At 39.7% G+C, this 124,204-nt stretch overlaps 2 protein-coding genes, 1 long non-coding RNA gene, 1 pseudogene and 7 gene segments (V, D, J or C); all 11 read left to right on the forward strand.

Moving 5' to 3' along the window:
* The first annotated feature begins 2,192 nt into the window (after window positions 1-2,192).
* On the forward strand, window positions 2,193-2,670 carry LOC116412306 (annotated as a pseudogene).
* Window positions 2,671-14,069: 11,399 nt separating this feature from the next.
* On the forward strand, window positions 14,070-14,561 carry LOC108645690. The segment is given in 2 exon segments: window positions 14,070-14,133; window positions 14,215-14,561. Coding segments are annotated over 2 exon segments (393 nt in total).
* A 2,139-nt stretch (window positions 14,562-16,700) lies between these two features.
* Window positions 16,701-17,192, forward strand: LOC105948249 (immunoglobulin lambda variable 5-39). The gene is made up of 2 exons (XM_012969541.3): window positions 16,701-16,764; window positions 16,846-17,192. Exons 1-2 carry the CDS (start codon window positions 16,719-16,721, stop codon window positions 17,190-17,192), a joined length of 393 nt encoding a protein of 130 aa, XP_012824995.2. The 5' UTR covers window positions 16,701-16,718.
* Window positions 17,193-25,271: 8,079 nt separating this feature from the next.
* On the forward strand, window positions 25,272-25,838 carry LOC116407151. The segment is given in 2 exon segments: window positions 25,272-25,360; window positions 25,442-25,838. Coding segments are annotated over 2 exon segments (387 nt in total).
* A 3,055-nt stretch (window positions 25,839-28,893) lies between these two features.
* LOC116407135 lies at window positions 28,894-29,562 on the forward strand. The segment is given in 2 exon segments: window positions 28,894-29,042; window positions 29,124-29,562. Coding segments are annotated over 2 exon segments (387 nt in total).
* Window positions 29,563-38,567: 9,005 nt separating this feature from the next.
* Window positions 38,568-39,422, forward strand: LOC105948241. The segment is given in 2 exon segments: window positions 38,568-38,688; window positions 38,770-39,422. Coding segments are annotated over 2 exon segments (393 nt in total).
* A 3,198-nt stretch (window positions 39,423-42,620) lies between these two features.
* On the forward strand, window positions 42,621-89,092 carry LOC105948244 (immunoglobulin lambda variable 5-52). The gene is made up of 4 exons (XM_031892413.1): window positions 42,621-42,708; window positions 42,790-43,130; window positions 86,911-86,950; window positions 88,282-89,092. The coding sequence occupies exons 1-4, from the start codon at window positions 42,663-42,665 to the stop codon at window positions 88,599-88,601; spliced, it is 747 nt and encodes a 248-aa protein (XP_031748273.1). The 5' UTR covers window positions 42,621-42,662; the 3' UTR covers window positions 88,602-89,092.
* On the forward strand, window positions 46,204-46,806 carry LOC105945882. The segment is given in 2 exon segments: window positions 46,204-46,353; window positions 46,436-46,806. Coding segments are annotated over 2 exon segments (399 nt in total).
* On the forward strand, window positions 68,889-71,293 carry LOC116407213. Its single transcript, XR_004220179.1, has 3 exons — window positions 68,889-68,958; window positions 70,361-70,396; window positions 71,176-71,293. It is a non-coding gene; the product is annotated as an uncharacterized LOC116407213 (long non-coding RNA).
* On the forward strand, window positions 76,042-76,644 carry LOC116407167. The segment is given in 2 exon segments: window positions 76,042-76,150; window positions 76,233-76,644. Coding segments are annotated over 2 exon segments (348 nt in total).
* Window positions 80,768-81,453, forward strand: LOC101733767. The segment is given in 2 exon segments: window positions 80,768-80,831; window positions 80,914-81,453. Coding segments are annotated over 2 exon segments (354 nt in total).
* Window positions 89,093-124,204: the final 35,112 nt, after the last annotated feature.

The following is a 124,204-nucleotide window of genomic DNA, read 5'->3' on the forward strand; positions in this document are numbered from 1 at the left end:
GCACTCACAGGACTTATGAAAATAAATCTGGTGTTTATTGAGAAGACTTACGTTTCGGCTATGTCACTGGCCTTTTTCAAAGTGACTCACACCGCAAAATCAGTGTCTAATTAGAAAGGGAAGTTTGAGAACAAACTTCATGTTGGGTGGAAAAACATGAAGTTGCTGAATGAAATCTGATCTGTAAAATACTGATACTTGATCAAGCGCGTCTATTAATTAAATTAAACATATAGATCCTCTGTGTAATGTTTGAAGTCACTGTGGTTACGTTGGGTAGCATAAGAGAATGGAGGGCGCTGGATGCTAGGTAGGGTCCACCACCTGCAAAGCCCATGTTGAAATTAGAGCTAACAGCGGGGTAAAGGACACACAACCCGTCCAAAAGGGTGCCCTCCTCTGTAAGAAGGGTACATATAGGGATGCAACAAGCACCCATAGTGGGAGGGGGAGTTCATACCACCATACCCCTCAGTATATTTATTAGAAAGGGGGGACATTATCCACAATGTTTTGTGGAAGACTGGAAGGGAGTACATACCACTTCTCACCAATAAAGATAAAGCAGTAAGTTCTTAGCTTTATTTGACATCGATGTGAACTGCAATGTAGTACATGCCTTGAGTGAGCGCTACACTTTTCTATGGACCAAAAAATAGATTAAAATACTGTGTAATCATTTAAAGTGCTGCGTTTATAAGTGTTGCGTATATTCATTTATATATTGAATTGGGCCATGCAATTTGTTACATTTGCTACATATTCAATACAATAATTTGTTATATATGCACCGCTTCAGTATACAAGGTTGTGCTTTGTGCTACATACTTGTTCCATATTCCCCGGTTCACAAGCTCTACATGCTGTATTTCCCATATAAATATACCTTTTGGATTGTTTGTTTTTTTTTGTTAATATTCTTGTTTATACACATTACTGTTGATTTCCTTAATAATTGACGCGTGTAGATGGCGTCATTCCCACTTTTTCCCGGCACTGAATGTTTATTAGACAGATTTTGCTGTGCGAGTCACTTTGAAAAAAGCTAGTGACATAGCCGAAATGTTAGTCTTCTCAATAAACACCAAATTTATTTTCATAAGTCCTGTGAGTGCCGATCTTCTTGCAGTTGTATCTAGTTCCTTATCTGGACCAGCACCCAGGCCACCGTGACACAGTTTGACATGAGTGCCGGCTTTCCCCCGATGTATATTTATGTATATACTGTATATATATATATATATATGGCATGCAAAAAGAAAATGCCGCACTCACAGGACTTAGTGATGAAAAAAATTAATTTGTTTATTACAATGTCAACCTAACGTTTCGGCTGCTACCACAACCTTTCTCAAAGTGAATATGCACACCCACTGATAAACGCAATGTGGCGCCAAAATTGAACCGATTACATCACTCAGTCGTTGGCCAGTGCCCACCCCCAAAAGTGTACACAAAACACATAGTGAACAAACAATAAATAAGAAATAAACAATAAGAAATAAAAATCAAAAAACCATAGTGCGAAAAGTAAATAAAAGAGATAATATACATGTAGAGAAAAGGAAGCGAACTAAAATAGTAAAAGAAAGTAAGAGAGAGTTTACTTTCTTTTACTTTCTTTTACTATTTTGGTTCGCTTCCTTGCTGTAATATTTTCATAATACTGCACCCAGGCCATCTTGTACTGCATTAGACGTGAGTGCCTGTTGCTTTGGACTTTATATATATATATATATGTATATATAGACACCTTGTGGAAAACACTATAGACGGGGGAAAATTAACTATAGACTGATATGGACTATTGGAGTAATCATGGACATTTATTAAGTCATTTGGTGCTAATTTCACATTGTGGGGAGGGTATATAAGTAACTGCATATTCACAGAGTGTAATTCTTAAGAATGGAGTGAAACACTGGGATACAGATACTGGGATACTATTAGGTTGATTGATTAATCAACACTAAAGGGAGTGCTGATCCATTCCATAATTGCATAGCATGAAATATAACATGTAGTACTGAAAAGTCCCATGCAAATGCACTAAAAAAAAAGTTTAAGGGCAAATGAAGCAAATGGTGCAGGTGCCCAGCAGCTCTGAGCTCATTTCCATACAGGGGCGGGGTCAGATCTGTGCAGGGATTTAATAGGGATCCTGATAGGAGATACAGTACCGTAGTAGCAGAGCCATCCTGTACTGAACCATGTCCTGGGCTGCCCTCCTCCTCTCTCTCACCTCTCTCTGCACATGTAAGAGCACTTGGGAGAAACTGGGTTTTGTATAATAGTTTGGTATTTAATGTTTCTAACACTTCTGTTTCTGTGTTGCAGATTCGGCCGCCCAAGTCTCACTAACACAGCCGGTGTCTGAATCAGTGAAGCCGGGGGAGACAGTGAGAATCTCCTGCACACTCAGTGGTTACAGTATCGCTATGTGCGCTGGTACCAACAGAAATCAGGCAATCGCCCAAGATACTTGTTACGTTTCCATTCAGACTCTTACAAACACCAGGGAGCTGGGGTGCCTGATCGGTTCTCTGGATCCAGAGATTCCCCCAATAATGTTCGCTATTTAGAGGAGCCTTACTAGAAGATGATGCAGATTATTACTGTGCTATATGGCACGATCCATCCAACACGTTGCACAGTGGTGTATTGCTGTGAGGAACTGAAACAAAAGCTCAGATACATCTTTTTTAACATCAATTTAAATGCTGCAATTATATAAAGGAAAGTCACACCTCATTTGCAAAATTCCAGTAAAGTAACTAGGCCAATACAGTAAAATCCCTGTACTTCCCCTGTTCCCTGTTCTAGCCACTTGGTGATCACATTTCTATGAGTCTATAGGGGTCATCCTTGACCCAAGGTAGTGCAAGTGCAAGAGAAATAAGGGGCACAAAAGCATGCTCTTTGGTGTTCATTCTAGGAGCACTTGCTCCCAGTAACGAGTGCAGCCTCAGGAGGAGGAGCTAGACCTGGCAGTAAGGACAGGGCCCTGATGCATGCTGCATGTGTTGCTGTTCCGTACTTGGTGTGTCTGAATGAAAAATGGGACAAACACACTTGTTAAAGCCGCACACCTGTCGCTGCTATACTCACTGCAATAGTGGTGCAAGCCTTCCGCAGGACTGGCAGGTCCTTATCCTCAATCAAACTGTTTCTGTAACGGAGCCGCACACACAAACATATGCAGTCGGGGATCTTACCCCATTTATTATGACCACCTTGATTAACGTTTCGGGGGGGATACACCCTCCCTTCGTCAGGATACAATTCAAAGTGCACACCATACACTTATAGCAAAAGACAATCCCACCTCCCTTTTCCCAGTGTCCAATTAGTCCAATAAAAAATCAGTCCAATAGAAAACCAAGGTCAAGCAGGGTACCTGAAAAAAAAAGGATTTCAAAGTGCACATTTCTTAAACCCCTTTACACAATACACTGTATATTTAATAACACTCCCCTGTTAAATTACAAAAATGGGAAAGGGGAGAGTGGAAGTGATTAGAAAACAGTTGTCAAATAAAAACTCAGTCCAATAGAAAACCAAGGTCAAGTAGGGTACCTGAAAAAAGGCATTTCTAAGTGCATATTTCTTAAACCCCTTTACACAGTACACTGTATATTTAATAACTCTCCCCTGTTAAATCACAATAAAGGGGAAAGGGGAGAGTGGAAGTGATTAGAGAACAGTTACCTCAATCATAAGTAAAAAAAAGATTTTTCTTTATACTCACTACCGGAGGGGCTATAACCCCTCAACTCTAGCACATTCACAATCCCCCACCAACATTTTCTTATCTGTGAAAAAACGTGCTAAAATTAGTACCATAGAATTTACAAAAGTTCACAAAAAACAAGACAAGCTATAATTTTCATTCAAGCCTGAAGGATGTAGTGTATCAAATCGCCAAATCCAATAGGCCTCCTGTCTTAATAAAGATGATTTAAAATCTTTACCTACATTGTTATTCACGACTTGAAATGAAAAATGGGTACATCTGGGTAAATCACTGCCAGTTTCCTATCACTAGAGGGCAATGTTTCGACAAACAGCTGATGCTAATGGAGGTCCCAAGATGTCCTGATGATCAGAGATTATATGAGAGAGTAAGACAAGTAATTTTACATGTAGGTATGCTAAAGATGGAGAGAATACAATGTTGTAAGCTAGTGTGTCAGTCTACCTGAGTATTAGAGACTGTTGTTGTGGTACTTAATATGTTATAGTCAACTGAATATCAAACACCAAATTCACCCCACATCTGTCAGTGCAGTTGCTTCAGTGTGAGCTCAGCATATTTGCTTCTTTCCCAATCTCATTGATTTGTTCTGCTTTTGGTTTGATATGGTTAAGGTAGCATGTACTTTAGGGTCTGTGCTTACGAAACCCATAACCATAACACACCTTTATTATGTTATTTGTATAGCCCCCCAGCAAGTGAGTATATGAGCCAAATTTCCAGGGACACTCTCTGGTTCTTTGTGTCTAGATATTGAAAACACTTGTGCAGTGCATAACTACTCTGCACCAGGCTCCCCTGCAAAAAATCTTCGAAGGGGTCTGGCGCAGAGGATACTCACTAGGTGAAGCAGACCCTCGTCCTTGTCACCCCCCCCCCACCCACTTGCATATAAATCCGACTCCCTGCCTAATTTCCTACCTGAGAGCCGGCACAGAACAGATAGCATACAGTATATGCAGTCAGAAAATTTGGGGTTTAGACGCCTTTAACAGGTCATTTTTCCTGTCATGCCCTCCTATGTAGGTTTTAGCTTCTTACAAACTAGCCTCATTAAAGTGGCTGCATTGTGTTTGAAATGTTAAAAGTGTGATCTCCTAAGATCAACAATTTTTTTTTAATCTATCTGTTTATTCATTCGTATATTTATTATCTATTATTTGGTTAGCACTGACACATTCACATCAGTCCCTGCCCTAGTGGAGCTTACAATCTAAGGCCCCTATAACATTCTTACGCTGTAGGGTGGCAAAGAAACTGCTCCTGGTGACATTTCGGTTTTGAATTTGACATTTCGGTTTCCCTCAGGGCCAGACATTCTGTGCTCTCTCAATTTAGGGGCTTTTACTGGGGGCAGGGTTAAGTTTAGGTAGGCAAACTATATATTGTTTTTTTCAGGAGAACCTGAGCTTGCCAAATCTGCCTGAGTTTTTGTGTATTTCCACTTCTGGAACAAAATTTAGAGCTTGAAATACAAAAAAAAAAAAAGAAAAAATGCTATTTTTCATGATATAGGGATTTATACCAGAAACATATTTTATTTTATGGACAAAAATTCAACTGATTTGGAAAGCCTCATATCTCCTGAACGTGCCAATACCTGATATGTATAGTTTTATTGAGATTTCTGACTTCTATAGATCAAAAACTCCCAGCAGTAAATTACTAAATCTTCAAAGCATTACAGCAGGATACGGCATACTTTAGATTCCAAAGCCAAAAATCCTGGAACATTAGGTTTACCCCAGGAAACCATACATTTTTGAAAAGTACACATTCTGACGAATCCGAAATGGGTAACTATGTCTTCCAACTCCAAAGTACCAAACGGCAATGCTTTACTGAATTTAGCATTTTCTATAAAAAATTATGAAAATTCTAAAAAAATCGCCTCAAATCTTCCACTTTCAAGCATCATATCTCCCACATAACATTAGGTACCAAGGAAATACATCCTAAATATGAAAGCCAAGGGTCCACTGAACGGTTTCATGCCCATTGTGCATAGGATCACCAATGTATCTGGCATTTAGAGACCCCAAAATGAAGTTAGTGCATAGAGATTGCCCCAGAGGTCTCTTTAGCTACTGAAAATTCAACACATTTACTGCATTTTCTGTGGGGTAAAAACACAAAAAATACATTGACCCCCAAAACCATATATTTTTGGAAAGTACACATTCGGACGAATTCAAAATTGGTACCCATGTCTTTCTACTCCAAACTACAGAGTCGCAATGCTTTCCCAAAATTGTTGGTTTTGATGAAATACCTGAAAATCACATCAAATCTTCCACTTTCAAGCAACTTATCTCCCACATAACATTAGGTACCAAGAAAACACATCCTAAATATGAAAGCCAAGGGTCCACTGAACAGTTTGATGCCCATTGTGCATAGGATCACCGATGTATCTGGAATTTAGAGACCCCAAAAGGCAGTTAGTGCACACAAAGTGTATACGCTGCAATATAAGCTACCGGCATGTGCATTATGTGCCATAAGACCCTCTAACAGTACGGAGATCCTAGAAAACCATACATTTTCCGAAAGTACACACTGACAAAACAAAAATGGGTAAATACATCTTTCTACAGCAAACTACCAAACTACAAAGCTTTGCTAAACAGAACGTTTTTTTTTACATTTCTGAAAATCGTCACAAAGCTTGCATTTTACCTCTTTATGTACCCCCACATTTTGTAATGTATCAACATAAAACTTTCTAAATATGAATGCCAGGGGTCTACTGAACAGTTTGATGCCCTATATGCATATATTGGCTAAACTACGTGCCATACAGGGGCACCCAAATAAAAATAGTGCATATGAATTTTCACATAAGATGCTCCGGCTCATGCAATTTTTGCACCCGGTATGTGTATTATGTGCCATAAGACCCCCTAACAGTATGGACACCCTAGAAAACCATATATTTTCCGAAAGTACACATTCTGACAAAACAAAAATGGGTAAATACAACTTTTTACTGCAAACTACCAAACTACAAAGCTATGCTAAACAGAACGGTTTTTATGCCATTTCTGAAAATCGTCACAAAGCTTGCATTTTACCTCATTATGTACCCCCACATTTTGTAACGTATCAACATAAAACTTTCTAAATATGAACGCCAGGGGTCTACTGAACAGTTTGATGCCCAATATGCATAGATTTACCAAACTATGTGGGGTACACAGGATGCCAAATTGAAATACAGCAGACAAAACATCCATGTGCAAAGACAAGTAATAAAGAACAATGTGAAATGCAATAAAATTGATAAAAATAAAAAAAAAATCACTAAAATCATTTTTTTTTGCCTAATAATATCTGCGGTCAGAATAACAGTTTGAGTATTTTGGCTAGGGCAAATAAGTTTTCCAGACAAAGTCAAGCGAACAACAGCCATGCATAACTGAAAATGCAATAAAATGGCTAAAAATGCAATAAAATACCTAAAAATGCACCAAAATGACAGAAAATGTATTAGAAACACCAAAATAATACACAAAAGGTATTGCGCAGTGCGGTTAGCGAATACGATATCCGCAATGGCAATAAAACATTTTTTTCAGGCAAGAATAAAAACGATGCGATAAAAAAAAAAAAGACAAAATTACATAAGTGTGTAAGTGAGTGTGTACACATGGTAAAATGTGTTTTGTGTACATGTGTGTGAGTGTGCAAGTAAGGGTGTGTAAGTGTAAGTGTTCTGAATGTGTGAAACCCACCAACCCCCCTAACCACCCCCAAAATGTATGTGTTTGTGTGTAAGTGTGAGTATAAGTGTGTATTAGTGTATTATGTGTGTGTATGTGTGTTTTTTTTACACTTACCTGGGACAAGCAGGCACAGAGATCCTCTAAAGGTGGGAGGAAGTACCCAGCAGCCACTGCAGCTTCTTCCTGCGACGCGATGGTGAGTATTCAGAAGAGGGAGGGAGGGGGGAGGGAAGGGAGAGCAGGAAAGCGCACAGACAGCGTGTCCTGACATTTCCTATGGGGCCACTCGTTCCCCCCCTCTGACTGTTGTCTAGAGGCTTGGGAACGAGCGGGGAGCGAAGAATCCGGAAGTGCAGCAGGACGTAGAATCTACGTCCTGTGGCACTTAGGTACTTTGGTACCCAGGACGTAGATTCTACGTCCTGTGGCACTAAAAAGATTAAGGGGTATACAATAACTATGTACAAATATATAAGGGGATCATATAATAATCTCTGCTTTATTTACCAGTAGGGTCTTCCAACTGACACAAGGCCACCCATTCTGATTAAAAGAAAGGAGGTTCCATCTCAATATTTCTTTACAGTGAGAGCTGTGAAGTTGTAGAATTCCCTCCCCGAATCAGTTGTGCTGGCTGATACATTAGATAGTTTTGCCATGGGGTTGAATGGTTTTTAGCAAGTGAGGGAATACAGGGTTATGTCTACATAATATATCTACATCAAAATTAATAAACAGATTGTAAACAATTCTAAGGGGCCCATTTAATAACATCATCATTTAATAAAATCGTAAATTTTACTAATTACACAAAAACTCAAAAAAACAAAACGCCTTCTGGGTCATGTAGAATTCAATGGGAGTTGTCCTAGGCGAATTGTAACAATCTTTATTTAATCTCTCTCTCTATATATATATATATATATATATATTGTAAACTAGCGGGATCCAGGACAGACACTTTCTTGGCTTTAACCCTTTTACTGCCAGCCATTTTGGTCAAAGCGGAACTTGTATTGCCAGACAGTTTTTGAACATTTTGCACTGTTTCACTTTAGGGGCCTTTCCTCGGGGGGACTTTTAGTTTACCAAGGAAAACAATATATCGTTTTTTTCAGAACAACCTAAGCTTTCAAAATATGGTAGAATTTTTGTGTAATTCCAATTCTGTAACAAGATATAGGCTTCTAAATGTCTAAAAATGCAAAAAAAATCAAATTTTCCATAATATAATCACACATACTAGAAACAAAAATTATTTTATGCACGAATATACAACTGATTTGGAAAGTCCCATGTCTCCTGAACGTGCCAATACCAAATATATATAGTTTTATGGAGATTTCTCACTTGTATAGGTCAAAAACTCCCAGCAGTACACTACCAAATTCCCAAAGCACTGCTCCAAAAAAACTGCATACTTTGGATTTCAAGGCCAAAATTCCACTAACAGAAGGTTTATCCCAGAAAATTGTACATTTTTGGAAAGAACAGATTCTGGGGAATACAGAATAGGCACAACTGTCTGTCTACTCCAAACTATCAAGTCGCAATGCTTTCCTAAAGTTATTGTTTTTTATCAAAATTTGTGATTTTTTTTAAAAAATCGCTTCAAAGCTTCCAGTCTATAGTATCTTATCTCCTACAGGTCATAAAGTAACCAAATAAAACACCCTAAATATGAATGCCTGGGGTCCACTGAACAGTTTGATGCCCAATATGTATAGGTTTACCTAAGTATGTGGCATGTAGGGGCCCCAATGTGAACATACCCCATATGAACTGTCATTTCTGTCATTTCAGCTTCTGCAAAATCAACACATTTACATCATTATATGTGGGATAAAGCTAGTAAAAAGTATGCTCACCCCAGAAAGTCATATATTTTTGGAAAGTACACATTCCCCCGAATCTAAAATGGGTACCCATGTCTTTCTACTCCAAAGTACCAAGCCACACAGCTTTTCTAAAGTTAGCAATTTTGATGACATTTCCAAAAATCCCCTCAAAGCTTCCACTTTGAAGCATCTTATCTCCCACATAGCATTAGGTACCAAGATAAAACACCCTGAATTTGAACGCCAGGGGTCCACTGAACAGTTTGATGCCCAATATGTATAGGTTTACCTAAGTAGGTGGCATGTAGGGGCCCCAATGTGAACATACCCCCATATGAACTGTCATTTCAGCTCCTGCAAAATCAACACATTTACATTATTATATGTGGGATAAAGCTACAAAAAAGTACGCTCACCCCAGAAAGTCATATATTTTTGGAAAGTACACATTCCCCCGAATCTAAAATGGGTACCCATGTCTTTCTACTCCAAAGTACCAAGCCGCACAGCTTTTCTAAAGTTAGCAATTTTGATGACATTTCCAAAAATCCCCTCAAAGCTTCCACTTTGAAGCATCTTATCTCCCACATAGCATTAGGTACCAAGATAAAACACCCTGAATTTGAACACCAGGGGTCCACTGAACAGTTTGATGCCCAATATGTATAGGTTTACCCAAGTATGTGGCATGTAGGGGCCCGAATATGAACATACCCCCATATATACTGTCATTTCTGTCATTTCAGCTTCTGCAAAATCAACACATTTACATCATTATATGTGGGATAAAGCTAGTAAAAAGTATGCTCACCCCAGAAAGTCATATATTTTTGGAAAGTACACATTCCCCCAAATCTAAAATGGGTACCCATGTCTTTCTACTCCAAAGTACCAAGCCGCACAGCTTTTCTAAAGTTAGCAATTTTGATGACATTTCCAAAAATCCCCTCAAAGCTTCCACTTTGAAGCATCTTATCTCCCACATAGCATTAGGTACCAAGATAAAACACCCTGAATTTGAACGCCAGGGGTCCACTGAACAGTTTGATGCCCAATATGTATAGGTTTACCCAAGTATGTGGCATGTAGGGGCCCGAATGTGAACATACCCCCATATATACTGTCATTTCTGTCATTTCAGCTTCTGCAAAATCAACACATTTACATCATTATATGTGGGATAAAGCTAGTAAAAAGTATGCTCACCCCAGAAAGTCATATATTTTTGGAAAGTACACATTCCCCCAAATCTAAAATGGGTACCCATGTCTTTCTACTCCAAAGTACCAAGCCGCACAGCTTTTCTAAAGTTAGCAATTTTGATGACATTTCCAAAAATCCCCTCAAAGCTTCCACTTTGAAGCATCTTATCTCCCACATAGCATTAGGTACCAAGATAAAACACCCTGAATTTGAATGCCAGGGGTCCACTGAACAGTTTGATGCCCAATATGTATAGGTTTACCTAAGTATGTGGCATGTAGGGGCCCCAATGGGAACATACCCCTATATGATCTATCATTTCAGCTCCTGCAAAATCAACACATTTACATCCTTTATGTGGGATAATGCTACAAAAAAAGTACATTCACCCCAGAAAGCCATATATTTTTGGAAAATACACATCCCCCCGAATCTATAATGGGTAAATATTTCTTATTGCTACAAAGTACCAAGCTGTAAAGCTTTCCTAAGTTTGCAGATTTATATGACATTTCGAAAATCGCATAAAAATGTTGCAATTTGCCGCATTTATCTCTCACAATTTCTTGATAAAGATCAGATAAAGACAAATCACCCCAAAAAGAAACACCAGAGGTCTACTGAACAGTTTGATGCCCAATATGCATAGATATACCAAAGTCTGCGGTATGTACTGAACCCAAAATGAAAATAGCGCATAAGGATTTCTCGCCTGCCAGCTCAGCTTTTGCACACAGAGCCCCCTGTCAGTGTATTATGTGCCAAAACTTCCCCTAACCATACAGTGACCCCCACAAAACCATATATTTTTGGAAAGTACACATTCTGACAAATCCAACAAGGGTAAAGAGTCCTTTCTACACCAAAGTACCAATCTGCAGAGCTTTCCTAAAGTTATTGGTTTTTATGACATTTCAGAAAATCGCCTAAAAATGTTGCAATTTGTCGCATTTATCTCACACAATTTCTTGCGTACAAAGGCAAGTCACCCCAAATAGGAACACCAGAGGCCTACTGAACAGTTTTATGCCCAATATGCATAGATATACCAAAGTCTGCAGTATGTACTGAACCCTAAATGAAAATAGCGCATAAGGATTTCTCGCCTGCCAGCTCAGCTTTTGCACACAGAGCCCCCTGTCAGTGTATTATGTGCCAAAACTTCCCCTAACTATACAGAGACCCCCACAAAACCATATATTTTTGGAAAGTACACATTCTGACAAATCCAACAAGGGTAAAGAGTCCTTTCTACACCAAAGTACCAATCTGCAGAGCTTTCCTAAAGTTATTGGTTTTTATGACATTTCAGAAAATCGCCTAAAAATGTTGCAATTTGTCGCATTTATCTCACACAATTTCTTGCGTACAAAGGCAAGTCACCCCAAATAGGAACACCAGAGGCCTACTGAACAGTTTGATGCCCAATATGCATAGATATACCAAAGTCTGCAGTATGTACTGAACCCTAAATGAAAATAGCGCATAAGGATTTCTCGCCTGCCAGCTCAGCTTTTGCACACAGAGCCCCCTGTCAGTGTATTATGTGCCAAAACTTCCCCTAACTATACAGAGACCCCCACAAAACCATATATTTTTGGAAAGTACACATTCTGATGAATTCAAAATAGGTAAAGTTGTTTTTGTACACCAAAGTTACACCTGGCAAAGCTACGCTAAAAACAGATCAGGAACACTTATATAGGGATAAAATGTGATAAGACCACAAAAATTGTGCAAATCAGTGAAACAACAAAATAAGTCACATGACAGTGTAATTAGTGGCCAGAATATCTGATCCAATAGTTACGCTGTCAAAATAAACAGTTTTTAGGTAAAAGAAAATAAAAACAAAGTGGTAAAATGAAAAAAAAAAAAAAAAAAAAGCAAAACAAAAAAAAACCAAAGTGTTTGTGTATACATGTGTGTACATGTGTAAAAGTTGTGTGATAGTGTGTAAGTGTGTATATGAGTGTAAATAAGTGTATAAAAGTGTGAAAAATGAAAAAAAAAATAAAAAAATAAAAAAATGCTAAAATGTGTGCTGTAAGTGTGTGTAAATGTATGTAAGTGTGTATAAATGTATGTAAATGTGTGTATAAGTGTGTAAAAGTGTGTAAATGCAAGAAAAAAAAAACTCCTTACCTGTTCCTGAAGACCCGATCGCCTCCTTCCTCAGTTGGGCCGGCGCTGGGGGAGAGGGAGGAAGCAGGAAGCAGCAGACGCGATGCGATCGCGTCTGCTGCTTCCTGGAGGGTCCTGCGAGCGATCGGCTCGCAGGACCCTGATGACAGCCCCCCTGGCACATTGCCCAGGGGGGCTGTCATTGTTAGAAGCCCTCTGCAGCGGCGGCACATGCCGCCGCTGCAGAGAGCAGCGCTTAAACGCCAACGACGTATGAGACACGTCGTTGGCATTTAAGCCCTTTTACTGCCAGCACGTATGCCATACGTGCTTGGCAGTAAAAGAGTTAAGGCAGTTTATTTACACAGGGGTGCCCATTTCAGCATACAAAACAAATCATAAAAATAAATCCTGCCCTCTGGGCACTACCTTCACACATTAGATTGGTTCCCTTACTAACCTGGGCCCCTTGTGGACTACCAGTGGGAAAACATAAATGTTGGGGTCACCCCTGTACTCACAACACTGGGGGGGATTAGCTCAGCCTCCTGGCTTTCCTTTCAGCTCCTTAGATCCTCAGTCTCTTGGCAGCTTTCTCAAATCTGGGCTCCCTCTGCTTCTGGCAGTGGCAGGCAGCACCCCCAGCCCCTCTGGGAGTCCTAACACAGAGAGGTATCCTTCCTGCTCTGTGCCCTGCTCTGAGAGACTGTCTCACACCTTGCTATACCATTAAATACCTTTTCCATAGGACAGCCTTCCTGTGGAAAGTAAGCTCCAATAGGTGAGCTGGACTACAGGAATGGATCGCCTGATCCGCTTGTTCTATCCAGAACCCTATAGCTTTCAGGGCCAGACAGCACAACCTTTTAAACAGAGCAAACCTTCTCGGTTTATCATCCTCTCCCTTAAAGGTTACATCTCCCACTATGGAGAACTTGAAGGGAAAGCTCACCTTTTCTCTCATTTGTTGAGCCATTCTACCACAATATATATATATATGCTGTATATATAGAGAGAGAGTGGCTTTTTTTAATTTTTATTTTATTTCATACAGGTTTTTGCAGGATCAGGTCTTTTATGTTATCTATTCATGGTACTGCATGGTACTAGTCATGGAACTAGTGAAATCCACAGGGCATGGTGAAAATTCTTCTTTGCTCCTTGTCACATACTTCATAAATTATGCTTATTATGAAATGAGTGAATGTAGTACTTTAGTTAGAAAAGGGCCAAGTGAAACGCCTTTGAAAGGCTGCATGTTGCCTGCTACTATTGTCCAAATACCATAAATACATTTCTAAATAAATGAAGCAAATGGTGCAGGTGCCCAGCAGCTCTGAGCTCATTTCCATACAGGGGCTGGGTCAGATCTGTGCAGGGATTTAATAGGGATCCTGATAGGAGATACAGTACCGTAGTAGCAGAGCCATCCTGTACTGAACCATGTCCTGGGCTGCCCTCCTCCTCTCTCTCACCTCTCTCTGCACATGTAAGAGCACTTGGGAGAAACTGGGTTTTGTATAATAGTTTGGTATTTAATGTTTCTAACACTTCTGTTTCTGTGTTGCAGATTCGGCCGCCCAAGTCTCACTAACACAGCCGGTGTCTGAATCAGTGAAGCCGGGGGAGACAGTGAGAATCTCCTGCACACTCAGTGGTTACAGTATCAGTGATCGCTATGTGTTCTGGTACCAGCAGAAATCAGGGAATCGTCCCAGATACTTACTGTATTTTCGTTATGACTCAGACAAACACCAGGGAGATGGGGTGCCTGATCGGTTCTCTGGATCCAAAGATTCCCCTAATAATGTTGGCTATTTAACCATTAGAGGAGCCTTACTAGAAGATGATGCAGATTATTACTGTGCTATATGGCATCCTCCATCCAACACGTTGCACAGTGGTGTATTGCTGTGAGGAACTGAAACAAAATGCAAACAAACATGCACATTGTGAACAGACCCCTTAATACCACACCCATTTTACCAAAACATACATAATAGGTTGAGTATCCATTTTAACCCCAGAGGTGCCAGAATAATTACTACATAAAATGGTTAATCTGAAAGTAACCCAAGACATGCCAGTATATTTACTACAGGAAACCGTTCCTTTACCTACGCTTTCACAAACAGAATACCAGCACCAGCAAGTTCTTCTTCCCTGCTGCTCCCACACTGCTTGTCTGTCTCTCTCTGGCTGGCTCCTGTAAAAAATCCAAGATGACCATAAAACGCACAGCCATCTTAGATTTTTAGGAAGAGGGTGCTGAGAAGAACCAAGAATGTGCAGGATAATATGGGACATTTAAACAGCAATTTGGGATAGCAAGCTGTGAGGTTTTAAAAAAAAAAAAATCAAGAATCAGTTTACTCTTCTGAAACAACATACGGTATCTCAATATCCTACTGCTCGAAAACAAATCTGCATCTTCTCTTTTTTGCATGTTAGTAATACCATAGTGCATTTAATATCCTTTAGTAGTGATGAGCGAATCTGTCCCTGAAACTGCTCACATTTTTGCAGCAGTTTCATTTAAAAAATTGCCAGCGGCAAAATGCAGAACTTTGCAGTGAATCCATACCATACCTGGATCCTTAACAGCACAAGGCAAAAAGCAGAGTGCTTCTGAGACAAAGTTACTTGCTTAGGCCATGCCTTAGGTTTTAAGCACCAAAACAAATCAATAACGTAACTATAAGCACCAGGGCCCGGGTGCAGGCCATGCAGCCTGGGGGGGGTGGACTTCTTAGACCTATAGAGGAAGCAGACCTCAGACCCCCTGTTCCCCAGGTGTGCTTCCTGTATAGTTACACCACTGGAGCATAGTTAGACAAAAAAATCTGTGCGCCAAATTTTTCCGCAGTGAATTTTGACAGAAGTTTCGCAAAACAATTCTCCAATGGCGAAATGCGGAAATTCGCAGCGAATCTATGCCTGGCGAAAAAATTCGCTCATCACTATTCATGCAGTAATTTTACTGGTTTGCTTGAAGTTAACGTAGAGCTTGTTATACATTGTCTCATTTTCCAATTTCCGCATTGATGTCTAGGATCAGTAAGGTACTGTACAGATGGGGCCATGTATGGTCACCTTAAGTATGATCAGTCTTCGCAGCACCTATAGCAGAGATGCCCAAATGGTGGGCCACTCTCTGCCCTCAGAGATGTCACCCTTATAACCCCATGTTATGAGAATTATAATGATCTGCTCCGGCCATTTTTGAGACCTTATTTTATGCTACCATTTACAGTGAGATGGAAAAAAACTTTTAAAAATCCAGTGCTGGATCCAGTGACATGGGGTCTGTTGGCATCTTTGTGACCAGGATATCTGCAGTATGGAAATATCTCAGGGAGTGCAGAAACATGTTAATATGTATTTGCAAAAATGTTACAGGGTAACCCTTTTGAAATAAAAAATAACAAAAGTGGTATAAAGGTGATACCTTTATTGGCTAACTAAGATAATCATAGCAAGCTTTCAGAACATTTTAGTTCCTTTTTCAAGCTGATTCGCATAAAGTGCATTTATTCATATAGAAATCTTTAATTAAAACATGATTGAAACAGTAGTTTTGAGTAGCCAGGGGTTTACATGTGAGATAAAGATTGCAGGTTTTATGTGAAAGAGTCTATAAATTGCTTTAACAAAGCCACTGATAGCGAACAACACCGCAGTGCATGCTGCTGAAAAGTGCTTTAGTCACACCGTTAAATAGTGTGTGAATAAAGCACTTTTCAGCAGCATGCACTGCGGTGTTGTTCTTTGTTAAAGCAATTTATGGTTGTCTTAAACCTTTGGTGGAGGTGCATACTGAGATTGAGAACTGAATCTTTGACCCTGGACAGCACGGTTACCTTCACTGATTGAGTTATTACTGGCACTACTTGGCCAAAGCCCATAAAATTTACATTGTTTAAACTTCAGAAATCATTAAAGCAAATGGTGCAGGTGCCCAGCAGCTCTGAGCTCATTTCCATACAGGGGCGGGGTCAGATCTGAGCAGGGATTTAATAGGGATCCTGATAGGAGATACAGTACCATAGTAGCAGAGCCATCCTGTACTGAACCATGTCCTGGGCTGCCCTCCTCCTCTCTCTCACCTCTCTCTGCACATGTAAGAGCACTTGGAGGAGACTGGGTTTTGTATAATAGTTTGGTATTTAATGTTTCTAACACTTCTGTTTCTGTGTTGCAGATTCGGCCGCCCAAGTCTCACTAACACAGCCGGTGTCTGAATCAGTGAAGCCGGGGGAGACAGTGAGAATCTCCTGCACACTCAGTGGTTACAGCATCAGTGATCGCAATGTGTACTGGTTCCAACAGAAATCAGGGAATCGCCCCAGATACTTACTGTGGTTTGATTCAGACTCTAACAAACACCAGGGAGCTGGGGTGCCTGATCGGTTCTCTGGATCCAAAGATTCCCCTAATAATGTTGGCTATTTAACCATTAGAGGAGCCTTACTAGAAGATGATGCAGATTATCACTGTGCTATATGGCATTCTCCATCCAAGACGTTGCACAGTGGTGTATTGCTGTGAGGAACTGAAACAAAAGTTCAGGTACATCTTTTTCACTTTAAATACTTCAATTATATAAAAGGAAAGTTCAAGTCACAGCTCTTTTGCAAAAATTCAGTAAAGGCATTGGTGATTTACTATATAGCCCAAAGTGGCCCAGGCCTAGGGCAGGAGTGTAAAGGGGCAGGCTGCAGAAACAATTACTATACAGAAGCTTCACAGTTCTATAATTACACAGTTCTATAAATGCACAATTAATGCATTAAAACTCCTGCTCTGCTTTAGGTAAAATCTCTCTAGTCCCTTAGTGATCACATTTCTCTAACTAGAAAGGGAAGTTTGAGAACAAACTTCATGTTGGGTTGAAAAAGTGAAGTTACTGATCTGTTGTTGACTCGGCCCACTTTTTCTAACCTTGGACCTCAGTTATATAGTAAAAACCACTGTGCAAAGTTTGGGGACCCTGGTTTTAATAGTGTCTGAATAGCAGCAATTTAAATTTCCCTGCTTAAAGTCAACGAGACATCTGATTGGTGGTTGGAGGCTCCACCCACTTTTTCTTTTTCCCAGTGACTAACTCTGCAAAGTTTAGGGACCCTGGGATTAATATTTACAGAACGGCAGCAGTTAAAATTTAAACCAATAAAAGTCAATAGGTAAATTGTGATTGGTGGGTGTAACCACTTTTTCTAACCTTGAGTTGAAGTCACCCAGTGACAAACAGTGGGCACCACGGCATAAATAATGGGAGAATGACAACATTTTAAATGTAAACCGATAAAATTTAATGGATGAAATCTGATTGGCTGTTAGTGGCCCTACCCACTTTTGCTATTTTTGAACTGCAGTCCCCCAGTGACCAACTTTGCAAAGTTTGGGGACCCTGGTGTTAATACTGTGAGAATAGCAGCAGGTTGACTTTCCCCATTGAAAGTGAATAGGTGAAATCTGATTGGCTGTTGGTGGCTCTGCCCACTTTAATAAAAAGATTAAAAAAAAAACCTTGAATATGTGACCAACTGTAAAAGTTTGGGGACCCTGGTGTTATTACTGTGAGAATGGCAGCAGGTTGAATTTCAATAGGTAAAATCTGATTGGCTGTTCACCACTTTTGGGCATCCAACAATCATCAGATTTTCATTCAGGCTGACCCCATGACTATGTGATTCAAGTTTGGGAAGTGTAGCCTCAAAGCTGTAAGATTGGCAGCAGTCTCAATTTCCCCATTAAAGTCAATGGCTGAAATTCGATTGGTTGTTGATGGCCCCTCCCACTTTGCTCTTTTAAAAGAAACTTGAATGCTTAGTCACCCAGGGAACCCTGGCATCAAACCAATAAAAATCAATAGGTGAGATGTGATTGGCTGTTGGTGACTCCACCCACTTTTCAAAACTAAAACTGCAGTTCCTAGTGACCAACTGTGAAAAGTTTGGGGACCCTGGTGTTAATACTGTGAGAATGGCAGCAGGTTGGATTTCTGCCAAGTCAGTAGGTAAAATCTCATTGGCTGTTCACAGCTCCGCCCACTTTTGGGCATCCAACTATCATCATATTTTCATTCAGGCTGACCCCATGACTATGTGATTCAAGTTTATGTCATGAAATAAACTACCTCATCCATCTTCCCTCTCCAGTGGCATGTTTCCATGTGAGAACCTGGCCTCAATGTGAATTTATTCCTCATGTAACTCCTCCAAAGTTTCTCTCAATTTGTCAGGAATGATTACACAACTTATATTTACTAAAAGCCACACAAACACTGTCGTAAGTGAAATGTGGCAAATTTTAGGAGTAAATTATCTGTGAAAAGTTACCGGTGTATTTCCCCTGTACAATTGTTGTAGGGAAAATTCCTGAGATAATTTACACCACAAAGGAATGATACATGTGGGATATTAGCATGGTGGGTATAATGTAGCGAATCAGATGCAGAAGTCGCTGCTCTGTCCTTATAATGGTAGTTTGCCCTGCCCCTCCCACTACGCCACTAGCTCGGTGCAAGGCTTCCGCACATTGTATTGTGTCTCCCTGGGCTATGACATATATAAGCAGCACATCTCCCAGCTGATAGTACAGTGTAATGAAACTTTACTGAACACATTAGGGCTCATCTACAAAGCGCAACAGTAGTTAGGGTCGTGCAAAGATGGCTGCAGATGACTGCTCTGTGCATGAATGCTCTTAGGCCCTTAGTACTCTTGCACTTCTGCCTTGGGGGATTTGTAAATGTCCCCATATCTACTAACACCTGAATATGAAAATGCAGTACAATATATATTTCCCTATGATTTTTGTATCTTAAACATCTACAAACAAGCAGTTACAACACATTTTTTCTTATTTTGAAGAAAATCTGCCATTTCTGTATGATTTGAGCACCTTCAAATATTTACTTATTCATCTATATTGCTTTTTTTTAGCCTTTTTTAATCATTCGGGCTTCTCTGTATTGTAGAACTGTTTTAATATTTGAGAGCCAACAGTGATTAACACAGCACTGAGCAGGGAGGCAAAAGCCACATTGCAGGCAATACAGTTTTAATGTACATTAGTCGTCAGCGCAGCCCTTTATATAATTAGTATTCTTAATTTATATAGCATCAACATGTTCCTCAGCGCTGTGAGGTAGCAGAGTTAGCCATTCTGCCTCCACTTGTGCCGTTACCCAGTGTCAGACTGACCCACCAGGATACCAGGAAAACTCCCGGTGAGCCCAGGTGTCAGTGGGCCCTCCTGCTCACCCAGCCATTTGCCTTGTATGCCTATACCATAGCCATAATTCAAAGATTAAAGAAAGTGAGTGAAGAGAGTCAGAGTCAGCAGAACCAAAAAGTTCCTGTGCAGAAGTTGCTCTATGATGTGACTAAGGTTGGGTTTACTTAAAGGAGAACTATACCCCCTGGGCTATAAAAGCCCCCTTAACTAGCACTGCCCTGACCCCCCCTCACCTCCCCCTTATCACATAAGTTCTAAGTTTAACATCTGTCCCTATCACTAACCCCAAGCTAAAACAGCAGCTGCATATCTGGCCAATGTCTTCTTAACAACTGAACACACTTTGGGTCTCTCCGTCGATACGAACCCTGCTTGCGCATGTGCAGTTGGAAGTACCACAAAATCTGCTTAAACTGCACACGCGCAAACAGGGTTCATATCGGGGGATTTTATAGCTGCATCTAAATGGATAAATCAGAATTCAACAATTCGCCAGATTAAACTTGCTGAGTTCATGTAGAAGTCAATGGCTAAGGTGCCTTTCCTTTCCTTGAAGATTTTTCTTTTGTTTTGAAACTTTAGAGATTTTGGATTTATGACACTGGGTTTTGCCTGAAAACTCAACTTTTCCAAATCGTCGCAGTGAAAATTCCCTAAAGTAGGGTTTTTGCGGCGACTGTTTGAAAAAGACAATTTTCTTGACATCCTACAGGCAGCACACAATGGGTTAAGGTCTGGACCCATCCCTGGTAGGACAGAATAACAACCAATCAGCAATACCATATTAGACCCCCCCCCCCCTTGCTCCCCCCCAGCAGTGTTTTTTTCTGTCCTATCTAGGTAGGAAGTACGGGGACCCCTGGGGTCCGAAGAACCAGGCTCTAAGGAGTTCCAGGGCCGCATGGGCAATCACCTGAGGGTGGATTGTTCAGGGGATAGTAACTTCCCTTAGGCTTACCTGACAGTGTGAGATGGTGCGGCGGCAGAAGGCTGGCGGCTCCATTTGCAGAGGGGAAATCTCTGTCAGGCCTCTGCGCTGTGTTCCGGCGCGATGCGCTGGCTGAGGGCGCGAGCGATGATGTCATCGGTGAGCGCCGCGTCTCGTGGGCTTTGGAGCTGCAGAGGATCGGTGAGGTGAGTGCGGGGTCCCTTTATGCCCTTAGGGAATAAAATTGATTTAAAGCCTTTTTCTCCTCCCATATGCTGCCGTCTGTTGGTGTTTGCAGTCCCTGTGGTCACGCTGCCAGAGTGCTGAGAGTCTGTTTGAGGCTGTGAAGGTACTTATGGTAGCCTTCTTTGCCATCCCATTCATTGTTTGGTTAATTGCTATATGGGTACTTATGTCCCTTATTCTTTTTCCTTAGATGTCGGATCCTGCCAGAGCATCTGGAAAAAGGAGAAGGAAATCCAAACACTGCTTTTGTTCAGGCTGTGGGCAACCTTTGCCTGATAACTGTCGGCAGGAAAAATGTGACCAGTGTGTCCAAGTATCATCAAATAATAAAATGGAGGATATTTTTTACCTGGTTTAAGGAGATGTTTCACAGCTTTGGTGCGGGAGCCCCTAATCCTCAAGTATCCTCTGCTGTCTCATGCCAATCCTCTGATTCTGATGTAGGTACAGATGTTTCCAGTGATTCATCATCCGCATCCTCTGATGAAGTAAAAAAGCAAAAAGAGGATTTCTTTCTCTTTCCAGTGGAAAAAATTTCAAAGTTAGACAAAGAAGTAAATAAAGTGATGGGACAGACGACTGTGCCCCCTGTAGCATCTGACAAACAACAGCTGCCATTTTTTTCTGAGAGAAAGTCACATTCCCTGTCCATCCTTCTGTATCAAAAATCATTGAGCAGGAATGGAAAGATCCGGGGAGAAAGCCAGAAGCTTCTAAACGGTTCAAACTGATGTTTCCCTTTGAGTCAAAGGATATAGGTCAGTGGGAAGACCCCCCCGAAGTTGGACATTCCAGTTGCCAGATTGTCCAAGAGGACTACAATTCCTGTTGAGGAATCTGTGATAAACGATCACATGGACCGCCGGGCAGAGTGCTCTCTGAGAAGGTCTTATAAGGCAGGTTCTAATTCTTGCAAACCGGCTCTGGCGGCGGTAGCAGTTTCTAGAGCACTTAAGTTTTGGCTTAACTCCTTGGAGGAAAAGATAGATGCAGGGACATCTAGGGATGTCATTCTGGATATGATGGGCTCAATTAAGTTGGCCTCAGATTTTCTGTGTGATGTGTCCATCGAAAATCTAAAACTGGGGGTGAGAACTATGGCACTATCAACAGCAGGAAGGAGAGCTCATTGGCTTAAGGCTTGGTCAGCCGATCTAGCCTCAAAGAACAGCTTAATATCTATCCCCTATGAGCCAGGGAAATTGTTCGGTAGCCTGCTGGATAAGCTACTGGAGAGTTTGGTTACGGGTAAAGTTAAAACTTTACCACAAGATAAGCAGAAGTTTTTGGAAAGGAGGTCCTTTCGTTCGTCTTCAAGAAGGTTTTCACCATGCGTTAGCTCTTCCAGAAGATCAGATAGGGATTTCAACAGATCTAGAGGATTCAAATCCAGACCAAGATGGGCTGATAAGGAGTCCAAGCAAAAGAAAGAGGCAAACCAGGGAAAGACTGGGTCATTCTTACGCCAGAAGACAGGGGGAAGTAGGCGGCAGGCTATCTTTCTTCCTCCAGACTTGGGAGGAGACAACTTCGGATGCCTGGGTCCTCAGTATAATAAAGGAAGTATACTTCATAAATTTCCAGTCTCCTCCAGAACACAGGTTCTGTATCAACAATATCAAGCCGAACCACAACAAGCAAGCAGCTTTGGAAAAAGCTATAATAGAATTCATTCAGTGTTAGAACCTGTTCCTCCGTCCGAAAGAAAAAGGGGAATTTACTCTCGAGTGTTTTTGGTGCCAAAGCAAAGGGGCCATTTCAGATTGGTGATAGACTTGAAGTATCTAAACCAATTTATAAAAAAAGAAAAATTTGGCATGGAAACTGTCAAGTCAGCATTAGGCATTCTTTGAGAAGGAGACTTTATGGTCACAATCGACTTAAAAGATGCCTACTTGCATATTCCAATTAATCAGAGCAGCAGGAGGTTTCTGCGGATAGCAGTAGTATTAGGCTCCTCTCTTCACCATCTCCAGTTCAAGGCCTTGCCCTTCGGGATCACTTCAGCCCTGAGGGTCTTTACGAAAGTAATAGCGGTCCTGGCAGCAGCTCTTCGAAAACAGGGAGTCTATGTAGTGCCATACCTGGACTATTGGCTCATAAAAGCTCCTTCTTATTCCCAGTTGCCTTGTCAGAGAGATTTGACAGTTGCGATGTTGGAGAGTCATGGATGGATCATCAACAAGGCAAAGTCAAACCTCGATCAAGTAACATCCATCAGATTCTTGGGATTCCAGATAGACACAATCAGTATGAAGGTTTTTCTTCCACAAGACAAAATCTCGGCTCTCCAGTCCGCAGTGAAAGCTCTGAGTCGCTCCGATCTAGTATCCCTGAGATCTGCCATGAAAGTCCTAGGGTTGATGACAGCTTCCTTGGAAGCGGTTCCTTGGGCAAAAGCTCATATCCGTCCACTACAACGTCGGATTTTGCAAGTGTGGGATCGTTCTCTTATGTCTCTAGACAGGAAATTCCGTATGTCAGCCAGCCTCAGGAGAGATCTGAGGTGGTGGTGCAAGACTCAGCGTCTGATTCAGGGCAAGTCCTTCAAAGTGCCAAGGTTTCTTTCCTTAACGGCAGACGCCTATGCCTTTGGTTGGGGAGCCCATCTTGGAGAGCATATAGACCAAGGCAGGTGGTCATTATGGGAGAAGACTCAATCCTCGAATTTCAGAGAGTTAAGAGCAGTCAGGCTGGCCTTATTGAAGTTCAGGAGGCTGGTGAAGTATCATCAAATCCTGATTCATTCCGACAACATTGTGACAGGCTCTAGACACCAGGATCCCTTTTCTGATGAAAGAGTGCCAGAGGATCATGTTCTGGGCAGAGAGGAATCTCCAGTCAATCAGAGCAGTTCAAATAAGAGGGGATTTAAATACTGTTCTGTCAGCTTTGTGTGCTTCCCCCTTTGAGATTTGCAAGAGATCAGCCTTAAGCATCTTTCATGGAAAACAGCCTTTCTGGTGGCAATTACTTCTGCGAGAAGAGTAGGAGAACTGCAGGCTTTAGCAGCGGTACCTCCTTATACTCCTTCCGGATAAGGTGATATTGAGGACCTTGCCTTACTTCATGCCTAAAGTGCCGACAAAGTCTAATATCAACTCTCAGATTATTCTGCCTGCCTTTTGTCAACAACCTTCTAACTTAGTAGAGGAGAAGTTACAATTATTAGATCGTCATAGATGCCTCTCTGTCTATATTGAAAGTTCAAAAGATTTCAGATCCTCAGAATGCTTGTTTGTCCTCTTCGTGAGCAAGAAGAAAGGAAAGAAGGCTTCAAAAGCTTCTATTGCTGCATAGAGAAGAATGCGATAATTCAGTCCTATGCTGGCTTGGATATAAAGCCACCCTTTCCACTAAAGGCGCATTCTACAAGGGCGGTCGCTACCTCCTGGGCAGAGAGCTCAGTGGTTGAAGTTACCAAAATATGTAGAGCAGCATCTTGGAGTAATGTTCACACCTTCGCGAAGCATTACAAGTTGGATTTAGCAGTCTTTGAAAATTTAGTCTTACCTGAAATTTTCCTTTTCTTTAGTCCGTAAGGCAGCACAAATTTGTTCCCCTCCCAATAAATGTTCAGCATTAAATTTTGTGTGGCTCGTCCTTTTTATAGCTTATCAACTAACACTGCTGGGGGGGATCTAATATGGTATTGCTGATTGGTTGTTATTCTGTCCTACCAGGGATGGGTCCAGACCTTAACGCATTGTGTGCTGCCTTACGGACTAAAGAAAAGGAAAATTTCAGGTAAATTTTCAGTTTTTTTGCGACTTTTCTCTCACGTCTCTTGCCTTACAGCTTTCTTTTAGTAAATGTTAGATATTCAGGAAAACGAGTTTAGTCGTGTTTGAAAATGTTTTTCAAAAAAGAGAAATGATAGAGTTTTAGTAAATCTGCCCATTAGTGTTACATTTTTATTCAGATGAGGAATCACTGTCCTGCCAGGAACTGTATACATGTATTCTAAGTTGCTTGTATGTTATGGTATATTTCAATAAAAAAAAAAAAATATAAAATATAATGTGCAGCCCTTTAATATAGCATGTTGTCTATTACTGACATTACTGGCCCAAACCCCAAAAAATAAATTTACATTAGTTTGAACTTCAGAAATAAATGAAGCAAATGGTGCAGGTGCCCAGCAGCTCTGAGCTCATTTCCATACAGGGGCGGGGTCAGATCTGTGCAGGGATTTAATAGGGATCCTGATAGGAGATACAGTACCATAGTAGCAGAGCCATCCTGTACTGAACCATGTCCTGGGCTGCCCTCCTCCTCTCTCTCACCTCTCTCTGCACATGTAAGAGCACTTGGAGGAGACTGGGTTTTGTATAATAGTTTGGTATTTAATGTTTCTAACACTTCTGTTTCTGTGTTGCAGATTCGGCCGCCCAAGTCTCACTAACACAGCCGGTGTCTGAATCAGTGAAGCCGGGGGAGACAGTGAGAATCTCCTGCACACTCAGTGGTTACAGTATCAGTGGTTATACTGTGCACTGGTTCCAACAGAAATCAGGGAATCGTGCCAGATACTTATTATATTTCAATTCAGATTCAAGCAAACACCAGGGAGCTGGGGTGCCTGATCGGTTCTCTGGATCCAAAGATTCCCCTAATAATGTTGGCTATTTAACCATTAGAGGAGCCTTACTAGAAGATGATGCAGATTATTACTGTGCTATATGGTATTCTAGCTCGTTGCACAGTGGTGTATTGCCGTGAGGAACTGAAACAAAAGTTCAGATACAGTAGCATTGGTGTATTTACTTAAAAAAGGGCCAGGGGGCAGCAGGAATTGTTGAAAAAATTCTGTTTATCCTGCAAGGTCGATGATTTAGGGTAGAGGTAAAATAAAAGACATCTGTACAGTCAGAAGGGAAGGGGGAAACATTTGGATAAAATGTTTCTTAAAAGCTAGGTGAGCGTCAGTTTCTATAATGAACCCAAATAAACCCCTGAATAAAGATGGAATCTAGAAATGAGGAAGAAATGCTCTGAGCCTGAAACTGGGTACAGCATTGGATAAAAAGGCCAGATGCCAAGAGTAGTGATGAGCGAATCTGTCCCGTTTCGCTTCGTCGAAAAATTAGCGAATCTTTCAAAGATTCGCAAAACGGTGAAAATGTCATGCGTCAAAAAAAATTCTCGCGCGGCTATTCTTTTGCCGCCCGCAGCTATTCTTTTGTCGCCTGCAGCTATTCTTTTGTCACGCGGCTATTCTTTTGACGCCCGCGACTATTCTTTTTTGACGAGCGACTATTCTTTTGACGTGGGCGACAATTTTTGGCCGCGAATCCATGCCTGACGAAACATTTCACCCATCACTAGCCAACAGGCTCTAGACACACAGGCAGAGACAAATAGTAGGAAAAACAGAGAGACTTGGGGTGATTAATACAAATAATAAACAGTAGGAAAGACAGACCGACATGGTCAGGTACAGGCAATACTTATCAAACTATCTTCTGATGCAATAAGTTCACAACTAGGAATGAGCAAATTTTTTCATCAGGCATGGATCTGCAGTGAATTTCCACATTTCACCATTGGCAAGTTGTTTCGCAAAACTTTGGCGAAAATTTGACGTGGGAAAATTCGCCAAGCATTAAAAAAACTGGTGGTTTGTGTCAAATTGGGTGCGGTAGTGTCAAAATAGACATGATCAACAAAAACATGCAGGCGACCAAAAAGTCACACAACAAATATGTTTCGTGGATTTTTTGCTGAATTTTCAGTCCGTTTCGCGAATTTTACAGCAAAATGGCAGATTCGCTCATCACTATTCATAACTCATGGAAAGCCAGTAAAGCCAGCTTCACTAAAATTACCCAGACACTGCACATATTGACACCATTTATTAAAGGTGCTCGTGTCTCAACAAACTTCAGCTGCACTGAGCCCCATTGCATCTCCTGCCTCTTCTGATGAATCCAGTGCTAGTGCACATATTGATACTGGGGAGCAATAGAGATACAGTCACCCTGGATGTGGTAGTAGTTACAGAGTTCCCACAGCAGGTTGCAAGGCGATGCAAAAAAAGGACAGCCACCACAGCACAGGAAGATTAGTCTTTATTCTTTGCAGACAACCCCTAACCACACCAGTTATGTCTTTAAAAAAAGGGGTTATCATTTGTGCCCACTTGTTACATAAACCGTTACATGGTCTTATTTATATTCACACTTCTACGAGACAATAGAGGCTGTAAAATTTAGGACATACAGTACATTTTGATCGGTACCAGTTTGCTTTCGCTTAACTTTCCACAAAATGCTAAATCTGAGCTGTAAGAATTATACTTGGTATTCTAAGATCCTAACACTGATTCTAATGTGTCTTTGGAGAAAAGATTGGCAATAAAAACTCTCCAATCTGTTCCTCAACTCATCATCAGGCCAGCTGACAAATGGTGAGGGAGTGAGGTGAGGGATTATTTTGGTTAAAGAATGCTATGTACATAAATTACTCAGTTTGTCCACCTATGCTCTGTTACCTTGTAACCCCATAGTGATGTGTAAACTGATAATTTTTCATACAAAGCTGTTAATCATGGCTGGATAGATAGATACTGTATATTTTGCACCACCCCCCCCCCCCCCAGGGAGGCCCATAGTATCATTGGTGAATCCCCTAGTGAAACCTCTATGAGTTTTTTCAGTTCATCTGTACAACCATTGATACTCACTGATACAAAATTTTCCCACTTATATCTGTAAAAGTGGTTACTTTATACAAGAAATCCCGAAGGTCCCCTGGCTACCATATAATTCTATTTTAGCAACTCATGATGCAAAATTACTTAAGATGACATTTGAATTTAACTATATCACGTTTTTGGATAATTTTTAGCTACAATGCTCAGGGACAGCATGGGTTTGTCAGTGCCAAATTCTTAAGGTATTTTCTCTGTGCATGCTCTCCAGATTGAAGTTTTTGACCAGCAAAAATGTTTTCTTCTATTAATGTTTATAGATTACCTATTACTTATTTAGAATGGGCCATTTAGCGAATTAAAGAGTTTCATAGAGTCCACCAGATTCTTTGGACCATTTACATTAAGGATCAAAGGGTTCGCACTAAACTCTTTAAAGTCTAAATTTACCAGTTTGCTTTATGCCAAGAACTTCCTTCCCCAGCCATTAATTAAAAGTAAACCTTACTCCCACTTTTATTTAGAAACAATACTAGTATGGAATCAGCAATCAAGCAATGTGAGGATATGGTTGTGTGAGGGCATGGGGGTACAAAGAAGAACATTTACAAAGTAAGGTGTGTGACGGGCTGAAGCAGCTTGGTAAAATGCTACTGTCACTCCTGTTAGGAACAAAGATGAGAGAGAGTGATTCAGTTAGTAAGTTTTGCCCATTCAATTCTGATAAAAGATTGCTTTTCTCAGAAAAAATACAGAAACCTAGATATGACAACACTGGCAAACTAGCATTTCCACGTCAGTGCAATAGATTCTACATCATTTAAAGTTTCTGGTATTTTGGGGTATTTGTGTCCAAATGTAATTATTTAACAAACAATTTCTATATGGATTTTTAACAGAGAGTTGCAGTTTTATTGCGCTTACTCTTTCAGGGTCATATACTTAACTACTCTAACTGTTTATTGCCACTCTCATGTTACACTGTTCCTAAATAGTTGCACTTGGGGATCTTTTTTCTCCAAGTATTGTATTATAACTGACATGAAATATAAAGTGCAGTCCTTTTAATTAGATAAGGCCACAAAAAATAATATAAATATTGTATGTTTATCAAATAAAACTTTGTTAACATAATTTCTGTAGCAAATGAAGCAAATGGCGCAGGTGCCCAGCAGCTCTGAGCTCATTTCCATACAGGGGCTGGGTCAGATCTGTGCAGGGATTTAATAGGGATCCTGATAGGAGATACAGTACCATAGTAGCAGAGCCATCCTGTACTGAACCATGTCCTGGGCTGCCCTCCTCCTCTCTCTCACCTCTCTCTGCACATGTAAGAGCACTTGGGAGAAACTGGGTTTTGTATAATAGTTTGGTATTTAATGTTTCTAACACTTCTGTTTCTGTGTTGCAGATTCGGCCGCCCAAGTCTCACTAACACAGCCGGTGTCTGAATCAGTGAAGCCGGGGGAGACAGTGAGAATCTCCTGCACACTCAGTGGTTACAGTATCGGTGATCGCTATGTGTACTGGTTCCAGCAGAAATCAGGGAATCCCCCTAGATACTTACTGTGGTTTGATTCAGACTCAAGCAAACACCATGGAGCTGGGGTGCCTGATCGGTTTTCTGGATCCAAAGATTCCCCTAATAATGTTGGCTATTTAACCATTAGAGGAGCCTTACTAGAAGATGATGCAGATTATTACTGTGCTATATGGTATTCTAGCTCGTTGCACAGTGGTGTATTGCCGTGAGGAACTGAAACAAAAGTTCAGATACATTAGCATTGGTGTATTTACTTAAAAAAGGGCCAGGGGGCAGCAGGAATTGTGGAAATATTCTGTTTATCCTGCAAGGTCGATGATTTAGGGTAGAGGTAAAATAAAAGACATCTGTACAGTCAGAAAGGAAGGGGGAAATGTTCTTAAAAGCTAGGTGAGTGTCAGCTTCTATTATGAACCCAAATAAACCCCTGAATAAAGATGGAATCTAGAAATAAGGAAGAAATACTCTGAGCCTGAAACTGGGTACAGTATTGGATAAAAAGACCAGATGCCAAGAGGCTCTAGACACACAGGCAGAGACAAATAGTAGGAAAAACAGAGAGACTGGGGGTGATTAATACAAATAATAAACAGTAGGTAAGACAGACAGACCGACATGGAAAGGTACAGGCAATACTTATCAAACTATCTTCTGATGCAATAAGTTCATGACTAGTGATAAGCAATTTTTTTCGCCAGGCATGGATTTGCAGTGAATTTCCGCATTTTGCCATTGGCAAGTTGTTTCGGGAAACTTCTGCGAAAACTTGACGCGGGAAAATTTGATGAACATCAAAAAAGTGGTGGTTGCGTCAAATTGGGTGTCAAAATAGACATGGGCAACAAAAAAAACGCAGACGACCAAAAAGTCACACAAGAAACATATTTCGTGGATTTTTCACCGAATTTTCAGCCCGTTTTACGAACTCATGGAAAGCCAGTAAAGCCAGCTTCAGTAAAATTACCCAGACACTGCACATATTGACACCATTTTTTAGTGCTATTAGTGCTATAAGTGCACGTGTCTCAACAAACTTCAGCTGCACTGAGCCCCATTGCGTCTCCTGCCTCTTCTGATGAATCCAGTGCAAGTTCACATATTGATACTGGGGAGCCCTAGAGATACAGACACCCTGGATGTGGTAGTAGTTACAGAGTTCCCACAGCAGGTGAAGGAGATGAAAAAGCACAAGAGGAGCAAAAAAAGGACGGGCACCACAGCACAGGAAGATTAGTCTTTATTCTTTGCGGACAACCCCTAACCACACCAGATATGTCTTTACTTAAAAAAAGGGTTATCCTTTGTGCTCACTGTGGTACATAAACCTTTCCAGGGTCTTATTTATATTCACACTTCTACAAGACAATCAAGGCTGTAAAATTTAGGACATACAGTACATTTGATCGGTACCCGTTTGCATTCGCTTAACTTTCCACAAAATGCTAAATCTGAGCTGTAAGAATTATACTTGGTATTCATAGTTACATAGTTACATAGGGTTGAAAAAAGACCAGAGTCCATCAAGCTCAACCCATCCCAGTAAACCCAGCACACACAACCCACACCTACCAATCTATACACTCACATACATAAACTATATATACAACCACTAATACTAACTGTAGATATTAGTATCACAATAGCCTTGGATATTCTGATTGTTCAAGAACTCATCCAGGCCCCTCTTAAAGGCATTAACAGAATCTGCCATTACCACATCACTAGGAAGGGCATTCCACAGCCTCACTGCCCTCACCGTGAAAAACCAATTACGCTGCTTCAAATGGAAGCTCCGTTCCTCTAATCTAAGGGGGTGGCCTCTGGTGCGTTGAACATCCCCCAACTGCCTATAATCCCCTCTAATGTACTTGTACAGAGTAATCATGTCCCCTCGCAAGCGCCTCTTTTCCATAGAAAACAACCCCAACCTCGACAGTCTCACCTCATAGTTTAAATCTTCTATCCCCTTAACCAGTTTAGTTGCACGTCTCTGCACTCTCTCCAGCTAAGATCCTAACACTGATTCTAATGTGTCTTGGTAGAAAAGATTGGCAATAAAAACTCTCCAATCTGTTCCTAAACTCATCATCAGGCCAGCTGACAAATGGTGAGGGACTGAGGTGAGGGATTATTTTGGTTAAAGAATGCTATGTACATAAATTACTCAGTTTGTCCACCTATGCTCTGTTACCTTGTAACCCCATGGTGATGTGTAAACTGATAATTTTTCATACAAAGCTGTCAATCATATCTGGATAGATACTGTATAATTTCTTACTGTAGAACACCCTAGAATACCAGCAAATATACATTTCCCAAAATTAAAAAGTCGCGTGCGCCCCCACCCCCCCCAGGGAGCCCATAGTATCATTGGTGGGTCCCCTATTGAAACCTCTATGAGTTTTTTGCAGTTCATCTCTACAACCATTGATACTCACTGATACAAAATTTTCCCACTTATATCTGTAAAAGTGGTCACTTTATACAAGAAATCCAGAAGGTCCCCTGGCTACCATATCATTTTATTTTAGCAACTCAAGATGACATTTGAATTTAACTATACCACGTTTTTGGATAATTTTTATCTACAATGCTCAGGGACAGCATGGGTTTGTCAATGCCAAATTCTTAAGGTATTTTCTCTGTGCATGCTCTCGAGATTGAAGTTTTTGACCAGCAAACAAATGTTTTTATTCTATTAATGCTTATAGATTACCTATTACTTATTTGGAATGGGCCAATGGGCGAATTAAAGAGTTTCATAGTGTCCACCAGATTCTTTGGACCATTTACATTAAGGATCAAAGGGTGGACACTAAACTCTTCAAACTCTTTAAAGTCTAAATTTACCAGTTTGCTTTATGCCAAGAACTTCCTTCCCCAGCCATTAATTAAAAGTAAACCTTACTCCCACTTTTATTTAGAAACAATACTAGTATAGAATCAGCAATCAAGCAATGTGAGGATATGGCTGTGTGAGGGCGTGGGGGTACAAAGAAGAACATTTACAAAGTAAGGTGTGTGACGGGCTAAAGCAGCTTGGTAAAATGGTACTGTCACTCCTGTTAGGAACAAAGATGAGAGAGAGTGATTCAGTTAGTAAGTTTTGCCCATTCAATACAAAAAAATACAGAAACACTGGCAAACTACCATTTCCTCGTCAGTGCAATAGATTCTACATAATTTAAAATCTCTGGTATTTTGGGGTATTTGTGTCCAAATGTAATTATTTAACAATTTCTATATGGATTTTTAACAGAGAGTTGCAGTTTCATTGCGCTTACTCTTTCAGGTTCATATACTTAACTACTCTAACTGTTTATTGCCACTCTCATGTTACACTGTTTCTAAATAGTTGCACTTGGGGATCTGTTCTTCTCCAAGTATTGTATTATAACTGACATGAAATATTAAGTGCAGTCATTTTAATTAGGTAAGGCCACAAAACATAATATAAATATTTTACGTTTACCAAGTAGAACTTTGTTAACATAATTTCTGTAGCAAATGAAGCAAATGGCGCAGGTGCCCAGCAGCTCTGAGCTCATTTCCATACAGGGGCGGGGTCAGATCTGTGCAGGGATTTAATAGGGATCCTGATAGGAGATACAGTACCATAGTAGCAGAGCCATCCTGTACTGAACCATGTCCTGGGCTGCCCTCCTCCTCTCTCTCACCTCTCTCTGCACATGTAAGAGCACTTGGGAGAAACTGGGTTTTGTATAATAGTTTGGTATTTAATGTTTCTAACACTTCTGTTTCTGTGTTGCAGATTCGGCCGCCCAAGTCTCACTAACACAGCCGGTGTCTGAATCAGTGAAGCCGGGGGAGACAGTGAGAATCTCCTGCACACTCAGTGGTTACAGTATCGGTGATCGCTATGTGCTCTGGTTGCAACAGAAATCAGGGAATCGCCCCAGATACTTACTGTGGTTCAATTCAGACTCTAACAAACACCAGGGAGATGGGGTGCCTGATCGGTTCTCTGGATCCAAAGATTCCCCTAATAATGTTGGCTATTTAACCATTAGAGGAGTCTTACAGGCTGCAGAAACAATTACTATAGAGAAGGCCCACAGTGCTATCACATTTTAAAACAGGACACAGTTACAAATAATTTTAGGTAAAGTCTTCCTAGTCCCTCGCTGGTCACATTTCTGTTATTTAACTATATGTAATGCAACATACTACCGTATCCATCTTCTCTCTCCAGTGCAGTTCTTCCCATGTGAGAACCTTGCCTCAGGCATACCTCCCAACATTTGAAAAGCAGAAAGAGGGACAAAAATATCTGCCGCGTGTAGCGCGGCAAAAACATTTAGGCCACGCCCACTTTATGTCCACACCCCCCCCCAAACAGGCTCATTTTACAAAACCACACCTGAAAAGCACACCAGAAGACAGAAAGGGTAGCCCCAATCATTTTATGACATATTGCGGACCTAAGGATTTCATTATGCTCTGTGGCACCTGTATATCATGACTCATGACAGACAGGTAGCCAGGGCCCCCTAAAACATTGGTCATCAGGGCCCCCCTAAAACATTGGTAGCCAGGTGTTATGTTTTGCATTGGTGCCAGAGCAGGGAACCCCTAAAACATTGCTAGCCAAGCCAGCCCAGGGCCCCCTAAAACATTGCTGCTCCTCCCCCAGTATCCCCATACTATGGTTCACTCCCCACTGTAGCATCCTCCCCAACATCCTCCAGTTCCCCCCAGCATCCTCCAGCTCCCCCCAGCATCCTCCCCAACATCCTCCAGTTCCCCCCAGCATCCTCCAGCTCCCCCCAGCATCCTCCCAACATCCTCTAGACCCACCAGGATCCACCCAACATCCTCCAGCTCCCCCCAGCATCTTCTCCTACATCTTCCAGCTCCCCCCAGCATCCTCCCCAACATCTTCCAGCTCCCCCCAGTGTCCTCCCCAACATCCTTCAGCTCCCCCCAGAATCCACCCAACATCCTCCAGCTCCCCCCAGCATCCACCCAACATCCTCCAGCTCCCCCCAGCATCCACCCAACATCCTCCTGCTCCCCCCAGCATCCACCCAACATCCTCCAGTTCCCCCAGCATCCACCCAACATCCTCCAGTTCCCCCCAGCATCCTCCCAACATCCTCCTGCTCCCCCCAGCATCCACCCAACATCCTCCTGCTCCCCCCAGCATCCACCCAACATCCTCCAGTTCCCCCCAGCATCCTCCCAACATCCTCCTGCTCCCCCCAGCATCCACCCAACATCCTCCAGCTCCCCCCAGCGTCCTCCCCAAAATCCTTCAGCTGCCCCTTACCTTCCTCCAACTCCTCCCAGCGTCCTCCCCAACATCTCTCAGCTCCCCCGAAATGTCCTCCCCAGCGTCCCCCGCTGCCCCTTACCTTCCTTCAGCTGCCTCCCAGCATCCTCCAGCTGCCCCTTACCTTCCTCCAGCATCCTCCCCAGTGTCCCCCTGCTTTCGGTGGCTCCCCCTGCTCCTACCACCACCCGCCCGCTTCCTCCAGCTGCACCACCCGGCTCTTCTTTTTCTCCCCGTGACATCACACGCACGTCTCTTGGGAGCACCGCAGTTCTGCACTGTGAATCCCTAAATGTTAGAACTGAACTGAGTGGCACAGAAGCTGCAGTGCTAAGGAGAGAGAGAGAACTTTTAAAGCGGGACAAATCGGCGGCTATCCGGGACTGCGGGACAGAGTGGCAAAATCGGGACTGTCCCGCGTAAAGCAGGACAGTTGGGAGGTATGCCTCAGGCAACCCTTTACCAGTGGAGGCAAAAGGCTGTTCCTGATCACTTTAAGAGCTAATTTTTCATTGTTATACACCCGGAGCTTCAGCTATTTGTGGGGCATATTTCCTCAGAAAGGTTTACCTCAGTTAATATTGGAATATGTTTACACAACTCATATTGACTAAAAGCTACAAGTACACTGCTGTAAGTGAAATGTGGCAATTTTTCTTTTGGAGTCAGTTCTCTGTAAAGAAAAAGTCACCAGTGTATTATCCCCCGTACAACTGTAGTGGGGAAAATTCTCTAGAAAATTTCCACCACAACGAAACGCTGAATGTGGGATACTAGCATAGTGGGTATAATGTAGATAGTCAGATGCAAAAGTGGCTTCTCTAACTTTATAAATCTTTATAAATCTTCACATAAATGAAGCTATTTTAGCAGATTAGGTAATTTTAATAAAATATGTAATGTATTTCTTTAAGAAAATGTCTATTGTTTTAGAGACAATTACCTCTGATATAGCGTTTCTGTATTGGGCAGGATCAGTGGAGGCACCAGGGGAGGGGGTCGCCGACCCCTTTCTGCACAAGCCTGTGTCAGCGAGTTGAAGTTCTGTGTAACCTGATTACTGGCAGTAGGAGCTTCTAAAGCTACTGTACATTTCTGCTTCCTGTCTCTTTTCTTCCTCTTCTCTGATTGGTTGCTAAAGTTACAGGTGAGAGGGGGTAGAGGGGAGTGAGAGGGGGGAGCAGGGTGGGGGGGGGGCGGGGGCTCCCATGTGACTCACACTGCAGACAGAAGAACCACTCCTCCTCCCAGAAACGTTTTTTAAGTGCCTCTGGGTGAACTGCAGCTTTTAATGTAAGTTTTCAACAGCTTATTCAGACACATAGATACACAATCTTTGCATGACACATATTATTATACTCAGGGGAACATAATCTATCATTTTTGGGTAGCAGTGAGAAAAGGTGGACAACCCCTTTAAGCATTGGGAGGGTGGGGGGATGTATTGGAAACAATGGCCCTGCCCCTTTCACAACAGCACTGGCTAGGTGCGAGGCTTATGTACATTGTATTGTGTCTCTCTATGTAATGACATTGTTATTGACAGTACAGTGTAACATTACCGAACTCATTAGGGCTCATTTACGAAGCACAACAGTTGGGGTGATACAAAGATGGCTGCACATACAGTGCTCTGTGCATGAGCATTAAGGGGAATGCTCTCATAGCCCTAGCTTCTCTCTATCTGCTAACTCCTGAATATTAAAATGCAGTACAATATTAGTGATGGGAGAATCTGTACCTTTTTGCTTTGCTGAAAAATTTGCAAAACACATAGAAGTCATGAGGCATTTTTTCCACACTTTTTTTTACACAAAATACATTGAAGGTAAAGGGGTGGTAAATATGTTATCAAATGGCCAATTATAAACAACTTTACAATTGGACTTTATTATTTATTTTTTATAGTTTAGGAATTATTTGCCTTGTTCTTCTTACTCTTTCCAACTTTCAAAGAGGGTCACTGACCCCAGCAACAAAAAAACGATTGCTCTGTGAGGCTACAATTTTATTTTTATTGTTACTTTTTATTATTTATCTTACTATTCAGACCCTCTTCTATTCATATTCCAGTCTCTCATTCATACCACTCCCCGGTTGCCAAGGTAATTGGGACCCTATCAACATGACAGCTGCTGAAATTCTTAACTGGAAAGCTTCTGAACAAAAAGTGAAATAATAATAAAAAAAAAAAAAGACCAATTGCAAATTGTCTCAGAATATTACTCTCTACATCATGCTAAAAGTTAACTCAAAGGTAAACAACTCCTTTTATGGGTGTTTTTTCTCACTCCAAATGCATGGAAGTGAATGAGCGTTTTTTTGTGGTGTTTTTCTGTGAATTTTTTTCACATTTAATTATTTGCAATGGTTTTGCGGGGAAAAATCGCCAATGGCATTTCGCAGAATTGGCCAGCGAATCTGTGCCTGGTGAAAAAAAATCACATATTACTATACAATATCTTTCCTTATATCTTCCCTGATGATAATAGATACATGTAATAAAGGGGATGAACCTTTATTAATATTAATAATTTGTATCAATTGACATTAATAACAAATATTAATATACTGTATATGCAGGATCAATGATTAAACCTTCTGATAGACTGTTAGTGAGCAATAACTTTTACACACACACAAGTAATAATAGAATTAAATAGATTTACTTAACTTTGTATGATTATAGTTACAAGTATAGCGAGTTCTGCACAATTCAGCACAATCGGGGAGCCCCACAACCTTTGGCGCAAGACCTTCAGGTTCCCGATAACCAAGCGATGATCCAAATGTCCCGGCACTCGTTCAGGAGTCCTAGGTGAAGCTACTGACACAGTGGAGGCTCCCTTTTATACCAGAGGTCTTTGCAAACCCCCAACACCAAGTGCTGACTTATTGTGCAATATTGTGTACAAACTTTTGTCATGAACAAAACCTAACTAGACAATTTACTAACTTTGTAGAAAGCCTTATTTGTTTCTCAAATAAGTTGTACATAAAGTGTATTGTCTATATGCTGTCTGTTTGTTTATTCCAAGGATATTTGCTGGGTAACAATACCTGTGTTTACTGTTTACCCAGCAATATCCATAGAACAAAGACATTGTACCTTGAACACTGGACAATAGATGTCCCAAAATCTGCTGCTTTTACTTGACTCAAACCTAAGATTAGATTCATATGTCAAAGCAGATGTATATATTATTGTAAATCATTATAAAATCAAAATAAAATCCACCGTACTACAATACATATTAGTGACAGCTCCTATTCTGTATCCTTATATGGATGCAGTTTTAATGTGAAGTAGTAATCAGCACAGCCTTTATATCATTAGATTTCTTAAGTGATGAGTAAAATTTTTTGGCAGGCATGGACTTGCGTCAAACTTGCGGCAGATTTTTCCGCTGATTTTTTTGCAGTGGAAAAAAAAAAAAGAATGCACATAAAAACAAATTGTTGCGTGCATCAAAAGAAATTTTGCAGGCGTCAATTTTTTGAAGCACATGTCATTTTGTTTGACGTGCGCAGCAATTTCTTTTTGCATGTGTGACAAGTGTTTTTATGCCAAGTGATAATTTTTTTTACATGCTGGATTTTCACACATTTTTTCGCCAAGCAAAATGGGATGCATTTGCTTATCACTAGTATTCTTTATTTATATAGCACCAATGTATTTCATAGCCCTGCAATGCAGCTGAGCTAACCATTGTGCCACCACTGCCCTATTACCTTACTTAGTGCTTGTTTCCTAATAACCACTTTCCTTTATCCATTCAGTATGGTAGTATCAAAAGACTGCTGCCATTTATATGGTATATTTTAATACAATAAATTATAATGTGCAGCTCTTTATTTAAAATATAATGTGCAGCCCTTTATTATTGCATGTTGTCTGTCACTGACATTACTGGTCCAAACCACATAAAAGTTAGTTACATTAGTTTGAACTACAGAAATAAATGAAGCAAATGGTGCCCAGCAGCTCTGAGCTCATTTCCATACAGGGGCGGGGTCAGATCTGTGCAGGGATTTAATAGGGATCCTGATAGGAGATACAGTACCATAGTAGCAGAGCCATCCTGTACTGAACCATGTCCTGGGCTGCCCTCCTCCTCTCTCTCACCTCTCTCTGCACATGTAAGAGCACTTGGGAGAAACTGGGTTTTGTATAATAGTTTGGTATTTAATGTTTCTAACACTTCTGTTTCTGTGTTGCAGATTCGGCCGCCCAAGTCTCACTAACACAGCCGGTGTCTGAATCAGTGAAGCCGGGGGAGACAGTGAGAATCTCCTGCACACTCAGTGGTTACAGTATCAGTGATCGCTCTGTGTACTGGTTCCAACAGAAATCAGGGAATCGCCCCAGATACTTACTGTATTTCTATTCAGACTCAGGCAAACACCAGGGAGCTGGGGTGCCTGATCGGTTCTCTGGATCCAAAGATTCCCCTAATAATGTTGGCTATTTAACCATTAGAGGAGCCTTACTAGAAGATGATGCAGATTATTACTGTGCCATATATCATCCTCCATCCAGCTCGTTGCACAGTGGTGTATTGCTGTGAGGAACTGAAACAAAACTTCAGATACATCTTTGTTGCAGTTATATAAAGGCAAGTTTAAGTCACAGCTCTTTTGCAAAAATAGAGTAAAGACATTGGTGATTTACTATACAAGCCAAAGAGACCCAGGCATAGGGCCGGAGTGTAAAGGGGCAGGCTGCAGGAGTAATTGTAGAAGGTCCATTGTATAAGAATTGCTTCTGCAACCTTTATGCATAATATAGTCTCTCTAGTCTCTCACTGATCACATTACTATCATTTAACCATTGCCTATTTGTATCTGTAAGTTGCCCTCCCATCTAGGTTGTAAGCTCTACGGGGCAGGGGCCTCCATCCTCTTGTGTCTTTGACTCTTAACTTATTGCAACTGTATCTTGTATTTATTGTTATACTTTGTATTTATCTATTATTATCTTATAAACCCCTGTTTGTATTAATGTATTCTACTGTACAGCGCTGCGTACATAAGTAGCGCTTTATAAATAAAAATATACATACATACATACATATGGGATATAACATATTACCTCCACTGTTTTCTCTTTCCAGTGCCATTTTTGCCATGTGAGAACCTTGTCTAAGGCAACACTTTACCAGAGGAGGCCAAAAGCTGTTCCTGATAACTTTAAGAGCTGTGTTTTATTTTTAGTAAACTGACAGTATTGAGGCAACTTTTTTTTATTTTTCGGAAAATACTCAGTTTTCACTCATTTTATGTCCCTAGTATTCTTGCACTTCTGCCTTGGGGGGTTATTTTTTTCTTATTTTGAGGAAAATCTGCCATTTCTGTATGTTTGAGCACCAGCAAATATTTGCTTAACCAGCAATATTGCTTTTAAGCCTTTTTTAATCATCCAGGCTTCTCTGTATTGTAAACCTATTGATAATAGATACATTTTAATGACTGCTCTTATTCTGTATCTTTATATGTATGTAGGTGATAAAGTTTTAATGTGAAGTCATAGTCAGCACAGCCCTTTATTTTTTTTTTTCTTCTTTTCGTTAAAGCCCAAGATGATGCTTTCCGAGTCCCAAAGCAAAATCACATGTGCATGAATGGTGAATGTGGCCCAGTCCTAAGAAGGACAAGGCCCAGTACTCGATTCCCACAGGCCAAAAGGCTCTAGCAAAAAAACAAGTCTTCAAGCCCTCCTTCACCAAAGCTAGGTAGGGCCCCTTTCATCCCCGAACCAGAACCTAATGGCCACACAGGCCTCCCCTAGGTCTGTGGGACTTGCCATAATGGGACAGATGCAAACCCCAGTGGAAAAAACTCACATATAAAAAAGTGCAGTGACATACAAAAGTGTGTAATAAATTAATAAATAGGTAAAATATTAAAATGTGCCTTGTATACAGCCCCGACTAACGGCCGGAACAATGAAACTTTTCTCTCCAGCAGCCAAAAGGCTGGGACAGGAGAAGCAAGTGCAGCATAAAGACATCAATTGCCATGTGCAAAGTGTCTTACTGTGCAGTGTGAGCCAGCACCTCACTGTGCTTTTTCCGGCACCCTGGGGACACTACTCCCAGGGCACGGTGCACCTCGGACTTTCATGCTGCCTGCCCTTTAGCCAGAGGATTATGGTAGCCTATCTTATTTGGAGGAGCAGCCAGATTCCCCTCCTAAGAACAGCACAGCCCTTTATATTATTATTTATCTTTATTTATATATTCTGCAGCGCTGCAATGCAGCAGAGCTAACCATTGTGCCACCACTGCCCTATTACTTTGCTTAGTGGATGCTTCTTGCCACTTTTCATCAACTATTCACAAAATTCACAATATAGAATAGCACCATAAATTCATCAGTAAAAACCACCTTTTTCACATTATAGGGCAACTTTTAGACATCTGCACTGCAACATTTCGGGTTCTACCATTCAACTCCTGGCCCTTTGTACCACAGTTTTACTTCAGTCTTGCTAGAGAATGCTCACCATGCAGTAGAGTGAATGAACAGGACACTGGATGTTTCATGCAAACCAAACAAGAACTTTATTGATTTCCAGACAGTTGATGTTATGATAAAGTCAGTAATAAAACACATGCAGATCTCAGGGTTTACATCCAGCAATAAGTATCACACCTTTAAAGATCACTTTTATGGGCTTTTCCATGTTTAAAAAAAATACGACAAAACTCGTGCAACTCTTTTTCAAAATATTTTCTTTGATTGCTAGCATATAGGAAATAAAAACCAAGTAGGTTATTATTAGTGTTCACATTATTATTAACGTGTATTTATAAAGCGCCAACATATTACGCAGCAGTGATTAATTGTAGAGAAAAAGTTCAATACAAAATAAAATTGCCATCTCATTTATTTCAATGAGGTTGAAAATCATGGCTGTTATTAAAATTTGAGATATTATTGTTTAATAAATCTTGGAAAATCAAGTTTAAAAAATGTTAAAGCAAATATGTTTTATAACTCGACCCTGAATTTGCATAATTTTGCCCCTGCTGGTGCCATGGTGCCATGGGAAGATTAGCCTCCAAGGATCTGATACAGGTGGGCCTCTATGAATGAAAGGGCTGTAACATAAGGGTGGTCTCTGGCGTAACTAGCAAACAGCAGATACAGCGGGGATAAGGGGGGCCCGGACGGTTATGGGTATGTATGTATGTTACTAGTTGCCTGCCGTTGCTAGTTGCTTCAAGTACACAAGTAAAGGGGAGGGGCGGTTATGCTGTGTCACCATGCAGCTGGTGGGGGCCCAGAAAACTCATCTGTGGGGGGGGGGTGGTAACCTCGACAAACCTCACATGTATGCCATCTTTACTGCGGTCTTAAACACTATTTTGGGGACCTGTAGTACTTGCCCTGATTGAGAAGGAAAGTCCAGGGGGGGGTTAAGTGCCCCCCCCCCCTTTGCCTTCTTCTGACACCTATGCTAACAAAATATCCATTGTTGTGCTATTACTACCATAGTGAACAAGCTGCAATACATAGCAAAGCACTATTCATATCAACACCAGATTCAGGTATCTGATTCTATATTACAGTACTATGTGATTTACTGTAACACATCTCACTGTGACGTCGCGCGCAGCAGTTTTTTTGATGCACAACATTTTCTCCGTTTCCCAAATGTATCGCTGTTTTGTGAATCTTTTGTGAGATTCACAAATTTTTCAGCGAAGCAAAACGGGACAGATTTGCTCATCACTACCTTTTATATAAACTCAGTTTAAACTTGTTCTTAATAGCTGCACAAAAAAGATGGGTTTCTTTCTGGGTATCACTGTTGTACTGTGCAATCACCAAAATGAAATATAACTGTGCAGCCCTTTTCAGTATCCAATGGACACATATGAAACCCCTGAAAGTTTGCATGTTGAAAGATTGCTGACATTAATTGGTCAAACCCCCAAAAATAGTTACATTAGTTTCAATTTCAGAAATAAATGAAGCAAATGATGCAGGTGCCCAGCAGCTCTGAGCTCATTTCCATACAGGGGCGGGGTCAGATCTGTGCAGGGATTTAATAGGGATCCTGATAGGAGATACAGTACCATAGTAGCAGAGCCATCCTGTACTGAACCATGTCCTGGGCTGCCCTCCTCCTCTCTCTCACCTCTCTCTGCACATGTAAGAGCACTTGGGAGAAACTGGGTTTTGTATAATAGTTTGGTATTTAATATTTCTAACACTTCTGTTTCTGTGTTGCAGATTCGGCCGCCCAAGTCTCACTAACACAGCCGGTGTCTGAATCAGTGAAGCCGGGGGAGACAGTGAGAATCTCCTGCACACTCAGTGGTTCCAGTTCCAGTATCAGTGGTTACGCTGTGTACTGGTACCAGCAGAAATCAGGGAATCGCCCCAGATACTTACTGTGGTTTCAGGCAGACTCTAACAAACACCAGGGAGCTGGGGTGCCTGATCGGTTCTCTGCATCCAAAGATTCCCCTAATAATGTTGGCTATTTAACCATTAGAGGAGCCTTACTAGAAGATGATGCAGATTATTACTGTGCTATATGGTATGCTCCATCCAGCTCGTTGCACAGTGGTGTATTGCTGTGAGGAACTGAAACAAAAGCAGTAAAATAAAGATGTTGAATAAAGTTTAGAGAGCTTAGAAGAGCTGTGAAACATTTTTGGTATAACATACTTCTCAAAAGCTAGGTAAAAGGCAAATTCCATGATAGCCCCAAATAAAGTAAGGGTGGAATCATTTAGTGTGGATTTGTTTTGCCTGACTAGCAGAAAATAAAATACTTTTTAAATTATTTCTTAAGGTGACAGGTCCCCTTTAAATTGCTGCTGATGGAATTGGCCTAGCCTGTTTCACTGGGGCAAAGTCTTATCATGAGAAATACCTTTATACTGATTGTATGTGCCGTTAGATACTCTTATATTGAAACACTGCCATTTTAAAGGAATAGTTCAATGTAAAAATAAAACTGGGTATAATAGACAGACTGCACAAAGCAAAAAATGTTTGTAATATAGTTAGTTTGGCAAAAATTTAATCTATAAAGGCTGGAGTGAGCAGATGTCTAACATAATAGCCAGAACTCTACTTCCTGCTTTTAGCTCTCTAACTTCTTAGTTAGTCAGTGACATAGGGGGCACATGGGACATAACTGTTCAGTTAGTTTGTGAGCAAGCAGGTCAGATTCAAATGCAAACTAACTGAACAGTTATGTCCCATGTGCCCCCTCCCCTCAAGTCACTAATGGTGCTATAAGAACTCAAAGAAGGAAGTAGTGTTCTGGCTATTATGTTAGATATCTGCCTATAATTTATAAAGTTTGGAATATGCACATTGCAGTTCAGTAGGCTACTTTTCAAGGTCATGTATTGTGAATTATTGCAGCAGCAAGTAATTTCAAAGCATTTGGAATTGCTGATAATCTATGTGCCCCATATGCATGTGGAGGATGTAACGCAGTAATTACTGACTGTGAAGTTTGATTGCACCCTATGACCATCCCACACTCACTTTTGCTTTAGGTTAGAAAGGTCTTTTAGAGAGGTCTTGTAAATTACATCTTAGTGAAACATTAATACTGCTGTGTTTGAACCTTGTCACTAACATCAGATCACCAGCAGATACAGAGACAGTTTCTACCCACAAGCCATCAGGCTTCTGAACTGCTGACATTCTGCACAAACCAACACGCACTCCCCATAACTACTGGACTCTTCCCAGTGTCACTTTAAGCAAAGCCACTTTAAATCCTCACTGCACAATTTCAAATATTTCATTGCATTTTTTTATTGTAAATACTTGTACCTTTATTGCACACTTTTATTATATTTAAATATTTGTATTTTTTTTTTTTGTTTGTGGGAGGAACACGGGTCAAAAAATTTTCATTACAGTAATGATGCTTCATTGTTATTTGTATATGACAATAAACTTGAAACTTAACACGCTATAGTCCCTTTCTTAGCAACTTTCATGTTGGTTTTCAATTTTTATTTGTTATAGTTTTTACATTATTCGCTTTCCTTTTCTGCCAGTTTCCAGCTTTGAAATGGGGGTCACAGACTGCAGTGGGCAAAAAGCAATTTCTCTCTGAGGCTAAAATGTTGTTATTGTTATTACTTATCTTTCTATTAAAGAGATGGTTCTCTGATCCCTGCGGCCAGCTTTGGCTGGTGTTTTTTCATGCTGTTAATAAGTAGGTTGAACCACAAGAGGGAACTGCTGTTGAGGCTTCATTGATTGTAAGTGAATTCATTCAAAGGATGACTGCAAAAAGGGATGAGAATTTCACCCAACTGTGGTTAAAGCCACACTGACTTGTATGCAAGACCTTATTGTTTGAAGTTACTTTTACAGCACTGGCATAACACTGGCACTGGCATAAAGTGGATTTAAGGGGCACCTATCATCAGAAATGCACTCCGGTTCATAGAAACAGTAGGTTTTTTTCCACACAATATATGCCCCTGTGAGCGCATAGCCACCCACACCAGGAGTGCTCCGTTCAGCGATGTGCATGTGTGTAAGGGACGGGTCGCCTGGCTCCCGCATTATGCGCATTACATTACTCACAAGCACAAAACATGTGAAACCTGGGACACTCTGATTTGTATCCTCACGTGGCTCTGCACCAGGGGGGCGGATTAGGGCTCATCGTTTTTTAAAAACCTATAGTTTCCCCCTACTGAAGGGGCAGACTAATAGGGTAATAACAATTCTGACACTAATGGAACCATTTACTAACTTTCGGATTTTTAGCGCTAAAAGTGGCAGGAAACAAAGTTCCAACTTTTCTTAGATTTACTATGCCTTTACTATACTAAGCGGCTTAAAAAATGAAACCAACAACTCGCCAGCTAAAACTTGCCAAGATCATGTCAATGGTAGATATCCGGTCCCTTTCCAGAAAGTTCCTTCTTTTGCCTAGAAAATGTAGAGGTTTCAGATTTTTGACACTGGTTTTTGTGCAACACTTAAAAAAAAGTTTTCGGGGCGACAACTAAAAATAAGTCGCAGTTTCTGCAACTTTTTTACTAAATGTCAGACATTCGTGAAAATGAGTTCAGTCAAATTGTGCCCTTTAAGTGCTTTAAGTGTCTTTTAAAGGAGAACTACACCCCCAGCTATAAAAGCCATCTTAACTGGCCTGCCTCGACCCCCCTTATCTCATGTAACTTAAAAAACTGCCTCTGTCACAAACCCCAACCTAAAAATGCAGAAAAGCGCAGCTGCGTACCTGGGCGCCATCTTGCAAGTTCAGCAACGCAGCATGAACAGCAAACTTACTCTATAGTGTGCGAAACCACTGTTATAATGAAATGGATTAAGGCTTCAATAAATATCACAGTCTTTTAACTCTAATAATACAACTGCAATTATCTTGTAGCCTTGCTAGTTTTTTGCTTAAGAAGTAGAACTGTGGGGGTATATTTATTTTCCCTCGAGGATTCCTGAACTCACTTGCATTTTCTGTAGTCGATTGTTTTTGTTTCCCTCCCAACCCAAAAAACCTAGATATTTGTTTAGGTATATTATTATTATGTGACACATTACATTATTAGTATAATAGAATAAAAAACAAGCATCTTTACATTTTTCATCATACTTGGCTAAAGGAAGTTGGGGGGCAGGATCTGCCAATAAGAACACACTGGTTTTGCATACAAAGCCCCACATAAGGGAAGTCACTGAAATTTAAAGGAATGAGGGGCTGCAAGTTTTCAAACCAGAGAAGAGCTGCCCTACCCTGCACCATGTCCTGGGCAATCCCCCTCCTCACTCTGATCTCTCTGTGCACTTGTAAGGAGCATTCTACCTCTCTCAGAGAGTGATTCCCATGGCTGCTTTCTCTCAGGGACTTTAACCTTCTCTCTTGTTCTAGGTTGTGCCGGACAGTATGTGCTGACCCAGCCTGCATCTGTGAGTGTCAGTGTGGGGGGCACAGTGACACTAACTTGTGAAGGGAACAATATTGGCAGCAAGAGTGTGCACTGGTATCAACAAATGCTGCCCAGTGCCCCCCGGCTCATTATATACAGCGACAAGAATAGACCCGATGGGATCCCAGAACGATTTTCTGGCACAAACTCTGGTAACACTGCAAGTTTAGAGATCTCTGGAGCCCAAGCAGGGGATGAGGCTGATTATTACTGTCAGGTGTGGGATAGCGATGCTGCACAGTGATACAGACACAGGGGGAAGTGAGACCAAATCCTTCCTCTGAGTGTAATGTACAGAAAAAAATCACACACTGTAACATAAGTCAAGAAATTGGGAAGAATCTACTAAATTATTGCAACTCAAAAAAGTCACTACTTTCATTTTTGGCTGTGTGCATAAAATGTATCTAACCCAGACTGTGCGGTTTGCTTCTTCCAATGTTGCATTTAAATCTCTACTCACCGCCGGGTCTCTAGTTGGAGAGAGGAGGAAGCGGGGATTTATATGCAAACGGATCTTGGGGGCAGACAGGTCAGTGCACAGGTAGAGGGGGGAGGTGGGAAGGAGACCGGGTGGGTGTGCTACTCTGTGCAAGGCCTTCTGAAGATTTTTTTGCAGGGGCGCCCAGTGCAGAGTGATTATGCCACTGTACTAGTCCATTAAAATTAACTTTTAGATCGATTTAGACAGTGATAGTGTGAGACAATCTGCAAATGATTTATTTAATTTTTGTGTGTATGTGTTTAACCATTTGCCTTTCAATGCAATTTATGGTAAATGGTTGCAGAGGTAGATGGCCTGATAACCTGAATGCAGATTAATTCTGAGGCTCGGCTGACGTTCTTCTGGTGGCCATATCTCTCCCTATATTTTACACTTCCCACAAACTCCCCAGACCTTTGCACTTAACTCTTCACCTATGCCATTAAAAATCTCATAATTAAAGTGATACTGACAGCCAATTAAAAAATTTTTTGACACCTGCTGTTGTGTTTTAATTTGTATCAGCTTTAAATTCATTATAGACTAAATCTGCAAAGTTTTTTCACTTCATAATTATGTTAGCACGAATTACAGACCCACGGAGCAGCCAGGTTTGTTCCCCTCTTCCGGGTTTTAATTGAAATGCCGCCCAAGTGACTAAATATGCCCAATCATAAACCTGCAACTCCCCTTCTGCTTTCAGCCGGTGTGTGACAAGCTCAGCTCCCTTGTCTATGTGTAATGGGGAGGGGGGAGGGAGAGCCCTTAGAGGCAGGCAGGCACGGGAAAGCTTAAGCTGGCCTGCTATTTAATTCTTCGTGGGAAGAGCAGAGGGGGCGGGGCACAGCCCTTTGAAGTAGGCAGGCAATGGAAAGATCAAGCCTGCCTGCTATCTAGTTCACAACACCATGCGATGCTATGTGAGGGAGGGAGGGAGGGGGAACTCTTTGAAGCAAACGGCAAGATGAATCCTCCCAGTTTATGATGTAGTCCTTTTGACAGATTGAGTAATACAGTCAGGTTGCCAGACAGTCGGGTTCAGGATCTTCAGTAAGATTTATATAGAGAAACAGGACTTTTAGGAAAAAACAGTCAGCATGGCCTATAGGTAGGTTTGGAAGCAGGTTCATATTTTTAAAAGACATTTTTTGGTGTCAGTATCACTTTAAGAAGAGAAAGGAAGCACAGGTGATCAGCAGTCTTCAGTCTAAAGCTGGCCATACACATAAGGGCTGTGACCCGCGACAAATCTTACTTGTCATGGGCGACTAATCTCCTCAAAATTCCATCCCACCAGCTAGAATGTAAATTGCCGGTGGGATGGCATACACGGCGGGGCGATTTGCCAAAGTCGCCAAAGTTGCCTCATAAAAAGGGCAATCATATTGCCAGAAAGTGTAAAACACAAGGTGGCTCATTTATCAACGCATCGCAGCACACAAATCGGCGCATTCATGATTATGCACCATTTTGTGCGCACACGCAATTGCATATGCGTTACATTGCGTGGGTTCATTTATTTTTACGCCAGTTCTTTTTATGCACAGGTCACAAATACTGGGCAATAATGTCACAAACAACAATGTGTTTTTTGGGGGTGTGACTAGGGGTGTGTTTTAAGTGCCCGATTTTTTGCGAGTGCGCCCTTAGCGTGTATATATGGGCAGATTTGCGCAGGTATGAAATCTTTGCATTGAAATCTTTACGCCTGTTCATTTGTGGCGTATTTCTGACGTGCGTTCTTCACCACTTGCGCTAGTATATGCGCAGACTTGCGCTAAAATAAACTAATTTAGGTATGTCATTAATAAAACCATGTTAATGTTTTTCAAATTAATGATATGTTAATTAGCATTATTATAAAAATATAATTGTTAATTTGTTTACAACGTTTTAATAACATTTTACCCTTTTTTAACTTTGTTCTTATCTATAAAGGCAGTTTCCCTTGTTAATGTGATGAAGTCTTTCATATCTTTTTTCTATTATAACACCACCTGACTAGGTTGTTATGTTAGGAAGCATGTAGTTGGTACGAGTTTATTAGAGCAATAGCTTGCGCCATCTATGCACATAATTTATGACAAGTTTTGCCAGTGGTGAAATGCAGAATTACACAGCGAATCCATGCCTGCCAAAAAGATTTGTTCATCAATACTTACAGCAAGAATTTCTCCTGTGTTTTTGTGAATAGTACAAACCTCACAGTTGGAAAGGACGTCATCAGAAACACTACACAGATGACTTAGGGGCTGATTCATCAAAGTACGATTTTGAATCCTGAAATGGGTAAAATTCGGATTAGATACGATGATTTCAGATCATCAGAAATATCATGAAAATGCTTACGGAAAAATCGTATTAGTCACGATGATATCGTATTGGCGATCCGAAAGTCACAAAATGTTCGTATCCAAATGATCCTAAACGGTGACTTCTTTTCAAGTACTTTCTGACTTGGATCCTTCTGTGCATGATTTTAGAAGCCTCCCATAGGAATCAATGGCACTCTGCAGCTCCAACCTGGCCCAAGGAAAGTCTCCCATAGGACTCAATGGCACTCTGCAGCTCCAACCTGGCCCAAGGAAAGCCTCCCATAGGGCTCAATGGCACTCTGCAGCTCCAACCTGGCCCAAGGAAAGTCTCCCATAGGGCTCAATGGCACTCTGCAGCTCCAACCTGGCCCAAGGAAAGTCACAAAACTGAAGCTTGAATGAATCTAAAACTTTTGTACTCAGCGTGACAAATACAATTTTGTCTCACAAATTGTCGCACTTTTTGTCACAAAGTACGAAAGAGTTGCAAAAAATATGCACAGTACGAAAACTTGGAAAAAATATGTTTTTTTGGTATTCGGAAGTGATCGTACTTTGATTAATGGGCCCCTTAGGGTTGTCCACAGTTCAAGTAAATATAACACATCTATTGGCCCCGATAGATAGATAGATACAGAGGCGGGCCAAGTCGGGCACGCGGCCTAGGCAACACGGCAACATCGCGAACAACGCTGTCCCCCCCCCCCCCCGTGCATCTACACGCAGGGACACCGGTAGTGGAGGGAGCGCCAGGAAATGACAAGTTGAGGTAAGAGATCCCAGACTAGGGGTGGCAACAGAGGAACCTGACTAGTGCCCCTTACTGTTGCACCCTAGGCAGGTGCCTCTTTTACCAATCCCCTAGTTCCGGCCAAGGATAGATAGATAGATAGATAGATAGATGATAGATAGATAGATAGATAGATAGATAGATGATAGATAGATAGATAGATAGATAGATAGATAGATAGATAGATAGATAGATAGATAGATAGATAGAGAGTAAGTTACCAACCTTACAGACAGCAAAGGGAAATACATGTACTGAAATAAGATACATTTGGTTACATCGTTTGTACAAACAAGCAGTTGGTAGGCCCCTCGACAAATTTATAACTGATTCGTATCTACATCTGCTTCTTGGCCTTTTTAAATAAACCTGTTGGGCAGTCCTTAAAGTGGCAAGCATGTTATACTTTCAACAATGTTGTTCAATCTATAAATTACAAAGGCGAGTTTAGGTGCACTAGATATGGCTAATTATATACTTATCCCACATTTGCTCAGCATTCCACTGATATAAATTGGGAAAATGCATTTAAAGGAAAGAGTAAGTTTCCAGCCTTACTGGCAGTAAAGGTAAATACACATACAGATCAAGGTGCCCTGTAAAAGCACTGACCCATGCATCAGCCCTAGGGAGGCATTCACAAAAGGGTCATTATAATGAATTTGACGTTAAATTTGAGTAAAATGTTTGTTTAAACCAGAAAATCATTATATGACAAATTCACAGTTATCTGAATGCCAAATGATATTTTCATTCTATTTTACATTCTTTTTTGCATCAAAAAATTGAAGTAAAGCAATTTTGGCAGATTAAATCCATCTTTCTAAATCTGACTTTTTAACTCCTGCAAAGTCAATAACTCAGAAAAACTTACATCAACTTTGACATAAATTGTAATCCAGATTTTTATGAAGAAATTAGGTACTCCAGTTACCCTGGAACCGCATTTTAACTCCATTGTTTACAAAAACATTATATTCATTAAACAGTTTAAGGTTTTTAAGAAGGGAGCAGCCCTCAGGTGTATGTATGTATGTATATCTTTATTTATAAAGCACTACTTGTGTACGCAGCGCTGTACAGTAGAATACATTAATACAAACAGGGGATTATTAAGATAATAATAGATAAATACAAAGTACAACAATAAATACAAATAAATACAAGATACAGTTGCAATAAGTTAAGAGTCAAAGACACAAGAGGATGGAGGTCCCTGCCCCATAGAGCTTACAATCTATATGCCTATATATGATGTCACTTCCGCAACCTGGGGGGGGTCCAGTGCCCGGGGTGGCAAGAGACCTAAATACAGCCCTACCTCATATTGGCAATCTAAAACTTCTAATCGCAGAAACCACTAAAAATAGGAAATGTAAATACAGAAGACTGCTCTGAGTAAATTTACACCAATCCATTTTTTGAGTTTTAAGAAATTTAAGCAAATATTTTGTTAGTTTCTATACATTTAAACTTGTAGGGCTATACATTGAGTCTACTGTGGGCTTGTTAAAGCAAATGTTAATTCTATAGCTTACCTCCAGAACATGTTTCACCTTAGCTTTATAAAGGCATAGCTAGACTGTAGTAGCACAAGGTAAAATTCAATTAGTCAATGATTCATCAATTCAATTACCAACCAGATTCATAGTATTTCTATTAAATATGCTATGTACACATAATGGTATTTAGGTATGCATTACACATTTGATAGTTTTGACTTGGAATGTTAGTGACCATCATTGGTTTTATGGGGTGTCCCTTACACATGGGAATTCCAATTTCATTTTTTTATTAAATCCAAAAGAATATTCTTGACCCTATCCATTCGCCCCAGTGTAATTTATGAACAGGTAAGGTATTAAAGCATTGTTAAGATTCTGACATGGCAGAATGTTGGGGATATTGTATTAATATAATCTTTTTATTTGCAGGATAACTGTTGGGTTTCTTCTCCAAAGTGGGGTCATCCATTCTCACAAGTATCATCTTTAAGGATATTTAAAAGCCATTAAGAGGCATAGAAAGAGGCAAGTTACCAATAAGAGGGTCGTTGCAAATGCAGCATTGTGTTTGATTCCAACAAGCATTTAGTTTGTTGTAGGATTTTTTATAAACAAATTCTTGATGACCAATTGAAATCTCAAACAAGTGAGGAAGCAAAAGTTTGTATTGAATGACTTTATTTATTCCTTAAATGCCAAGTTCATAGTAGTCTGAACGCAAAACATTTTTTTTTACTATACTTTTACATTATTAGGAATATAGAATAAAACAAAGCATTATTTCATCATAACGGATAAAGGAAGTTGGGGGGCAGGACCTCCCAATAAGAACACATTGGTTTTGCATACAAAGCCCCACATAAGGGAAGTCAGTAAACTATAAAGGAATGAGGGGCTGCAAGTTTTCAAACCAGAGAAGAGCTGCCCTACCCTGCACCATGTCCTGGGCAATCCCCCTCCTCACTCTGATCTCTCTGTGCACTTGTAAGGAGCATTCTACCTCTCTCAGAGAGTGATTCCCATGGCTGCTTTCCCTCAGGGACTTTAACCTTCTCTCTTGTTCTAGGTTGTGCCGGACAGTATGTGCTGACCCAGCCTGCATCTGTGAGTGTCAGTGTGGGGGGCACAGTGACACTGACTTGTGAAGGGAACAATATTGGTGGCAAGTATGTGCACTGGTATCAACAAATGCTCCCCAGTGCCCCCCGGCTCATTATATACAAAGACAACAATAGACCCACTGGGATCCCAGAACGATTTTCTGGCACAAACTCTGGTAACACTGCAAGTTTAGAGATCTCTGGAGCCCAAGCAGGGGATGAGGCTGATTATTACTGTCAGGTGTGGGATAGCGATAGCGAAGCTGCACAGTGATACAGACACAGGGGAAGTGAGACCAAATCCTTCCTCTGAGTGTAATGTACAGAAAGAAATCACACACTGAGACAAGAGTCAAGAAATTTAATAATGTAGAGAAGAATCTGTTAAGTTATTGCAACTTGAGAAAGCCTTTGTTTACCATTCCTTCTAATTTCTTTTTGGCTGTGTGTATAAAATGTATCTAAGACTTCTATGTTTTATTTAAATACGCTGCAGTATGGGGGCTCTGTAGAATATAACGGTTGAAGTTCTTACATAGGAAGACAAACAGGGGTTAAATGCCATTCATGACTCTTTACAGGACTACAGAATGAAAAATGTTCTCATATAAAATAGTTTGTTGCAAAGAAATTGTTTATTTGTAGGTACTGGATAGACAGATACAAGTTTTAAATGTAAATAAAATATTTTCACTTCAGTTATTGTTTTTTTAAATTAACTTCTAATTGTAAATTAGCCCCAAACATAAACATACCATACATCCCATCTCTCCTTCAACTTCCAGAGAACATGCTCTGTTAAATTTCCCTAACCCAGGACTTCCTAAATTCTCAACTAATCTGCTGAAATAATTACTGACCACGGCCTATTAGGTTATAGCTTTGAAATTGATATTTCCTACTGTATCATTAGCACAATTTATCTCAAGGGTTAAGCCCCCCCGCGCGCATGTCCGAACGCGCGAACGGCATGCACGCCCCCCCCCCCGTTCGCATGCGCAAACTCGTGATCGCGCATGTGCGGGTCTTTTCAATCGCATATGGAGTGGAAGAGAGGTCCCCATTGCTCTGTATACGATAAAAAACTGTAATATTTTGGGGCGGCATGCCGCCCCCCAATTTGTGCCTCCCTACACAAATCCAGGCCTGTCCCCTGTACTGTTCACACCTCAGGCTCAGACTGTAAGCACCCACATTGTTCACCTGTTCATCTATCCTGTTCACCTCGGATAGACTGCAGGAGCAGTGCCAGTATTGTGTCACTGTATGTTGCCTGTGTGTGCCATACTCTGCCTGCCCTATAATGTCTGTGTGTGCCATATACACAGGCAGCATAGGGCAGGCACAGTATGGCCCACACAAGAAACATAGGGAAGGCAGTGTATGGCACACACAGGCAGCATAGGGCAAGCAGAGTATGGCACATACAGGAAGCATAGGGCAAGCAGAGTATGGCACATACAGGAAGCATAGGGCAAGCAGAGTATGGCACATAAAGGATGCATAGGGCAGGCAGAGTATGGCACACACAGGCAGCATAGGGCAGGCAGAGTATGGCACACACAGGCTGAATAGGGCAGGTACAGTTTTGCACACTCAGCCAGCATAGGGCAGGCAGAGTATGGCACACACAGGCTGAATAGGGCAGGTACAGTTTTGCACACTCAGCCAGCATAGGGCAGGCAGAGTATGGCACACACAGGCAGCATAGGGCAGGCAGAGTATGGCAAATACAGGAAACATAGGGAAGGCAGAGACAAATTTTTCCCAAAAGCGATTAGGGGCAGATTCTCTTATCACTAGTACCCAATTCCGGAGAGTTAGATATTTTATTTTAAAGCAAACAGCATTGGTGAGTGCCATTATCTCACAAGCACAAGCTCCTTCCTCTAAAGAAACAAACTACTTTAAAGTCATATAACAACGCTGTTTATGAGGGCCATTTTTTCTCTCTCCTATTATATTTGAACCTGCAGCTTGGGATCCCTTATCTTTTCTGTTTACTTATCTTAGCTCTGAATTCCATTCACAGCATTTATAAATCAAGGTTATTAAAATATATAATAAATACCCAAGAGTGTTTGAGCAAAAGATTGTATATTTGTAAAAACAGGGAAATTGAACCTTTATTACATTACCAATCTTACTTAAGGTGGTAGTTCATGTAGGGGATCAGAGAACTTTTTCCCCTATTTCTCAGTCTGTGACATCATCCTGCCCCGCTACAGACTGGGGAGAAAACCGATTGGCTGGATGCCCCAGTGCACTGTTGGGAGAGACGAGGTGTGCCTAGGTTTGGAGCAAAAATCAGGGGCGGGCCCAGCAGTTTACAAAGGGAGCCCCTGTTGTTTTGCCAGAGTTAAGACAGAGAGACGATCTAGGAAGCAGTGACAGTGTGAAGGCTGAGGGGAGCTCTGCTTAGCATTTGCAGTGCCAGCCTGTGCCAGCCTGTAAAGAGAGATCTGCTACTCTGCAGTCAGATGCCTTTACCCCCTGCGGATCCCCAGTGAGTGATCTATCTGAGGGAAAGGTATTGAAAGTCTCCTGTGTGTGTCCCCTGTGTGAGGACAGGTATTTATCGTGGCCTGCTACGTGGGAGCAACTGCCTATTTCAAAGGGAGTGGTGCATTGGGGCAGGTAGCGCTACCTGGGGAAAGTGAAGGAGCTCTAGGGAAGGGACTTTGCCAGGACTGAACTGTGGAACTGTGTCCTCAGAGAGACTGAGCCAGTAGTTGCTAAATCCCATCCAGGTTTCCAGAGCAGGGTTTAATACTGTTTTGCATGTTATAATTATGTTACCTTTACACCCAGTTATATAAAGTTGATATTTGCTGCAGACTGTGTGTGATTATTTCCTAGTGGAAATCCCCTTGAGGTGTGTTCCTCAGTGTCCACTAGGTGGAGGCACTGCGCTAAATCCCAGTTCCCAGTACCTTTCACTATTGCAAGGGGGACCAAATCTTCTGTTACTCAAGTATACAGCCCAAAATAAGGGAGTGTGCCAAGAAAGGGTTACATTCACCTTTAAATAAACTTTTAGTTTGGTCTTGATATTTTTTTGTGGTTTTTCAGTTATTAAGCTCTTTGTTCAGCAGCTCTGCAGTTTGGCATTTCAGCAGTTATCTGATTGCTAGGTTCTTTTTAACTTTAACAACCAGGAAGTTGTTTGAATGAAAGACTTGAATATGAATTGGTGAGGGACCAAAATGGAAGATAATCAATAAAAAGTAACAACAATAAAACTGTAGCCTCACAGAGCAATAGTTTTTGGTTGTCAGGATCAGATACCCCATTTGAAAGCTGGAAAGACGGCATTCTATAACATACTAAAAGTTAACTTAAAGGTGAACCACCCCTTTAACTGTAAACATATGTTATTAAAGGGGATCTTACATATGTATAAAAAAGAAAAATATAAAGACAGGGGAAAAAATTGCTAGTGTCACATACTCTGTACATGTTCCGTATGACAAAAAACCTTGAAGGAAGACATCTCCTGTGGGAATTGCTATAGTGTGTATTCCATTATGTTTAATAGTGCTTTATTTTGTGCGTATATACGCTCAAATACAAGTTTTTAAAAGTGCAACATGACCTCGCCCTTATGCACAGAGTGGCATTGTCCATTAGCAATGTCCATTGTTTGGCCCTCTAGAGCAATACCGGACTCCTGGTCACTTTCAATCAAAGCTTCTATAATACATTCCTTGGTCTCTTGCAACAATCTTTCCCAGTTAGTGTCTGGCCAGATGTTCTTTGCTTTTTCTTCTTGTGGGGTGCCAAATAAAAGATAGGAAAGAAACACAAGAAAAGAAGGTTACGGCTCTATACAAGTATTTCTTTGAAAAAAATATTAAGTTTGTCCATGAAGTCTGTAAGTCCTTTAGTGAAAGAATTAAACACCTCATACAAGCACTAATGTTCTATTACAAAATAAAATGACCCAGCACTGCAACCAGTTTGTCAAAGCCCTGACACCCCAACACCACTGCTCTTATCTCCCCTATGACTAGATGGTAGAAACATTATTAGTTCCATGCTCTCTACAGCAGGCAATGCATCACTTTACACAAATGTACCAGTCTGTCTCCTAACAGGAAATTTCAACTAATTTATCACTCCAGTAGAAAATGGTTCATTCGCATTAACAGATAAACCTTTTCTTCCAGCACACACAGAGTTAAGGAACAGTCAGTTACTCACTGGCTATGGGATCTTTTAGAGCCACAAGGACAAAAATTAAACTGTACATGTAATATTACAAAAAGATGCATATATAAACTAAAAAGTTGCAAGTAAATAAAAGAAAAAAAAAGAAAAACATGTTACATTATTGGGTAGGAATTTCCTTTGTGTCCTTCGAGGCAAGTTGAAAAATGGGCAAAGAGTCCAAATTTTGGAACCTCAACTTGTTTATTCAAATATCAGGTCATCTGGCTGGCTATTTATTTATATCCCCTTATTACCTATGCATGAGGTAGGAGTTTCCAGGTACATTTTTGGGATATGGCATTATTACATGCAAGTATCAAAAATTATCATAAAAATACAAGCATACTTTGTTTCATAGGTGGGCGACCAGAATTATACCAAACATGAGGGGTTTATGGAGGGTATAGGATGGCTCTGTTTGGTATCATTAGAATCTCTGATCTCCTTATAACCTATATGTGAAGTATGAGGGTGGGAACCCTATATCAGAGGGAATAGTTTATCATGGTGAGGGCGGTGAGGGTATACAATTACCGTATATACTCGAGTATAAGCCGATCCGAATATAAGCCGAGGTACCTAATTTTACCTAAGAAAACTGGAAAAACGTATTGACTCGAGTATAAGCCGAGGGAAATGCAGCCGCTACTGCAAGTTGAAGTGATATCACCCCCCTCCCAGCCGCCAATTAGCATCAAGATAGCAGCTCCCAGTAGACATCAGAATAGCACGCAATAGTAAGAAATCCAAGTGCGGCTTGGGACTCCCCCAGTTACATGGGAGTAGGAGAAACAATAGGTTACCTGAAAGCAGTTCTAATGTGTAGCGCTGGCTCCTTCTGAAAGCTCAGACTCAGGCACACTTTACTGCTGTGCTGCAAGTTGGAGTAATATCCCCCCCTCACCCCCAGCAGCCAATCAGCAGAACAATGGGAAGGGAGCAAGATAGCAGCTAGGTATCAGTAGGTATCAGAATAGCAGTCAATAGTAAGAAATCCAAGTCCGGCTTGGGACTCCTCCAGTTACATGGGAGTAGGAGAAACAATAGGTTAGCTGAAAGCAGTTCTAATATGTAGCGCTGGCTGAAAGCTCAGACTCAGGCACAATGCACTGAGATGGCGCCTACACACCAATATTACAACCAAAAAATACATTTGTTGGTTCAAGAACACAATTTTATTTGCTGTGTAAACAGTGTAATTTATTAAAAATCATGACAGTATCCCATTAAAATTTACTTTGGGTTGTGTGAGAAAGTGCTTGGCAGCATCTAGTACACAATCTCCAGCCTGGGTCTCCCACTTCAAAGGCTGCTGTGCCACACACCTACTGCTTTCTGTGCCACTCCAACCTGTTCATTAGATATATGCCTCATCCATTATTAGCACTGCTCACTGTGACACAGGGACAATTCCTGTTTTGAAATATTGAACACATTTCCAGGCTCATGCTGTGTGTATAGAGAAGGGGGGGACGGGACACTGAGCCCCCCCCCCATCCTTTCCTCTCTGTGACGTCTTTCACAATCCATCTCTCTCCTCTCAAATATACACACACAACATCGTGCCTTTACACACAGCTCATGCCCACAATTGTCATTCATCCCCTCCCCCTTGAAGCGCTGCGTAAGATGCCGCCGGTGCTCTGTCGATGCTCATACCTGTTAGGAGAAGCCTATGCAGCCGAAGCGCCATGTAAGATGCCGCCGCTGATGCGCGTCGATGCTGTCCCTGTGAGGAAAAGCCGATGCAGCCGATGCTTGGCAACAATGCCGCGTGTACGATGGTGCGCACACGTGCGTCAGCACGCACGTTAGGTCGTCCACGGGGGGGGGTTGCGCATTTCACAGCGAATCCATATACCGTATATATGTGAGTATAAGCCGAGGTTCACTTTTTAAGCACATTTTTAGTGCTGAAAAACTCGGCTTATACTCAAGTATATACGGTACCTTCTGGGTAATGTTGTAATGGCTAATTGGTAGGGATGCACCAAATCCAGTATTATGGGATTTGGCTGAACCTCGAATCCTTTGAGAAAGATTGAATGCTGAAACAAATCCTAATTTGCATCCCAGTTTGCATGCAAAGATATAGAAGGTCTAAAAAAAATCTGAATCCTGCAGAAAAAGGCAGAATCCCTACTTATTGGACAAGTATTATATCCAAAATTATAGGGATTTCAAGATCTACAGTTAGTTTATAGGTGTGAAAATATATTATTTTATAATAAATCAAGAGCCATAAATTTCCTGTAAATTATATTCTTATAAACGGTGCTTAGTGATGTCATCGTTATAATATTGTGTATCATAATAAATAATGTACTCCCTGTTGTAAAATATGAGGATATTAGAAGTTACCTCAGAGTTCCATGACCCATATAAAAGCACTCGACCTTTGGCTTCGTGCTTTTATATAATCAGAGAACACATTGGTTTAGTAATATATCCTTATATTTTACAATAGTGGGTACTTTATTCACTATATATATTTGTGTGTGTGTGTGTATTGATTTGTATGTATAGCTATGTGTATATTTATATGCAATAAGGGTCCTACCATTTATTACTCTTGATGTGCATATTATTACCATTTTATACAAGCCTACGATAATGTGCCCCATATAGGACAAAGCATATAAGGCATATATCTTGCATGCCTTCATTACATTTCTTTAAATGCTGTTCTATAAAAAAAAAAGTATTATCTACCCCCCCTTAAAATTGGGTAACGAGAACCCCACTGGGCCATCTGCACTCCTGGGCTCTCCTGAAACCACACAGTCTGCTCCCTCTGTAGTTATGCCTTGTCCATTAAGCCGATAGTCTGGATCATGTGCACCTGGACTCAACACTATTTCTGCTGAGTGTACCCTAGAACCTATTGCTCATATTTCATATGGTGATAATCACCATATAAATAAATAACCATGCCTCCTTTTATGAAGCATCCAATAACACAGAAGGCATTAGAAGTTTGAAGACCAGGGACCCTGGAGCACTAAGGTACCCAAGTCTTATTGGTATAGTTGATTTTTTATTACATTTTGAATAAAATTATAATTGTTTTGTACACCAAATAAACATGTCATGAGATACTGCCTACCATATGAATTATTATGTATAGTGATATTTGTAGTTTATTGAAAAACCGTCTCCCCATGTGATAGGAGGTTAGGAACCTGCAGAATGGAATCGAACTGGCTAATTATGAGAATTTCTCTTAGCTGTTGCTGTGTGACAGCTTGTTAATAATATTATAGCAATAAACTTACTGAAATAAAATTTTCACAGATAAAATATATACTGGAGTTAGCTATCACAGATTCATTTTATATATTGCAAAGGAATATGTATATATATATATATATATATATATATATATATATGTATATGTATATGTATATATATATGTACACAGGGTTGGAATGACAGCACACGCAGGATGTTTTTCAAGAAGAATCACAGAGGTTTAGATAAATAAATGTGAGGCTTTATTCAGTCCGACGTTTCAGTTCCTATCTGGAACTTTCATCAGGGACAGTTCCAGATAGGAACTGAAACGTCGGACTGAATAAAGCCTCACATTTATTTATCTAAACCTCTGTGATTCTTCTTGAAAAACATCCTGCGTGTGCTGTCATTCCAACCCTGTGTATCTACGCTTTCAGCACTGGCACCCAGGTATTATCTTGCTCTTATGGTGTGCAGCTTTCCAGCAACTCGTTTCTATATATATATATATATATGTGTATGTATGTATGTATGTCTTTATTTATAAAGCGCTACTTATGTACGCAGCGCTGTACAGTAGAATACATTAATACAAACGGGATTATTAAGATAATAATGGATAAATACAAAGTACAACAATAAATACAGATAGAATCCAAATATAGAGGAGAGCACCATAAAGCAGAATTCTGCTAAAATGCTATTTATTTCAGACCAAAAAACACAACATGTTTCGGGCAATGTGAGGCCCTTTATCAAGTGTAAGTATTACTTAAACAAGGTGAACCATTTAAACCATAAATACAGATAGATACAAGATAAATACAGTTGCAATAAGTTAGGAGTCAAAGACACAAGAGGATGGAGGTCCCTGCCCCGTAGAGCTTACAATCTATATATATATTTATTCAGGTACGGGATCTGTTATCTGCAAACAGCGGTGTAACAAGATATTACTGTGCCCCACAGCAAATTCAATTTAGGGCCCCAAAACATTGGTTTTCAAACATTTTTCCTTTTTCTCTTTTGTAATAAAAAAGCAGCTCGTACTTAAAACAGCTAAAATATAATTAATCCTTTTTGGCAGCAAAACAATCTTATTGGGTTTATTTAATGTTAAAATGATTTTTCAGAAAACACCAAGTCCTGAGCATTCTGGATAATAGATCTTATACCTGTATTTGTAGATTGTAAGCTCTTTTGGGCAGGGCCCTCCACCTCTTGTATCGGTTATTGATTGCTTTATATGTTACTCTGTATGTCCATGTATGTAACCCACTTATTGTACAGCGCTGCGGAATATGTTGGCGCTTTATAAATAAACGTTAATGTATATTTAGCAAGAGGGACCCTGTAATTATCATGTTTACAAAGGGGCTCTTAGTGATATATTACAATCTCAGGAATATAAGATTGAGGGGACATGATCTGCCAATAAGAGCACATTGGTTTTGCATACAAAGCCCAATATAAGGTAAATCGCACTGACTGTGTATTTTCAAACCAGAGAAGAGCTGCCCTACCCTGCACCATGTCCTGGACAATCCCCCTCCTCACTCTGATCTCTCTGTGCACTTGTAAGGAGCATTCTACCTCTCTCAGAGAGTGATTCCCATGGCTGCATTCTCTCAGGGACTTTAACCTTCTCTCTTGTTCTAGGTTGTGCCGGACAGTATGTGCTGACCCAGCCTGCATCTGTAAGTGTCAGTTTGGGGGGCACAGTGACACTGACTTGTGAAGGGGATGATATTGGTAGCAAGAATGTGCAGTGGTATCAACAAATGCTCCCCAGTGCCCCCCGGCTCATTATATACGGCGACAGCAATAGACCCACTGGGATCCCAGAACGTTTTTTTGGCACAAACTCTGGTAACACTGCAAGTTTAGAGATCTCTGGAGCCCAAGCAGGGGATGAGGCTGATTATTACTGTCAGGTGTGGGATATCGGTAGCGATAGCGTTGCTGCACAGTGATACAGACACAGGGGAAGTGGGACCAAATCCTTCCTCTGAGTGTAATGTACAGAAATAATCAGAGAAGAGTCAAGAAATTAAATAATGTAGAGAAGAATCTGTTAAATGATTGCAACTTGAGAAAGCCTTTGTTCAACATTCCTTCTAATTTCTTTTTGGCTGTGTATGTATAAGACTTTTATAATTTAGCTGCTGTGTGAGGGCAGTCTTTTTTAATCTGAATAGGACAGAAATGTGCCTGGTTTCACAGCATATAACAGATAGTAAACATGCCATGCGTACCACCTCTCCTCCAACTTGTTTCTGAAGCTGTTCTGAATTAGGTGTTTATAAACATTCTTGGTGGTTCTGCCCAATAGTAAATAACTTTTGGAAGTAATTAGCCCAACCAGTCTCAATTGTTTTGAATACTTTTTTGACTTCACAACCGGAACATGCTCTGTTGTTTCCCTTACCCACGCCTTTTTAAATACTCGGTCTTCTGACACTATTACTAGCTGCACCCCATTAGATGAAAGCTTGTACCAGTGAATTTTACTCCTCTAAATATAGAAAGATTATGCTTTAAAAGTTGTGTTTCGGACTGATTTATTGAGAAATTCCACCAAAACCTCACTAACCCCGCCCATCTGTTCCACTTCCTGCTGGCTGAATTCTCTGGATGAGCTGGGGAGCCGGCGGCCCTCGGTACACTGCACTGTAGGATAGGAACCAATCAGCAGCTAGGCTGACCTGATAGGGAACTGAAGCCTGTCTTTGCTTGTGTGAGTGCAAGGCTGTGATTGGCTCTCCCCCTCCTACTGTGCTTCTGGCAGGGACCACTAGGACACGCCCACCCCTCATGTGAAACACTGACAGAGAACTGATAGGGTCTATAGGGAGCTCCAATAAAGGGACCATTTGTACAGATAGGATTAATGTTTAGCCCAAAGGGAAACCAGCACCATATATTGATCATAATTGCCCACAAAATTAAGGCTTTTTCCATTTATCCAATATGTCTTCTTTAAGTACAGGTATGGGATCCCTTATCCAGAAACCCATTATCCAGAAAGCTCCCATAGACTCCATTTTAATCAAATAATTCAGAATTTTAAAACTGATTTCCTTTTTCTCTGTAGAAATAAAACAGTACCTTGTAATTGATCCCAACTAAGCTATAAATAATTCTTATTGGATGCAAAACAATCCAATTGGGTTTAATTCATGTTTTATTAATTTTTTAGTAACTTGTCAACATATAAAAAATTTTAAAGAATTTAAATCAACTGTTACGAATAAGATCTTTAAGATCAGAGATTATATTAATTGCAATACTTCTGCAGACATCTATCTAGTTACCAAAGTGTCAGAAGCAGTATGTGGGTTGTACTAATAGATCACTAAAGGAAAGAATAAGGGAACATCTAAGTCAGATAAAAAAAACCTTTAGCAGTGGAGAAAAGTAATATAACAAGACATTTTGCATTATGCAGGAGTATTATAACAGGAGTGATACAGATTTCTTCTCAGTCCAAGGTACTGAGAATGTAAGATTGGGAGTGAGGGGGAGGGGGGTGATTTACTAAGAGAGAGTTTTTTTGGATTTGTTATTTACATATGCGTTTACCTTGGGGCCTCAATTATGAGTTTGATGTCACGTATTTTACTTGAGAGTAAATCTAATCTAATTCATCATACAATTTCAATAAATCCTTTTAAGAATATTCTTCTATAAAAAATTATTCTCCTAGGTGTTATCAAGCATTTTACCAGTCTCCTTAGCACAAAAAATTGATTATTATTTTTGTTTATGGCTGCCTCTAAAAAAGCATTATTTTATTATTGGGTAAAAGAGGAAACCCCTCCTATAACAGAAATTATTTCTCATCTTAATCAGCTTAGCTGGCAAGAGGCCATTAAAGCAAAAACAAGTGAACCTAAATCCAGGATTCCTTTTAAAAATACATGGTCATTTTTCTTTAATGCTATAGATATAAGTAATAAGTATCAGATTTATAAAATGCTGCATATATAGATTTATTTCAATAATTCACAAACATATAAGCAAAATTATCCTTGATTTTGCTCTCTAGGAAACTTTTCTTTTCTTTTTATAGTTTATCCACTGGGCATAGTTAGTTAATTTGTTTTGTTTTTCTCTATTTAAATTACTTATTTTGTTTCTCTGTAAGCATTCTATTTTCTTCCTTTCTTATCTTTTTGAAGGACAAAATGTCGGATGTGACTATTGTTGTACAACCTATATTTAAATAATTTGTCATTATTCATCCTACATGTTTATTGCAAAACTTCAATAAAATGTTTAAAAATTTTTTAAAAAAAATATCCTCCTCTTTTATTCATTGTAAAATGTAAAACCTTTGAAAGTTTTACATTTCTAACAGCTAATTGTTATGTATTACTTTAATATGTCTTCTTAAAAACCCTTGAATATATGATTATGCCTTTAATGCTGTTGTTAAGATATACTTGATGGACAGTATATAGTCTCTATTTTTGTGATTTTTACTGTTTTAATATGCTTTATACAGAACCCATTTATATAAACCCTGTTAATGTATTTGTAAAAAAACTTTTTCTGGGATAAAGAGAGCGGTGTCTCTTTAAGTAAAGATGGTTTAATGATGGGTGGGGTTATCTTGTGCTTAAATATATGCTTTAGAACCTATTCGGTTAGAACTGCCTATGACTAAGTACTGTTGGGGTACGAAACGCGTAAGGCAGCATATTTTGGGGTTTGTATGTTTTTAATATGTTTTTTTTAATTTTTTTGATTCTTGTTAAGTTTGGGAAACAACTAGTAAATTACTTATATACTTATCCAACATTTCCTCAGCACTCCATTGATATACAGTATATTGGGAAAATGCATTTTTATGGAAAGAATAAGTTACCAACCTACATGCAGCAGAGGTAAATACCTGCATCCAGTGGAAAAAAGACACAATATTTGTACAAACCTACAGAAACCAATGTTCCCTGTCAAAGCATCAGTCCTATGCTGTCTCATCTTTCTGAATTTGATGTTAATAAATCCTGCAAAATAGAGTCAATACCTCGAAAAAACTTACATTAACTCTCACTTGGCCTAATTTGTACTCCAAGTTTCGTTGAGAAACAACATTATGACTTTATAACATTTTAACGTTACTAACATAACTAAAATAACATTATAACTTTTTATTTTTTTGATAAAATAGAATTTGCCTTGACAATATCACCCAGCAGGGCATTCCACAGCCTTAGTGCCCTCAAAGCGATTAACTGTTTTCACTGCTTCAAATGAAAGATCAATAATTTTTCTCCTTGAAAAAAAGCCCTGCTATCTGTCTATAATGCCACGAGGGGTTATACATTTTTGCCTTTTTTCAACCCAAGTTAACTATGTAACCATTTTTGTGCTTAAAAAAGAAAGGTACCTATAATTTTTTACTTGTGATATTAATGTGTTTATTTGAGCCTTTGATTAATTGCAAGGCATGTAATGGGTATGGCATGTGTCTTTAAATATATTTTTTTTTATTTCCTTAAATGCTACTCTATGAGAAAAGTATGATCAACTGATGGGCTGGAGCATGTGCACCTGAACCCTATGTTATTTGTGGTGAGTGTACCCCTAAAATTACTGCTTGTGTTCTATAGTGATAATTGTAGTTTATTGATGGAATATCTCCATGCTTTACAGGCAGTGAGGGACCTGCTGAACTGAATTAAAGTTGATTGGCTTAAAGCATAAAGAGGATTTCTCTTGGTTATTGCTGTGTGACAGCTCGATTATAATATTAGAGTATGGCAGTGATCCCCAACCAGTGGCTTGTGAGCAACATGTTGCTCAACAACCCTTTGGATGTTGCTCCCCGTGGTCTTAAAGTAGGTGCTTGTTTTGGGTTTTTTTCAAGTTTTGGTTGTATAAAAACCAGGTGGTATTGCCAAACAATACACCTGCCAATCAATATGGGGGCTACCAAATCAAGGGCCAAACATAGCCCTCATTTGGTACCCCCAGGAACTTTTTAAATGCTTGTGTTGCTCCCCAACTCTTTTTACATTTAACCTTTTCCCTGCCAAGCACATAGCTCCTACGTACTGGCATAAAAAGACGTTAGGAGCAAGCACGTAGGAGCTACGTTTTCTTTATCTAGCGCTCGTTCTCTGCGCTCTGCGCTTAATCCGAGTGCAGAGAATGAGCGCTTGGTAAAGAACCCCCTAGAGAACAAGCAGAGGGGGATGACTAGGAAAAGCCAGCACGTAGACTCTACGTGTCTGGCTTTTTCTGCTCAGCGATCACCGATCCTTCACTGCAGCTGCTGTCCCTGCGTCTCCTGTCTCCCTCCTGTGATCTCCAGCTCCTTGACCCCAGGTAAGTGCCACATACACACACAAACACACATACACACACATATTACACTAATACACACTTATACTTACACACACACACATACATTTTTAGGGGGGTTTCACACATTCACAGCACTTGCAGCATTCATACTTACTTGCACACTCACACACATGCACACAAAACACATTTTGCCATGTGTACACACACACTTACACACTTATGTAATTTTGTAAAAAAAATTTTTTTAATCGCATAGTTTTTATTCTTGCCTGAAAAAAATATTTTATTGCCATGGCGGATAGTGTATTCGCTAACCGCGCTGTGCAATAGATTTTGTGTATTATTTTGGTGTTTTTATTACATTTTCTGTGATTTTGGTGCATTTTTAGTCATCTTATTGCATTTGTAGCCATATTATTGCATTATCAGTTATGCATAGTTGTTGTTCGCTTGACTTTGTCTGTAAAACTAATTTGCCCAAGCCAGAATACTCAAACTGTGATTCTGACTGCAGATATCACTAGGAAAAAAAAACCATTGAATTTAAGGGTTTTTTTTGGATTTTAGCAATTTTATTGCATTTCATATTGTTCTTTGTTACTTGTCTTGCACATGGACATTTTGTCTGCTGTATTTCAATTTGGCATCCTGTGTACCCCACATAGTTTGGTAAATCTATGCATATTGGGCATCAAACGCTTCAGTAGACCCCTGGCATTCATATTTAGAGTGTTTTTTGTTGGTACGTTATGAAATGTGGGGGTAAATAATGAGGTAAAATGCAAGCTTTATGATGATTTTCAGAAATATTATAAAAACCATTCTGTTTAGCATAGCTTTGTAATTTGGTAGTTTGCAGTAGAAAGATGTATTTACCCATTTTTGTTTTGTCAGAATGTGTACTTTCAGAAAATGTATGGTTTTCTAGGGTCTCCGTACTGTTAGAGGGTCTTATGCCACATAATACACATACCGGGTGCAAAAACTGCACGAGCCGGAGTATCATTTGTGAAAATTCATATGCACTATTTTCATTTGGGTGCCCCTGTACCCCACATAGTTTGGTAAATCTATGCATATAGGGCATCAAACTGTTCAGTAGACCCCTGGCGTTAATATTTAGAGTGTTTTATGTTGGTACGTTATGAAATGTGGGGGTACATAATGGGGCAAAATGCAAGCTTTGTGACGATTTTCAGAAATATTATAAAAACCGTTCTGTTTAGCATAGCTTTGTAGTTTGGTAGTTTGCAGTAGAAAGATATATTTACCCATTTTTGTTTTGTCAGAATGTGTACTTTCGGAAAAATGTATGGTTTTCTAGGGTCTCTGTATTGTTATGTACTGTCTTATGGCACATAATACACATACCGGGTGCAAAAAATGCACTAGCCGGAGCGTCATATGTGAAAATTCATAAGCACTATTTTTATTTGGGTGCCCCTGTACTCCGCATACTTTGGTAAATCTATGCATATAGGGCATCAAACTGTTCAGTAGGCCTCTGGTGTTCCTATTTGGGGTAATTTGCCTTTTTTTTTTTTTTTTTTTTCAAATAACTTTTTATTAATTTTCAGGTTTTTGGGGGTACAGAAAGAAAAGGAGGGTTAGGGTAAAGGTAAGTATTACAGTTTAAAGACATATAGATAACATGACATAACACAGTGATTTTGCATTCTCATGATATTACTGTTATTGCAATTGGATTTAGAGACAATTTTTCACAGTAAATAGTATATTACTCAGACATAAAAAAGATGTTTCTTATATAACACTGTATATCTCTACTATATTTTGATTTTCTTTGGATTTGCAACTCATAGATTGGAATAACATACGTTCTTTAACTGTTTTCTATGTATTCAGTCCATAATCTCCAATTTTGAAAATGTTTCAGTATATTTCCGTGTCTGTACGCAATAGATTCTTCCATGTTTTTAGACTCTTCAAGTAGGTGCGACCATTCAGCTATTGTCGGTGGTTCTGTATCCTTCCATTTTCTTGGAATAATTGCTTTAGCTATAGTAATAATATACTTAATCAAAGGATTGGAGATTATGTCCTTTTTTTTTGAATCATACAATAAGAGAATTGATATAGAGTTAAGTTCTAATTCTTTTGGGAAGATTTTTTCAATAATCTTTTGAATAGAATCCCAGTATTGTTCTAGTTTTTTACATTTGAACCATAGATGTTCGTAAGTCCCTATTTCTGAGTTGCATCTCCAGCATATATCAGTTTCGTCAAACATTTTTTTTAATTTAACTGGGGTCATATACCACCTGGATAGTAGTTTGTAATTAAATTCTTGTATCTTAGTTGATGTGAATATTCTAGAGTTATTATAACATATTTTTTCCCAATTTTCTGCTGTTAAGTTAATGTTGAGGTCTTTTTCCCATTTTTCCGCAAATGGTGGTTTAATATCGTGTTTGGCTATCAGTTTTTTATAGAAAAATGATAAAGATCTCGGAAGATGGGTATTCTTACTAATCAGATTCTCAAACCAGGTAAGTTCTCTTTCTAATTTTGTTATTTGCAATGTCTGAATATATTCTTTTATTTGTTCATATAAATATATTGAGAGGTTAGATTTTTCTTCAGTTATAAAATGTATTTTTTCCATTGGTAACATTTGATTTTTTTCCAAAAAATCCTTTATTCTAATAGTTTGTTTTTTATTTGTTGTCCATAATCTGAGTAACTCATTTTCTATACCTGTTTTAAACTCCAAATTGTTTAATAAAGGAGTTAGTGGGGAAGGATGTGGGGCTAACATATATTTTTTGTTTAATTTAAACCACTGTTTAATAGTAGGATATACCGTAATATCTGTTTTCGTAATTTTTATGTTTTGTAGTTTCTCTGACCAAATCAATGTAGATAGTGATTTAATATTCTCTCCTTTTTCTGCATTACAACTTGAATTGGGGTAATTCTCCTTTTGCCATTGAATAATTCTTGACAAGTGGATTGCGTTATAGTATGTATATAGACACGGGAGTCCCAATCCTCCGGTTTCTTTAGGTCTTGTAAGCGTTTCATAAGCTACCCTAGGTTTGGAGTTCTTCCATATAAATTTTGAAAGTTTCGATTTGATTTTAGTAAAAAATATTCCTGGGATATCTATTGGTGTACATTGAAGAATGTATAAGATTTTAGGGAGAATTATCATTTTTACTATGTTTATTCGGCCTATCCATGATATGCAGATGTTTGAGCATTTTTGTGTATCTTTATCTATCATTCCGAATATTGGGAGGTAATTCTTAGCATAAAGAAGTTTTTCCTCTTGAGTTAAATATATCCCCAAATATTTGATCTCCTCTTTGGCCCATTTAAATGAGAAAGTTTTTTTAAGATATTGGACTTTATATTGGGGTATGGTAATATTTAGAATTTCAGACTTGTTATAGTTAATCTTAAAATTGGATAATTGGCTAAATGTATTAATAAGGATCATTAGATTAGGTAGGGTGATGTGTGGTTGAGTTACATAAAATAATAAATCATCAGCAAATGCTGAGACTTTATGTTCCCTGTTGGAGATATTAATTCCTTTAATGTTCTTATTTTGTCTAATTGCTATCAATAAAGTTTCAATCGTTAAAACAAACAAGAGGGGTGATAGTGGGCAACCTTGTCTAGTACCATTTTTAATTAAGAATTTGTCCGATATTGTTCCATTAATTCTTATTTTTGCACTCGGGTTTTGATATAGGGACATTATTTTCTCAATTAATATATTACCAAACCCCATTACATGCAGTACATTCTCCATAAATACCCAATCAATCCTATCGAATGCTTTTTCAGCATCCATCGATATGATTAAAGCTTCTTTCTTTCTAATATTCATAACCTTTATTATATTAAGTGTTCTAACTGTATTATTTTTTCCTTCTCTTCCAGGTATAAATCCGGATTGATCCGGGTGCGTTAAAGTTGGTAAGTGTATTTTTATTCTATTTGCTATAAGTTTAGCAAAAATTTTTTGATCAATGTTTATAAGTGAAATAGGTCTATAACTAGAACACTCATGTGGGTCTTTACCTGGTTTAGGAATTAAAGTTATATGGGCTTCCTGTGATTGATCTGGCAATGGAATACCTCTCTTTTGGGTATTGTACATATTAAGTAAAATAGGATTGAGAGTGTTTTCGAATATTTTATAATAACTGGCTGTGAAACCATCCGGGCCTGGACTTTTACCTAATGGCAGTTCCTTAATTACTTTAGAAAGTTCTTCTTTGGTGAAAGGCATATCAAGGTTTTTAGATGTATCATTATCTATTTTTGGTATTTTCAGTTGTGTTAAGAAATTTTTTATTTTAACTTTCATTTTTTCTTTTACTCTATCACTTAGTTGTTGTTTATTTATGTTGTAAAGATTAGCATAATAAGTTTGGAAACATTTTGCTATATCTGAAGTTTTGTATACCAATTGTTGTTTGTGATTTTTCATTTTCAATATATACGATTTAGCAAATTGTGTTTTCAGCATATTAGCTAAATGTTTGCCACATTTATTGCTATATTCATATATATTCCGTTTAAATCTCGTAAAGGCTTTATTTGAGTCTATATCTAAGATATTTTTCAATGCTTTCCTTTTATCTGTTAGTTTTTGATATAATTCTTCTACTTGTGTGAGTTTATGTTGTGTTTCTAGTATATTAATTTCATTTAGCAATTGATTTATTTCTTTTCTTCTTTCTTTTTTACAGCGTGCTCCCATTGAGATCAAATACCCTCTCATTGTGCATTTATGTGCTTCCCATCTTATATGCTGAGATGTATCTTGTTCTGAATTTTCAATAAAAAATAATTTTAATTTTTTCAATATTTCTTCTCTGTGTGTTTCTTTATGGATAAGGTTTTCGTTCATTCTCCAGTTATAGTTTCTGTTTATAACTGTTGGTATCTTGAATATTATAGTTACTGGACAATGGTCTGATTGGAATGAATTTTCGATGCTGGATTTATGGACTAATTCTAACCATTTATGTTCCATAAATATATAGTCAATCCTTGCATAACTCTTATGTACACACGAATAGTGTGTATAATCTTTTTCTTGGGGGTGGAGAATTCTCCATATATCAGATAGTAAGTTTGTATGTAATATTTGGTTTATCCCTCTTATTAATGAAAAAGGTAAGTATGATTTTTTTGATGAGGTATCAATTATGGGATTAAGTGGAGTATTAAAATCTCCTCCCAGGATTACTATACCCTCTTTGAAAGATCTTAATTTGTTCAGTATTTCTTTTAAAGTTTTTAACTGGTTCTTGTTGGGTAAATAAATATTACACAAAGTTACTTTCTGATCAAATAATACACCTTTTACCATTAAACATCTCCCATCTTTTCTTATATAGGTATCAGATGCTGAGAAGGGAGTATTTTTATGAATAGCAATTAGTACACCATTTGTTTTTTTTTCCGTATTGTTACCCAAAAATATTTTGTCATAGTATCTATGATGAATTTTGAAAGTGGTATTGTCTAATAGATGTGTTTCTTGCATGAATATTATCTTTGCACCTAAATTATTGCAATGATTGAACATCTGTGATCTTTTAATAGGTTCATTTAATCCATTTACATTAATGGATGTGAGTTTTATTTTAGCCATAGTCTATTTCTGAGTATTTTTTTATACACTTTGAATTATGTCTCTTTAATTTGTTTTCAGTTGTGTTTGTCATGTATACCTTACATGGTAGGGGAAAGTAATAGAAATAAACTATATACAAGAAATAATTAGCATTTGCTAAAACTGCAATAAACCATATATTTGTAATTGGTAATAGCGTATATTTATAGGCAGTCGATTTTCTATAAGATAAGTACATTGTCCTATCTTAATAGTAGAGGGGTTGTGGAAGATACACCTGTATCTTATTAGTGGAAGTTTAAACAACGTTTGACCGTTTTTCTACCCAGATTTATTTTGTAAAAGCCGTAAATAACGAGATGAGAACATAAATCCATCTCTTGCCATGTTGGATATTATTTAAAGAAAGTTAACTAAGTGGGGAAAAAAAAAAAAAAAAAAAAAACAACCTTTGTAATAACTTTGTAATATCCAACCAATTGTTTAAATAAGTTTTTTGGTATTGATCTCATACCTTAATTTATCATACTATGATTAAAAGTATAACCCTTAACAACCGTATATGCTGGGTTAGTATATCATAGAGATTGAAAAAAAAAAAAAAAAAAAAAACCCCTTTGTAATAACTTTGTAATAACCAACCAATTGTTTAAATAAGTTTTTTGGTATTGATCTCATACCTTAATTTATCATACTATGAGTAAAAGTATAACCCTTAAGAACCGTATGTGCTGGGTTAGTATATCATAGAGATTGAGAGAAAAAAAAAAAAACCCTTTTTTTTTTTTGGTATTAGTTTTTTTGGTATTAGTCTCATAACTTAATTTACCACACTATGAGTAAAAGTATAACCCTTAACAACCGTATATGCAGGGTTAATAAATCATAGAGATGGAAAAGAAAACAAAAATGTTAACATTAATAACATCAGCATTAATTATAAGCACATATTTTCAGGTTTCATTTCTATTGAATGAAAAGGATATTTCTTTTTCTCTCATTTTAGGAGTGTGTGGGGATCTTCTTATGTGTTTCATGGGAGTATTCCAGAAGTCAGATGTTTTAAGCACATTAAAGTCAGAGTTAGTATTAAAGTCCCATCCAGGCAATGGAATCCTTTCTATATCCAGTTTTTTACAGAAGTCATCTGTGTCTTTAGGTGTTTTCAGCATGAGAAGTTGTCCATTGTGTCTCACTGTCATGTTGAATGGAAATCCCCATCTAAATTGTATTCCTTTCTCTCTTAGTAAGTCAGTGAGAGGTTTAAGTAGTCTTCTTTTGTTCAATGTTTTCCATGATAAGTCTTGGAACAGTAATATTTTGCTTTCCTCAAAGGTAATGTTTTTCAATTCTCTTGACTTAAATAGGATTTCTTCTTTTAGTGTATAATCATGTAGTGCACAAAGTACATCCCTTGGTGAGTCTGGCGGTGCGTTTTTAGTTTTGGCCACTCTGTGGAATCTGTCCATTTTTATTTCAGACATTTGTTCTCTGCCAAGTATGCCATTGAATATTTGTAATAAAGCTCCTTTGAGCTCTCCTTGGGATATCCCTTCAGGAATACCCCTTATTCTTAAGTTTATTCTTCTACTTCTATTTTCAAAATCCTCCATCTGTCTTTCTAATTCATTGATCTGTTCTGCTTGACCAATAATCGTTTTGTGTAGGTATGTGTTATGTTTGAGTAGTTTCTCATGATTTTTTTCAATGGCATCTGTTCTGGCTGCAACACTTATAATGTCTTTTTTGAGATCCCTCATCTCATCTCTGAATGCTGTAGTAAGCTCCTGCAGCATATTTTTAATTTCAGTTTTTGATGGCAGGCATTTTAAGTAAGCTCTAATGTCTCCCTCACCTTCACTATCTGAATCAGACAGTTCGTGCTGGCTTTCAGTGTCTTTCTCTATGACACGCTTTCTAGCCGGCGCCATCTTTGATTTATTTTTCTCCTCCGTTGTATGTGTGAGTAAATCACTTTCAGCTTCTAAATCTATGGCGTTTTTATTTGTTTTGACCTTTGGCGTCTGTGTGGGAGCCTTACCATGCCTTTTCATTCTTACTGCAGGGCTGCTTTTCCCTCTGGGTAGAATCGGTCACGGAGCTCTCTCAATCTGCGTCCATGCAGGCAGATGGCAAGCCACGCCCCCCTCCGGGGTAATTTGCCTTTGTATGCAAGAAATGTGTGAGATAAATGCGGCAAATTGCAACATTTTTAGGCTATTTATGAATTAGGTAAAGGTAAGCCATTAAATTAGTATGCGCAAGGTATATTTTGGGGTCTCTAAGTGCCATGTGCTTTGATAAACCTATGTACAGTGGGCATAGAAATAGAAAATAAAATGCTGCATATTGAAAGTTTTGAGGTAATTTTTGGAAATGTCATAAAAATCAGCAAACTTAGGAAAGCTTTATGGCTTGGTACTTTGGAGTAGAAAGACATGGGTACCCATTTTAGATTTTGGGGAATGTGTACTAAAAATATATGACTTTCTGGGGTGAGCGTACTTTTTACTAGCATTATCCCACATATAATGATCTAAATGTGTTGATTTTGCAGAAGATGAAATGACAGAAATGATTGATCATATGGGGGTATGTTCCCATTGGGGCCCCTACATGCCACATACTTAGGTAAACCTATACATATTGGGCATCAAACTGTTCAGTGGACCCCTGGCATTCATATTTAGGGTGTTTTATCTTGGTACCTAATGCTATGTGGGAGATAAGATGCTGCAAACTGGAAGCTTTGAGAGGATTTTTGGAAATGTATCAAAAATGCCAACTTTAGGAAAGCTTTGCGGCTTGGTACTTTGGAGTAGAAAGACATGGGTACCAATTTTGAATTCAGGGGAATGTGTACTTTCCAAAAATATATGGCTTTCTGGGGTGAGTGTACTTTTTGTAGCTTTATCCCACATATAATGATGTAAATGTGTTGATTTTGCAGAAGCTGGAATGATCACATTGGGGCCCCTACATTCCAAATACTTAGGTAAACCTATACATCAAACTGTTCAGTGGACCCCTGGCGTTCATATTTAGGGTGTTTTATCTGGTTACTTTATGACCTGTAGGAGATAAGATACTATAGACAGTTAGTTTGGAGTAGACAGACAGTTCTACCTATTCTGGATTCCACAGAATCTGTTTTTTCTAAAAATGTATAATTTTCTGGGATAAACCTTCTGTTTTGGTGAAATTTTTGACCTTGAAATCTAAAGTATGCAGCTTTCTGGAGCAGTGCTTTGGAAATTTGGTAGTGTACTGCTGGGAGTTTTTGACCTATACAAGTGAGAAATCTCCATAAAACTATATATATTTGGTATTGGCACATTCAGGAGGCATGGGACTTTCCAAATCAGTTGTATTTTCATGCATAAAATAATTTTTGTTTTTGGTGTATGTGTTTATATTATGGAAAATAGTATTTTTTTCATTTTTAGACATTTAGAAGCCTATATCTTGTTACAGAAGTGGAATTACACAAAAATTCCACCACATTTTGAAAGCTTAGGTTGTCCTGAAAAAAACGATATATAGTTTTCCTGGGTAAACTAAAAGTCTCCCTGAGGAAAAGCCCCTAAAGTGAAACAATGCAAAATGTTCAAAAACTGTCTGGCAGTAGAAGTTCCGCTTTGACCAAAATGGCTGGCAGGCTCACAGATGTAAAAGGTTGGGGATCCCTGTAGCATAGCAATAAAATACAATCATTGCAGATAAAATAAATACTGGAGTAACCTATCACAGATTCATTTCAGTTGGCAATCAAACTTGTATGTATTGCAAAGGAACATAAATAAATATACATTTATATATAGAAAGTTAGAGGTTGGTTGTGGTATATTACAATCTTTTTTTCTTTCAGTCTTTGCATTTTTTATCACAACTGGCTAAAGGACGTTGGGGGGCAGAATGCGCCAATAAGAACACATGGTTTTGCATACAAAGCCCCACATAAGGTAAGTCACTGAAATTTAAAGGAATGAGGGTCTGCAAGTTTTGAAACCAGAGAAGAGCTGCCCTACCCTGCACCATGTCCTGGGCAATCCCCCTCCTCACTCTGATCTCTCTGTGCACTTGTAAGGAGCATTCTACCTCTCTCAGAGAGTGATTCCCATGGCTGCTTTCTCTCAGGGACTTTAACCTTCTCTCTTGTTCTAGGTTGTGCCGGACAGTATGTGCTGACCCAGCCTGCATCTGTGAGTGTCAGTGTGGGGGGCACAGTGAAACTGACTTGTGAAGGGGATGATATTGGCAGCAAGTTTGTGCACTGGTATCAACAAATGCTCCCCAGTGCCCCCCGGCTCATTATATACAGCGACGACAATAGACCCGATGGGATCCCAGAACGATTTTCTGGCACAAACTCTGGTAACACTGCAAGTTTAGAGATCTCTGGAGCCCAAGCAGGGGATGAGGCTGATTATTACTGTCAGGTGGGGGATAGCGAAGCTGCACAGTGATACAGACACAGGGGAAGTGAGACCAAATCCTTCCTCTGAGTGTAATGTACAGAAAGAAATCACACACTGAGACAAGAGTCAAGAAATTAAATAATGTAGAGAAGAATCTGTTAAGTTATTGCAACTTGCGAAAGCCTTTGTTCACCGTTCCTTCTAATTACTTTTTGGATGTGTATGTATAAGACTTCTATAATTTAGCTGCTGTGTGAGGGCAGCCATTAAATCTGAATAGGACAGAAATGTGCCTGGTTTCACAGCATATAACAGATATGCTCTATAGAATATAATGAGTTTAGTTCGTACATAGAAAGATAACCTTCCTCTTCTGTTAGATACTGTATGAATAAAGGTGGCCATACACATTACAGTTACGATCTTTCCTGTGACCATCGGTGGATAGACAGAGATAGATAAATAGATATGGCTACTTATATACTTATCCAACATTTCCTCAGCACTCCATTGATATACAGTATATTGGGAAAATGCATTTTAAAGGAAAGAGTAAGTTACCAACCTACATGCAGCAGAGGTAAATACCTGCATCCAGTGGAAAAAAGACACATTATTTGTACAAACCTACATAAACCAATGCGCCCTGTTGAAGCATCAGTCCTATGCTGTCTCATCTTTCTGAATTTGACGTCAATAACTCCTGCAAAATAGAGTCAATACCATGAAAAAACTTACATTAACTCTCACTTGGCCTAATTTGTACTCCAGATTTGTATGGAAAAAATAGGTACCCCACTTTTACAAGTTACGTTGCAAAACAACATTATGACACTTTATAACATAACTAAAATAACATTAGAACTTTAACCAGAATATTAATAAAACATTTTAAGGTTTTTGTAAATCTGACATTCTTTTAGCTCCAATTTCACTGAAATAATGTTTATTACTACACTTTCCATTTATTCCACTTTTGTGAATCCTCCCCCTACATTAATTTACAATGGGGCACATCAAATACAAAGACACTATGGGCCTGATTCACTAAAGTGCGATAAAAATTATCGCACGCTTTTTTGCGTTAAAAAACGCAAAATAATTTGCGCGCGATTCACCATAGTATTATCGCGTGCGAAAAATCGCCATTTTCGCATGTGTTATTTCTCGCACTAGTTTTACCGCATGCGTTAATTTCCGCGCTGAAAAGAATACGATCGCATGATTCACTATAACTTTTGCGCGCTAAATATCGCATTCAGCTATGCGAAAATTAACACCTACTACAGGCAGGCGAAAAATTATACAAAAGTACAGTAAATTATTTTTTGCAATAAAATATGGACTTACAGTGTTATTTATTCAAGTATGTGTTTCCCCTAGAGTGACGCAGCCGCCAGTTTGCAGCGAAATGTTCATTTTTAATACAGTAATTACAAGTATTGGCGTGTATGGCTAACATGGCGTGCGTTCATTTGCGCGACTATTTATATTTGGCTACAAGTGATGAAATGCTTCGCCAGGCATGGATTTTTGGACGTGCGTTGAATTTTTTTTTGCGGCGGATTTTTTCATGCGTTTCGCAAAACAATCCGCCAATGGCAAAACGCATGAAAAAATTTGCCACGCAAAAATTCACCGCACATCCAAAAATTTATACAAGCGTCAAAAAATAATAGTCACAGCAACAATTTTTTTGCCCTCACAACATTTTTGCCGTTTCGTGGATCTTTCGAAAGATTTGCTAATTTTTCACTAAAGATAACCAGAACACATTTGCTCATCACTAGTGGCTACTATTTATAAGCATCTACTATTTATATGCTACCATTTATATGTGGCTAATATTTATATACACCATTTATATGCGGCAAAAATTTTTATACACTATTTCTAAGCTACCATTCATATGCGGCGACTATTCGCGGGCGTAATTTAGCACATGTACCAGCAAATACCGCATTGAAATAGTCTTCGCGAGTTAAATAACGCATGCAATATCGCGCCTAAAAAAGCGCGAGTATGCTTATAGTGAATCGTGCGAAAAATCGCCAAAATTAAGCTGCGGTAAAAATTTTAGCGCACAATAAAAATAGCGCACGTTTTATCGCCCTTTAGTGAATCAGGCCCTAGATATGTGGCACTTATGGTAAAATTTTAATTATGTTTACAACATAAATTTGGCCCTTATTTCTCCTTAAAACCGCAGCCTTTCAGACTATCATGGAGGCTTCTTATCTAAACTGGCTATAACTGTGCTAAAAATATATGTAGCCAAATAGGTGCTTCACACTATTACATGTGTTGTATTTTTCTGGCCTTGGCCCTGGGTTTAAAAACTTTTCTGGCCCCCCTGCATCCCCCCCCCCACACATAATCCCGGGGCACCTGTAATGAACTCATTAGTGGGTGAGATGCACGTGTCACAGGAGACCCACCCCATATAGGGGTCATGGCCCTGTATAGAAGAAGCAGACTAGGGGGCCTCATGGTTGTGGGGTCTGCTTTCTCTATAGTCAGACCATAGCCAACACTTAGGGGCAGATTTATTATGCAGTGTAAAAAACAGCGACAAAATTCACCACACATTGCCAGGTTTCGCCACATAAAAAACAGCATAAAATCAGCGTAATTTGGTTTACAAGTTTTTTCTTCCGCCGGAACTAATGTGAAATAACGGTTTAAAATCTAGTGTTTGGACGGCAAATTTCTCCATTTATTTTACACAGATTTTTACACCATTTTGTCAGTGAAATCCATGTTACACAGCATAATAAATAGGCCCCTAAATATATTGATATTTGGAATATATTCAGAATCACTTCCCCTGATTCTAATAGAAAGCTTGCAGTGGAGTTGCTCAATCCTCTACTTTGGCAGCTGGTTCTGTATATGTGATCAATAATTAAAGCTAATTTATATAAGGAGTTTCCATAATAGCCTGGGAGGCCAATTGAGAGGCCAATTTTAATTGTTTTTATAAAAATAGGTTTTATTACTTATTGCTAAAGGTTATGTTTAAATATGACATTATTAAAGGTACCCTGGAGCTGCCTCCTGGTCAAGAGGTGACGGAAGCTTGAGGGTTCACAGCGCTTTGCATCAATAGCTGCAGCAGCGTTCAGTTTATAAGGATGGATTGATTGGTGTTGAGCACAACTATACAAAGGTATGCAGAGTGCATTTAAACGAGTACCTTTAATGAAAGTGGTTTTAGAACCTTTTAACTTTTATTTAAGGTACTTGTGGTCCCCTCAGCTCCCTGCTTAATAGACGCAGCACACTTGCGGCTAATGAAATGGGCACAGATGTCATTCACACGCCAACCTTCAGTTTCCAAAAATATTTAGAAGTGGGGCGAAATGTTGTATGTTTAGAGTTTTTCTGCCAGCCCAAGGCAACCCCAGCTCTTCAGCAGGGAAGATCTGTGCCCCCAAAGATGCCTCAGTAGCTCCCCATCTTCTTACTGCTGATTCACTGTACATACTCTGTGCTGCTGTCACTTACTGAGCTTAGGGAATGATGTACAATATACTGTATATACAGAATATAAATGTCATAATACAAGGCTGATTAGTAATTAATTAAAAGTCACATTACATGGCAGCTCTGAAAAGAATTTATTAATCAGCCCTGAAGCATCAGCTTAGCATTTTCTGCATACTAATTTGAGATGACCCCTAGGCTTAACTTCTCAACAGCTGCTCAAAACAAATTGAGCATGAGCGTGTCACTATGACTTCTAACAAAAATCCAAGATGGGGAGCTTCTGTAGTCAATTTAGCATATAAAATATGGCATTTCTAGCCATATTCAGTTTTAGGGTTTAGTTCTCCGTAAAAGCATACGCAAACTCTTGGCCTTACATGTTTTATACCTAACAGTACTATCTTGTCAATAAAGACTGTATACTCCTGGCAAAGATTCACAGTCCTTTAGGGCAAGAATTAAATGCTTAATCCAAGTACTAATGCTCTAATAACAATTTAAAATTTTCCCAGTACTGCCACCAATTTGTCACGTACATGACAATTCAGATGTACACAGTATTGTTTGCTTTTATTTTCTACTTGTAGGTGACCATTCAAATCCTATTACCAATTACCAGAATATAGGTGTGTGTATATATAGTTAGTGGCAGTTGTGTAGCTGTGATATATTAAAACCTCAGGAACATACATTTTTTCACCAAGGGGCAGGATCTGACAAATGAGAACATTGGTTTTGCATACAGACCCCAATATAAGGTATGTCACTGAACTTTAAAGAAATGAGAGAAGAGCTGCCCTACCCTGCACCATGTCCTGGGCAATCCCCCTCCTCACTCTGATCTCTCTGTGCACTTGTAAGGAGCATTCTACCTCTCTCAGAGAGTGATTCCCATGGCTGCTTTCTCTCAGGGACTTTAACCTTCTCTCTTGTTCTAGGTTGTGCCGGACAGTATGTGCTGACCCAGCCTGCATCTGTGAGTGTCAGTGTGGGGGGCACAGTGACACTGACTTGCGAAGGGGACAATATTGCCAGCAAGTATGTGCACTGGTATCAACAAATGCTCCCCAGTGCCCCCCGGCTCATTATATACAGAGACAGCAATAGACCCACTGGGATCCCAGAACGATTTTCTGGCACAAACTCTGGTAACACTGCAAGTTTACAGATCTCTGGAGCCCAAGCAGGGGATGAGGCTGATTATTACTGTCAGGTGTGGGATAGCGATAGCAAAGCTGCACAGTGATACAGACACAGGGGGAAGTGAGACCAAATCCTTCCTCTGAGTGTAATGTATATAGAAAGATCACATACAGAGACAAGAATGTAGACATTAAAGGAAAAATAAAGCTTAAGAAGTGGGGTAGAAATATTTTACATTTAGTTTTGTGGTTCTGTACCAGCCCAAGGGCCACTACATGCCTTTAGCAGTTTTAACCCCTTTAACACACAGTTTTTAACCCCTTATTATCTTAGAGCAGTGCTGTCCAACTGGCGGCCCGCGGGCCGCATGCAGCCCGCAACCCCCCTCTGTGTGGCCCCCCACCTGTCTGGCTGCTTTGATGGCTTACCTTTGTGTAAGCTTTAAATGGTATCAGTACTGGCCCCCTGCATGATTAACACCTCAGATTCAGGCTGTAATCAGGCTGTATTGTTTAAAAATGTAATCCCCTGTGTTATTCACACCTTTTAATCCCTGCATTGTTCTACCCCTGCAGTGTTCACACCTCAGGCTCAGGCTGTAATCACCCCCCATTGTTCACCTGTTCACCTGTGCCATACTCTGCCTGCCCTATGCTGCCTGTATGTGCCATACACACAGGCAGCATAGGACAGGCAGAGTATGGCACACACAGGCAGGGTAGGGAAGGCAGAGTATGGCACACACAGGCAGGGCAGGGAAGGCAGAGTATGGCACACACAGGCAGGGTAGGGAAGGCAGAGTATGGCACACACAGGCAGGGTAGGGAAGGCAGAGTATGGCACACACAGGCAGCATAGGGCAGGCAGAGTATGGCACACACAGGCAGGGTAGGGAAGGCAGAGTATGGCAGGTTTTTGCTGTACTACCACCATTAATATGGCTATGGTCATGCGAAAACATGGGTGTGGTTTCAAGCGGGTGTGGTTTTAAAAAGGGGAGTGGTCAAAACTAGCTTCCATTATCGGCCCTCCACCGCGGAGGCCGGAAAAATTCCGGCACTCGGTACCACAGAAGTTGGACAGCACTGTCTTAGAGGGTCATATAGTTTCAATTGTTCAATTCATGCCACTTCCCATAGTCCCTCTTTCAGATAATTGGAAAAAACAGTAGAACTCAAAAGGATATATTACCAAACAAAAAAACGGATACATTATAATCATTGCCTAATCAATTTGGTGCCAGTGAATTCAACTGGAGAACCCTCATCACACCACCCTCTTCCTCAGTGCATATAATGTTTAGAAACACATTTCCTCTTCTTGTAATTGACCTATGTTGGGAGATCCGAGATCTGCAACTGGTCTCTCCCACACAAATGAGGCCAGAGGACCAATGAATGTTTGCACAGTCCCTTTGGACCCCTGGGTGTCAAATGTACCAACTGATTCTCTAAGGTTCTCCCTAGACCATACCCAGCTATGGCAACATATATTAAACAAGTAAAAAAGGAAATTGTGGGCGAGTGCCTGAGGTCAAGTGGTTGTAAGGCATATCCTAATTTTACTAGTGCTGAATGTTCTGCATTGTTGAATTTAAAGTCTAGACCTGACATCAGATCAAGCACTCTGATAAAGGAGGAGTAATTGTTGTGTTAGATACTAAATACTATAAATCTGAAATGATGAATCAGTTGGCCATTGTGTATACTTGAAACTAGATTGTGACCTGTTTTTTAGGATTAAACAAAAGATTTGGGGGTTAATCCAACATGGTTAAGCATTGTATTATTTGAGTATTTGATTGTTTGATACAAGATTATTTGTATGTGGAGAGGTCGGTTACACCAATGTTGTACACTTTGCCCAAGATCACAAGGATCCTGTCCAACCACCTGGATGGCCAATAGTGGCAGCCATTGGTCCAGTGTTCTGCCCTATGGCCTCCATTTTGGATAGAATCCTTGTGCCATTGGTGTAACAAGGTAAACCATATATGACAGACATTCATCATTTCCTGGAGAAATTGTATTCCATCCATGTGGAAGATCGGGACAATAACGTGTTGGGTACATTAAATGTCCATTCCACATAGAGATGGAACTGAAGCCCGTGCTAAACTTTAGGGCAAGTTAGTTTTATTGATAGGCTAAGGTTATTTTTTTTCTGAAATTATTGGAGATGACTTTGGTGGAAAATTATTTTATATTTAAAAATGTTTATTATTCATAGTTGAGAGGGACATTTCATATGCCTACTCTTTCGTGCTTTGGCAGGAATAGGAGCACATACTGTATAACATTGGGTACCATTTACTGAACACTGTGTGGTTTGGTAGTGGTACACAAACAATGCATTTGTCCTATGGAGGGGTGGCATGGATTCTCTTTTACAGTTCCAACAGTAGCTTAATGGGATACACCCAATATTTCCTATACAAGACATGTAGATCCAGTTTGAAAGGATGTTTAAAGTTGTTACACTATAGGAGCCATCATCCAAAACAATGCATACAACAAATTAAATCCCCAGTAGAAAGGCTTGTAAGTGAACCTAATAAACTGGACAAATTAGGAGAGGGGATATCTTCCATATGTCCTGGATACGGCTAAGAGAAGAGTAAAGGACTCTAATATCAGACATAGAGATCATGATCCATTACCTTTGTCATGTAGTACAGTGGGGATGGTGGGCTGTTGCCTCTATGTTGCAGAAGCATTGGGGGGGTCCTTGGATCAGTATCCCCAAAAATAAAGGAATTTTACAAACTCCCCATTTATCTCTTAAAGGGGAAGTTCACCTTGAAAATAACTTTTAATATGATGTAGCCATTGATATTCAGTGACAATTTGTAATTGGTTTTCATTTTTTGTGGTTTTTCAGTTATTTAGCATTTAGTTTTGGAATTTTAGCAGTTATATGGTTGCTAGGGTTTGTTTACCTGTGGTATGAATAGGAGACTGGGATATGAATAGAAAAGGGACTAAACAAAAAGATAAGAAATAAAAAATAATAAAAATAAAATTGTAGCCTTAAAAAAAAGAAGGTTCAGTAACCCCTATGTGAAAGCTGGAAATATGTACACAAGGAAGACGCAAGATGTAGACACCCAGGGGTCCATAGGGTCTGTGCAAAGATATGCATCTAACAAAGTGAGTGCTGTGTGAATTTTGTATTTTTGTATTTTTTTTGTTACTATGGCGGTGACATTTTTTTTAACTACATGCACCAAACATTTTAGGGTCCATTTACTAATGCTCTGGGGACCATTTATCAAAGTACGATTGCCTCCGAATACAAAAAAAAGGTATTTTTTACCTTGCGTATTTTTGCCGTTTTTTTTCCCCTAATTTTCTCAACTTTTTCGAACAAAATCATATTGTTGCAACAAGTACGAACGTTTCGGATTCATTCAAGCTTCGTTATCGTGACTTTTCTTGGGCCAGGTTGGAGCTGCTGAGTACCATTGAGCCCTATGGGAGACTTTCCTTGGGCCAGGTTGGAGCTGCTGAGTACCATTGAGTCCTATGGGAGGCTTCCAAAAGGTTTTCCCACCGTTTACAATAGTTCGGATATGCAAATTTCGTGACTTTCAGATCGTCAATACGATATTATCGGGACTAATACAATTTCTTCATAAGCATTTTTGTGACATTTGCGATCATTAGAAATTATCATATCTAATCTGAATTTTACCAATTTCGGGATACGAACTCATACTTTGATGAATCTCCCCTCTGACTTTTTTTTTTGGATTCAGATTTTTTAGTGCTAAATGTCACAGAAAAACGCCCCTACTTTTTTGTGATTTAATATGCGATAAAATGGAAATCCGTATCAAATTTGCCAGCTAAAACTTATCCAGATCATGTACAAGTCAATGGCAGATGTCCCTGGAGGACCCTTCTTTGCTTCGAAAGAGGTTTTCAGATTTTTAAAGCAGTTTTTTTGTGCGACAATTAGAAAAAGTAACATGCAAAACTTTGCTCCCTGTCCCACACTTTGTAAATGAGCCCCTATCAGGATCTTCTGTATAATATAATCAGAAAGTCTTTTGCTTTACTCTCATTTTGCAGGATTCTCATGAATATGTTTTACCTAACATTTGTCATGCAATGTGCTTCAATTAAGTGCCTCAAATAATTTCTAGAAAACATGATCTTTTTATGTAAACATAACTGTAGTTTTTCTTTTCAGTAGATGAATATGTATTATCTATGACTCTACTGAACCAGTGCATTAGTATAGAACAGTTCATTATAGGCAAACTGTTAATAAAACACACAAGGTTTGATTCTTTTCTCCTCTAACACTAACAAGATGACAAAAATGTTTATTGTCAGTTGACACATATGCAGAAGTGCTATACAACATGGAGGATACCCTGAGATACTACTGAAAATACAGTGAAAAATGAAATTATTGATTGATTGTTGGTATTTGTTCAAAATGGCACTTCCAATAAGTGACCCATTGATGGCAAATCCATGTGGTACAATGTGTGGCAGCCACATCTCATGTACATGTTCACTGTTATTATCTTGTGTGATTCCAGGCTGGTTTTGTTTTTATTATAATTCAAATAAGTCATTCTTAATTCTTATGGATTTCTAAAAGAAAACACATCCTCTGCCAATGTCCATTTATTGTTGTCTGTACAGATAACTCCTGTCTCGTAGTGCTCTTATTTAGTCATTCTAAAAAAAATTGCATGTTATAGTATTACACTTAATTTAGGAAATATCCATTGTTTTGTAGGTTATAGACCTCTATTGTTTGTTCAAACTTAGGTGGAGAATAGTAAAATGTAGGAAAGCCTATCTATGACCAACTGCCATATAGTCACATATAATTATATTTCCCCCAATGAAAAGACTTCTTTTGGTAGCCTTTCCAATCAAAAATGTCATTTTCCTCCTATGTGTTGCAGAGACAACACCTGCAAGCTAAGTGCCCTTGTGTGTCTTCTCTGGGTTGTAGACCTTGACAAGGTTTTTGCATGACTCTGTGCCACAGTGGTATATTTTGGAGGTGGAACCCAGCTGACTGTCCTTAGTAAGTACCTTTATATCAATCCTTTCTTTACACCAGTATCTTTAGATTTCATTTTATGGTTGGTTTCAGTCAAGAAAAACATTCTAATGTTTACAAGTTATTTTAATGTCTGTAATGTTTCTTGTACAGATATGTTTGATTAACTTCTGTCTCCTGACGCTGCATCTATCATTGTCAGGGTGTTTTTTACCTACACACATGATTCTGGTTTTATAGTCCCTACATTTGGTCAAACAAAATTTTAAAGAGCCTCATATACTATTACACTACAGTCAAACCCTGATTTTACATTTCCAAGGAACCAAAAAAGCTTGAAAATCTGGGAAAACATAAAATGAGCATAAGTAAAATCAGGGTTTTCCTGGAAAAATTGTATAGACTGTAAAAAATGACTTAAAATGCAGGAAAAGTAACATTCACTGGGATAAATTGATTTTTAATGAAATGGGCCAAAATTATGATGTTAAATGTGGAAAAAACAACTTGAAATCTAAGATATGCTCCCACTGAATTGCATTAAGAAACTGTAAAAAAAAAACATAAAATCAGTGAAAATGTAAAATCTGGGGCATCAAATCAGAGTTTGTAATTCAGAAATTGCCCATTGTGTTATAGGCTGTAGGCCACTATCATTTGTACAAAGATGATTTAGAATGATCTAGTTGCAGAGAAAACAAGCTGGGTTCCCCTTGTCTGAGTTGTAGACCCTGACAAGGTTTTTGCATGACTCTGTGCCACAGTGGTATATCTTTGGAGGTGGAACCCAGCTGACTGTCCTTAGTAAGTACCTTTATATAAGTCCTTTCTTTACACCAGGCTTAAGGTTTAAGGTCTGTTACTCATGTAACCCAAGAATAACATACTCTTGTTTAGAACTAATTGAAATGTCTGTAATGTTTCATGTACAGAAATGTTTCATTATCTCCCGACGCTTCTGACACTGGCAGTGCATTTCAATCTGCAGATTTCATAGTCCAATCATTTGGGCATACATAAACTCAGAAAGCATGTAAAAGTATTAAAAAACCCAATGGTTTTTAGGCTTTAGGCTACTATCATTTGTTCAAAGATTATGTAGAATGATCTAATTGCAGAGAAAACACCTGCAAGCTGGGTGCCCTTGTGTGTCATGTCTGGGTTGTAGACCCTGACAAGGTTTTTGCATGGCTCTATGCCACAGTGGTATATCTTTGGAGGTGGAACCCAGCTGACTGTCCTTAGTAAGTACAATTTTTTTCTTTACACCAATATCTATATGTATTAACCTTTGATATTAAAGTTTATGGGTTTTACTGTTTAAGTTTTTACAGAAATAACATGCTTATTTTGTGATGTCTGTAACCTTTCATGTGAACATGTTTTATTAACTTCTATCCCCGCATTTATCATGTTAAATTTAAATAAATCTGTGTAACTTTAGACCTTCCCCGCATAGTAAAATGCTTCTCTGGCCCTATTTCCTCTGTTTTCTGCTTGTTACAGTATTTTTTAGAAGAATGAATATATATGTCATATGTCATGTTTTTTCTGCCAGATAAGCAATGTAGAAGCAATATATGATAAGCAATGTATGTAAGTAAGCAAGGACTTATTCTGTACTCTATCCACTTCTTTTTGTATCGTGTATACACAACTTTCCTATTAGAAACGTTGTTACTCTGCAAAATATAAATGAACCAAAAATCTATAGGGTCTTTCTTCTCAGCTATAGCTCATTCTCTAACCACAGCTTGGACTGTCTCTCTTGTACTTTTCCTTCTGTCACAGTCCACACTTGCAGCTCTGTCTCTAAGGTTAGAGACTTGTAACACGCGGGGTATTGTTTTCTCTAGTTTAAGACTATAAAAAGGGAGATAATATCCATGATCTCCATATGTCTAACTGTTGTGATACTACAGTATTATCATTAAACATTTATTAACACTGTACATAAAAATAGGCTAATAAGTAGCAATGACATGTATTTTAATATTAAGGCTTCTTCTTTCCAATCAGCACAGTTCCTTCATTGTGGTTTTTTTTAACAGCTAAGACTACAATAGGTTGTTCATTTAAAGTTTTTTATGTTAAATCATATTTCTCACTGTTTGCCTTTGTTCTTTCACCAACAGCAGGTGATGTGAAATCCCCTTCAGTGTCCATCTTTCCTCCTTCTGAGGAAGAAATAGCCACCAAAAAGGCAACATTGGTCTGCAGTTTGAGTGATTTCACCCCCAGAGGTGCCACGGTGAAGTGGCAGGTGGATGGGAAAGAGAAGACTGATGGTGTTGTGTCCTCAGGGCTCAGCAAACAGAGTGACAGCCTGTATATGGAGAGCAGTTATCTGTCCCTGACCTCCGATGAATGGCTCAAACATGACCTGTACTCCTGCAAAGTGACCCATCAGGGCAAGGAAATAATCCAGACACTGAAGAGATCTGATTGTATTTAATTCTCCAACAACCCACCAATGTCTATTCTCATAGGGCTTTTTTTGCCACTTTTTAACCTTAAAGGGACATTGTTGAATATAAAAATCCTTTTACCCGTTCTGAGTTTAATAAACTTATTGGCACAAGTCTTTTTAACCACCTAGGAATTGATGTGATTTTAATAATACAACATGGAAACATCTACATTTATTCAACAGCAAGATTTTTATGTATATTACAGGTCCCTTTATATTTAATCCATCTGAAGTGGTGCATTTTAAAATGAAAAAATAAGTTGATATACACTTGGGTCTTATGTTCTATACCATGTTCCTCGGCAATATACCCTCTTTGTTGTTCAACCTTTTGTATTGACTTCTTGTTTCATTCTGTAGAATTGTTCTTCTTAATTTAATGCATTGCATTTAATTGTGACAATGTTAGGACCCCTTCTGTTGTACTGGTAACTCTATATCTATATTAATCCTTCAATAAAAATCTCTTTATCAAACTTTGTTGTCTTTTTGTTTTGTGTACACTGGTGTTATCTAGCAGTTTATTAGACTGAAAACAAAGGCAAATATTATTATATAACATGGTTTAAGATAATATAATATGAACACTGCCATATTTTAACATATACAATTTTAAGTCTGAGTACTTTATAGGTTGTGTTTATTTTTCATGCATTTTCATGTAAAGTTAATAGTAATGAAAAACAGCAACCTGTGCCCATAGACTAACACATAACATCCTCCCCAGTGACCAAACAGATTATGGTCTTTTTTTATCTATGGAAATGCCACAGTCAAGACAAGCAATATGGCAGTTTCTAATCCCATGCATAAATAAATATATTAGCTTATGCATCACTACTACTCAGTGTCTTTTTAAGAAAGAATAATTGAAAGCAATATTCTTATAATTTCTTGTCTACAGATAAGCCATATCCTGCTCATCACATTACCCTTTTATTGAGCACAACCAGAACATGAATATGAATATGAGCACCTTGAGCATTGTAAAACCAGCAGCTGACCTTCAGAGACCTTGTGGCTCATATACTACCATAGCTTCTAAACTGCAGCAGTGCATTAACCCATAGCAACCAATCGGTTTTACGTTGTTTCTAAAAATGAGAAAATAAAAGCAAACACCTGATTGGTTGCTATGGATAACTACACTGGTGAAATTTAGTACTTATGTTAGTAAACAATTGATTCATTATTGATCCAGGAGAAATGAATTGATGTTAAGATCAAGAATGAATTTGCTCAGTCAGCTGATATTGCAGTGAAGCATTTTGTTTGCTTTCCTCTGGATGATTATCAAATAATTAGTAAGCCTGGGTTTAACTGAGAATATAATAGTGTAGAAAGCACAACTAAGTTCTCCTATGTAAAAATTCCAGTTTTAAAAAAAAGTAATAGGAATGTAGAGCTACATGATATGGTTTACATTCATAGTTTGGTGCTAATGACAGCTAATGAGAAACCAATAATATATATTAAACATTGTTGGCATTAATGATAAATGTTTATAGGAACACTTTAATACAACAAATATAGTTGTGTACATTACTACAGGCTCCCTATACCTTAGGCACTAGAAACATAGACTGTATGCTCTAAGTACAGAAGTTCTGTTTATTGGAGATCTTCTGGATTGTCAAGTGTGATAGTGAAAATCAGTGTGGCTTGTGTGCATTCTTAGTTGATTTAAAAAAAAATGGATGCACTCAGTCAGATCAACTTGATTGAAAAGAATTTTATAACCTTCCCTTCAATATCAACAACTCACAAAACACAATTAGAGTGTTAAATACCTTGTAATGTAAATCCTGTGTGTTGATCATACAACAAGAGACTATGAGCTTTATTCATAAAAACACCTGCAAACCCTTTTGCATGATCCCATGTGTTGCAGACCCTGACCTGGTTTTTGTATTGTACTGTACCATTGTGTGTTTATATTCGGTGGTGGAACCCAGCTGACCGTCCTCAGTAAGTTAAATGATTTTTTTCCCTCTTTATGTTTAATTCTACATTAAATTCCACTTTTTTTTCTTCTCTTTTAAAGTGACTGATATAGCTACTCTCAGTATAATATTTTTGAACAATTTGAATATTCCTACTGTGCTGCCTCTATATCTTACTTGTAGTGATGTGATAAAGAACATTTGCAAGGTAGAATGAGAATGTATTTTACAATATGTTGTTTAATGACCTTGCAAGACCTTTCCCGACCGGGACAGCCATCTAATTATGAGGCAAAGGGGTTAACAATATTTTTTGTGCTGTTCAATGAATTCATTATGTTATAGGTTTCCTGTCCTATTACTTTTTTATATTGGTCTGTTGGTAGTTTGCAAAATATACTGTTCTGGTTCTTGCTGATCAGTGTAGGGAATGCATCTGAAAAATCATCCAACTTCTGTTGCTTTGATATGTCTTTGCCTTGTCCTGTCTTAAATATAGGATATATGTATTATATATTAGATATAATTTCCATAATTTTCTCATTTGCCATTTTCTAACTTTAAAACTTTAAAAAAGGCTAAATTTTCACAGCTGTTGGTTGCGACGCTGTAATTTTGTGGGTTAAGCAAAACTGAACTAAAAGTTTAACTCTTCTATCATCATCCTAACATTCTTCTAGTAGAAAAATTGATTTGGTATTTTAATGAGATATTCAGTAACATGAGAAATGTTTATATTCAAGACAAAGATGTTTATACAAAGATGTTTATTTATATTGTCACCCTTTATGTACAAGAACCTAAATCTGCACTGGATGAAGCTATTTCAAAATATTAGGATGTCGAACTCTTTTTTGCTCTTACATAGATTTCTAATACTATGTTTTGCTTTTACCTCTTCCCCACCAGCAGGTGATGTGAAAGCCCCTTCAGTGTCCATCTTTCCTCCTTCTGAGGAAGAAATAGTCACCAAAAAGGCAACATTGGTCTGCAGTTTGAGTGATTTCACCCCCAGAGGTGCCACGGTGAAGTGGCAGGTGGATGGGAAAGAGAAGACTGATGGTGTTGTGTCCTCAGGGCTCAGCAAACAGAGTGACAGCCTGTATATGGAGAGCAGTTATCTGTCCCTGACCTCCGATGAATGGCTCAAACATGACCTGTACTCCTGCAAAGTGACCCATCAGGGCAAGGAAATAATCCAAACACTGAAGAGATCTGACTGTATATAACCCCTTACCTCTTTCTAGTCCTTTAGTTTTTCCCATTGTCTTTGTCCATTTCTTAAATATTTCTACTCAGATCCTGTATTCAGGAATCCTGTACATCGATAACATGCATTTTTATCTTACTGTACATTTCTGTTACTCAATGTTGCTTCTCCGTCTTGGGCCTTTCATTTGTTTCTTTACACTTTTGTAAACTGTCTACATATATCAATTAATAAAAACAATCACCAATACCGTCTGCCAAAACTACTTTCTTTGGGTGCTGCATCTAAATATAAGATTGAAGCCCAAGGGGCCAAAACCAAATGTATATGACAAACTTAACTCCGTAGAGTAATAGCTCAGTTAGGGATTTGCCACCATAAAAAAACGTATTATATCATATAATCATTAAGGTATATAATACTATGTCATTTATAATGTGCATTAAAAGCACATAAGTTAAATGAGATAAGATCAATTCCTCTTGTCATAGGGGAACCATTAAAGCAATGTACAAATGTATAGAAATGAATAATCACAAACATGTATTATAAAGTTTAGTTTCAGAGAATTTATTACTATTATTATTATTATTAACATTTATTTATAAAGCGCCAACATATTCCGCAGCGCTGTACAATAAGTGGGTTTCATACATTGAACATACAGAGTAACATATAAAGCAATCAATAACTGATACAAGAGGTAAAAAGGGCCCTGCCCAAAAGAGCTTACAATCTACAAGGAGAAAGGGTTGAGACACAAGGTGTGGGAATGGGCAAGATAAATGGTAGCAAGGGAATGGTGCTATATACACGGTTTAAAAAGATTTATATTTTATTATATGGTTTTGTTATGGGGTTAATATGTGGATTTAGCAGTCACTATTACCGTAGCATGAATTTACACAATAAACTGTAAATGTAATGAAGTCCCTGTGATTGCTAATAGATTTGTTCAGTAACACTGTGTACAAGATAATTCACACTTATTGTTATCAATCTCTTATTTTAAAACAAGTTAAGTTGTCTTACTTCCAGTAGAATTAAGTCTAAAACACCTAACAACTGGACTTTTCTGAGTTTTTTGGGGGGTTTTTTTTCAGTTGTTTTAGACTTAATTCTACTAGATACTGTATATCATGACCTGGATGAATGAGAATCTTCATAGGCATCTTGTCCTACTTCCCTAACTTCCTTGGTGGTGAAGAGGTGGATATAGGAATAAATATTATCAAGGGCCCTAAGTTAGGGCAAGAATTCTTCAGGGATACAATATTTTTATCTGTATATTCTGTGAGCAGTTTATTGTTTTACAGAAAACAGAACAGAGAGTGTGAATAACAGAAGTCTATGCATTTTCAAAATAAGTCCTGTATTTCTCCTCATTTCTGTACTGATGGCCTCTTTGGAGAGATAAAAGGAATCTGTTTGACCTTTATTAGATATCATGGCAGCTTGTGAAAAAATCTACATTTTTCTGGACCAGTAGATACAACACATATGCTGTATATACAAAAAAATTCTGTAAAATTGTTTATAGTCCAGCACATCATATTTTAAATCACATCAAAATCTCATGCAGGGTCATTTTAAAGAAGAAGGAAAGGTACAATCACTGCGGTGCCAAATTCTGCACATGTGCAAACCTGGCAAGGGACACTCAACAAATAATACCCTGGGTTGGAGAGTTTTTAGAAGAAGAGGAGCCCCAGCCTGGGTAAAAGAAAACTGACTAGAATCTCAATTGGGGGGCACCTTACAGTGATTTTGCCATTAGTGATTTTACCTTTCCTTTTCTCTATTAATAATTGGACTAAGGGGACATTCACTCAGGGCCTGCAAGGACAGAAGTACCACCATCAGACCTTTTTCACTGCAACAAATGCTTCTACTGGATCTTTCTAATAAAGTTGGCATTGTTAGTGGAGGGTAGTGAGGTTCTGCTTGTTTGTATCCAGCAAGGCACACACAGTGAGGACATTTCAATCTTGATTTTCTGCCTTATTGTATTCAGGTTCACTTGGTGATGGTAGTACTGCAACCAATTTCATGGGGCAACTAAGGGGGCCCACCAGTGAGATCTTTGCCCTTGTTACCCTAAAGCAGCCCTGATCTCAAGAAGTCTAGTGTTTCAAATAAACACTATAAAACATTTAAATTCAGAAACTTGCTCCTCTGTGTCAGATACTGTTTACAATTCACCAAAAGATCTTCTATAATGTTTCAGTCCAACTAATGCCCTAGATCACCCATGCTAGAACACTCTGCAGTTTTTGTACAGCTCTTTAGCACTGTGGTGGATTTTTGGAGGAGGAACGCAACTCACAGTCCTCGGTAAGTACCTTATCTTTCAACAAATTGACATTTAATTTCTGTGGCTTTGCTATGTCTGTTGTTTGTCTCCTAGTTTTAATCCTACACTTTCTTTCCCCTTTGTTTTTCTTGACTTAATCATCTTTATAACATTAAAGAATGTGTACCTAATGTATAACCAGATATATAGACTAAATTCCAAAATGCAAAATCGTTCTCCCTCCCTCCATTCTCTCTTGCTCTTCTACAGACTGATTCTCCAGCATTTCACTACACTAATAACCTTTTTGTGGTATTCAAGTGAGACTAAAACATTATTAAATCCCCATACATACACCACATGGCAAGTTTATTTCTGATAAAATGAGTGTAACTCTAGTTATTATTTGTTAATTAATTTAGCTACTTGTGTCTTTTTTTATTCCAAAATGTAGTTAATTAGTCTTCCTATTGTATTACCTATTAAAATGTATCTGCTTCCAAGTAAGTACATACAGTAAGCCTTTCATGCAAAGAACTTCAGTGGCTGTGAGTGCTTAGCAGCAATAATCACACTGTAATTGTAATGAGCAATGTGTTTATGTGGCTTTGTTAGTAGTTGGAAGTGACAGTTACAGTATATGCTATTACTGCACATTGGCAGCCTGGAATGTTCATGTCTCATAGGTTATTATTGGCTATTATTATTGATTGTTTGCTTTTGTTTATTAGTTGTTTGCATATTATTGCCATTCCCTTTGTCATATGTTTTTTAATCTCCAACTATTTTTCTGCCTAAAGATGTTCTTAGTAGATATAACACTACTAAATTTAACCTACCAATTCTGCTGAAAGGCATTTCTTCTTGGTCTGTGAGGACCTGTGCAATTCAATTAAAAATAAGCAGTTTAGTGATAAACTGTAGTGTTTAGGAGCGCAGTGTGGTCCAAAGATTGTTTTTCTTTTTATCACCATATTTATATAGCATTTTGTTATTTTAAGCTACAAAAATATCACATTATATTGTCGCAGAAACCAAGACAGGTAATGTCAGCATTTATTTGGTAAATGTTGTAAGGGGCTCATTGGTAGGGAAAAGAGAGTGCAGAGAAACAGAAGACATACAATAACCCACACCAGTTCCTCTCCATTCTTAAGATTTTTTATTGTACCTTACTCCCTGTTATGTGTTTTGGTATCTGTACTCACTGCCTCTTTCTGGTCAGTAGGTGATGTGAAATCCCCTTCAGTGTCCATCTTTCCTCCCTCCGAGGAAGAAATAGCCACCAAAAAGGCAACATTGGTCTGCAGTTTGAGTGATTTCACCCCCAGAGGTGCCACGGTGAAGTGGCAGGTGGATGGGAAAGAGAAGACTGATGGTGTTGTGTCCTCAGGGCTCAGCAAACAGAGTGACAGCCTGTATATGGAGAGCAGTTATCTGTCCCTGACCTCCGATGAATGGCTCAAACATGACCTGTACTCCTGCAAAGTGACCCATCAGGGCAAGGAAATAATCCAGACGTTGAAGAGATCTGACTGTATATAACTATCCATTAATCCTGTCTAATATTCCAATGCCTGTCTAATACTCGGCCTTTTAGGATTCCTTTCCATATATATTACAGGCTTTGATATGTTATTTACTTTCTCTATATTTTAAATCCTTCAATGTTTGCCCAGTCCTTAAACAATTTCATGAGATTTCATGCATGGACCCTCCATTTTTTCCTTTCACATCTTTGTCAACCTATATGATTCAATAAATGAATTTTATCTTTATTATGTCTGGTCTAAGTTGATTAATATTATACATAAAATCTTTCATGAATGGTTAAGGCCTTGTGTGACATAATAAGTGAATTTCAAACATCACATAATAAATAGAATAATTCAAATGTACACAACATAATAACAGATTCAGTTACATACTTAGAAATATACTATTCTCTGACATGAGTTACACAAGTTTCTGTTCCACTTTCCCATCTGTCTTATTTAGTTTTGCTTATTTTTGTATTATATTAAAACCTTCTTGTTCTACATTTCTGGGAATATACAATACATATCAGTCTGATATTGTCAGGTTTTCATATTGTACAGATAATTTGGGGCACTGCTTATTCTACCCTCATGGTGGTATGAAGCTTTAAACATTAAACCTGGGTTTGTCACATGTCCATGAATTATAGATATCTTTGTATGGAATAGATTTTGGATATAGCTTGGCTCATCCCTTCCAAAATGTATATATATATATATATATATATATAGCCTACTTTTTTCAGGAAATGTACTACATGGAAAACTACATGGAAATGTACTACAGACTACACTAAGGGGCATATTTATTAACATTGGAGACAATAGCCCAATAACAACCAAACCAAAAGATTCATTTTGCTTCTACGTTGTTGGTGACAGAAATAATTAGAAGAATTTTGCAAATAAGATAGAATTCTGATTCTGCTGAGCCAGATAATATGAGTGAAAAAGGCTACTGAGGAAAGCAACTATCTCACTAGAGCCTTTCATGCTGGCTCACCAAAGAGTCTGTAGATGCCCTGTTAAACATAGGAGGTGCCAGACAGCAGCAGTACAGGCAGGTGAATCCTATATATAAACTATTACCAGGCAGCAGTTTTAACTTACTTGAAAAACTATAACTCATACTATGTATAACTCATACTATGTATGAGAGGATTTATGGAATTCTATTTGATTATGGGATGGTATTTGATCAGGAGAAATCTTCATTATACAATACCTTATAGCAGTTTTTCAAAAGCTGTGGGGCTCCCCCCTCGGGGGGCAGATCAGTAACGGGGGGCTCAGCCTGAAGGCCACTGAGGTTAAAAATTGGGAAGAATGTACATGTACTTGCCTAGATAAAATGGACGAGGAAAAGATAAAGGGTGAGTTAAAGTTGCCTAGATATACCTGTTACTATGGCTAAATGATGAATACAGAGCTATTTTACTTTAGCTGTAACTATTTCATTAGCAAAGATGCACCCTGACCGAAAATTGGACCTTTAAGATTCACAGCCGCCACCCTACAGATTGTGCCAAGAGCAATGAGGTAGCCCTGCAGAACATCCCAACTAGGGTAATAATTTGGTTGGCACAGATAATATTACAGTTGGTTGTAGTTTTTGTACAGCCTTGTATCACTGTGGAGTGAAGGAACCACTTCAGCCTCCTTAGTAAATACATTGATCATTGCATGGCTCTTTATGTATCCTCTTGATGTATGCACTGATTTTATTTCTGGTATTTAATTAACATATTTATATATACACATATGCACAAACACACACATAAATATATACTGTATATACACTGGTGCTTCCATTTCTTTGACTTTTATGGAGAATGACTTTTCTAAAAGCATCAGTATGGCAGGTCCCAGTCATATGTATGAATGCAGAAAAGGAATATCATCTGTGCATTACCTGCTGTGTTTTTTCTCTCTCACCATTCACACTCTATTTATGATAAAATAAATTGGCGTTAAATTATATAAATTAGTAATACATCCATTTAAGAGAGTTAAAAACAAATCAGTCCTGTATTACAAACTACAGAATGGGTGTTAACTAAAAACATCTTCATTACCCCATAAAAGTTCTATAGTTATTCTTATAATGTAAGTTTTATACTTTTATAGTTCATATGTATGTTTATATTGCAACATCAGACTGATGGAATGGCACTTGGTCATTTAATTATTAATTAACTGACTTTAGGAACAACATACACAGAAAATGAAGACTACTGATAATTTTTCTTCATAATTCTGTAAAGCATGCTTATCAGTGCAAATAAATACAATAATATCCAACACTACTGAATACCACAGAAAGATTTACCACCTTGCAGCAGGAATGCCCCTTACATATAACTTTCTAGAGAAAGCACTTCACTAGTTTTCCTCTGCAGTAATAATCCCTTGGCCAGTGCACTGGTTCCTTTCCCCATTTTGTTCTGTCTGTCTTCTCTTCTTAATAGATTGTAAGCTTTTGGGGCAGGGACCTTATCCCCACTGTGCACTGAAACTTTACAATAGGTGTATACTGCATATATTTGTGGTGCTACATTGCTACATATATAAATACAATACCTTTATGCCCTCATGAAGTGCTGTAAGAAGGCATACTATTTGTTTGCCTATTTCTTAAGGATTGAAGGTCCTGTATAGTAAGTCAGTTTCCTATAAGTTATGTTATTTATTCCCATAAATATTCTTGTTGCCCTTTCTTTGACGTTTATACAGTTTTTTATGCTTCAGTACCCACAATGGAATATTCAGTGCTATTAAGTTTTTGGAAAAGTCTCCAGCTGTTTTTACAGTTTTTTCACTTATTCACTTTTCACTTATTAACTATCATTCACTCATAAATTGTTCTGTATGAATTTTACTCTTTTGATGCTTTTTAGTCTATAATTGGTTATTTTAAGCATAGTGTTGGTTATTGTAAGCATGGTGCATTTATATTGCATCTGCTCCCTCCATCCCTTGCTCTGCCAAGAGTTTATATGCTCTCCATATCCACACAAATGGCTTAGTCGATCTAGTCTGTTATTCTAAAAGTTTTCAACAAGTATGTAATGGGGAAATGCTAGTTCTACCTTTCAATTAGTATAGTCAACAGCAGAAATGCATAAAATGTTTTCTGTAGCTGCTTAAACAAAATCAGAGTTAAGGGTAGAGACATTTAACACTGCAAGTCATGCCCTGTGAGCATACTAAATTCCCAGCATCCCCAGTAGCATTAGGCTTGTGAATTGTAGTTCATATGAGTAGCTTGCTTCCTTAAAGGATCCAAATGTAAATTATCTGGAGCAAAACAAACCCACAGAGGGCTAGCAGTAGTTATCTCAAACTATAGCTTTGCACAAAGAGCCAGAACCATTAAGGAGTTAAAAGAACTGGGGGCTTATTAGATAACAAAACTACTGAGCAATTACACATATCAACCAATTAATAATTAGTTTGGGTCTGTCTATTACAACTGGCTTCATTATTGTCTAGAGCCTTTGCTGCAATGCCATTTTCAAAGTTTGTCACATTTAGTAGAAGACTGTGCAGAAATAGAACATACAATGTAATGATGTCTTGGTGAGCACTGCAAGGGTTAAGTCTCCGCATGAGCTGTTCGGTGCCTCACCCTTCCCCTGGGTCCCAGTGGGTGATGACATGGCTGGAGGTGCAGGTGCAAGGGGCCCAGGCCAGTATCACAGGTGCCGATACACAGTTTCACTACTGTGATGTGAACACCCATTTTCTATCCTTTGTCAGTCAAGTATCTCATTTTGTGCTACTTTGGAAAATGCAACGTTTATTTCGTTTCTCATACCCCCAACCTCTTGCAAATATCCCCAACCTATTGCACAGATGGGTTTCTAGGAGTATTCATATGTTGCTTAGTAATGACATGACATGCTAGACTAGTGCCACAATTTAACCCCTAAAGCACCAAACAAATATCACTTAATTCCATTTACACTGTTTGTTGTAGCACTTGTGTTAACAATCCACTTGGCCTTTATTATTGTTGCTGCATGGCCATTTCATTTTTAGCATAAAGCCATTACATTAGTTCCATATTATTTCATCTTCCACTTAAATGAGCTAATTATTCAACAGATCATAGATATATTGCTTCTTATATGAACAAAAACATTCCGATTTGCTTTACAGTACAATTCAGCAGGACACTGCAATCTGTTTTAAAAGAACAGTAAATGAAAAATGAAAATGTATCAAAGTAATTATTATATAATCTATTGTTACCCAGCACTGGTACAAGTTTTGAGTTTGCTTCAGAAAAGTAAGAAGAAAATACTACTATAGTATATATTAATAAGCTGCTGTAGCCATGGCAGAAGCTAATTGCATTTAATTAGGGCTGAATCGCACAGGTTACATAGCAAATAACAGGTATACTCTGTAAAACACCATTGTATTCTACAGAGCTTATCTTTTATTTATACCTTTTTTACAGCTTGTATGGCTGCCCCATGACTACACAGCAACTTATTTATATAAACTATAGTACTAATACTGGAGCAAACACACAGCTTTTACCAGTGCAACAGTACATTATATTTTAATTGTTTTAAAACACTTAATTTTTTGGTGTTACTGTTACTTTGAGATATTTTCTAACATTACCCTAGTATAGTAAACTCTTCACTTACTGTCTAACATAAGGGGCAAGTAGCTATCAATTTCATTGGGCCATAACTATATGAAATGGAACAGACACTTAGCAAACTAGAAACCTAACATCAATAGAAAAATAGACACAAACATGTGTACTTTATTAGACGAATTACCACAGCATGTATGTGTTGCCATTATACAGAGTCAAATGTAATACATTCAAGCCCCACTTCAAGGTCCATCCTTTGGTCAGAGACCACCTTGTGAATAGGTATAGTTATTGAAAAGTATTAGTGTTCAGCTAGTTTCAAGAATATCTAGGACAGCAAATACCTATTAACCCCAAATCTCACTCTAACTGACCATCAAGCTGGGCTTTCAGGTGTATCTAGTAGGACAAATAGCAAAAAAGGGAAAGTTGTGCTCACCACTAAATTTTAAACCATTAGGACAGGGTGCATCACAAAATTACTATAGACAGCAACAAGTGGCCCTCTGCACTCACCCATTGTCAATATAATGTATAAAGGACAATAAGACATTCTGTGCATTAAGCTACCAAGAAATGCCCTCCCCTCTGAGCAAAGCAATGATTGTTTGTCCATATACTCCAAGCTAGCCAACTACATCATCCCCGGTATGGCCAGTCCTACACTCACTTACTTTTATCTGAATCATTAAGAATTCTACTGCTTCAATGTACATTTAACTAAGGATCAAGTAGGTATTCTCCCCAATTCTTTCCTTAACTGGTCTTCAGACTTCAGTGCCCCCACCCCGCTATTAGTCCATGGTTCTAAGGAATCATTGCCTTAATAGCTTATTTCACTGTTTTACCCAAAGTTCAAATGCAGAAACAATGCTAACACGTTTGCATTTTGGCTTCTGGGACTTGGATGTAAGAGCAATAAACACAGTACACTGAGGGGAGGCAAGGAGAATGGAATACAAGTTTGGGGCAATTTCATCTACACTAGTATACACTTAACAGTTAAAATAGGAATAATAGTTTACAAGGTAACTGCCAGTACCTATATAATATTTATTGTAAGTGTTCAATTTAAATAGAATGCTTAACTAGACTTAACTAGAAGTTTTTGGTTCCCCCACACAGCAAAATCATTTTATGGCCATTTTTCATAAATATACATGGACACTGGTTATAAGACAGAGTTTCACTGTCCCCCTATATTCCCTCCTCAGTATTTATACTGCTGCTGCCAAGAGCAAGGCTGGGCTCATACAGAATATAAATATTCAGCCCACTGTCTGCCATTTGTGTCCTAATGTCTAGAGCCTGATACATGCAAGTGCCTGATTGGAATCGAGCATTCCTATCATGTAACCTATTTTGTAGGACTTTTTTCATAACAACTGTAGGAAAGTTTATACATACATTGAACTCAGATATTCTGCTTATTTCATTGTCAGTGAAATAGTTAATGTTCCAAATCTATACAGATGCCACTGAGCTGGGAACCCCCTGGTGCTAAAATTATTACCCCTTGATGTTGAACAGCCAATCAGAGTCAGCCATGTTCTCAACAAACATGGGCAGGAAAGAGAAGTGAAACTGGAGGGAGATACAGAATGTGCAGAGAAGCACACCTGGTGCAAAGCCTATTCAAATGAACTTTCCAAATTACCCCGTCCCCCAGGGGAACAGAGAGCAGAGAGCATTGCAATTAATTCTGATATGTATGTATGTAATGTGACAATTAATTTCATTGTCATTGCACAGAGATTTTACTCAGATAAGTGCAGTAAAATATGGAAACATCAAATATTCTGCCATTAGAGTTGTTTTAATTTGAGTGTTGTTTTGATTTGACTGTCTATTAATTAAAGGGCTGAGCTTTGATAAGAACCATTTTGCTTTACTCCAATGCTGTCATAAGTGGAGACAGAGCATCATTATTTCTGTCATTTAATGATTTTCCAAGCTACAGCTCTCCACCTGTTGTAGAACTGCAGCTTTCAGAAACTCATATTCCTATAACCAATGTCATAGAGGCAACAAGCATGGCGCAGCTTGAGCAAAACTCATATTAAGACCTCTTACCTTCTTACCCTACAACACCAAGCTCCCAATGCCTTTTCATTGCCAGTTATCCCCACTGACAAGCACACTGCCTGCACAGACTAAAGAAACATTTATGGTACATTGCTGAGCTTTCAAAATTCTCATTTAACCTACACTTGCATCATTGGGAGCCCAGTATATGAACATTTATGATCCATGTTCTTTAAGTACTCTTATTAATGCTCAGTGACATGCTTACTGAATCTATGCAATGTGTACAGATATCAATTAATGGTCTAGAAACTGCCCCCACTGTATACAGTATTAAAATAGTAACATAGGTTGGTAAAAGACACCTTCAACTTTTTATATCTATATGAAACCTTCCTAATGGTAGTTGATCCAGTGGAGAACCCCATCTCCACTATCTCCCCTACCCCTGTATTCCCTCACTTGTACTGAGAGCTATCTCCCCTACCCCTGTATTCCCTCACTTGTACTGAGAGCTATCTCCCATAACCCTGTATTTCCCTCACTTGTACTGAGAGCTATCTCCCATACCCCTGTATTCCCTCACTTGTACTGAGAGCTATCTCCCATAACCCTGTATTCCCTCACTTGTACTGAGAGCTATCTCCCCTACCCCTGTATTCCCTCACTTGTACTGAGAGCTATCTCCCATACCCCTGTATTCCCTCACTTGTACTGAGAGCTATCTCCCCTACCCCTGTGTTCCCTCACTTGTACTGAGAGCTATCTCCCATAACCCTGTATTCCCTCACTTGTACTGAGAGCTATCTCCCCTACCCCTGTATTCCCTCACTTGTACTGAGAGCTATCTCCCATAACCCTGTATTCCCTCACTTGTACTAAGAGCTATCTCCCCTACCCCTGTGTTCCCTCACTTGTACTGAGAGCTATCTCCCATAACCCTGTATTCCCTCACTTGTACTGAGAGCTATCTCCCCTACCCCTGTATTCCCTCACTTGTACTGAGAGCTATCTCCCATAACCCTGTATTCCCTCACTTGTACTGAGAGCTATCTCCCCTACCCCTGTATTCCCTCACTTGTACTGAGAGCTATCTCCCCTACCCCTGTATTCCCTCACTTGTACTGTGAGCTATCTCCCATAACCCTGTATTCCATCACTTGTACTGAGAGCTATCTCCCCTACCCCTGTATTCCCTCACTTGTACTGAGAGCTATCTCCCATAACCCTGTATTCCCTCACTTGTACTGTGAGCTATCTCCCATAACCCTGTATTCCCTCACTTGTACTAAGAGCTATCTCCCATAACCCTGTATTCCCTCACTTGTACTGTGAGCTATCTCCCATAACCCTGTATTCCCTCACTTGTACTGAGAGCTATCTCCCCTACCCCTGTATTCCCTCACTTGTACTGAGAGCTATCTCCCCTACCCCTGTATTCCCTCACTTGTACTGAGAGCTATCTCCCATAACCCTGTATTCCCTCACTTGTACTGAGAGCTATCTCCCATACCCCTGTATTCCCTCACTTGTACTGTGAGCTATCTCCCATACCCCTGTATTCCCTCACTTGTACTGTGAGCTATCTCCCATACCCCTGTATTCCCTCACTTGTACTGAGAGCTATCTCCCCTACCCCGGTATTTCCTCACTTGTACTGAGAGCTATCTCCCATAACCCTGTATTCCCTCACTTGTACTGAGAGCTATCTCCCATAACCCTGTATTCCCTCACTTGTACTGAGAGCTATCTCCCCTACCCCTGTATTTCCTCACTTGTACTGAGAGCTATCTCCCATAACCCTGTATTCCCTCACTTGTACTGAGAGCTATCTCCCATACCCCTGTATTCCCTCACTTGCTAAAAAGCCATCCAACCCCTTCTTAAAGTTATATAATGTATCAGCCAGTACGACTAATTTAATGAGTTAATTCTACAACTTCACAGCTCTCACTGTAAAAGATCAGTTAAAAATTTCCCCAGGGACTAGTGCAGTAAGAAAGGTGGCCTGTGCCTTTCTATACAGTGGTTTGGAGTTGCGACATATATCATGAAAATCAAAAAGAGTCCACTGGAGCATTGTGACAATGCAAAAAAGTGTTTATTTAGAGGTCCATAACACTACATGTTTGGGACAACTGAGTGAGTGGCCTTATAAACTTTACCAATTGCCCAACCAAGGTATGTAACCAAAAGTACCAGCTTCACCTAGTGGCCAGGTAGTGGATATCCATGGATACACCATAGTAATCTCATTTAGCTTGTCTATTACCCCCCCCCCCCCCCCCCTCGAGCTGGCATTGGCATTTGCTTGAATACCATCCAGCGTAAGGCTGCCGCAATATGTTTAACATTATAAAAATATCTACCCACTGGGGTATGAGTTTTTTTTTATTCTAAGGATCATATGCAGTTATAGACCTTTTATGCTCCCCTATCTAGATGTCCACTAACAGGATGGGCTGTTTGCCCTACATACAATTTACCACCTACAACAGCGAAGGCCAAGTGCTTTTATACAAGTCATGGAACTCTGAGGTGAATTCTAATATTCTCATATTTTCCAATGGGGGGAACATTATTTTTTATAAGACAAACATTTTAGTGAGTCATGTGACACAAATTGCATCACTAAGCACCAAAGTACCCCCTTTTGCAAAATATAAAGATATTATAAGCCACTGAGGAGTTTCATGACCATATAAAAGCACACGGCCGAAGGTCATGGAACTCCGTGGTGACTTCTAATATCCTCATACTTTTTAACAGGGGTTGCATTTTTATTATAATACACAAGTTTCAGTGAGTCATGTGACAGAAATGACATCACTGAGCATCATTATAACTGGTGACATCACAAAACACTGTATATAAGAATAAACAAATAAAAGAAATTCCAATATATATACATACTGTAACAAAATGTGCCTTACCGGCACGGCGGGGACGCCCGCCGCGCCGCCGTCAGCGGGGACGCCCGCCGCGCCGTCCTCTTCATGCGCCGGCTTCCTTATAGTGGGCGCGTGCATGCGCGCTTCCGCATTTAAAGGCGCATGCGCGCTGGCGTGATGACGTCAGCGCGCAATGGCGCGAAATTCAAAGGTATTTAAAGGGACGGTTGTTTACATTTTGTTGCCCGTGATAGGATTTGATCCTGGTGCTTTTCTGAGCCTTGTACACTTCGTTTCTGTATCCTGCCTTGTTGCCTTCCTGTGTTTTGACCCGGCTTGCTCCTGACTATTCTGATTATCCATATCTGACCCCGGCTTGTACTTTGACTACGATTTCGTCTCATCCTGCTGTATTGATTACCCGGTTTTGACCCTTGCCTGTCTGACTACCCTTGATTGCTGCCCGCCCCGACCTAGCCTGCCTGACGACGACCTTGTTTAACCCTATTCGTACCGTGATCTTTGGCCTAACTGACTTTCTACAGTCGTGCCCCATTGCTAGCCAGAACTCCTGCTTTGCACCTCTCGTATAAGTCCAGGTGGCATCCGAGTAGCTGAGGGCTCCTCCCGAAGCCAAAGGCGGTCACGCTACTGGTGAAGCACGAGCTGAGACCAGGGTGCTTGGCACTAGCTCTGGTATTGGGTGCCGACCGTGACATTATCACGGGCCATGGAGGACCAAGATCACGTTGAGTCCGCTGCTGCTCCTCCCACTCCATCTGCTACTACTGAAGCGCTTCTTACTGCCCTGCTACAGCGCTTGGAGGATCAGGAGCAAAAACAGAATTATCTCCTGCAGGGTTTTCACAACCTAACCCGCCAGCTGGAGACTACGCAATCTCCGCAGCAGCAACCTGTTCCTAGTTTTTCCCCTTCTGTGGGGGCATCTGCTATGGGAGGTAACACCTATAGGCCCCAGGAGCCCAAAATTGCATTTCCTGAGAAATTCTCTGGGGACAGGTCCAAATTTTTCGTCTTCAAAGAGGCATGTAAACTATATCTTAGCTTTTTCCCTCATTCTTTCCCTTCTGGTATGGAAAAAGTAAAATTTGTTATGACCCTTCTAGTGGGGGATCCCCAAGTTTGGGCCCTTAGACTGCTTCCCTCTGATCCTGCCCGTTTTTCCCTTGATGTATTCTTTGATACTATGGCAGTTCTTTACGATGACCCAGATCGTGCATCATCAGCCGATTCAGCGATTCGTAAACTGCGCCAAGGGAGGCGGGAGGTAGAGGTATACTGCACAGAGTTCCGCCGGTGGGCAGGAAAAACTGAGTGGAACGATGCGGCCCTGCGCAGTCAGTTCCGTGTCGGGTTATCTGACTCTATTAAAGATAGTCTGGTGAATTACCCCTTGTCATCCAGTCTAGATGATCTCATGTCCCTAGTCATCCAGATCGATAGGAGACAGAGGGAGAGAGGGAGTGAGAGGGGTCATGCTAATTTTTCTGGGGTTTCTTATATGGGACCTGACTTGGTGCCCAATGTCAAGTCTTTGGTTTTCCCTGTGTCTCCACCTCAGGAGGAGCCTATGCAACTAGGCCTATTCCATCTCTCTCCTGAGGAAAAGACACGCAGGCGGACCCTTGGGTTATGTATATATTGCGGGGACAAGGGTCATTTCCTGAAGCAATGCACTAAGAGGCCGGGAAACGCCCCAGCCTAAATGAAGAAGGGGAGCTTCATTTGGGTGCAGGCGTTTCCTCTCCCCAATTTGCCTCCAAGGTTCAGCTACCAGTCAAATTGACCTGGCCTTCGGGCTCTATTAACTTGTCCGCTTTTGTGGACTCTGGGGCCGAGGGTAACTTTTTAGATGCCACGTTTGCAGCCAGACACGGCATTCCTGTGGTTCCTCTAGATGTTCCCATGAGAATTTTAGCGGTGGACAGAAGACCCCTAGGCTCAGGGGTGGTAAATAAGAAAACCATCTTCTTATCATTAAGTACGAATGATGTTCATAGTGACGAGATAGCCTTTTTCCTCATCGAAGGTGCTTCTTCTCCTCTCATTTTGGGGTTACCCTGGCTCCAGGCTCATAATCCCCTGATTAACTGGGTTACGGGGGAGGTCACTCAATGGGGTGATGGTTGTAGGGGTGTTTGTATTCCTCCTGTTTTTGCGAACACCTTACTAGAGGGTTTACCTGCAGCCTATTCGGCTTTCGCTGATGTTTTTTCCAAAAAGGCTGCCGAGACCTTACCTCCGCACAGACAGTATGACTGTCCCATTGACCTGGTTTCAGGCGCCTCACTTCCTCGGGGTCGCACATATCCTCTTTCCCTACCTGAATCTCGGTCTATGAGGGAATATATCCAGGAAAACCTCGAAAGGGGTTTTATTCGGCCCTCTAGTTCCCCTGCAGGTGCGGGCTTTTTCTTTGTGGGTAAGAAGGATGGTAGCCTTCGCCCTTGTATTGACTACAGAGGTTTAAATAAGGTCACAGTTAAAAACCGCTACCCCCTTCCTCTAATTTCAGAGTTGTTCGACCAGGTCAAGGGGGCTAAAATCTATACCAAGCTCGATCTGAGAGGGGCATACAATCTCATTCGTATTAGAGAAGGGGATGAGTGGAAAACTGCTTTTAACACCAGAGACGGCCACTACGAATATTTAGTAATGCCCTTCGGGCTCTGTAACGCCCCCGCAGTTTTTCAGGAATTTGTCAATGACATTTTCCGTGATTTACTAGGGGTATTTGTAGTGGTCTACCTAGACGATATTCTTATTTTCTCGTCTAATCTCAACGAACATCGTATCCATGTTTGTGAAGTCTTAAAAAGGCTAAGGGAGAATAACCTGTATGCGAAACTTGAAAAATGTATCTTTGAGGTCTCTTCGGTCCAGTTTTTGGGGTTTATTATTACCAGCAAAGGTCTAGAGATGGATCCTGGTAAGGTGAAAGCGGTCCTGGACTGGGCACAACCTCTTTCTTTACGTGCAGTACAAAGGTTTCTTGGGTTTGCCAATTATTATCGTCAATTTATTAAGAATTTTTCCCTTATTGTAGCCCCCATCACGAATCTAACTAAGAAGGGCGCTGATCCCAGTATGTGGTCCCCTGAGGCTGTTCAAGCTTTTGAAACTCTTAAGAAAGAGTTCAGTTCTGCCTCTTTCCTTAAATACCCCGATTCTGCACTCCCTTTCATTGTAGAAGTAGATGCATCTGAGGTAGGAGCTGGGGCAGTCCTTTCTCAAAGACACCCGATGACCAACAAATTGCATCCCTGTGCTTTTTTTTCCAAGAAGTTTTTACCCGCGGAGGTAAATTACGATATAGGGAACAGGGAGTTGTTGGCGGTCAAATTGGCCTTTGAGGAATGGCGTCATCTCTTAGAGGGGGCTAAGCATCCGGTGACGGTCTATACGGACCATAAAAATTTACTTTACATTGAGTCCGCTAAGCGCTTGAACCCAAGACAAGCCAGATGGGCTTTATTTTTTTCAAGGTTCAATTTTGTTTTAACTTTTAGGCCTGGTTCAAAAAATACCAAGGCAGATGCACTCTCTAGGAGTTTCAATTCTGTTTCCTCCGACTCTAGTGAATGTACTCCCATCATTCCCAGGGAGATTGTTGTTGCAACCTTGGAGTCCGATCTCTCTTCCTTATTGTCTCCTTTACAATCTTCTGCCCCTGTTGAAACCCCATCAGGTAAATGGTTTGTTCCTGAAGAGCTTAGGGAACAAGTTTTAAGAGAGGTCCATGATTCTAAAATAGCAGGCCATCCAGGTATTGCAAAAACTGTTTCTTTATTGTCCCGTCATGTTTGGTGGCCTTCCTTTAAACAGGACACTAAAACTTTTGTCAATTCCTGTGCAGTCTGCCAACGCTCTAAGCCATCTCATCATCTGTCCCAGGGTCTCTTAAATCCCTTACCCATCCCAGTGAAACCATGGTCTCACATTTCTATGGATTTTATTGTGGAATTGCCTCCTTCCCAGGGTAAGACAGTGATTTGGGTGGTGGTCGATAGGTTCAGTAAGATGGCTCACTTTATGTCTTTACCACAACTCCCTTCTGCTAAGGTCCTGGCTGACTTATTCATCACACACATTTTTAAGTTTCATGGGTTTCCTGAAAATATTATTTCTGACAGGGGGGTTCAGTTTGTTTCTAAATTTTGGCGTGCTTTCTGTTCTTTGGTTGGTACAGAATTGTCTTTTTCCTCTGCCTATCACCCCTAAACGAATGGTCAAACCGAAAGGGTGAATCAGTCCCTTGAGCAGTATCTCAGGTGCTATGTATCCGATAACCAGTCCACATGGTCTGAACTGCTTCCTTGGGCAGAATTTGCTTACAATAATGCTACCCATTCCTCCTCAGGGAGGTCTCCTTTTTTTGTCGTTTATGGGTTGCACCCCAAAGCATTTTCTTTTTCTGGCTCTAATTCCCCGGTACCCTCTGCCAATTCCTCTGTCTTAAAATGTTCTGAAATATGGTCGTCAGTTCATGATTCATTGTCGGCAGCTTCCCTAGCCCAGAAAAAAGCTGCTGACAAATCCCGTAGGGAGGCTCCCCAGTACAAGGTGGGGGATTTGGTATGGTTATCTACCAAAAATATTAAGTTGAAGGTCCCCTCTCCCAAACTGGGTCCCAGGTTCATTGGTCCATATCCCATCATTGCAATAATTAACTCATCTTCTGTCCGTCTTCAGTTACCTCCTAATTTCAAGATTACTAATACCTTTCACGTTTCTCTCCTAAAACCTGCTTCTAATACTCGTGGTATGTCTGTTCCTCCCCCAGTGTTGGTTGAAGGTCAGCCTGAGTACGAGATCCAGGAGTTCCTCGACTCCCGCCTGGTAAGAGGTAGGTTACAATATCTCACCAGGTGGAAGGGCTTCGGTCCTGAGGAGAACTCCTGGGTTTCAGTTGATGACATCAAGGCTGATCGCCTCAGGAAGCAATTCCATTCAAGGTTTCCTGAGAAGCCTGGGGGTCCAGTGGCCCCCCCTAGAGAGGGGGGTAATGTAACAAAATGTGCCTTACCGGCACGGCGGGGACGCCCGCCGCGCCGCCGTCAGCGGGGACGCCCGCCGCGCCGTCCTCTTCATGCGCCGGCTTCCTTATAGTGGGCGCGCGCACGCGCGCTTCCGCATTTAAAGGCGCATGCGCGCTGGCGTGATGACGTCAGCGCGCAATGGCGCGAAATTCAAAGGTATTTAAAGGGACGGTTGTTTACATTTTGTTGCCCGTGATAGGATTTGATCCTGGTGCTTTTCTGAGCCTTGTACACTTCGTTTCTGTATCCTGCCTTGTTGCCTTCCTGTGTTTTGACCCGGCTTGCTCCTGACTATTCTGATTATCCATATCTGACCCCGGCTTGTACTTTGACTACGATTTCGTCTCATCCTGCTGTATTGATTACCCGGTTTTGACCCTTGCCTGTCTGACTACCCTTGATTGCTGCCCGCCCCGACCTAGCCTGCCTGACGACGACCTTGTTTAACCCTATTCGTACCGTGATCTTTGGCCTAACTGACTTTCTACAGTCGTGCCCCATTGCTAGCCAGAACTCCTGCTTTGCACCTCTCGTATAAGTCCAGGTGGCATCCGAGTAGCTGAGGGCTCCTCCCGAAGCCAAAGGCGGTCACGCTACTGGTGAAGCACGAGCTGAGACTAGGGTGCTTGGCACTAGCTCTGGTATTGGGTGCCGACCGTGACACATACATGACTCTCTGAAACTTGTGTATTATAATATATTTATGCACCTATAATGATACTAATCATATTCTGAGCTTTCCAACCCATGCTTTCTTTGTTGTAAATGTCTAGTGGAATACAGTTCGGTTACATCTTGCTAAGCCAAGAACACCAGGGCACACATGCCAGTTACCTATCTATCTGTTGTTCCTTTATAGTTTACAGAAGGTAAAATTTTGTTTCTGCTCTCAGTTTTCTAACTAAAGAAATACAGGTATTAACCAACACTTTTTGAACTGAAAGACTTGGGAAAAAGTAATGTACCCTCACTTAGTGAAAGCAAACGAGTAGTCTTACAGCACCCTCATGTGACTTAACTTAGTACTTCATTTAATACACTTCTGTTTTACAGTGCAATTTCATTGGTTAATATTTTTACGTGTGATTGTATATTTACTTTTTCTTTAAAAACTCATGTTTTCAGCTAGTTGTTTGTGTAAAAATATTCCATTTTTTTAAAAAACAAAAAAAACATTCCATTACTTTTATTTTTATGGCAACACACAACAGTAATAAACTCCACAACCCATCAAACCAATTTCTGCCTATCCATCCTGGGCATTGCAAATATTTTTTAACAATTTGCCTTTTACTAAACATGCAGCAGGAAAAGTTGATATGGAGAATATACAACAATATGTAACAGTAGTACATAGGCAATGCTGTCCTTATTGGTAAGCTGAAAGAAAAATCTAAAATGGGTATTCAACATCAGAAACATCTCTATTTAATAAGGTTTCTTTGTTTCAGAAGAGCACAGTTTCCAAATACAATCGCCCAACCTTGCTGTTAAGTACTTTGAGATAGGACTAGTGTTGCCACCTGTCCGGTTTTGACCCGAACAGCCCGGTTTTCGGAAAGGGCTGTCAGGGTCAAAACTGCCTCCCCTGTTTTTCCAATTTGAAAAACTGGGCAGAACTCTCCAAAATTAACAAGGCAATCAGGCAATTCCTAATCACCACTTAATAGCCCCGATACGTCACCAGCCCGCCCACTTAATGTCACATACCCTCCCCATCTGTAGACATTTTCCCTCTTTAAAGCCAAGGTAACAGGTGGCCTGAGTTTTGGAAAGGCTACATTTGAATGTATTCTTGCAGAATAACCTCACTATGTATATTTATAGTGCTCTGCACATAAAACAGGCAAAGGAAACTTATTATTATTGAGCTGTTGCAAAACTACAGCTCTAAGATCCTCCTGATAACAGGGAATGTGTTACAGGCTGCTAATAACCAGGCTATGTTATTTAGTTTTAAATGACCCAATAGCCTATAGGCCAGACAAATTACAGTCATTGAAAGCACCTTAGTACAGCATTATGACTATTACAAGCAATATGATTATTTTGGAACGTGGAACATTCCTAGTGTAGATTAAATTCCTCTCGGCTAACCCCTGACGTTTTCATTCACATTCACTTCTTGAACATGGAGTGAAAAGAACAAGTTATTCCTAACCCTGCAGGCATTCACCCATCTTAATCCTCTTTGCATTGCATCTGATGCACAGCAAGGGCTCAGCTTCCATTGGATAATCCAAATTTTAATAAAATGAAGGTGCAAGATTAGAGTAGATGTCATCATGTGTAGAGCAATGAAATGAAAGGGCCATGGATGTGTTGGTAGAGGACAGAAGTTTGCTTGGTTTAGGGACTTAATTATTTGTAGCACAACCTCATTTAGATCATGCAAAAGTGATTCCACATTTTTCTTTTGTATTGTAATTTGTCTTGGAACAGAAACATAAACTGATACACCTCCCAAAGCAGAATCTTTGATTCCAGCCCCATGTCCTGAGGAAGATAATGGCCTGGGTCTTTTGGGAGAAGGAAAGGTATAATCACTGTGTGGTGCCAAAATGTTAGTGACCCCCCCAGTGATTGTAGTCACTTAACAGATACCCAGGCCAGTGCCCCTGTCAGCAGAAAACTGCACCAGCTCGGGGTACCTGCGATTCCTCCTGTCTTCTTTCTTCGCAGTCCCAGGCCCCATGCATGCGCATTACAGAAGAAGTCGGCTTTTTTTGTAAAAGATTGGCCTTTCATTCTTCTGCACATGTGCAAGTGGTGCAACGACAGAATAAGGAAACTTAGGTAACTGCTAATAAAGATAACTGCGAATAAAATGCTTTATTGATACACATTATAACTGTTGTCATTATTGAGATCCGCATGTGTATTGTAGATAATTTTCCTGTGGAAATAAGATCAAATTATTGAAACACTTACCAGCCCTAAACGCTGTATAAAGGATAAAGAGGAAGAACATACTTACCGAATGTGTTGTGGTCGACTCTTCCACTCTTCCTAGGATATTGTGAAGCTAATAAAATGAATGGTTACATTTAAAAGAACAACATTTCCTACAATCAGTTACTTTACACCAATGATTGCTACATTTGTCCAAAAATAGAGCTACATATTGTTGGGTAATTTTTGGACACTGTTAATAATCTAAGCAAAAAGACAGCTGGCAACAATGAAACAATAATTATGACCTATAAGTAACAATTTAGCCCAGTAGAATCTAAGGGGTACATTTACTAATCCACAAATCCGAATGGGAAAAATTCGGATTGGAAACGAACATTTTGCGACTTTTTCGTATTTTTTGCGTTTTTTTCGTCGGCGTTACGACTTTTTTGTAAATTGTCGCGATTTTTTCGTAGCCGTTACGACTTGCGCGAATTGTCGTGACTTTTTCGTAGCCGTTACGATTTGCTCGTATATTGTCGCAACTTTTCCATATTGAGCGCTCGTAAACAGCGGGCAAAACTTTCAGACTTTGCATGATTTTGGAAGCCTCCCATAGGACTCAATGGCACTCTGCAGCTCCAACCTGGCCCAAGGAAAGTCTCCCATAGGGCTCAATGGCACTCTGCAGCTCCAACCTGGCCCAAGGAAAGTCTCCCATAGGGCTCAATGGCACTCTGCAGCTCCAACCTGGCCCAAGGAAAGTCTCCCATAGGGCTCAATGGCACTCTGCAGCTCCAACCTGGCCCAAGGAAAGTCTCCCATAGGACTCAATGGCACTCTGCAGCTCCAACCCGGCCCAAGGAAAGTCTCCCATAGGGCTCAATGGCACTCTGCAGCTCCAACCTGGCCCAAGGAAAGTCTCCCATAGGGCTCAATGGCACTCTGCAGCTCCAACCTGGCCCAAGGAAAGTCTCCCATAGGGCTCAATGGCACTCTGCAGCTCCAACCTGGCCCAAGGAAAGTCTCCCATAGGGCTCAATGGCACTCTGCAGCTCCAACCTGGCCCAAGGAAAGTCTCCCATAGGGCTCAATGGCACTCTGCAGCTCCAACCTGGCCCAAGGAAAGTCTCCCATAGGGCTCAATGGCACTCTGCAGCTCCAACCTGGCCCAAGGAAAGTCTCCCGTAGGGCTCAATGGCACTCTGCAACTCCAACCCGGCCCAAGGAAAGTCTCCCATAGGACTCAATGGCACTCTGCAGCTCAAACCTGGCCCAAGGAAAGTCATGATACTGAAGCTTAAATGAATCCGAAACTTTCGTACTCAGCGCGACGGCTATGAAAAAGTCGTAATACTACGAAAAAGTCGCGACAATTTACGAAAAAGTCGTGACAATTTAGGAAAAAATCGCAAAATACCGATCATTACGAAAAAAACGCATTCGGACGCTTTTCGGACGTTCATGGATTAGTAAATGTGCCCCTAATAGTAGGTATAGGGTGTGTACAGATTTTTAATATTTTCCTTCTTTTCTTACATAGTTAATAAAGTTTATATTTTATGTTCTAATGCAGGTGTGCCAAGATACCATGTGTCTTCTAAAATTTCAATTTGCATTCCAATTTACACATTGTGCACCCTGTAATTAGACTATAGAGCGTGGTTTCTTCTAATACTAAGAATAAGGAAAAGGATCACTCTTGTGCTGATCCTGGGCATCAGGTAAGTGATTACAATCACTGGGGGGGCCTAGCCCCCCCTGTCATTATACCTTTCCTTCTACTTTAAGCTAAATTTGTCTTCTATCTAAATGGTAACATGAAATAACAGGGCACATGTATGTCCACAAGTGCAATTTCAAACTATTTGAAAGAGCAAGCAGGGCCACTTCAGACCAAGACAAGATTTATAATGTTTTGGGCAGTCAAGCTGAGAAACTTGTCTCGGACAGCAGCACCCCACAGGTGACAATGGGCAGCAAAAAGCCACACCTGGTAACTTCAAAGGAATACTGTCATGGGAAAACATGTTTTTTTTAAACACATCAGTTAATAGAGATTCTCCAGAAGAATCCTGCATTGAAATCTGTTTTTCAAAAATGCAAACAGATTCATTTTGAAATATCACATGGGGCTAGCCATATTCTTTATTTCCCAGGGTGCCACAGCCATCTGACCTGTGCTCTGATAAACTTCAGTCACACTTTACTGCTGTGCTGCAAGTTGGAGTGATATCTTCTAGTGCAGAGAGTAAAATTGCGCTCTCTGCACTAGCAATGTGGTACCACCTCAACCTCCCCCAATGTAAAGTTAAGCACGGGGGGGGGGGGGGGGTGAGGAGTAAATTGCTTCGGCCACCATAGGGTGGCAGCAGGGGCTGAAACTCCTCTGAATGCAAGGAGTGCATTTTGATGCAATTACCTTTAAAGGACAAGAAAAGTCTAATAAAGAGTTTAACTCCTTTGAAAGGCATACCTTCAATGTGTACAGCATTGTTATTCAATCTCCTCTATTTTGATTCCATTTATCTGTTCAAACACCACATTTTCTTTTTTAAAAATCGCCTTTACTAAGACCAAGACCCGGAGCATGCACATAAGATAGTTATTACTAAGCGGCACATAAAAGAACTGAATACTAGAGACTAGGGGTGCAAGCTTTCTTGTCCTTTAAGTAAAGTGGTTTTGCACTCAACTGGCTGTGGAGAATTTGGGGGGATCACACATTTCTTAAAAAGACAGGAGTAAGCTAGGGCAACACTTAATATTTTACTCCCATAAAAGGCACTAGATGAGATGGTGCTTGCATGTATGGGAGCAGGGAAGTAAATATGTTCATAAATGATTCTATAACAAAATGATATTTACTTGCAAGCACAGGACAAAAACAGTAAATCCCTCAATGCTGAGTCCTGGATCTTCATTCGCCATATAATACATAACTCTAAATGTAAAACATACAGAAAGTTGCCTAACCCTTGTTAAGAAGCTTTTGCCCCACAATATCTATCTACAGTGGTGTGAAAAACTATTTGCCCCCTTCCTGATTTCTTATTCTTTTGCATGTTTGTCACACAAAATGTTTCTGATCATCAAACACATTTAACTATTAGTCAAAGATAACACAAGTAAACACAAAATGCAGTTTTTTAAAGAGGGTTTTTATTATTTAGGGAGAAAAAAAATCCAAACCTACATGGCCCTGTGTGAAAAAGTAATTGCCCCCTGAACCTAATAACTGGTTGGGCCACCCTTAGCAGCAATAACTGCAATCAAGCCTTTGCGATAACTTGCAGCGAGTCTTTTACAGCGCTCTGGAGGAATTTTGGCCCACTCATCTTTGCAGAATTGTTGTAATTCAGCTTTATTTGAGGGTTTTCTAGCATGAACCGCCTTTTTAAGGTCATGCCACAACATCTCAATAGGATTCAGGTCAGGACTTTGACTAGGCCACTCCAAAGTCTTCATTTTGTTTTTCTTCAGCCATTCAGAGGTGGATTTGCTGGTGTGTTTTGGGTCATTGTCCTGCTGCAGCACCCAAGATCGCTTCAGCTTGAGTTGACGAACAGATGGCCGGACATTCTCCTTCAGGATTTTTTGGTAGACAGTAGAATTCATGGTTCCATCTATCACAGCAAGCCTTCCAGGTCCTGAAGCAGTAAAACAACCCCAGACCATCACACTACCACCACCATATTTTACTGTTGGTATGATGTTCTTTTTCTGAAATGCTGTGTTACTTTTACGCCAGATGTAACGGGACACGCACCTTCCAAAAAGTTCAACTTTTGTCTCGTCGGTCCACAAGGTATTTTCTCAAAAGTCTTGGCAATCATTGAGATGTTTTTTAGCAAAATTGAGACGAGCCATAATGTTCTTTTTGCTTAAAAGTGGTTTGCGCCTTGGAAATCTGCCATGCAGGCCGTTTTTGCCCAGTCTCTTTCTTATGGTGGAGTCGTGAACACTGACCTTAATTGAGGCAAGTGAGGCCTGCAGTTCTTTAGATGTTGTCCTGGGGTCTTTTGTGGCCTCTCGGATGAGTTGTCTCTGCGCTCTTGGGGTAATTTTGGTCGGCCGGCCACTCCTGGGAAGGTTCACCACTGTTCCATGTTTTTGCCATTTGTGGATAATGGCTCTCACTGTGGTTCGCTGGAGTCCCAAAGCTTTAGAAATGGCTTTATAACCTTTACCAGACTGATAGATCTCAATTACTTTTGATCTCATTTGTTCCTGAATTTCTTTGGATCTTGGCATGATGTCTAGCTTTTGAGGTGCTTTTGGTCTACTTCTCTGTGTCAGGTAGCTCCTATTTAAGTGATTTCTTGATTGAAACAGGTGTGGCAGTAATCAGGCCTGGGGGTGACTACAGAAATTGATATTGAAATTGAAAATTGAAATTGACAAACCACAGTTAAGTTATTTTTTAACAAGGGGGGCAATCACTTTTTCACACAGGGCCATGTAGATTTGGAGTTTTTTTTCTCCCTTAATAACGTAAACCTTCATTTAAAAACTGCATTTTGTGTTCAATTATGTTATCTTTGACTAATAGTTAACGGTTTTTGATGAGCAGAAACATTTAAGTGTGACAAACATGCAAAAGAATAAGAAATCAGGAAGGGGGCAAATAGTTTTTCACACCACTGTATATGTAGCCTTAGTTTAATAATTGTACCAGTTCAGCTATAATTCAGGTGCTCAGTGCTGAAAGCATTAATTAGAAAATAAAGTGGGGGGGGGGTGAATTCACAGTGGAAAACCAATCCCCTGGGTGTAACAGATATACCTTCAAATGCAAAGCTGCAAAGTGATGTTGTACAAGCACCCTTGGCATGAAGGGGTTATGACTTTGTGCTGTCAAAACAGGTAAAATGAGCCCCTGCTAGTCAGGTGTGGGCCAGTAATCACAGCCTGCCTGATCATTAACCACTCATCAACCTCTTAGCAGAAGCTAATTGCCAGTTCCATTACTTTTTATATGTTTTCCTAGCCAGTTCATACCCTGCGGCTCTACTTCCTCCTCCTGTGGGAGGTCAAAGGGGACCAGTGAGACATGGGCATGAATACTATTAGAACTTTTTTATATAAAAGCCTATAAGCATATTGTATAAATGCTTATTCTTTATACAAGGAACAAGTGAAAAAGGAGGACATATTGTGCTAATTGTTGCACTTTGCACAGTTATTAGTAAATGACCATTTTGGCCTTTGCACTACTTATTAGTTCTTCAATAGTATGAAATCTGTCACAGGTAGGGTTACCACCATACCACTTTAATACCAGTTGCATGGCTGCACATATATCAATTTAGTCTGCAGTATGCATCTAAATTAATTGTAATTAGCCATGCATGATGTGGATTTAATATGTGGCTGCTATTAAAGGGGTAAGGTGGCAACCCAAGTCACAGGCAGTGCTGGAACTAGGGTCAGGCAGAAGAAGCACCGGTCTAGAGCACAAGGCTGGGGAGTGTTTGGCACATAGCTCTAATCTGCCGTCCCCTAGTGCAGGCCTTCCTGTCCTGCTCATGATCCCTGTCTTGCCTGCTCCCCACTACTCCCTAATGCTAGCTCACCTCTCCACACAAACCCCCTATTGTCATCACCATGTATGCACTCACACTTGGGGGGTCGGGGTAATGTGAGGTGGCCGGCCAGGTTGCCTAGGATGCCAGCTGGCCTGGCCCAGCACTGGTCAGGTCAGAAATGTTGAAATCATTGCCTGCTTTAATGAGGAGTGTTTTGATGCTACTGAATGGTGCAATATCTTTGGGTCTAGGGTTAAACAGATAACATATTAAAGTTCAGTTCCTTTTAAAAAGGCTCAAAATAGCAAAGTTCCATTTTACTACTTGCCAGGTAGACGCAATACAAAAATACTGGTTGGGATTATCAGTACAGAAAACATATTGTCTATCATCTTATTGTAGGTGCATACCAGTTTCTTTATTCCAGGGATCCCCAACCTTTTTTACCCCTAAGCCACATTCAAATATAAAAAGACTTAGGGAACAAAACACGCATAAAACATGTTCCTGGGGGTACCGAATAAGCACTGTTATGGGCTATTTGGTAGCCCCTATGTGGACTGGCAGCCTACAGGAGACTCTGCTTGGCAGTACACCTGGTTTTTATGCAACCAAAACTTGCCTCCAAGCCAAGAATTCAAAAATAAGCACCTGCTTTATGGCCACTGGGAGCAACAGCCAACGGGTTGGAGAGCAACATGTTGCTCATGAGTCACTGGTTGGGGATCACTGCTTTATTCCATCAACATCTATTTCACCCCTTTTACAGAGGGCACCTTTTGGCCTCAAAACAGACAAGTCTCTCCTGTAGCTCTAGAAAGACACTTAAACACTGGAACATGTATGACTGTATGTAGCATGTATGAAACAGGTCACTGTTCTATTCTCACAGTGTTTACATTATTCAAAATCATAACATTTGCTATAGTATTATGCTGCACAGATGTATTTTGTGGATATGCCAGAAACATGGAATTACCAATGTTTTGGTACAAAATACAGTCAAACATCTAATAATGTTATCTAAGGGTTATATATTTTATACATATAAGCTAAGATGATTGAAGCTGTGGAATGAGCCAAACAGGTTAAAAAAAGTCAATTAAACAGCCCATGTTTTATGGTATCATATTCACCAGAGGCATTAAAGAGGATTAATATCAAATAATTATCCCTCTCTTCTGACAACACAAGATCATTAACTGCACAAGCCAGATCAGTATCAGTCATATGTCAACTCCAGGGGGGCGGGGCTTTAACCCATTGGTTCTGGGAGAAAATTCTTCTCATTGCAGAGACTATTGTAATGATTTTAACTATTGCCATGCTATTGTAGTAGCACTAGCTGCAGTGCTTGTCAAACACATCTAAAATACATCTAAATATAAAATATTCTGCAAATCTCAGCATTAGTACCATTATGGGAACTGGATAAGGGAATCTAAGCTGTCCCTAATTTGGAGCAGGAGGTAGAAATTAAAAAGGGCCTGTTTCAAAGATAAAAATGAAAAATGCACAATGCTTCTAAACCTAAATACCTGATCATATACACACTAAAATAATAGTTGAAGTAACTTTAGTATGTAATATCTGACATTCCTGACTATATTTTTAGGGCTTGCTTATCCTTTAAACTTAGGCTGCTCATTATTTATGTACCAGCTGAATACTCCTCCCTATGCAAAATGAAATCTAATAAAGTCACATAGTTATTCCAGACACAAATGCAAACTTTGTTTTTTGAAGACAGTGTCCCTTTAATGCATGAGCAATCACGTTTCTTTCCCAATCAGCAGAACTGTGTAGCATCATTAAGTGAAGGTAATTAGTGTATGTCCTCTGGGGAAAAAGTCTGGAAGACTTGCCCTTTTTCTCTGCTATTCCAAGCAGTAAACTCTGCAAGCAGGTTATAAATGAATATGGGAATATAGGGATGCACTAAATGCATAACTTTGAAGGATTCAGCCAAATACGGTATAAAATGGCCTACTGGGCATCTGGATGAATGTAAAACCAAATCAGAACTCTTAAATGTATTTAAAGGGCCATATTTATTATGATATGTAAGCCAACATCACCTAGCAGTTAGAAAACAAAAGCAAGTGGTTGCTATGGGCACAGTATAATAAATATGCCCCTAAATGTACAAGCATCAAAATTGCAGTTGTAGTGGATTCGACTAAATATAAAATAGTGTTGGTAACATGAGTGAAGAAGTTATAACCACCTTTACTATGTGGCACCTATAGTCCCTGGAAGTCATGTGAACATTTCATCTTTTTTTCAGCATTCAGCTTTTTTCACATTTTCTTTCCCATAGGTATACTGATAATGTATTGTATGCAGCCTCTTTAATGACAGGGAACTTGAGAGTCGGGGGTGTCTATGCAAAATTTGACTGATACTAGTCCTTAGAATAGTTCTGTGTGAACAAAACTTTGCTGAGCCTTGGGTCCATTCACACATTTCCACATAAACTGTGGGCCTGACCTCCTTGGGGAGCTTGGTGCGGTGCTGGGGAGGCCAACTTGAAGGTCCGTTAGGATATGATTTGAGAGATTACCTATTTGAACTCCTAGATACACTTGATACACTTGAAAGCCATGCTTAAAAGACAATTAGAGAGTTTTGGGGTGAAATGTCCCAGATATTTTTGGAACTATGCCTGAATACACTAAACTGATACACTAAAGTTTTCCTAAGGGGGCCCTGACCAAAGATTGACCATCCATAAGGGGTGGAATGGAAAAAGTTAGACAACCTCTGTCCTTGAACGAGTGATTGACATGGCAGATGCTCGGTTTCATGTCTGGCTGCACATGGAAACTTTGGCCACCTTTCTAGAGAATTGTCTCTGTATTTAAACATTGTAGGTCGGTCACAGCATGTGACATCAGCCTTAATGAAACACTGCCATAAATCTCTCCCCATAATAATGTAGTTATGATGTAGTCAGTGATTAAGTTCTTTATGGGGGAAGTAAGTGTTTGGCTACTCAGTTACATAGAATTGGCTTATGTTTATTGGCTGTGCTAATTAACGTATTATGGAAAGGTCATAATGGGAATGGCCCACTGCCTACTCATTTCACGGTCAGCTGAAACTGATTAAGCCTTTCTTTATTACCTGATCCACTGCCATGGTATTTGGCAAGAAAATGTAGCTGACTATACACTCATTCCTCACCTTCATGCAAAAATTGTCTTCTTATAGGAGACTGAGGCAGACACAAACACCAGCTACAATGTGTATGATAAGGATATATTGTAAAGTGCAGATAAGCAGAGTGAAGATCACCCAAAAAAAGCATGCCTTTATTGGCCCAATCTCTGTTCCACTCGCGTAGCTGCACTTGGGCCGATGCTGTGCCCATCACACATGAGTTTACAGGAGCAGATTCACTTCTCTTTGCTACAAAATTCAAGTGAACTGTACAACCACTGTTCCCTTACCCTTAAAGTCCAGAAATCATACTGGGTAAAACCTTCTTTCCTAGAGTTATGTCATATTCATTATATTTCAGTCTTTAGACCTGGCATATGCTAGTAGAAAGTTATAACATGGAAAGGCTTATTTATATGCTTTAGATATGGGATGTTTTATGTCAGGGGTCCCCAACCGCCGGGCCGCGGACCAGTTCCGGGCCGTGGACAGCAGGGCAGTGGGCCGCAGCGCACCCCCCCCCCCCACGCCCCAGCGTGTCGCATGTATTACGCGCCGCGCCGCGCCCCCCTCGGTCCGTGGGAAAAAAAATTTGCCTCCTACCGGGTCGTGCTGCTGAAAAGGTTGGGAAGCCCTGTTTTATGTGATATATTTCTATAGAGACCTGCACTGTTCAGGGGTTTCTAGAGGTTACTGGGTCCCACGGCAAATTCACTTTAGGGCCCATCTTAACTTTTCATAAACATTTACTAAAACTGCTTTTAGTCAGTGCCCAGCTGGGCCACATATACCTCGTGGGCCTCCCAAGAGGGACAGGGTTAGTAACACCCCAATGTTTGGATATAAATCAACTGTAAAAGGTATGTACCTTTATTAATTTAAACTCTATCCCATTTTCTTAAAGTTTTACCCCACCCCACTGCTGAACACATGTTGTTTCATTATAAGAAATATATAGGGCCATTCAATTAAATGAGATGACATGTTTGTAGGGAATAATGTTCCCCTACTGTAAAAAACATTAAAAGTCATGAGGCCAAAAGGTGAGTGCTTTCATACACGAACATACAGGCGCTGACATCTCTAATCCATGTATTGTGCATCATGGGTCATAAGTCATGTGTTTACCTTACATCACTAAGAACTTATATAGCAGAGATAGTTTTGGATAGTGGATCGGAACTGGCCAAGGTGCATCATGACTCTGCCTGCCATGACCTGATGTGCCCCAAACATGCCTATGTTCCGCCCCACCCCCCAATCTTGCTCCCCTCTCAGCAGCTTCAGAGGATTTCAGGTGATTTTTCTAGCGGGTAAGTAAGGATTGAGGTGCAACTTTCTGACAGCAGAAAATGGCCTGTTTCTGCACGTGACTGGGGAATAGGGGGTTAAATAAGGGTGGCTGCCAAAAAATGCCACTGTAACTGATCACTGACACATCACTATCACTGATCACTAAGTACAGAAGAGCACCAGGGCCACCAAAAAATAAATTCTGTTGAATTATGACTTTAAAAAGTCAAAATTATGACTTTTAAACTCATAATTATGACTTTTAAACTCATAATTATGACTTTAAAAGCTCAAAATTATGACTTTTAATCTCATATTTATGACTTTTTAAAGAGTCAGATTTTTTTTTTCTGTTTGTACAAAACCTGCTGTTAAAAGTCATAATTTTGACTTTTTAAGGTCATAATTATGAGTTTAAAAGTCATAATTTTTACTTTTTAAACTCATAAATATGAGATTAAAAATCATAATTGTGAGATTAAAAGTATTTAGCAAATCCAATTGATTTGATTTGGATGAATAAGAACCTTTACAGACTGACTTCTGTTACTTTGTGAGTCAGAACCAGGAGGAAATTATGAAAACCCAGTTCCACAAGTGTCAAACATACAGACTATGTAGAAATACTGACGAAGAGACAAGAGGTAAAGGTGGCCCCACTCGTTAGCGCTTACAAGTGTCCCAGCACTAAAATTAGTTGATTTACAGTCAATAGTGGCGTATATTTTGTATGGGGTAGCTTAGCTGTGGCTTCTCTGTGTTTCATTTCAAGAAGGAAGCAAGAATTTCAGCATCCATGGAAAACAATTAGGTACGGGGTGGCCAGATTACATTTCAGTGCAGGACTCTACATGTGACACACCAAAACTTTTACTGGGTACTCTGGCCTTCTTTCCAGATTCAAAATTTATGAGAAACCTAATAAGATCTTTTTGAATAACACAGTACTAGGTAATAGAGAGGCTTCTTCTATAACATCCATTTTATCAGCTGGAGCCCAGGCTCTTTTTTATTATTTTATTTACCATGCAGTTGTTTATTTCTCTTTGTGCAATTAACTGTGCAAACAATGAACTACAGTTTGATATTATGTTGAGAGACACACAATAATATTTGTTTGAGTCATGCTGTGACC

Source organism: Xenopus tropicalis, chromosome 1 (genome assembly GCF_000004195.4).
Source record: "Xenopus tropicalis strain Nigerian chromosome 1, UCB_Xtro_10.0, whole genome shotgun sequence".
Lineage (NCBI taxonomy): Eukaryota > Metazoa > Chordata > Amphibia > Anura > Pipidae > Xenopus > Xenopus tropicalis.

Bases quoted from the DNA above. Each gene is read 5' to 3' on its own strand.
- LOC105948249 (XM_012969541.3), top strand. From the start codon at position 16,719: ATGTCCTGGGCTGCCCTCCTCCTCTCTCTCACCTCTCTCTGCACAT. The intron at 16,765-16,845 runs GTAAGAGCACTT...TCTGTGTTGCAG, and splicing joins TCTCACCTCTCTCTGCACAT to ATTCGGCCGCCCAAGTCTCA.
- LOC105948244 (XM_031892413.1), top strand. From the start codon at position 42,663: ATGTCCTGGGCTGCCCTCCTCCTCTCTCTCACCTCTCTCTGCACAT. The intron at 42,709-42,789 runs GTAAGAGCACTT...TCTGTGTTGCAG, and splicing joins TCTCACCTCTCTCTGCACAT to ATTCGGCCGCCCAAGTCTCA. The intron at 43,131-86,910 runs GTATTGCTGTGA...TCTGTGCCACAG, and splicing joins CCAGCTCGTTGCACAGTGGT to TGGTATATCTTTGGAGGTGG.